Raw genomic sequence first — 121,896 nt, forward strand, 5'->3', positions numbered from 1 at the left:
ATATATATATACTTATAGCTATACCATTATTATTATTATTATTACAAGCTAACCGGTAATAAGTATTTATATATTAAAGTATTTAAACGGTAAAAATTGTAATCCAGACGATTCTGCCGTTGATACATTTATTATGAGGTGTTTACAAAAGGATACGATATTAACGTGGCCCTGTGGTCAGGGTCAGCTGAGGGAGTCAGATCAGACATGCAGACCAGTCAATTTTAAACAAAGATGCACCCTGTACATGAGAAGTACAAATATACTAGATAGAACTATCCCGTGAAGTAATTAGATCGGCTATGGTTCAGAAGATGAATTATTTTTATGACCATATCCGTAAACTGTAAAACAAAAGTAGGTCTAGCCCAACTATATAGGTTACGATACGATAGCTATGAATTAAATCTGTGTTACTTTCCGTTGTATTTTAGCACATTGGTGTCTCAAAAATTGCGAAAATAATCCGGGAATGTTCAATGATCTTCTGTTTTTATTATCGTTGTGCTTTCCGTGTCACGTTCTAATAACCGACGCCACGAAATATCATACAGCTAATGGAGCGAAGTGTTATCCACTCCAAACCTCCATTTATCGACTAAAGATGCCTGATTCTATAGCCTGTAGACTTACGGTTACGTCATCAAATGCATTTCCCGCGAAATTACTGGGAAATCTAAATCAATTCTTAAAATGATATGAAGCAAAAGATATAGAAAATGTCTAAATAAAAACATTGTGATCAGTATTGAGTACAACGTTAGAGTGCATTGTAAATAATTGCTACGATTCGCTAACCTAATGCATAATTAATTTAAATCAAATTATTTTAAAATCCATATTTCGTTTTTCATTATAATCTTAAAATTTGTAACACAAGATCTTTTAGAAGCTTTGCAGTACTGACTCTTTCAAACGCACAGATGTTTTGATTTGAGCAAAGATGGCAACCCGAAGCTGTGAGGCGGTTTGGATTGGAATTAAAATCCGTATATTTCGGCAAGTAAACATCGTACAGTGTCCCAGTGTGGTCAGATCATCTAATTTTGTCATAATGTATTCAGAACAGTTGTTGTTTAGTCGCTACGGTCATTAACATAAAAATTCGGATTATTATATAAACACTTATTTAATTACAAGCTAACCGGTAATAAGTATTTATATATTTTAAACAAGGGCCCGTTGGAGGGCCACAACATACGCCCGCCGCAATATTTGACACTTGGAAGGGGGTAGTTTCACAGGTTGTAATGCTTTAAAATGAAGTATCATTGTTGGAAAGTTGGAAGGAGATATTGATACACATAATGGTGTGTAGTTGAAACCGAAGAGCAACTTTAAATGATGAGATGTATATATGTTGCAAATATGGGAAACCTTGGTTTAGACACAACAACACAAAAATTAGTTTACATGTTTATATACAGAATATACAGAGCCTGGGTCGGTTAGTATTGAAGTTATGGTCCGGATAAGTAAAATCATCAAAGGGCAATAACTCCGCTAATAAGGGGGTAAGGGGTATAATTTTGGTATGCGACACTCCGGCTCATCAAGATGTATATTTGTGTCAAGTATGGAGAACCTGGGTCGAGTAGTATTGGAATCATGGTCCGGACAAGTAAAATCATCAAAGGGGAATAACTCCACAAATACGGGGGTAAGGGGCATGATTTTGGAATGCGACACTTTGGCCCATCAAGATGTATATTTGTGTCAAGTATGGAGAGCCTGGGTCGAGAAGTACTGGAGATATGGTCCGGACACCATATGTGCCCGAAGTAAAATTATCAAAGGGGAATAACTCCACAAATAGGGGGGCAAGGTGCATGATTTTGGTATGCGACACTCCGGCTCATCAAGATGTATATTTGTGTCAAGTATGGAGAGCCTGGGTTGAGTAGTATTGGAGTTATGGTCCGGACACCATATGTGCCCGCCCGAACGCCCGCCAACATGATAACATAATACGTCGTCTTTCGCCGGGCGTATAAAAAACTACCGTATCTATCACCTGTGTTCATTGAAGAATAACACAATCTGTGTAAGATAATTTTTTATTCGGGGAAAATAAAGTCTTTCTGCGATAAAGCACTGGACAAAGTCTGAGTGCATAGAATCCAACAAAAAAGTAATGTGCATGATTTTTTGATTTTTTTTCTGTTTATAGTAACATTATCTTTGAAAAAAGTGATGTGCTACATGAAGCTACATGTAGTATTCTAAGCAAATACTATCTTTAGTAGCAGTGATCTTGACCATCGGGCCCTTATAAGTTATCCTTGAAAGCAGGCACAAGGTAGAACTTGATAAATTCGAATAAGCATAATCAGCTCAGCTGAATTCATAATATATTGTACTTCAACTGATTTTCAATTTATAGAAATAGTGACATTGACCGTTGACTTGCAGGCCTGAAAGAGTAATTAAGGTATTGTGCAGCATCCATACAAGATGCCCTTTGGACCTGTATCAATGACCTGCTTCTCTGGACCTCTTGGCTATTGAGAAAAAAGTGTTTCAATATTTTAGCATGTTTGACTCCTGTGACTGTGAATGTATGGCAAGGTCATTCATTTTAACAAACTTTCTATCACTTTACCACAGCATACTACAGGCCCAATATCAGGTCACTTGGCCTCTGGGTTATTGAGTAGAAGATTTTCAAATGTTTGCATGTTTGGCCCCTGTGCCCTATAATGAAGGTAAAGGTGATTCATTCAAAAAAAACTTGGTAGACTTTCCGGCATGTGATTGAGATGAAAATAGACGGACAGACAGAGACCATTTCATTTTAGGGCACCACGTCTCATGATTTAGGACCATAACTACAAAGTGTTCATTTGAATGGAAGAATCCCCTTTTTGGTCCTATTTCTCCCCTTAGGGATCATGCAGAGTGCTGCGAGAGAAACTCAAGTCTCTTAAAAACATTTAGTCCAGATAAGTAATGCTCCAGAACAAGTTTGAAAACATTGTGATCATCAAGTTGGCCATACAGAAGAACAAATTAACAGGGATGTTCTCTTAGACTATTTGCTTTAAGCCCTTTCTGGTTCCCCCCCTGATTGATATGAATAAGTCCCCTAAATCCCCACAATGGAAAGTAAAACAACCATAATTAAAACACGGAAACAGAAATGACTTTGTAAAGTTTCGAATCTTCTGTAACTTTAAGATTTTTTGAACTTGATGAATTTGAGAAATGAATTCAATGAGACTAAACAAAATAACAAACTTCATTTTTCGAACACTTCCAGATACATATGTATCATCAGATGTATATTGATTATGAAGTGCAGAACAATGGGGAAAAAATTAACGATAAACTGCTAGAATAGCTAGAACTGTATAAGATATACATTGTAAATAGGAAAGAAAATAAAGGGACACAACTCTTCATGTTAGTGGAAATCTAGCCCTGAATTTAATATGTCATGATTGTCTTATGAGAATGTGTTCCTAAACCAAAGTCAAGAGAGCTTGTATGTGTCTAACTTCCGGTGTTTGGGCCAGAGGAAACTCTGGCTACTCATTCTCATCAAGGGTCTTTGACCTGTTTGAAGGTGAGATTGCCAGATCTAATAATAAAATCTGATAAAAAAGTATTGCAGTGTTTTTGAATGGATCCACCAATGTTAATACAATGTTTAACAAAATTGTTTTTGTATTATTAAAGGACACATATATTTTCTGTAATTATTTTCATTACAGATTTCAGAATTGAAGGAAATGCTTATGTTTGAGTTGATCCAAGAGATATAGCACAGTCTTCTAAAAAATATGTGTATTGATTATAATTGTCAAAGAAAAATGTCAACACACAACATGATGTGGAGTGCATTGGATGTTGAAAGCTTATTTCCTGCTCTGTAGTCAAGTTGTCAAGAATCATATCCTTTTACATACAATGTTTATATATATATATATGACTTTAATAGTTGTAGTGTGGATTTATAACAAAGAAAAAAAACTATTCTTTCTACAGAGAATAGTGTGGAAATAGATATGAACTAAATTCAAAAATGTAGACAATACAATCTGGTGATTTGTGTAAAATGAGCTTAATTTTACATCTTCATAATGTGATTTTACAGTCTGTCAGAATTGACAGAGAAAAACATTCCATACATACATATGTTTTCTTCTGCTTTTACTGTTGTGTCCAGTATGTAACATCTCATCTTCAATAACCAAAGTTTTATTTCTAAAACCATATTTTCATGACTTAGCCTTGATAGGCCAAATAGAATGAAAGCTTTGTTTCTACTAACCCATCTTAACCTTAAAAAGATTTCCCCCAAATCCGTTTTTTTTCCTCAATTGCAAATATTTGTTACCTTTGTGTAGTTGTTTCCTGCTTAACTGTCAGTAATACAAATTTACATTGTATATGTAATTAAATTACACTTAAAATATAGATATCTCCAGGTTTTCCATCCATTGGTTATATCTGTTGCTTAAACAGTTCAATGAACTGTTACATTGTTCTATTTCAGATTTTCTTGTGTTGAATTGTTTCGCTATTTCAGATCTTCCTGTGTTGAATTGTTTTTGCCAGATTGTTTAAAATAAAACCCTACCCACCAATTCACTGGGTACCCTCTTTTCCATTTACCTGTTCATAGAAACAAACAAGCTTTCCAATTAGTGTGTGTCTTTTTTAAGAGTATCTAATGAAATTGTGTATTACATATGGGTAGACCATGGGTTCAAAATTCATGGCAAGCCCCAGGAAGTGTAAATAGTAATTGCAGCACAGAGTATTGAGGTGATTTGTGCAATATGTCAGATTTTTTGCTGAAATTATTCGGAGAAAATTTTCTGTATTTATATCAATTGGGAAAGATTAAATTGACTACATTCTTAATGTAAATGGCAACAAAGGAAAAGACTAGGTGGCCAGTGCTGAAACAATCATAAGTTTCAAAGTTTTTTATAGTAAAAAGTTACACTATTATGTGGCGGACGAGGGGAATTAAATGCAAGGCTAAATCTGCCAAGGTTGAATACAAAACAATCAACCTTTGGTTAGAAAAGACGGTTAGATACAGAGGTTCGATAATAAACTGTAATGAGTCTTTTCTTTTCTTTTTCTGGGTGTCTTCAGCAATTTAGGTTTGCTTTAGTGAGTTAACCTTAAAGTTGGCATCAGATCCACAGTTCCACACTACCAAAAGGAGACAAACATGAACACTGCAGACTCACAAAAACATGTATTAATAACCAGACATTTATTTTGACTCAGTGGTAGAGTGTCCGTCTAGAGTTCGGAGGGTCCCGGGTTCGAACCCCAATCTGGCTGCTACATTTTCTCCTACTCCTAGCCTGTAACAGTAATTTTCCCCGAGGTCCCAACTTCAATCCGTACGTATAGTGGAGGCATTGAAATAAATTTAATTGATCTTGTAATACAAAATAACTTCTCCCAATATGTGCTATCAACACCAACCCCTGTGCTCAGTGCTTTAAGCAATGTTAGTCAGGGCACAGGGCCTCGTCACATCTTAGCGTTTTGTAAACACTTGAATCATTTTGATACATATCTCTGTTTACCCTATGAATCATGATTAGCCTGAGACACATTTGATATGTCTCTTTAACCTATAATAACTCATAACCTGCGGCAGCCAGGTTATGAGTCGTATGGTAAACAGACAAGTGTTCAAAACGTGAATGTAGTTACGTGGCCCTGTGGTCGGGGTAGTTAATTATATAAATATTCCAAACCAGACCAGTCAATTAAAAAAAATGTAATTACACTGTACTGTACAGAACTACAAATATTCCTACATAGAACAATGTCGCGGACAAGCATTTATATAGACAATGGTTATGAAGATGAAGTATTTTAATGACCATGTGCGTAAACTGTAAAACGAAAGTAGGCCTAGCTCAGCAAGCGGACACTGCTATTTCGCAATGACTGTTTGTTTTATTTGATACGATAGCTATGAATTAAATAAGTGTTACCTTTCGTTGTATTCTAGCACATTGGTGTCCCAACAAATACGGAAAAAATCCAGTCATATTCGATAATCTGTTTTTATTATCGTCAAGTTTCTGTCGTTTACAGGTGAACATATCTTCCGGGTCACGTTCTGAAAGCATGCGCTTCCGGTTACGTCATCAAATTCTTTTCCCGCGAATATATTGGGGAATCTATTTTTTTTTTAAATGAAATGAAAACAAAGAAATAAAGATTATCTAAATAAAAGAAAAGTTATCAGTATTGAGTAGAAAATTAAATTCTCTTTGTAAATAATTATTTCAATTCGCTTACCTAAATCTTAACCAATCAAAATTAAAATGATTTAAAATTTACTTTTCGTTTCTTTGAAAATCCTAAAATTTATGATCACAATATCATTTAGAAGCTTTGCAGTACTTACAGTTTCAAACGCACAGACGCTTGGACTTGAACAAAGATGGCGACCTGAAGCTGTCAGGCGGTTTGGATTGGAATTAAATTGCGTATATTTCGGCAAGTAAGCATCGTACAATATTCCCGTGTGGTCAGATCATCTAGTTTTTTTCAATACGTATTCAGAACAGTTGTTGTTTAGTCGCTACGGTTATTAACATAAAAATTCGGATTATTATATAAATACTTATTTAATTATTACAAGCTAACCGGTAATAAGTATTTATATATTAAAGTATTCAAAATGTTGCCATATCCATTCACGTAAAGAATATACATAAAAAAAATGTATGACCAGTAGCATTGGGTTCTAATACTTTTTCATCTAGGGAAAGCATAGTCTTTCATTGATATGTGCATTATTTTTTCTATCTATAGTAACATTATCTTTAATATTTGACTTTCAAATCTGAAGCTACATGTAGTATTCCAAACAACTGATTTTCATTTGACAGAAATAGTGACATTGACCTTTGACATCCAAGTCTGAAAGAGTACTTAAGGTATTGTGCAGCAACCAAACAAGAGGCCATATGGGACTGTATGAATCACCTTCTTCTCTGGACCTCTTTTTGATATTGAGAAAAAAAAAGGTTTAAACATTTAAATTTTGACTGCTGTGTCCTTGAATGTACGTCAATGTTGCTCTCTTTTTTTTTTTCAAATCAAAGTACTGAAAGTACTGCAGGAGGCGTTAGTCAAATGTAAAACGTGATATATGAAATAAAGCAAGAATAGAAATTAAACTGATATCAACATGAAACATTTCCACTAAATTGTGTCAAACCAACTGGACAACATGGTATTCACAGTTCTGATGAATGTAATGGTTAAGACTGTTCCGATGTACATAATGGTTTTAACCATCTTCAAGTTTCAAACCAACTTCTACTTAAGTAGTTAAACATTTTAATGTTTTTCAAACCAACTTCTACTTAGGTACATGTCGTTAACATTCATACTTTAAACCAACTTTTATACTTAAGTAGTTCAAAATTTGCATTTATGTGTTTAAAATCAACTTATACCTAATAGGCCTAGGTATTAGAAAGGTCGAAACGATATGATACACATTTAGATACGCTATAAAAATACACGATATGTATTGAAAATACAGGAGTGTCTGCTACTTTTTTGTTGAAAATGTGCAATGTCTTTCAATATCTTGTAAAAAAAATTGCTTATTCCTTTCTATGTTGATCTTAGAATAATCAAAATTTAGATTGACGGCTTTTAAAAATTATTACTTTTTTATTCAACAAAGACATAATTTTTTAAGGACAATTATTTCAAAATTTTGTATTAATTCCATCTATTTTAATAGATCCAATATCAATATTAACAATAAACTGTGATTTGTAATTTGTTGTTTTTCAATTTACCACCAAGATGTAGACACTAGGTACTGTATATAAATATACAGCGTTTTACATGCAAAATATTGAAGAAAACTTTCATATTTGAAACCAATTCAATATGATTGTGGTTAAAGAAACTATAAGTCCCTTGGGGTGGGGAAAGAACCCGGGGCCTATTTTTACATCAGGATTGTGTTCATCTCTTGATGCCCAGCAAGGCTATGTATGATTATCGGGTGGGGATCTGAATCGTTTCAAAGATAAAACAAAAGTAATCAGTCTTCCATTGTGGGAAAAGCTCTACCATTTTTACAATTTTGAATGCCTAACCCAAAAGGATGTTAATAATCAAATATGATAGAAATCCATCGCCTTCTTCCAGACAATTAATTGTTTATATCAATTTAGCCAAATTGACCCCTTTTGGCACCGCCCCTCAGCCCATGGCGTCATCCCCACCATTTGTACAATTTTGAATCCCTTCCCCATAACGATGCTACCAGAAAACTATGAGAGATATCCATTGCTTAGTTCCAGAGAAGAAGTTGTTTACATCAATTTCGCAAAACTGACCCCTTTTGGCCCCGCCCCTCAGCCCCACTATTTGTATAATTTGTAGTCCTCACCCCATAATGATCCTACCAGTCAAATTTTGTTCAATTCCCATCAGCAGTTCCTTCGGACCAGGTGAGCTACATGTAACAATCGAAGTGCAATTTATGGATAATTTTTGAATTTTGGCATGAAAACATTTTTCAAAAAGCCATATCTGCATCATTTTTGATAATATGCCCTTGAAACTTTGCACACACCTTCATAAGAGGAGGTTCTTTAAAATGTGAATGAAGGTCAAGGTCAAAGATAAACATACTATTTGTAGCCAGTCACACATGCCACATATTGTACATGTATCTGTATGCCAAAAATCCAGCCTTCGTGTGTATGTGCAGTTTTGGGTGATTTTTTAATTTTGGCAGGAATTTCTTTTTCAAAGTGCCAAATTTGCGTCATTTTGATTATTTGACCTCGATACATTGCACACACCTTTTAAAAAAAGCAGGTTATTTAAAATGTGACCCAAATTAATAATCATTTGACCCGTGACCTTGAATGAAGGTCAAGGTCAAAGATAAGCATAACATTTGTAGCCAGATATACATGTTACAATGTGCCAAACATCAAGCCTTCATGTGTATATAGACAAAAGAGCATAAACCTTTTATCTGCAATTTTGGATTATTTTTTAATTTTGGCTGGAAAAAAAAGCTTTATATTTTTCTTTTCCAAGTGCCATATCTCTGTCATTTTTCATCTGATGACAATAAAATATGCACATTCTGTTTCAGTGAACTAGGTATGTTCTTTCATATGAAATGAAAAAATACTCAATTTGATATTTTTATTTTTGACCTTCTTTTGATCCCATAACAAGTCATTGACCTTGACATTCTTTGATAATATGCCATTGATAAAAGTTAGCCCTGACCGCATGCTAACCAATTTCCAATGAAAATGAAACAAATTATGCTAAAATATGTGGGATGAGTTTCCTATATAAACTATAGTAAAGTTTATGCCCTTCCCAGGGGGAATGTGACACACAGGGTCCAGGACATTAACAATTTTGATAAAACAGCTTAAGAACCTTTTGCACACCATTCTGCGTTATCTTGGTCTTGAGAAGAAGACCGACGCACGACGACAGATCAAATTATAATTATGATGGTGTATATTATGAGCTGAATGTCAAAGGATTGTAAATTCTGTACATACTGTATTATAATTATGTTATCAGGCATGCAGCATAAATGTATGTTTCATATCTATAATATTAGAAGTTTGACGTTTTTGTACGATATATATATATATATATATATATATATACTTAATTTTGACACAAACATTAAAGGAGTTAGTAACTTTCATAAATTCAGATGTTTTTTCTAGAGTTGACTAATACATATTTGTCAATTGTTAACAACGCTATATCTTTTCAGTCTAGGTGCCGATGACATTGTTAATATCAGTTGATATCTCCCAGACAATGAAACACAATGTTCATACGAACCGTCATGATTTTTTTCATCACCAGGTCGGAACAATAAAATATGATAATGAGCAATCTGAATACCGGTAGTCAATTAGAGATTTGATAGGATGCCTCTCGTCGGTCAATCACTCACTTAGCTTCTATTTGTAAGAGTCAATAATATATGTATGTGAATTGAACTCTCGCGATGTCTGTTGCACATAAGTGCAAAGAAATACATTGTACCTTAAGCCGAAAAAAATCATACTTAAGTAGCAATAACACATAATAGTCAAAAACCCTATTATATGTGATCCGTGATAAGAAACAGTACTTAAGCATTTTTGGTAATTTATCCTGAAACGGTCTTCCATATTTGACATCCCGCAGATAGTTGCTTGTATATATAGTTTTAACAGATTTGAAGGTTAATATTTGAAAATACCCAAATGGTTATACATTTATTCATAACAAATAAAATTATTGACAAAAAGAATTTCATTTTTTCACACTTCTGGAGACCAATAAGGAGATTGGTGATTATTTTAAGGGATTTGTAATATTCGCGACATGGAAATCCAACATGAATATTGATATTTGATAAAGTCTTATATTATATGAATTTGATATCGATTGCCAATAGATATATTAATCATATACATATATAATATGAAAACTGTATGAAAACTGTATGAAAACAACAAAAAGTTGTATTAATAGGGTAAAAGCAATTTGTATACATTTTGTTAATCTACAGTTAAGTATTTGTATTGTTTAAATAGCCTATGTAATACAAACATTTCACAGCTTTGTGCATATTACATGAAAACATTTGAAAAGGTTGAATAGCTGAATATAATATAAATAAGACAAGCTGGTTCAATAATTATTTTGCATTTCATATATATTCCGAGTGCGAGTGTAGCTGCTGCAGTAAATCTTATCACAAAAATCCAGATTCTATACATTGTCTCTGTCGGGGAAGGTAGAGCAAGGGTACGTAATTTCGCACAGTACGTAAATTCGCGTTTTTCCTCCAATTGGTCGAGGACTGTGCTTTTTTGTTTATATGTTGACTAATGCCAACCTTTAGTGGAACATTTGTCATTTTAAGTACATCTTTTTAGATTAAGTTCGTTTTGAAAACAAATTTTAACTGATATGACTCTCGTCCGATAAAATTGTACCAGATGATTAAATATTTTATTTTAAAAAATCCCAGTTGTTGATTGCCATGTTAATCTGCAGATATTTAGGGAAACTTTCATTTGATCAGATTATAAACAAAACTGAATACAAATCCACTAAAGTATAACTAATAACAGCGTTGACCTGCAGACACTCCATCATTGTCGTCGCCTTGTTTACATTACCTCCGTAGGGAGCGGTCCTTATTTAAAGCAAAAATGGCGGTAAATTGACACTTTCCAATGTTACATTATTTTGTTTTTAAAGATTATTTTAATCATGGCATTGGGCTTAATCTTAGTTTAGGATGTTGTTTGTCTACAAAATGACTGAAAACTATTTTTACCAACAAAATTAAAGAAGTTAGATGGGTGTGCGAAATTACGTTCCCGATCGTCTTCAAACCCAGCAATAAACATAAGTTAACAACAGCTCCCTTGCGCAGTGATACGTGTGCGCATATCAGGTTGCACACTTGTATGTTACGAAGCATTTGTACATCTAACAATGTGGGGTATTCTTTCTTGATTTGAAATTAATTTGATGGAAATGTATTTAAATACATACCGAAAGTGTGCGAAATTACGTACCCCCACTCTACAGTACAAATGGCCACCACGACAGATGTACCAGTTTTCTTAGTTTTAAAAACTAAACGATCGAATTCCATCACGCCATCACGTACTGATTCCTGAATTTGAAACACATGAACTTCGATCAGTTATCGCAGTAGATATTGTGGTCTGGCCAGGCTTGAATAACTTATCGTAAACAATTTCGTCCTAAATAAACAAACACTTATTTCAGTGGGTCAACAAACAGATTTAAACTTTGTAAGTAACTTGCCTTTAATTCATGTTGATAGATATTAATTTCTAGGGACAAACATCGCACTTTGATGCTTCGTGTGAAGCCCGTATCCAACAGGTGCCATTTTGACCGAGTGCTCGCTCACTACATAGTAATCAGGGAACTATAGTCGATAAATGTAGGTTTGGAGTGGATAACACTTCGGTCCATATAGGAGTATGACATTTCGTGGCATCGCTAGATATCTGACCAAATCTCATAGAATCTCGTGAAAACTACCAAGTTGTAAACAGAGGAAATGTTGTTAGTCAAAACCCTGGAGAGGATTATGAAAAACGGGAATTTGTTTGCGCTTGGTTGTTATGCCATCGTTATTTCTAGTAGTTAAACCCGAGTTAACTAGTGTTTCCTGTAAGGTAACGTCAGAATCTCGCAGTTATCTCCCTTCCAACAGTATTTTCAATATAAATTTGCGAAAATCGATGCAGGTGCATATATTTACAAGACATTATTTGCATTGTTTATTCAAAATAGTTCCTGAAATGTTCACAACATCATCAGCATAATTAATACATTTCTGTGCACATCTACTTTGAATGACGGACTACAATGACGTGCCTCATACTTGGAACTAAGCGAATCATTACCCCTAGTTACAGAAATTACCACCAGAGGTCTCAAATTCCGTACTTCCGCCGAAGAAAAATTTATACTGAATATACCTTTTTTCATGTAATAATACTTTATTTGTAGTCTTGATAGTTTTCATAAACGCATATATAGTTCAACTACATCATATATGAACCAAAAGAAACCGTAAAATGAACTGTGAAAGGAAATATAACGAAAACGAAAGTGAGAGATTGTGACGTCACAACTCGTAGGTGATCGCAATATGGCAGGCGTAAACGCCTCCATAAAAATATCACTTCACCAGCATACTACAGGCCCAATACCAGGTATCTTGGCCTCAAGGTTACTGAGTTGAAGATTTTCAAGGTTTTTGCATGTCTGGCTCCAGTGGTCTTTAAGGTAAAGGTCATAAATTCAAACAAACCAGGTACATGTAGCATTCATAATTTGGGACCATAACTACAGATGTATGTGCATTTGAATTGTAGAATCGTCCTATTGTGTCCCACTCCACCTCCTTGGGAGCCAGTATTGTGCCTCATCAATATTCTTAAACAACAATTAGACCAGCCAAATAATTCCCCAGACCAAGTTTGAAAAGATTGTGATCATCAAGTTAGCCATACAGAAGAAAAACAATTTAACAGGGATGTTATCATGGACTGTTTGCCCTTCTGACACTTCCACCATAGAAGAATTATATCCTATATCACAAACTGGCACATATCAAGGTATGAAAGAAGAGCAGCAACTCCAGAATCCAGGTTTGAAAATGATCCTGCCAGCAACTCCAGAATCCAGAATTCTTTCATACCTTGATATTTCTACTTTTTAAGAGCGCCCTGCATACCATGTGGTATCCTCCTGAAACCTAGAAGACAAACTTTTTCCTCAACTACACTGAATGGACGTTGGTTCTTTGGGGATTTCCCCACTTTAATTTATTTACAAACTGGCACAGTTAGATTAAAACCACCAAGGAGAAATTTTTTTGAGATGGGTAACCTTAAAATGAAATTGAAGAGACATAACTATTGATAAGATCATGCAATTTTGAACTGAATGTGTGCTGATATGAGAGATCCTCCAATTCAAAATGTCCAACAATATTATAGTAAGTTTTAACAAAAAAAATCATTAAAATTATTGTTAAAAAGGAAGTAGCAGAACATTTCTATATACATATCTAATTGAGACATGCAAAATATTGATATACATGAATTGCAAAACAAAAAGCAAATTTTGAAAATCAACCAATTCTCAAAATCCACTAAATATGACAATTTTTTAACCAAAAGGAAACTGGAAACTGAAAGATATGAGAAGAAACTTTTGAAGATATTTAACAGAAAGAAATGTAAAGACTCATGTGAGGGACTATAACCACAAAGATATTATCAAAAAAGGGAAATACATTTTAAGTATACAAATAAGCTAGTGTAAACCTTGTTATATAGGAGTTATACATGTATATCTGATTTATATGAATATGACCTCTTCCCCAACAATGGAAAGTAAAACAACCATAACAATAAGATGTTAAAATCTTGCCTACATGGAAACTAAAATGAATTTGTAAAGTTTCACCTCTTTTGTAACCTCCAGATTTCTTTAACTGGATGAATTGCAGAAATGAAGTCAATGTGACTCAATAAAATAACCTATTCCATTTTTCGTCCACTTTCAAATATCATCAGATGTATATAATGAGGTGAAGAACAATTGGAAACAAATATGAATGGCAAACTGCTAGAATAAGATGTATAGGAAAGAAAACAAAGGGGCACAACTCTTCAAGTTAGTGAAAATCCAACCCTTAATTTAGCATGAGATCATCTGTCATTTGAGAATGTGTTCCTAAACCAAAGTAAACAACTGTACCAGAGCTTGTCAGTGTCTAACTTCCGGTGTTCGGGTACGAGGAAACTCTGAATACTCATTAATTAGTCTCATCAAAGCTCTTTGACCTGTAAGAAGGTGATCGAGGTTGCCAGATCTATTAATAAAATCTGACATTCTGTGTATTAAAATCAGACCAAAAGTATTACAGTATCATGTCAACAAGTATTTTTGGTATATATTAAATAATTTTTTTCAAATTTTATCATCCTCTAAGCTAATTTGGGATTATTTCATGAAAATGAATGAATCCGCGACCTGGTACATATATGTAGCTCAGTGGTAGAGTGTACGTCTAGAGTTTGCAGGGTCTCAGGTTTGAACCCTGGTCTGGCTACTATCTTTCTCCTGTTACATTTTTTGCGTGCTTGCAAATCCTTGTTTAAAGCATTGGGAGGATGCTAAAGAAACGGATATCCAAACCTACTGTCTTTGGGGACGAAGTCTTGATAAAAGGAGGGAGGAATGTTGCAGAACTGGACTGGGTTGATCATCGGTGACCAGGATACTGGGTTCAAACCCCGGTCTCACTACTACGTTTTCTCTTTCTCCTGTTACATGTCTGTTTACCAATGACTTATAACCTGTGATACACTTGATACATGTACATGTATGTCTGTTTACCCTGTAACTCTAAACTAGTAAACCTGTGACTGTTTATGAGTCATAGAGTAGAAAGACGGGTTTTGAGTTCGAGTCATAGGTTAAGCAGAAGTACAGTTGAGTGTAAGATTCTAGTAGTACACTACATTTAAACTACAGGTAAACTAGTAGTGCACTACACCCTAAGAGGTGATGAACAGCAAAACCCCCATACAGGTAATGGGCAGTACCCGAGGCTACATGTGATTTTTACCTGTACTGTATATATAAGGCTATCTAGCAGTTATATTCAAAGAGTTATTAAAAAGGTTTTGAAAGTTTAGTTTGATGTTATATTTCAACCTTTCTATTCTTGTTAATTATACACTGTAACTAAGTAAAGACAAATTTACTTTATACATTCCATGTAAATCCTTTAACTAAGTTAAATTATTTTTGTTTTCATCACATGAAAGTATTTAATAAAACATTTGAAAACAATTATCGTTACTTGAGCATTTTCAATTTGATACATTTAATTTAAATTGTAGTTTAATTTCCGATTAAATTAAGCAGCATATTCATAATTTCATTTTTGATGTGATATTATGCTCATTCAATGTGTATACATCCAATGCTTAAAGTCAGAAACCTGAACACATAAAGAAATTAAGTAAACATTGATTTCACATACAAAGAAAGATATTCTTTGAATGTACTGGTAATTAAGTGATCAAACAGTTCTTCATTTCAAAATTTAAAGTTTATTAAAGGTATATGTTACTTGTAATACACGAAGCTTCCTTCTTCCTTTACTGAAATAGTTGAAATTGCTGTACCCGTGTGCAGGTATCTAATACTTTGAAAATCTAACCTATTGGATCTGATTCCAGGTACATGTATCAGTTACAGGTAACGCAGAATGAGATATTGGCCTGAGAGAACAATTAATGTCTTTTTTATTATGAAATAGATATACTGGCAAACCTGAGGAGGGCAACAGTTTTAAGTTTATATAACACACATACATGTTCATGTATCTGGGTTGTACTTGTCATACAACATTTGAATTATACAACACCTGTATTTGTAATTTCATAACTTTCTTCTATAAAGTTACCTGCTAACACATATATTATATACACATGTTGATCATGTGGACCTTACCCCAATTTTTTCACAGCTCATGCTAACATGTCTATTGCAGTATTGTTTAAAAACAAAATTTTGGGATATATTTTGATCAGCGTTTAAGTGTTTCCCTATTGTATTAAGAAAAAGATTAATTGTTCTTTACCTTAAAATGTATAACTGATGGGGATTTTACCTCTTCTTGTACTAAAGAAAATCAGCATATAAACAATATTTATTGAATATCTTTATTGCGAAGAAAAATGTATATAAAAATTAATTATTTTTTGATGAATCACAAAAAAAAAACTATAATTTTTTGAAAAACATCCACAGGTAGATATTACATATGGGTAGTGTTAGATGCTAACTACAGGTAGGTAAGGCAGAGGAGCCTGGCACAGCATGCTATAAATGAGCCCCTGGGGAGGTAATTGGGGACTTGGCAAAACTATAGCCAGGTGTTAAAGCAGGCACACCTTAAGACTGATCCTCATCTGATACATATATATAGGTAAGGTGTTATGGAGGTCCATAAGGTGGTGGTGTCAGAGGTTGGGTTTGGGCCCTGGGACCCATGTGGCCATGACAACAGGCATGTCCTGAGAGTACCAATTATACATACAGGTACATGTACATAACTTGTTGTGTAGATATTATATGTCTCTTACAGAACATAAATGAGAATAATACGAAACTTCTTATTCTTGATTATGTACTATGAAATGATTTTATGGTTGAATTAACAGATATAAGTGAAGTAAAAAAAAACATTGAATTTAAAGATATTTTTGTCTGATAAAATAATAAATATTAAAATATATGTAAATATACAGTGTACTTGAGAAAAAAAATAACAATAAGTCATCAAGGCCTAAGGTAGAATTAATCATTAATATAAAATGTATATTAATTACATCTAAAAAATTTAAATGGAAAGCATCAACATTTTGAAATCAGGAAGATAAACCTTAATTTTACATTATAACGAAATCTTTAAAAAAAAAAAATAATGACAAAAAAAAGCCACTACAAATCCAGAGACGTATATACCAGAGATTCGAAGGATAGGTAAATCTCGCAACATCACGCATGTCCCTTTTGTTATCTGGAGCGGAAGCTTTATGTCGCGAGATTTGGCTGTGCGCCTGCGCCTAACACTGAACCTAGTGCTAGATCAAGGCTCATATCCACCAGTGACACAGTGACGGACCGTATAATATCAATTACTACTTTTTTGTTCAGATAAATTTTACCTAAAATCGCCGGGTGTAACAAAACAAAAAAAAATCAATGTTTTGACTGTCATAGTTTGAGACGTTAAAACAGTTTCCGGACAGATAATATTTTTACTATGACAAAGTTTAGAGGATTTTTTAGTGTGTTTTATCACAGACATGTACATAAATTAACCGAAGGTAAGATCTTTCTCCTAGTATTTTTTTTCTATGCATATTATTCCTGGTTTTGATTTTCCTGAAAAGTTTGACATTTTATGTTCCTTAATGATTACTTGAAAAAGGGACATATAAGAAATGTATGTCCCTGCTTGATAATACCGCTGATGAAAATAGCGTTTGATACCTATACAACTATCAAATTATTAGGAACATGTGTGAATTTGCTTGTGTACTCATCACCGTTTGTCAACATGTCACCCGATCACAGCCAGGTAATTACACTGGGAGACACGAATGTACTAGTTTTTTTCATATTTTCTACTAATTCTGAAATTTTCACCAATTTTACCAAAAAAGAACTAATTTAACCCGACTCAGTCCATTTTTTCAGCAACATATCTAATTATGATTTTTTATGGCTATTTTTCGACGGTCAAAGCTAGTTCTGTGAATCATGTCTAATTCTATGAATTTTACACTATTTATTTCATGACTATCTAAAAGTTTCTAAAAGTGACGATTTCTAATGGAATGTGACGAGAATTCCCCAGACAGTCTATAAATGTCCGACAGGGTCTATTTTTGTCATCACTGACACTAATACTGCTTCCTTGAATCTAATATTGACGGAACAATCCAGTTTTACGGAACACGACGATTATTCGTGAAAAATCGCCTAAAAATATACGACAGGACGAATATTGCGAGATTCGCCTCGGGCGGCGATACCAGCACTGCCAGCCGTAAACTACTTTACCTGGACAGCAGTCATCCGTGACCACCGAACTCCGCGGCTAGCCCCCCGCCTTGGGAGCACTCAGCCGTGAAGCGGTCCTACCATTATCACATATACTTACAGTACGATGTCGGTACCGACTCAAATGATAAAGACAATTCGTTCTTCCACAGTTAACAAAATTATCGGAAATAAATACAATGCATTTAACTTAATTTCGTACGTCTAATTTAAAAATTCCGATTATGACCGGAAGGTGATATAACATATCTAAAGATGATAGGATATATTTACGCAATGAAAATATTTCGAGACGAAAATATGGAAAGGAAAATATTACGTTCAAAATACATCCAACAGTATTACTGTATTAACCCAAGTATTCATAAGATGAGAGATCTAATGTGTATATGTAATACACAATTAATGAATGTTTCTTTGTTTATTAGAAAATTGATGTAGCTTTCGTGCAAAAGACATAAATTTGCTTGTATATCAAGATAAAATTACACTTTGACTATTTTGACAAGATTTTTCTAAAGAGGGATTTGCATGGCGGCCGCCAACAGTCAAATTCATTCGATCCGCCACGCATGTAATTGTTACCTTACACCCCTATTTTGTATCGATTTCAAGTGGAAAACTGACCTGTTTCTATACGTCCGGTACTCATTACCTATGGCCCCTGTTTTTACAGGTGAACTAGGCCTAATTCACAAATTGCGATCTCGATAAGGTGCCTCACCGTCATGTTTTGATACAGTCGGCTGATCTCTTGATCACACCTATCGATGGTAGTTATTAATTATAGAAGGGGTTGAGTCTACTGAAAATCCGACGGTCCAACAAATTTTTTTTTTCCCCACAAGTATTAAAACTCACCTGGGATAATCCGTCTGATAATATCAATACCTTTTTTGGAACATCATCCAAACGACATGCGATCAGGACAGACTGAAATCTTCGAAGGACTTAATCTAATTGCAAAATATCCTCGTCCTCGTTGTATATTCTGTAACAATACACGATTCGTCTTTAATTATTTCTTAATTATTAGAGACGTCCAAGTGTTTTTAAGTTGATCCTTCTGTTATATACCCGGAGTATTGGAGAATTAAATAAGTAAGGAAAATATATATCTTATGTTTTAAGCGCCGAAGTAATTATATACAATTTTGCCTTAAGATATGTTGATGCATAAACTTTATATCAGTTTAAAAGACATGTCGAATGGTTGTGAATGTAACATTACATGTATACGATATAAAGTATATATCACTGTACTTCCTAGCTACCAATCATGGGTAATTATAAAGCTAATATGAATAAATATATAAAAACGCGTATGTATATTATTTATGCTTAATGTCAGTGTTCATAAGCATTTTTTCCTGGGGCTTATATCGAAGATACATTGTATGTATGAAGAATTTCTTTTGAATTTTTCTAAATTGAAAATATAGTGATCAATGGAACCTAAAATATTTTGTATAAAACTTAAGTATGGAACAACTCTATTTTCATTAATAAATACATGATATAACATATTATGCATTTCAACATTTAATTTACTTTCTTTTGATATAATCATATTTGACCAGTAATTAATCATCTTTATATCTATGTCAATTACAAGTGGGTTTGTATCCAGTCCGCAATATACCATGTAACGTAGTGTACTTTTTTCAAACCTAATAGTAATTTACAAAAAAAAATAATAAAAACGCTCAATTGATTGTATATTAGGTCTAAGTGAAACTAACAAGATGAATAGGGGCTCCATACGGGGTTATCAAGACATATTCTCAAAAAATCGGGAAAAATACCCTGTTTTATCTATACGATCGGGAGACGGGCAGGGAGCCTGGAATCGGGAAATTCCCGACTAAATCGGGAAAGTTGGCAAGCATGTGTATATCTATGTTTCTGAAACCACATATGATATAAGTCTCTGATGATATGATTGAAACCTTTGGCTGAATATTGTTCCAGTTTAATTTTATATTAAAAGTGCTGCATTTACATCAATATACGAAAGCCTATTCGGTTCATTTTGAACAGCCAAATGAAAATATGTACCTGGTTAAAACTGGATAGTTATCTCGTTAAAACGAATTAGTTGTCGATAACTAACGCGTTTTAACAAGATAACTAACGCGTTTTAACGAGATAACTAACGCGTTTTAACAAGATAACTAACGCGTTTTAACGAGATAACTAAAGCGTTTTAACGAGATAACTAAAGCGTTTTAACGAGATAACTAATTCGTTTTAAGGGATATCTAACGCGTTTAACGAGATAACTAACGCGTTTTAACGAGATAACTAACGCGTTTTAACGGGATAACTAATGCGTTTTAACGAGATAACTAACGCGTTTTTAACGAGATAACTATCGCGTTTTAATGGGATAACTTACTTGTTTTCACGAGATAATTATCGCGTTTTAACGAGATACATATTTTTATTTTGCTTTTCAAAATGAACCGAATAGGCTTTCGTATCAATATAATATGAAAAAATGAAAGTATTACATTCACAATACGACGACTAAATATTTATCGTTATTCAATTGATGCAAATGTTATATCTATAGACTGTATCAATTTACGATTAATAAAAGAAAGAATAATGTATCGAAAAGCGCTTGTCAGCCACTACACAAGGACACCTGGAGAGTTGCTGATTACAAAGCCTGGGGCATTTCTAATTTGAACCTACTGGTTGGCTTCCTGCCTTAGGTTGGAACACAGGTAAATCCCCGCCCCCTTATTGGGATGAACTATAGTATATCAAAAGTTTAGGTATGTTAGTCCTACAATATAAGACTTAGAAGGTCCATATTGTTATGTTTTACGTTTATTGTCGGATATTTACTTTTTTATTATTTGCCGAACCTCGAAGTCAAACTTCTTTGAAACAGATGCCTGCATCAGAGACCTATATATCAACTATATACATCTCTGATTATATATAAATGGATATTGTAATTACCAAAGGATTACACTGACTATCCGAGCTGTAATACACGTTTGGTATATCAAGCTTGCTAATAAGAAAAGGATAGAATTAAAAACTCAATGAAATATGTTCAAGTGTACACATATTTGTTACATAATTAAAAATACATGAAACTATGATGTAACGAATATAGAATTAACCGTTCCACGGTTGAACCTGAATATGTATATAACTTAGCAACACAAATGACGAAGGAAGACAACTTTTTGACTCCTGCCCTGACCGGGCCTCGAACTCACGATCTACGGCACCCCATCGCCTAGCCAGAACTACCCGCAGCTTACCAAAGACCATTTCAATGGCGAAGTGATGGTCGGCTGATAACCTGACATGATCATCGTGGAAGTCGTCTATAAGATGATATAAATACCTGGATCGCGATGTATTAACATACATGGATAAGAATTGTACATATATATAATTCTCTCGGTACAACTGCGACAGGAAATTTTATACATATGGTTTTGGGAATATTGTTCAACAATACATTTGTATGCTGCACTCTAAACTGATGAGCTTATTCGCTCAAAGTAATAAAGATCTTGAACACTACCAGAGCTATAATAGTATATATCTTACTGAATGTTGAACTTTTTTTTCATTATGTATATCATATATAAAAAAAAAATGAATAAAATGTATGGTACATGTATTTTGCCATTTTTAATGCATCTTTACACGGTACATCATTTCCATCAACATTCCTCAGAAATCAGCGATGAGACATCCACAAAGCGGTCAATATTTTGTAGCGTGCTAATCTGATTGCCTCTATCCACACTTTTGTATGGACGCCGAGGTTATATGTATGCATTTCATGTAACATGTTTAAATCGACCTTTCTGAATAATACTGTGCATATTGTGTTGTGTATAGTATGATCAATATGAAGTCATTTCTTCACTGAATTTTTATTTGTTTATTAAACACCTTCTATGTGTGAATCATATTCTTTCCATATACATGTATAACTAATGATCAGTAAATATGGATTCGTACGTGCTAGCGACGGAATGACATATGTTGATATCATAGTACTTGAAATTGTGTTTTACAGCACGTTCCAGATCTCAGCTTTACCTTATTTTGTTTTCACTCCTATCAGTTTCTAGGTTTTAGTTATTGTATATGTGAGACTGTCAGTCTAGCTGCTTTTGGTAGCGAAAACGTAAACAACGATCTTTCTTCTCCACTCGCGTCATAAGTGTGCCTTAGCTTGAACAAATCTCGAATTCTTCGCTGAAACCACTTCCCCACAACAATAGATAAGTTATTGTTGAACATGCAAAAATTAATTAAAATAGATTAGATATGGATGTCTCTCCGAGATCGGATCTAAAACGTTCATGCTTGTATCTCTCGCCATATTCACGCTTCGCAATCTCTCCGAGTGCTTTGCCGCGCCCCCTAATGCGCCCTCCAAGTCCGTTAACTTTCTCCATGGTGTATTGTAAACTCCAATCACTCATTCATTCGATATTGTCGCTCAAAAATGTCATAACATTTGCAACCTTACTGTTATGCTTATTTCCAACAAGATTTATTTTGATAAATCTACTGATATGTAAAGTAATTGTATTAATTTGTCGTATATATAATAAAGATTGTAAATTGTATGATGTTACCTTTTAGTATGCTTATGAGCCATAAGGCTTAAGTTGAATGAACATTTTCAATCAAAACAAGGCCTAAACTTAGATTAAATTGAAATTAGTTTGTTCTAGAAAACCAGAGTACCGATACAAAAACTAAGCTGCACAGGTCAATGCCTGGGGCTAAGATCTCACAGCGGTTGCTATGACCACTCTAGACGTCAAGCGATCGAAATGAAGTTAGTAAGAATAGCATAATTCTACTGAAATATTTGAAAGCAAACATGCTTTTTTCAAGTTTTAATAACACCTATGTACTACAGACCCTATTCGATTGATACAAAAACATCGAGATCGCTGTTAACACTTGCGCTTGACCGGAAAAAAAATCAAACGTTATGATGTTTATTTTCATCACCTGTATGTAATCGGGTCTTAAAACGATCAACAGCCACAAATCAATTATTTTTATACCATAATTAATAAATAAATGTACGGAAAGATAATCTGATCACTTGTGTATTTAATCCGTCACAGCGCCACCTAGGCAGGGCGATCACCCGTAACGGAAAACAAAGGACTACAAACCAAAACCCGGCATGACTGGATGTTTATTTTATCTTCCGGTCAGTGCGAAGAGATTAATAGCTATTCTACTTACCTGTCGTTACACTGGTCAGTAGTTCAACAAAAGATCGATAATTACGTATACACACGCCAATGGCCAGTTTGACATGCATTACCGTACTTAGGCTTTTCACGGCTCGCTACACACCAGGTACATTTTTAGACACGACCCACTGGTCGTAATTGTGGGGGTAATTAACGTTAATTAGTAATCGTTGGGACATCCCAAGGTGGTCATAATACGGAATATCGGAGTGGTCGTAATAGTGAAGCGACCCATACAAAGATATATAGAGAAAAAAATCGGGACTGAAAAAAAGTCCCCGTAATAGCGGGGTGGTCGTAAATTTGAGGTGGTCGTAAATAATATACAAACATGTTCGGAGAATTATGTATACTCAACTTTGAATGGGTAAGTATACCGCTAAACAATAACCAGGTGAGAAATGACGGCCTCAAGCTCGTCACACCTGTCATTGCACCACAGGTGTCTGTGATTTCTGGCGTTCTAAACGGCATGCGCCGATAATTGCATGCGAGTTGACGCGTTTTGTTACTATGCACATACAATATGTCCCGAAGGTTTACTTTTACAGGTTGTACGTAAATTGAGCTTGAATTTTGTTAAGAATTACGTTTATATTATAGGGAATACATATTTTGTTAAAATCAAACAGATTATTTTTTTGAATTCAGTGAGATTCGTTTTCCCTGAAAACCTAAGTTGGCTCGTAGCCCGAGTTTCCTCTAGCCCTGATACCATGTCTGGCGTAGGGTATGGTTTCAGATTCATATTATTTTTATAGAAAAATTTCCTTGTGTTACAAGACACATTGGAAAGTAGACATATACATATACACTAATACAATAGTACAGATAGTAATGGACAATCATGTCTATATCTCTTTATACAGAAGAACACGTTACATCATTAAATAATAGCAGGTGCAATACATTTACTTGAATTATGGCATTCATATTAAATGATGACCACAGTGTTTATGCACTGGTACTTTAATATTCATTCTATTTAAAAGAAATTCTTCATACATTGGTGTGATCAAGAGATCAACCGACGGTATCAAAACATGACGGTGAGGCACCTTATCGAGATCGCAATTTGTGAATTAGGCCTAGTTCACCTGTAAAAACAGGGGCCATAGGTAATGAGTACCGGACGTATAGAAACAGGTCAGTTTTCCACTTGAAATCGATACAAAATAGGGGTGTAAGGTAACAATTACATGCGTGGCGGATCGAATGAATTTGACTGTTGGCGGCCGCCATGCAAATCCCTCTTTAGAAAAATCTTGTCAAAATAGTCAAAGTGTAATTTTATCTTGATATACAAGCAAATTTATGTCTTTTGCACGAAAGCTACATCAATTTTCTAATAAACAAAGAAACATTCATTAATTGTGTATTACATATACACATTAGATCTCTCATCTTATGAATACTTGGGTTAATACAGTAATACTGTTGGATGTATTTTGAACGTAATATTTTCCTTTCCATATTTTCGTCTCGAAATATTTTCATTGCGTAAATATATCCTATCATCTTTAGATATTGTATATCACCTTCCGGTCATAATCGGAATTTTAAATTAGACGTACGAAATTAAGTTAAATGCACTGTATTTATTTCCGATAATTTTGTTAACTGTGGAAGAACGAATTGTCTTTATCATTTGAGTCGGTACCGACATCGTACTGTAAGTATAGGTGATAATGGTAGGACCGCTTCACGACTGAGTGCTCCCAAGGCGGGGGGCTAGCCGCGGAGTTCGGTGGTCACGGATGACTGCTGTCCAGGTAAAGTAGTTTACGGCTGGCAGTGCTGGTATCGCCGCCCGAGGCGAATCTCGCAATATTCGTCCTGTCGTATATTTTTAGGCGATTTTTCACGAATAATCGTCGTGTTCCGTAAAACTGGATTGTTCCGTCAATATTAGATTCAAGGAAGCAGTATTAGTGTCAGTGATGACAAAAATAGACCCTGTCGGACATTTATAGACTGTCGGGGGAATTCTCGTCACATTCCATTAGAAATCGTCACTTTTAGAAACTTTTAGATAGTCATGAAATAAATAGTGTAAAATTCATAGAATTAGACATGATTCACAGAACTAGCTTTGACCGTCGAAAAATAGCCATAAAAAATCATAATTAGATATGTTGCTGAAAAAATGGACTGAGTCGGGTTAAATTAGTTCTTTTTTGGTAAAATTGGTGAAAATTTCAGAATTAATAGAAAATATGAAAAAAACTAGTACATTCGTGTCTCCCAGTGTTAGTTGTGAACTTTATCACGGGTAAGTTGCAAGGTTCCTTTGTACTGCCAGAGAACTTTAGATCACAGTCCTACCTGTACCGGCATTGAAGATACATGTATAAGCTGTAGGTAAAACCGTCCATGCCCGGAGGGGGTTGGGGTTTGGGGTGTTAATATGGTGACATCTAGCTTGAGGTGGTCTATTAACGTGCATACCGGATGGCACAGGACGCAACAAGCAGACGCGTTTTTCACATTCACAATGAATCGATTTTATGGTAAATTAATAAGTATTGTGTTAAAAGTGTCCATTTTTTAATATATAAAATGGTGTATTTGTAATATTCAGTTTGAAATTAAGAGCATCCTTGTATGAAATCTCAAGGAAAATATATCATTTAACAGATACAACTTCGAATTCACTTCCCTAGAAAAAACGGTATTTAGGACCGTTTTGGTTATTTTGATCCATCACTTAGTAGCGTGTTAATTTGTGTCTTCCTCATCACGTGAAAGTGCCCGATTTCTGTTGTAAAATAAAGTATTTTCTAAACGTCTGACCGATTTGAGATTAAGAACAACAATGTATGAAATGTCAAATAAAATATAACATTCAACAGATTAAATTTCACTTCACTGCAAAAAAAGGAGTATCCTGGACCGTTTGGTAATTTTGACCCATCACTTAGTAGCGTGTTAATTTGTGTCTTCCTCATCACGTGAAAGTGTCCGATTTCTGATATAAAATAAATTATTTTCTAAACGTCTAACCGATTTGAGATTAAGAACAACAATGTATGAAATGTCAAATAAAATATAAAATTCAACAGATTAAATTTCACATCACTGGAAAAAAAGAAGTATCCTGGACCGTTTGGGAAATTTTGACCCAACGCTAGAATAACATGCTAATTTGCGTCTTCCTCGTCACGTAAACGTGCCCGATTTCTGATATAAAATAAAGTATTTTTTAAACGTCTGACCGATTTGAGATTAAGAACAACAATGTATGAAATGTCAAATAAAATATAACATTCAACAGATTAAATTTCACTTCACTGGAAAAAAAGGAGTATCCTGGACCGTTTTGGTAATTTTGACCCATCACTTAGTAGCGTGTTAATTTGTGTCTTCCTCATCACGTGAAAGTGTCCGATTTCTGATATAAAATAAAGTATTTTCTAAACGTCTAACCGATTTGAGATTAAGAACAACAATGTATGAAATGTCAAATAAAATATAAAATTCAACAGATTAAATTTCACTTCACTAGAAAAAAAGAAGTATCCTGGACCGTTTGGGAAATTTTGACCCAACGCTAGAATAACATGCTAATTTGCGTCTTCCTCGTCACGTAAACGTGCCCGATTTCTGATATAAAATAAAGTATTTTCTAAACGTCTGACCGATTTGAGATTGAGAACAACAATGTATGAAATGTCAAATAAAATATAGCATTCAACAGATTAAATTTCACTTCACTAGAAAAAAAGAAGTATCCTGGACCGTTTTGGTAATTTTGACCCACTACACAAGACGAGTTTTTGTATCTTTGTATATCGACCTTAATTTGAAGACAAATTTACCTCTCATAACATCAATGAAATAACGCAAACTTTACACCGATTTATTAAAGTATACCAAACTAGAAATCAAACGTGTGACTTGCGTTTAATGTCGGTCTATTTCGCCACAAAATAGGCTTTAAATCCCAGTGTGTTTCGAAACGCTACGAGGCGATGCAGCCAATATGGCGGCAAATTCGGTGTCACCTGGGTTTCAGAACGAGGGACTCCGATATTTCCGGACATGGGTGATATTTGGTAAGCTATATAGACTGTTACCAGTCTCCCTGATATACAAGTCTCTGTGCAAATCCAAATGATAGGAGTTTTAACTCCTCTTGTGCAATATATCATATAAGAACTGCAGCCAATTTTATTTTGAGTTAATATTAGATAAAATTTTATCAACATTTAAATATACCTGGTAAAGTCAGGATGACAGATATAAGATACATGTATCTAACACAGGTGTCCAGTGGCACTGTCCATTACCTGTATAGGGGGATTTGTGGTCACACCTGACTGGACGAAGTGCACTACTAGTTTACCTGTAGCTTAAATGTAGTTTAAACGAAGTGCTCTAGGAGTGCACTAGGGTGTAAAGGTTAGCTTACACTACACTCAAATGTACGTGTATGAAGTCAATACAAGGGGGTGGAGACACAACGTCCCAGAAGCAGAGACGTGTATATCATAGCTCTGTCAGAAGGTAGAAAATTGTAGTAATCCAGACGAATCTGCCATGGATAGACATTTATCATGAAGTGTTTGCAAAAGGATACGATATAGTAACGTGGCCCTTAGTCCGAATTTTTTGATGATCTTACTACGTATATATATACCTAGATACAAGGCATCTTGAAATTGTGGACAAATAAGAAATAATGAGCCATGGAAATATAATAATGAATAATAATGACAATATAGAAATTGTTGACAGTTTTAAATACTTGGGTATGCTGTTCAACTACAATGGGAAGTTTTACACAACACAAAAACATTTTGCAGAACAAGGCAGAAAAGCTTTATTTTCTCTGACAACTCTTAGAAATCATTGGTAGAAACTTATTGTTCTATTTTTGATTCGTATGTAAATAGTATTTTATGTTATGCATCGGAAATATGGGGATTTCATAAAGCACCGGATGTCGAAAGCGTACATTAGAAATTCTGTAAAAAAAAATACTTAACTTAATAAGGTGCCTAAATCAACTTGCAATGACTTCGTTTACTGTGAATTGGGTAGATTACCATTAACTATTATGAGAAAATTAAGAGTGTTCAAATATTGGTGAAACAGTCGGATAATCAGGTATTGAAAACATGTCTTGATGAAATGGTAAATGAGAATGACGTGTGGATATGTGACATTAAGAATGAATTAGCCGCTTTAGGTATTGAGTATATGTTTTATTCCAATTCACCAGTAGACTATGCTTTTAAAAGCATTGAGCAGAGATTGACCGATGTTACAAAACAAAACATGTTAACAGATATCTGGTTCGTCGAAAGGTAGATTATATATCGATATCTGATAGATAGCCACTGTGTACAGTTTTAAACCTATAGAAACTAAATATAAATGTATGTGGAACATCCTCACACAAATTAAATATAGAAATAGGTAGACATAATAATATTACCAAAAGAAATAGAATCTGTAACAATTGTGATTTGGGTGACATCGAGGATGAGTTTCATTTTATTTTGATATGTACATTATATACAGGTCTGAGGGTAAAATGTATAAAACAATATTACTACAAAAGACAATCTGTTTTTAAATTAATCCAACTATTATCTGTTAATAATGTTAGAGAGTTGTTAAATTTAGGTTAATATCTATACTTGGCTTGCAAAAGACAAAATTTATTAGTGTAGATAATATTATATTGAACAGTTTTCATGTACATGTATGTAACACTCTCCTGTACACATCTGTAGTTGTTTAATGTTATATATCTTGTATACTTATAGGCCTTAGAGCTCATCTGCACCCACCACTAGACCAGTGATTCGTTGATTTATTTCACCAGCAGTTTTACAGTATAAAAACCAGCATTAAAACTATGCCTTTTATGTTTTTTTTAGAGATATTTCCTGATTATTAGACAAATGCTATAGCAAAAGTCTAAAGTAAAATGGAAAAAAAAAAAATACTGTCATGTTTGATGATTGATAATATTTTATTATTTAGTATTGAAAACTTTGATAGTGCTTAGGTCATGTACCAATGGTAGATCTTTTCTTCTTTGGCTTTCTGAAAAACAAAATCAAGTTTAATAAGTATTGATACATTATGGTATAGAATACTAGGTAGGGAAGCTTCTATAAGATTTAAATTTGAAACATTCAAATTTCAAATACCCTGCAGTAAATTCATATAACCCAAATGTTGATTAAACAGATTCGTAAATTTAAAATTAACCTAAAAACATATATATCTTAATATGAATGGACCCATTTAAGTTTAATTAGGGAATGAAGACACACCTGAGGGATTTTTGTCTTCCAGAGTACAGGTAAATATTTAGATTGTATACTGCACAGCATGCCTTTAGTGAACTCTAGTGTTTTGGGGAGATGGACATAGCCAGCCTCAGGACAGGTGTTGACAATGAGACACACCTGTTGATTGATGTATATCTCAAAGGTGATAAAGGTGTGGTCAATGTCCCTATGGTTTGGATGGAGTGGGGGAGCCCAGGTGATCACCATGACAATCTCTTTTTCTGTAGACCCAGAAGTACAGGTTCATACAGGTATATACTCTACATATATTCTGAATGGACCCCCCTTTGAGTTTATTAGGAGATGCCCCATGACCAGGTGTTAATGTTTTTATCAAAGGTGAGGTGTGATCAATGCCCCAAAGGTTGGGGTGGGGGTGTATATATCGGTCATAATGGGGAAACAAATATATAACCTTTTGATTTTATTAATTTCCCACACAATACAATAAAATATATACCGCAGTATTTAATGTTTTGCTACAAAATGTATGTGCAAAAGATATCATAGCTATTATATTCCAACACACTCATTCCTCGATCAACCCTGCAATTCTATATCAAATATCTGTTTTGAAACACTAAATAATTTACAAAAAGTATAATATTTAATTTAATTTACATTAGACTGATTTATGCTTTTTTCAATTAGTTTCAATTAATGCATTTCTTTCAATAATGGCTTTATTATTCATGAGATCAATGTTAACAGAAGTCATGATTATACTATATAAAATTCTACAGATTATAGCTATCAACTCACTAATCTATTTATAAATATGATATTAAAGTTGAATTGAATATAATTAATGGATAGTTTGAATTATATACACCTTCCAGTTAAAAACAAAATAGACGATAGTATACCAGCCATCTTTTTCTCTTGTTTTGTTGACTAATTTTCACCGGGCAATAACTAAATATTCACAATGAAATTATAAACGCGATACAGTAACTATCGAGCAACAATTATTTGAAAACCATTTTAAAATTGGGCAATAAATAAAAAAAGGAGTTAAACTGAAACCATGTAGCACTGTCCTTAACACCAGACATTCACAGTATAACCATAATTTGTTCTGTTTACTTATTTTCACCGGGCAATAACTAAATATTCACAATGAATTACACAACAAATTTGACTAAACGCGATACAGTAACTATCGAGCAACAATTATTTGAAAACCATTTTGAAATTGGTCAATAAATAAAAAAGGAGTTAAACTGAAACCATGTAGCACTGTCCTTAACACCAGACATTCACAGTATAACCATAATTTGTTTTGTTTACTTATTTTCACTGGGCAAAAACTAAATATTCACAATGAATTACACAACAAATTTGACTAAACGCGATACAGTAACTATCGAGCAACAATTATTTGAAAACCATTTTGAAATTGGTCAATAAATAAAAAAGGAGTTTAACAAGTAAACTAAAACCATGTAGCATCGTCTTTAACACCAGACATAAGCTAACCAGCGTGGTAATCGCCGTGAAAAGAACGGTCACATGTGCAGTCTTCCGAACATAAAGTACGACGGAATACGTTTGAAACACCAGTTTACATAAAAATAATTGCACTTACGTTTGATTCCCGTGATTTGTTATCGGACAATAGTCTTCTATGTGCTGTCATAAAGCTGACCGTGTTTCAGGCGTACCTTCAATATGGCGTCTAAACAGTAGGAGCAGCAATGCACTCTGGGATAAATTACCCGAACTTCCGCTCTGCGGTGACGTTTGGTAAGCCAAAGAGCTTGTTGCGAATCCCTAGTATATAGGTCTCTGGCCAACTAGGTGAAGCAAATACTGCTATTTTCGCAATAACTGTTCGTTTTACTTGATACGATAGCTATGAACAAAATCAGTGTTACCTTCCGTTGTATTTTAGCATATTGGTGTCTCAAAAAATGCGAAAATAATCCGGTATAATGTTCAATGATCTTCTGTTTTTATTATCGCCATGTTTTCCGGGTCACGTTCTAATAGCATTTGGGCTTCCGGTTACGTCATCAAATTCATTTCCCGCGAATTTATTGGGAAATCTAAATCAACTCTTAAAATGAAATGAAGTGAAAGAAATAAAACAAAAATGTATAAATAAAAATAGTGTGATCAGTATTGAGTGTAATATCAAAGTTTCATCGTAAATAATCGCTATGATTCGACAACCTAAAGCATAAGTAATTGAAATCAAATTATTTCAAAATTCATATATCGTTTCTTTTATAGTCATAACAATTTTATCACAAGATCGTTTAGAAGCTTTGCAATACTGACTCTTTCAAACGCACAGATGCTTTGATTTGAACAAAGATGGCGACCTGAAGCTGTGTGGCGGTTTGGATTGGAATTAAATTGCGTATATTTCAGCAAGTAAACATCGTACAATGTTCCCGTGTGGTCAGATCATCTAGTTTTTTCAATACGTTTTCAGAACAGTTGTTGTTTAGTCCCTACGGTCATTAACATAAAAATTCGGATTATTATATAAATACTTATTTAATTATATAAATATATATATATATATATATATATAGGGCAAAGAAGTAATTCAAACAGTGTGGACAATGAGGCAATCCGCCCCTTTATCAAAACACAAAAAATACAATATAATCATTACAAGTAATTCGTATCCTCCATACATTTATGTGAGGATCCAGTGTTATCTGGATTATACTGTTTATATTACTTCTTTGACCATATATATATATATAATAAAATAAAAAGCCAAACACAGATCTGCTGTCTCCCTAGTACTTTCGCGGCTACATTCTGCCGCTCTTCAGGGGATTATGAATTTTATTCGGTACATCCTATGACGTCCTTTTTTGATGACGTCATAATAGTAGGGTACATAATTTATAAAACACTTATTTGTCCAGTTTACAAGGGTTGAGACCAACTATATGATACGGTTTAAACAAACCAATCCATTAAAAACTTTATTGGAGCAATTACATCGTATAGATCTGTACAACAAATCTATAGATCCGTACTCCGTACTCAAATTAAAACTGGTCATGGTATACAAAGATTTTGCCGTATAGTACATGTAAAATAGATGCGGTAACTTGAAATAATGTAAATTTTCAATATCTAATTGTGTTATTAAACACTATCAAACATAAGTTTCATATTTGTACATAAAAACATTACACACAAAATGTGCAAGATAATATACATGTATACATGTACATGTACATTCGGTAAGTTACTGAGAAAGCTATTGTATACATAATTTATTTTGTCCTATCACGTTCAGAATTTAACATTGGCTTCATTAGTTCTATGAAAAACATTTCTTTATTCTCTCTTTGTAATACATCAGAGTTGGACATTTGGTAAATTGGCAAAACAAAAAAATTGTCATCAGCACATTTATAACAGTGTTCGTTAACAGTCAAATATCGCAAGTGTTCCGTTCTTGTTTGCTGGCGGTGTAAGGTCATACGTTTTCATGCCAGTCTGACCAATATAAAAGTCTGAACATTTACTGCATATTAGAGCATATATAATATTTTTTTAAGTACAATTCATATCAGTTTTAATTTTGAAATGTATAACTTTGACAGTCTATAATAATATCGCATGTTTTACATCGCTTTTGCATACGCATACATTTTGTGACAGATGTTTCTCTTACTTCAGAATCAAATTTTGAAGCACATAAGATACGTTTAAGATTTTTTGGTTGACGTTTACAATTTATGATTTTCTTTTTATTGAGTATAGATTTCATTCTTTCGCTGTTTTTCAAAAAATCCTCGCTACCTCTAACAATAGGAAATATATTATAATTGCTTGGGTTGTATGTACTTACAAAAGGAATAATATTACAGGAACCTAGCTTCTCCTGTGTGTGTAACTGAATTGGTCCCTCTTTCTTAGCTCTTGCTATCCCGTGGTCTATAATTTGACGCGGATAATGTTGATTTCGTAGATAATGGATTAAATTCTCCAAGCGTTTATTTAGAGTGTTTTCATCACTGACAATCGATATCAAGCGGGAAGCTAGACTGAATGGAATATTAAGCTTGATATGCTTAGCATGAGTTGAAAAAAATCAAGATAATTATGTGAATCAGTGGTCTTACAGTATAAGTCAGTTACGATTTTACCATTTTCAATTTGTACGTATATATCTAGAAATGCAAGTTTCACTGAACTACACTCCATGGTATATTGTATATCAGGATGTAACATATTAAGTTCCCGAAAAAAAATGTCTATATCTTTATCTGACTGCCAGATTATAAAACAATAATTCCAGAAATCTGATAAAATTCTTCCTTAAATATTCCGCTTGCATTTGGTCTCTTTTTTTCAATATTTCTATAAAGAATTTCCTCTAGATAGCCAAGAATCAAAGTGGCATATATAGGGGCTACCTTCGTGCCCATGGCTGTTCCTTTACATTGCTGGTAATATTTATTATCGAAATAAAATACATTTCTTTCAATACAATTTCCAACGCTTCTAAAATAAATTTATTATTCATTCGATTATCAGTAGTATTTGGATGTTTTTCCAACCAGAATTTTACGGCCTTCAAACCAAGATCCGTAGGGATGTTAGCATATAAACTGACTACATCAAACGAAATTAATTTACTTCCAGGTAAAACTTCTTTTGGTAACCTTGTTAAAAAGTCAAAATCATCTTTAACAAAGCTGGGTACTTTTGAACAAAGTGGTTTTAGAATTATATCTAGAAAATGACTTAAATGCTGGGTCACACTATTTGGACCACCGACGATCGGTCTAAATTTTAAGTCGTCAGAACAGAAAATGACTTAAACGCTGGGTCACACTATTTGGACCACCGACGATCGGTCTAAATCTTAAGTCGTCAGAACAGAAAATGACTTAAACGCTGGGTCACACTATTTCGACCACCGACGATCGGTCTAAATTTTAAGTCGTCAGGACAGAAAATGACTTAAACGCTGGGTCACACTATTTGGACCACCGACGATCGGTCTAAATTTTAAGTCGTCAGGACAGAAAATGACTTAAACGCTGGGTCACACTATTTCGACCACCGACGATCGGTCTAAATTTTAAGTCGTCAGGACAGAAAATGACTTAAACGCTGGGTCACACTATTTGGACCACCGACGATCGGTCTAAATTTTAAGTCGTCAGGACAGAAAGTGACTTAAACGCTGGGTCACACTATTTGGACCACCGACGATCGGTCTAAATTTTAAGTCGTCAGGACAGAAAATGACTTAAACGCTGGGTCACACTATTTGGACCACCGACGATCGGTCTAAATTTTAAGTCGTCAGGACAGAAAATGACTTAAACGCTGGGTCACACTATTTGGACCACCGACGATCGGTCTAAATTTTAAGTCGTCAGGACAGAAAATGACTTAAACGCTGGGTCACACTATTTGGACCACCGACGATCGGTCTAAATTTTAAGTCGTCAGAACAGAAATGACTTAAACGCTGGGTCACACTATTTGGACCACCGACGATCGGTCTAAATTCTAAGTCGTCAGGACAGAAAATGACTTAAACGCTGGGTCACACTATTTGGACCACCGACGATCGGTCTAAATCCTAAGTCGTCAGGACAGAAAATGACTTAAACGCTGGGTCACACTATTTGGACCACCAACGATCGGTCTAAATCTTAAGTCGTCAGGACAGAAAATGACTTAAACGCTGGGTCACACTATTTGGACCACCGACGATCGGTCTAAATTTTAAGTCGTCAGGACAGAAAATGACTTAAACGCTGTGTCACACTATTTGGACCACCGACGATCGGTCTAAATTTTAAGTCGTCAGGACAGAAAATGACTTAAACGCTAAGTATATAAGGATTGCCTGGGTTAGGAAGCCCTGGGTTGAACCCCCTAAACAATGTTGTATCCTCACGCAGGAGGGCTTGTTCACTGCACACAAATTATCTCAGGATGGGACATTATTATCACGCACTGAACAGTATTATTATCATTAGAAATTTAAGTCATTGAAATGGTTGAGAAGGCTGGAATAAAGAAAAGCCAGTTAAAATATTCATGAAGAGCAAGTTATACAAATTCTAACATAATGTAGAAGGGGAGGTAAATTTTGACAAAATATTCTCTCACAAAAGTTTATTAAGTTTCAAAAAGATAAGTTTAGAAGGTATAGTCCGCAATGTTTAGGTGCATAAAGAAGAAAATTTTAAGTATCAAAAGTATAATATATACTGTACATATATGTTTTTATATATGACTCTACTTGTTCAGTACAGATGAAGGGGAGAATTAAATATTTTGATACAGAAACAGAACGGAAACAGCAAAGGAACATCACATTATGCAAATTATACATTCACATCAAGGACTCAAACTAAATAAACATAGTACACCAAATCACATCCATACCCACACAAAGAGGTAAACATCACATGAAGATTGACATACTAGCTTTACAACTACTGAATCATGTATATGAGTACTGTTGTTGTATTACACAAACGAATACCAGTTGGCATATATGTCCAGTGAACAAAAGAATATGCTTATAAATTGCAAATGAATATATTTTTTCAAATGTATATGTATATTTGATCAATTACATTAGCCAAAATCATAGTCTACAATATCAGTATTAAAGTTGGGTTGAAAATAGGATAATTAGGTATATGGTTGGAAATAAATCGAGATTTTTTTTTCATTTTTACATACAGTGATGATCATGTTGTTGAAATTAGACACTTTCTTATCAGTAGTGATGCTATTCAGAAACAGCTGCAGCAAATGTATTATCAAATGTGATACCCACTATAAGTATGCTCCGTCTGGACAATGGGTACGTTATAACAAATAAAAAAGGTCAATGGACAGAATGTTGCCTATTCAGTTTTATTGGTATATACCCCTCGGTACCAGTGATTCTGCTGATAGACGTAAAATACATTGTTATATCTCTTGTTTTACTAATTATTTGATGAAGGCAATTTTCAAAGACAGATCTCCAGCAATCAATTTTCGCTACCGGCTCTTGGCAAATAGCCAGATGACGATACCATCTGGTGTTCTTAATATTCTACTATACCGATATGACTGAAAACATGCTGCTGTCACACTACTCGTTACAATCTGATGCTACAATACACCAAAGAACACGCACCTGTTTCATTAGTTAATCGTCTTCATACACTTCATTCCTAATTGGGAAGTTAGCGCATTATTTAAAGCCCAAAACACTGTTGATATTGTTGAGTATATGTGCATACAAGATATAGATCACCTTCTTCAAGTAACCCTCAAAAAAGAGAGTAAAAAGGAATTAGTTCTGTTAAGTAATCTCGACGGGAAAGTATCAACGCCATTACTATTGTTTTTCGCGAAAATAAAGTCTTCCGGCGTTATGTTCGTGCATTTGATGAAATTTAAACACTACTTGTACGTGATATTATGAAACATATCGTCAAAACTAAAGTTTTGAATGATATAATTAGCGATATATAGACGAAAGCATTAGCATCAAAGCGTCAATAATTTTCCACGATACAGGAAGTTTTCTAGGCGACTTTTCTAGTAAAAGTTATGTACCAATAGTTATATAGCACACCGTACTAAAGTAATAGTTATAAACCACACCGTACTACAGTAATAGTTATATATCACACCGTACTACAGTAATAGTTATATAACACACCGTACTACAGTAATAGTTATATAACACACCGTACTACAGTAATAGTTATATATCACACCGTACTACAGTAATAGTTATATATCACACTGTACTACAGTAATACTTATATATCACACCGTAGTACAGTAATAGTTATATATCACACCGTACTACAGTAATAGTTATATATCACACCGTACTACAGTTATAGTTATATATCACACCGTACTACAGTAATAGTTATATATCACACCGTACTACAGTAATAGTTATATATCACACCGTACTACAGTAATAGTTATATATCACATCGTACTACAGTAATAGTTATATATCACACCGTACTACAGTAATAGTTATATATCACACCGTACTACAGTAATAGTTATATATCACACCGTACTACAGTAATAGTTATATATCACACCGTACTACAGTAATAGTTATATATCACATCGTACTACAGTAATAGTTATATATCACACCGTACTACAGTAATAGTTATATATCACACCGTACTACAGTAATAGTTATATATCACACCGTACTACAGTAATAGTTATATATCACACCGTACTACAGTAATAGTTATATATCACACCGTACTACAGTAATAGTTATATATCACACCGTACTACAGTAATAGTTATATATCACACCGTACTACAGTAATAGTTATATATCACACCGTACTACAGTAATAGTTATATATCACACCGTACTACAGTAATAGTTATATATCACACCGTACTACAGTAATAGTTATATATCACACACCGTACTACAGTAATAGTTATATATCACACCGTACTACAAATGTACAGTAATAGTTATATATCACACCGTACTACAGTAATAGTTATATATCACACCGTACTACAGTAATAGTTATATATCACACCGTACTACAGTAATAGTTATATATCACATCGTACTACAGTAATAGTTATATATCACACCGTACTACAAATGTACAGTAATAGTTATATATCACACCGTACTACAGTAATAGTTATATATCACACCGTACTACAGTAATAGTTATATATCACACCGTACTACAGTAATAGTTATATATCACACCGTACTACAGTAATAGTTATATATCAAACCGTACTACAGTAATAGTTATATATCACACTGTACTACAATAATAGTTATATATCACACCGTACTACAGTAATAGTTATATATCACACCGTACTACAGTAATAGTTATATATCACATCGTACAACAGTAATAGTTATATATCACACCGTACTACAAATGTACAGTAATAGTTATATATCACACCGTACTACAGTAATAGTTATATATCACACCGTACTACAGTAATAGTTATATATCACACCGTACTACAGTAATAGTTATATATCACACCGTACTACAGTAATAGTTATATATCACACCGTACTACAGTAATAGTTATATATCACACCGTACTACAGTAATAGTTATATATCACACCGTACTACAGTAATAGTTATATATCACACCGTACTACAGTAATAGTTATATATCACACCGTACTACAGTAATAGTTATATATCACACCGTACTACAGTAATAGTTATATATCACACCGTACTACAGTAATAGTTATATATCACACCGTACTACAGTAATAGTTATATATCACACCGTACTACAGTAATAGTTATATATCACACCGTACTACAGTAATAGTTATATATCACACCGTACTACAGTAATAGTTATATATCACACCGTACTACAGTAATAGTTATATATCACACCGTACTACAGTAATAGTTATATATCACACCGTACTACAGTAATAGTTATATATCACACCGTACTACAGTAATAGTTATATATCACACCGTACTACAGTAATAGTTATATATCACACCGTACTACAGTAATAGTTATATATCACACCGTACTACAGTAATAGTTATATATCACACCGTACTACAGTAATAGTTATATATCACACCGTACTACAGTAATAGTTATATATCACACCGTACTACAGTAATAGTTATATATCACACCGTACTACAGTAATAGTTATATATCACACCTGTACTACAGTAATAGTTATATATCACACCGTACTACAGTAATAGTTATATATCACACCGTACTACAGTAATAGTTATATATCACACCGTACTACAGTAATAGTTATATATCACACCGTACTACAGTAATAGTTATATATCACACCGTACTACAGTAATAGTTATATATCACACCGTACTACAGTAATAGTTATATATCACACTGTACTACAGTAATAGTTATATATCACACCGTACTACAGTAATAGTTATAACACATCGTACTACAGTAATAGTTATATATCACACCGTACTACAGTAATAGTTATATATCACACGTACTACAGTAATAGTATATAATCACACTGTACTACAGTAATAGTATATATCACACCGTACTACAGTAATAGTGTATATAACACACCGTACTACAGTAATAGTTATATAACACATCGTACTACAGTAATAGTTATATAACACACCGTACTACAGTAATAGTTATATATCACACTGTACTACAGTAATAGTTATATATCACACCGTACTACAGTAATAGTTATATATCACACTGTACTACAGTAATAGTTATATAACACACCGTACTACAGTAATAGTTATATATCACACCGTACTACAGTAATAGTTATATATCACACCGTACTACAGTAATAGTTATATATCACACCGTTCTACAGTAATACTTATATAGTAATAGTTATATATCACATCGTACTACAGTAATAGTTATATTTCACATCGTACTACAGTAATAGTTATATATCACACCGTACTACAGTAATAGTTATATATCACACCGTACTACAGTAATAGTTATATAACACACCGTACTACAGTAATAGTTATATATCACACCGTACTACAGTAATAGTTATATATCACACCGTACTACAGTAATAGTTATATATCACACCGTACTACAGTAATAGTTATATATCACACGTACTACAGTAATAGTTATATATCACACCGTACTACAGTAATAGTTATATATCACACCGTACTACAGTAATAGTTATATATCACACCGTACTACAGTAATAGTTATATATCACACCGTACTACAGTAATAGTTATATATCACACCGTACTACAGTAATAGTTATATATCACACCGTACTACAGTAATAGTTATATATCACACCGTACTACAGTAATAGTTATATATCACACCGTACTACAGTAATAGTTATATATCACACCGTACTACAGTAATAGTTATATATCACACCGTACTACAGTAATAGTTATATATCACACCGTACTACAGTAATAGTTATATATCACACCGTACTACAGTAATAGTTATATATCACACCGTACTACAGTAATAGTTATATATCACACCGTACTACAGTAATAGTTATATATCACACCGTACTACAGTAATAGTTATATATCACACCGTACTACAGTAATAGTTATATATCACACCGTACTACAGTAATAGTTATATATCACACCGTACTACAGTAATAGTTATATATCACACCGTACTACAGTAATAGTTATATATCACACCGTACTACAGTAATAGTTATATATCACACCGTACTACAGTAATAGTTATATATCACACCGTACTACAGTAATAGTTATATATCACACCGTACTACAGTAATAGTTATATATCACACCGTACTACAGTAATAGTTATATATCACACCGTACTACAGTAATAGTTATATATCACACCGTACTACAGTAATAGTTATATATCACACCGTACTACAGTAATAGTTATATATCACACCGTACTACAGTAATAGTTATATATCACACCGTACTACAGTAATAGTTATATATCACACCGTACTACAGTAATAGTTATATATCACACCGTACTACAGTAATAGTTATATATTCCACCGTACTACAGTAATAGTTATATATACACACGTACTACAGTAATAGTTATATATCACACCGTACTACAGTAATAGTTATATAATCACACCGTACTACAGTAATAGTTATATATTCCACCGTACTACAGTAATAGTTATAAACCACACCGTACTACAGTAATAGTATATACACATCGTACTACAGTAATAGTTATATATCACACCGTACTACAGTAATAGTTATATATCACACCGTACTACAGTAATAGTTATATATCACACCGTACTACAGTAATAGTTATATATCACACTGTACTACAGTAATAGTTATATATCACCACCGTACTAAAGTAATAGTTATATATCACACCCGTACTACAGTAATAGTTATATATCACACCGTACTACAGTAATAGTTATATATCACACCGTACTACAGTAATAGTTATATATCACACCGTACTACAGTAATAGTTATATATCACACCGTACTACAGTAATAGTTATATATCACATCCGTACTACAGTAATAGTTATATATCACACCGTACTACAGTAATAGTTATATATCACACCGTACTACAGTAATAGTTATATAATCACACCGTACTACAGTAATAGTTATATATCACACGTACTACAGTAATAGTTATATATCACACCGTACTACAGTAATAGTTATATATCACACCGTACTACAGTAATAGTTATATATCACACCGTACTACAGTAATAGTTATATATCACACCGTACTACAGTAATAGTTATATATCACACCGTACTACAGTAATAGTTATATATCACACCGTACTACAGTAATAGTTATATATCACACCGTACTACAGTAATAGTTATATATCACACCGTACTACAGTAATAGTTATATATCACACCGTACTACAGTAATAGTTATATATCACACCGTACTACAGTAATAGTTATATATCACACCGTACTACAGTAATAGTTATATATCACACCGTACTACAGTAATAGTTATATATCACACGTACTACAGTAATAGTTATATATCACACCGTACTACAGTAATAGTTATATATCACACCGTACTACAGTAATAGTTATATATCACACCGTACTACAGTAATAGTTATATATCACACCGTACTACAGTAATAGTTATATATCACACCGTACTACAGTAATAGTTATATATCACACCGTACTACAGTAATAGTTATATATCACACCGTACTACAGTAATAGTTATATATCACACCGTACTACAGTAATAGTTATATATCACACGTACTACAGTAATAGTTATATATCACACCGTACTACAGTAATAGTTATATATCACACCGTACTACAGTAATAGTTATATATCACACCGTACTACAGTAATAGTTATATATCACACCGTACTACAGTAATAGTTATATATCACACCGTACTACAGTAATAGTTATATATCACACCGTACTACAGTAATAGTTATATATCACACCGTACTACAGTAATAGTTATATATCACACCGTACTACAGTAATAGTTATATATCACACCGTACTACAGTAATAGTTATATATCACACCGTACTACAGTAATAGTTATATATCACACCGTACTACAGTAATAGTTATATATCACACCGTACTACAGTAATAGTTATATATCACACCGTACTACAGTAATAGTTATATATCACACCGTACTACAGTAATAGTTATATATCACACCGTACTACAGTAATAGTTATATATCACACCGTACTACAGTAATAGTTATATATCACACCGTACTACAGTAATAGTTATATATCACACCGTACTACAGTAATAGTTATATATCACACCGTACTACAGTAATAGTTATATATCACACCGTACTACAGTAATAGTTATATAACACACCGTACTACAGTAATAGTTATATATCACACCGTACTACAGTAATAGTTATATATCACACCGTACTACAGTAATAGTTATATATCACACCGTACTACAGTAATAGTTATATATCACACCGTACTACAGTAATAGTTATATATCACACCGTACTACAGTAATAGTTATATATCACACCGTACTACAGTAATAGTTATATATCACACCGTACTACAGTAATAGTTATATATCACACCGTACTACAGTAATAGTTATATATCACACCGTACTACAGTAATAGTTATATATCACACCGTACTACAGTAATAGTTATATATCACACCGTACTACAGTAATAGTTATATATCACACTGTACTACAGTAATAGTTATATATCACACCGTACTACAGTAATAGTTATATCACACCGTACTACAGTAATAGTTATATATCACACTGTACTACAGTAATAGTTATATATCACACCGTACTACAGTAATAGTTATATATCACACCGTACTACAGTAATAGTTATATAACACACCGTACTACAGTAATAGTTATATATCACACTGTACTACAGTAATAGTTATATATCACACCGTACTACAGTAATAGTTATATATCACACCGTACTACAGTAATAGTTATATATCACACTGTACTACAGTAATAGTTATATATCACACCGTACTACAGTAATAGTTATATATCACACCGTACTACAGTAATAGTTATATATCACACCGTACTACAGTAATAGTTATATATCACACCGTACTACAGTAATAGTTATATATCACACCGTACTACAGTAATAGTTATATATCACACCGTACTACAGTAATAGTTATATATCACACCGTACTACAGTAATAGTTATATATCACACCGTACTACAGTAATAGTTATATATCACACCGTACTACAGTAATAGTTATATATCACACCGTACTACAGTAATAGTTATATATCACACCGTACTACAGTAATAGTTATATATCACACCGTACTACAGTAATAGTTATATATCACACCGTACTACAGTAATAGTTATATATCACACCGTACTACAGTAATAGTTATATATCACACCGTACTACAGTAATAGTTATATATCACACCGTACTACAGTAATAGTTATATATCACACGTACTACAGTAATAGTTATATATCACACCGTACTACAGTAATAGTTATATATCACACCGTACTACAGTAATAGTTATATATCACACCGTACTACAGTAATAGTTATATATCACACCGTACTACAGTAATAGTTATATATCACACCGTACTACAGTAATAGTTATATATCACACCGTACTACAGTAATAGTTATATATCACACCGTACTACAGTAATAGTTATATATCACACCGTACTACAGTAATAGTTATATATCACACCGTACTACAGTAATAGTTATATATCACACCGTACTACAGTAATAGTTATATATCACACCGTACTACAGTAATAGTTATATATCACACCGTACTACAGTAATAGTTATATATCACACCGTACTACAGTAATAGTTATATATCACACCGTACTACAGTAATAGTTATATATCACATCGTACTACAGTAATAGTTATATATCACACCGTACTACAGTAATAGTTATATATCACACCGTACTACAGTAATAGTTATATATCACACCGTACTACAGTAATAGTTATATATCACACTCGTACTACAGTAATAGTTATATATCACACCGTACTACAGTAATAGTTATATATCACACCGTACTACAGTAATAGTTATATATCACACCGTACTACAGTAATAGTTATATATCACACCGTACTACAGTAATAGTTATATATCACATCATACTACAGTAATAGTTATATATCACATCATACTACAGTAATAGTTATATATCACACCGTACTACAGTAATAGTTATATATCACACCGTACTACAGTAATAGTTATATATCACACCGTACTACAGTAATAGTTATATATCACACCGTACTACAGTAATAGTTATATATCACACCGTACTACAGTAATAGTTATATATCACACCGTACTACAGTAATAGTTATATATCACACCGTACTACAGTAATAGTTATATATCACACCGTACTACAGTAATAGTTATATATCACACCGTACTACAGTAATAGTTATATATCACACCGTACTACAGTAATAGTTATATATCACACCGTACTACAGTAATAGTTATATATCACACCGTACTACAGTAATAGTTATATATCACACCGTACTACAGTAATAGTTATATATCACACCGTACTACAGTAATAGTTATATATCACACCGTACTACAGTAATAGTTATATATCACACCGTACTACAGTAATAGTTATATATCACACCGTACTACAGTAATAGTTATATATCACACCGTACTACAGTAATAGTTATATATCACACCGTACTACAGTAATAGTTATATATCACACCGTACTACAGTAATAGTTATATATCACACCGTACTACAGTAATAGTTATATATCACACGTACTACAGTAATAGTTATATATCACACCGTACTACAGTAATAGTTATATATCACACCGTACTACAGTAATAGTTATATATCACACCGTACTACAGTAATAGTTATATATCACACCGTACTACAGTAATAGTTATATATCACACCGTACTACAGTAATAGTTATATATCACACCGTACTACAGTAATAGTTATATAACACACCGTACTACAGTAATAGTTATATATCACATCGTACTACAGTAATAGTTATATATCACACCGTACTACAGTAATAGTTATATATCACACTGTACTACAGTAATAGTTATATATCACACCGTACTACAGTAATAGTTATATATCACACCGTACTACAGTAATAGTTATATTTCACATCGTACTACAGTAATAGTTAAATATCACACCGTACTACAGTAATAGTTATATATCACACCGTATTACAGTAATAGTTATATATCACACCGTACTACAGTAATAGTTATATATCACATCGTACTACAGTAATAGCTATATATCACACCGTACTACAGTAATAGTTATAAATCAAACCGTACTACAGTAATAGTTACATATCACATCATACTACAGTAATAGTTATATATCACACCGTACTACAGTAATAGTTATATATCACATCATACTACAGTAATAGTTATATATCACATCGTACTACAGTAATAGTTATATATCACACCGTACTACAGTAATAGTTATATAACACACCGTACTACAGTAATAGTTATATATCACACCGTACTACAGTAATAGTTATATATCACACCGTACTACAGTAATAGTTATATATCACACCGTACTACAGTAATAGTTATATATCACACCGTACTACAGTAATAGTTATATATCACACCGTACTACAGTAATAGTTATATATCACACCGTACTACAGTAATAGTTATATATCACACCATACTACAGTAATAGTTATATATAATAACGTACTACAGTAATAGTTATATATCACACCGTACTACAGTAATAGTTATATATCACACCGTACTACAGTAATAGTTATATATAACACCGTACTACAGTAATAGTTATATATCACACCATACTACAGTAATAGTTATATAACACAACGTACTACAGTAATAGTTATATATCACACCATACTACAGTAATAGTTATATATCACACCGTACTACAGTAATAGTTATATATAACACCGTACTACAGTTATAGTTATAAACCACACCGTAATACAGTACTAGTTATATATCACACCGTACTACAGTAATAGTTATATATCACACCATACTACAGTAATAGTTATATAACACAACGTACTACAGTTATAGTTATATATCACATCGTACTACAGTAATAGTTATATATCACACCGTACTACAGTATTAGTTATATATCACACTGTACTACAGTAATAGTTATATATCACACCGTACTACAGTAATAGTTATATATCACACCGTACTACAGTAATAGTTATATATCACACCGTACTACAGTAATAGTTATATATCACACCGTACTACAGTAATAGTTATATATCACATCGTACTACAGTAATAGTTATATATCACACCGTACTACAGTAATAGTTATATATCACACCGTACTACAATAATTGTTATATATCACATCATACTACAGTAATAGTTATATAACACACCGTACTACAGTAATAGTTATATATCACACCGTACTACAGTAATAGTTATATATCACACCGTACTACAGTAATAGTTATATATCACACCGTACTACAGTAATAGTTATATATCACACCGTACTACAGTAATAGTTATATAACACACCGTACTACAGTAATAGTTATATATCACACTCGTTACTACAGTAATAGTTATATATCACACCGTACTACAGTAATAGTTATATATCACACCGTACTACAGTAATAGTTATAGATCACACCTGTACTACAGTAATAGTTATAAAAAAAAACACAAAATAAAAAAAAAAAAATGAAGACAAAAACAACAAAAAGCCCCCCCCCCCCCCCCCCCCCCCCCCCCCCTCCTAACATCCCCCCCCCCCCCCCCCCCCCCCCCCCCCTCCCCCCCCCCCGCCCCCCCACTTCCCCCCCCCCCCCCCCCCCCCCCCCCCCCCCCCGCCCCCCCACCCTTCCGCCCCCCCCGCCCCCCCCCCCCGCACCCGCCCCCCTCCCCCCCACCCCCGCGACCTCCCCCCCCCCCCCCCCCCGCCCCCCCCCCCCCCCCCCCCCCCCCCCCTCCCCCCCCCCCCCCCCCCTCCCCCCCCCCCCCGCCCCCACCGCCCCCCGGACCCCCACCCCAGCCCCCCTCCCGCTGCCGCCCACCGCCCGGGCCCCTCGCCCCCGCCCCCCCCCCCCGCTCCCCCCCCCCCTGGCCCCCCCCCCCCCGCCCCCGCACCGTCGCCCCCCCCCCCCCCCCCCCCGCCCCCTCCCCCCCCTAATACAGTAAATTATATATCACACCGTACTACAGTAATAGTTATATACACACAGTACTACAGTAATAGTTATATATCACACCGTACTACAGTAATATTATATACACACCGTACTACAGTATAGTTATATATCACACCGTACTACAGTATAGTTATATTCACACCGTACTACAGTAATAGTTATATATCACACCGTATCACAGTAACTAGTATATATCACACCGTATACAGTAAATATATATCAACACCGTACTACAGTAATAGTTATATCCACCCGTACTACAGTAATAGTTATATACACACGTACTCAGTAATAGTATATATCACACACCATTTTACAATAAGTACAGTAATGTTATATATCACCGTACTACAGTATAGTTATATATCACATGTTATACATTAATAGTTATATATCACACCGTACTACAGTAATAGTTATATATCACACCGTACTACAGTAATAGTTATATATCACACCGTACTACAGTAATAGTTATATATCACACCGTACTACAGTAATAGTTATATATCACACCGTACTACAGTAACAGTTATATAACACACCGTACTACAGTAATAGTTATATTTCACACTGTACTACAATAATAGTTATATATCACATCGTACTCCAGTAATAGTTATATATCACACCGTACTACAGTAATAGTTATATATCACACCGTACTACAGTAATAGTTATATATCACACCGTACTACAGTAATAGTTATAAACCACACCGTACTACAGTAATAGTTATATATCACACCGTACTACAGTAATAGTTATATATCACACTGTACTACAGTAATAGTTATATATCACACCGTACTACAGTAATAGTTATATATCACACCGTATTACAGTAATAGTTATATATCACATCGTACTACAGTAATAGTTATATAACACACTGTACTACAGTAATAGTTATATATCACACCGTACTACAGTAATAGTTATATATCACACTGTACTACAGTAATAGTTATATATCACACCGTACTACAGTATAGTTATATATCACACCGTACTACAGTAATAGTTATATATCACACCGTACTACAGTAATAGTTATATATCACACCGTACTACAGTAATAGTTATATATCACACCGTACTACAGTAATAGTTATATATCACATCGTACTACAGTAATAGTTATATATCACACCGTACTACAGTAATAGTTATATATCACACCGTACTACAGTAATAGTTATATATCACACCGTACTACAGTAATAGTTATATACCACACCGTACTACAGTAATAGTTATATATCACACCGTACTACAGTAATAGTTATATATCACACGTACTACAGTAATAGTTATATATCACACCGTACTACAGTAATAGTTATATATCACACCGTACTACAGTAATAGTTATATATCACACGTACTACAGTAATAGTTATATATCACACCGTACTACAGTAATAGTTATATAACACACCGTACTACAGTAATAGTTATATATCACACCGTACTACAGTAATAGTTATATATCACACCGTACTACAGTAATAGTTATATACACACCGTACTACAGTAATAGTTATATATCACACCGTACTACAGTAATAGTTATATATCACATCCGTACTACAGTAATAGTTATATATCACACCGTACTACAGTAATAGTTATATTTCACATACTACAGTAATAGTTATATCACACCGTACTACAGTAATAGTTATATATCACACCGTACTACAGTAATAGTTATATATCACACCGTACTACAGTAATAGTTATATATCACACCGTACTACAGTAATAGTTATATATCACATCGTACTACAGTAATAGCTATATATCACACCGTACTACAGTAATAGTTATATATCACACCGTACTACAGTAATAGTTATATATCACATCATACTACAGTAATAGTTATATATCACACCGTACTACAGTAATTGTTATATATCACATCATACTACAGTAATAGTTATATATCACATCATACTACAGTAATAGTTATATCACACACCGTAGTACAGTAATAGTTATATACTACACCGTACTACAGTAATAGTTACATATCACACCGTACTACAATAATAGTTATATATCACACCATACTACAGTAATAGTTATATATAATAACGTATTACAGTATTAGTTATATATCACACCGTACTACAGTATGGATATATCAACACCTAGTAACAGTATAGTTTATATAAATTTTAAAAACCCCGTACTACAGTAATAGTTATATCAACACCATACTAAACAGTAATAGTTTATATAACACAACGTACTACAGTAAAATAGTTATATATACATCATACTACAGTAACTTAGTGTTATATATCACATCATACTACAGTAATAGTTATATATCACACCGTACTAAAGTAATAGTTATATATCACATCGTACTATAGTAATAGTTATATATAACCACGTACTACAGTAATAGTTATATATCACACCGTACTACAGTAATAGTTATATATCACATCGTACTACAGTAATAGTTATATATAACACCGTACTACAGTAATAGTTATATATCACATCGTACTACAATAATAGTTATATATAACACCGTACTACAGTAATACTTATATTTTACACTGTACTACAGTAATAGTTATATATAACACCGTACTATAGTAATAGTTATATATAACACCGTACTAAAGTAATAGTTATATATCATACCGTTCTAAAGTAATAGTGATATATCACACCGTACTACAGTAATAGTTATATATCACACCGTACTACAGTAATAGTTATATATAACACCGTACTACTGTAATAGTTATATATCACATCATACTACAGTAATAGTTATATATCACACCGTACTACAGTAATAGTTATATATCACATCGTATTACAGTTTTAGTTATATATTACAACGTACTACAGTTATAGTCATGTATCATAATGTTTTACAGTAATATAAATAGATCATGCTCAATTATGCTAGCAGATGTATTCATCACAATGTTACTCTCGTTATTGTTTTTCTTATAAAACCTCAAATGTAGTTGTTACAAAGGAATTAATTATTGAAATTTGATGAAGCAATCGACTTGAGTCCGGAAGCTGTATGATATTAACAGAAACCATCTGTGTAATAACTCCACTGTTATTGCTGACTAGTGTTTTCTGTACAATCGCCCAGATGCCCGTAGTAATTAACGTGATTGGTTAACACTACATGCACCTCTCATTGATTACATTTTGATGATGGCTGTCTGTTCTATTGCATATTGGTTTCTTTTTTCTACTAATCATCTAAAACATTATTCTTAACATGATTTTGAATAACAACACTTAATCTTATCACCACACTGCTGAAAAATGGTCTCACTTGGTTTCCAATACAATAGCATATTTGCTTTGCCAATACTTATCAAAATATACTATTTTCCCATTCGTCATTTATTCGAGCACTCCCTACGTCTCACAAAATGATACGGATGACAGTCACATCCGTGTACCAAGAAAACTGCTAATAAGGCTTACATCTACACCAATGTACCTAGACACCTCCTAACGGGCCTACATCTACAGCCATGTAACTAGACCCCTCCTAATAAGGCTTTCATCTACACCAATATACCTAGACACCTTCTAATGAGGCCTACATCTACAGCCATGTAACTAGACACCTTCTAACGGGCATACATCTACACCACTATACCTAGACATCTCCTAATAAGGCTTACATCTACACCAATGTACCTAGACAACTCCTAACGGGCCTACATCTACAGCCATGTACCTAGACACCTCCTAACGGGCCTACATCTACAGCCATGTACCTAGACACCTCCTAACGGGCCTACATTTACAGCCATGTACCTAGACACCTCCTAACGGGCCTACATCTACAGCCATGTAACTAGACACCTCCTAACGGGCCTACATCTACACCACTATACCTAGACACCTCCTAACGGGCCTACATCTACAGCCATGTACCTAGACACCTCCTAACGGGCCTACATTTACAGCCATGTACCTAGACACCTCCTAACGGGCCTACATCTACAGCCATGTAACTAGACACCTCCTAACGGGCCTACATCTACACCACTATACCTAGACACCTCCTAATGAGGCCTACATCTACAGCCATGTACCTAGACACCTCCTAACGGGCCTACATCTACAGCCATGTACCTAGACACCTCCTAACGGGCCTACATTTACAGCCATGTACCTAGACACCTCCTAACGGGCCTACATCTACAGCCATGTACCTAGACACCTCCTAACGGGCCTACATCTACACCACTATACTAGACACCTCCTAATGAGGCCTACATCTACAGCCATGTACCTAGACACCTTCTAACGGGCCTACATCTACAGCCATTTACCTAGACACCTCCTAACGGGCCTACATCTACAGCCATGTACCTAGACACCTCCTAACGGGCCTACATTTACAGCCATGTACCTAGACACCTACTAATGTGCCTACATCTACACCACTATACCTAGACACCTCCTAATGAGGCCTACATCTACAGCCATGTACCTAGACACCTCCTAATGGGCCTACATCTACACCCATGTACCTAGACACCTCCTAACGGGCCTACATTTACAGCCATGTAACTAGATACCTTCTAATGAGGCTTTCATCTACACCACTATACCTAGACACCTTCTAATGAGGCCTACATATATACCCATGTACCTAGACACATTATAATGAGGCCTACATCTACAGTACCTAGATACCTCCTAAAGGGCCTACATCTATACCCATGTATCTAAATACCTCCTAAAGGGCCTACATCTACAGCCATGTATCTAGATACCTCCTAAAGGGCCTACATCTACAGCCATGTAACTAGACACCTCCTAACGGGGTCTACATCTATACCCATGTACCTAGATACCTCCTAAAGGGCCTACATCTACACCAATGTACCTAGACACCTTCTAATGGGGCCTACATCTATACCCATGTATCTAGATACCTCCTAAAGCGCCTACATCTACACCAATGTACCTAGACACCTCCTAACGGGGTCTACATCTATACCCATGTAACAAGACACCTCCTAAATGGCCTATATCTATACCCAATTTACCTAGACACCTCCTAACGGGGCCTACATCTATACCCATGTAACAAGACACCTCCTAAATGGCCTATATCTATACCCAATGTACCTAGACACCTCCTAACGGGGCCTACATCTATACCCATGTATCTAGATACCTCCTAAAGGGCCTACATCTACAGCCATGTACCTAGACACCTTCTAATGAGGCCTACATCTACAGCCATGTAACTAGACACCTCATAACGGGCCTACATCTACAGCCTTGCAGCTAGACACCTTCTAACGGGCCTACATCTACAGCCATGTACCTAGACACCTTCTAACGGGCCTACATCTATACCCATGTATCAAGATACCTCCTAAAGGGCCTACATCTATACCCATGTATCTAGATACCTCCTAACGGGCCTACATCTACAGCCATGTATCTAGATACCTCCTAAAGGGCCTACATCTATACCCATGTATCAAGATACCTCCTAAAGCGCCTACATCTACACCAATTTACCTAGACACCTCCTAACGGGGCCTACATCTATACCCATGTATCAAGATACCGCCTAACGGGCCTACATCTACAGCCATGTAGAGTATCTAGATACCTCCTAAAGGGCCTACATCTACAGCCATGTATCTAGATACCTCCTAAAGCGCCTACATCTACACCAATGTACCTAGACACCTCCTAACGGGGCCTACATCTATACCCATGTAACAAGACACCTCCTAAATGGCCTATATATATACCCAATTTACCTAGACACCTCCTAACGGGGCCTACATCTATACCCATGTATCTAGATACCTCCTAAAGGGCCTACATCTACAGCCATGTATCTAGATACCTCCTAAAGGGCCTACATCTACAGCCATGTAACTAGACACCACCTAATGAGGCCTACATCTATACCCATGTACCTAGACACCTTCTAATGAGGCCTACATCTACAGCCATGTAACTAGACACCTCATAACGGGACTACATCTACAGCCATGTACCTAGACACCTTCTAATGAGGCCTACATCTACACCAATGTACCTAGACACCTCCTAACGGGCCTACATCTACACCCATATATATCTAGACACCTTCTAACGGGCCTACATCTACAGCTTTGCAGCTAGAAACCTCCTAACGGGCCTACATCTACACCAATTTACCTAGACACCTTCTAATGAGGCCTACATCTACACCAATTTACCTAGACACCTCCTAACGGGCCTACATCTACACCCATATATATCTAGACACCTTCTAACGGGCCTACATCTACAGCTTTGCAGCTAGAAACCTCCTAACGGGGCCTACATCTACAACCATGTACCTAGACACCTCCTAACGGGCCTACATCTACACCAATTTACCTAGACACCTTCTAATGAGGCCTACATCTACACCAATGTACCTAGACACCTCCTAAAGGGCCTACATCTATACCCATATATACCTAGCCACCTTCTAATGAGGCCTACATCTACACCACAATACCTAGACACCTTCTAATGAGGCATACATCTACAGCCATGTACCTAAACACCTTCTAACGGGCCTACATCTACAGCCATGTATCTAGATACCTCATAACGGGCCTACATTTACACCAATGTACCTAGACACCTTCTAATGAGGCCTACATCTACACCAATGTACCTAGACACCTCCTAATGATGCCTCATTTACACCAATGTACCCTGACACCTCCTAATGAGGACTACATCTACAGGCATACAACTAGACACCTCATAACGGGCCTACATCTACAGCCATGTATCTAGATACCTCCTAAAGGGCCTACATCTACAGCCATGCAACTAGACACCTCCTAATGGGACCTACATCTACAGCCATGTAACTAGACACCTCCTAATGGGGCCTACATCTACAGCCATGTAACTAGACACCTCCTAATGGGGCTTACATCTACAGCCATGTAAGTAGACAACTCATAATGGGGCCTACATCTACGGCCATGTAACTAGACAACTCATAATAGGTCATACGTGTACACTCATGTACCCTAGACACCTCCTTATAGAGCTGGCATCTACGTCCATGTCCTTGACACCTCCTAATGCGGCTTATATGTACACCAATGCTGTTTTGAAACTTTACACACTTACGTTATGATAGACCTGTGATACTTAGGAACTGATGTATGGAGGAACTTTACACACTGACGTTTATGGCAGACATTTAGTGTCAAGGAACTAATGTATATAGAAACCTAACACACTGAAGTTTAGGAGAGTCCTGTAGTACCAGGAAACTGATGTATAGAGAAACTTTACACGCTGAACTTTAGGACAGAGCCTTAGTACCAAGGGGCTGATGTGTGAATAACTTTACACACTGACGTGTAGGACATACCTGTAATACCAAGGAACGAATGGTTGGAGGAACTTAACACACTGACGTTTTGGACAGATCTGTAGTACCAATGAACTAATGTACAGTCCTGAGATACTAAAGAACGGCTGTGTGGGGAACTTTACATCGTGTGGTATAGGACAGTCCTGTGATACTAAGGAACTGCTGTGTGGGGAACTTTACACCTTGTGGTATAGGACAGTCCTGAGATACTAAGGAACTGATGTATGTGGGACTTTACATCGTGTGGTATAGGACAGTCCTGAGATACTAAGGAACTGATGTATTGAGGAACTTTACACCGTGTGGTATAGGACAGTGCTGAGAGACTAAAGAACGGCTGTATGGGGAACTTTACACCGTGTGGTAAATGACAGTCCTGAGATACTAAGGAACTGCTGTGTGGGGAAATTTACACCGTGTGGTATAGGACAGAACTGAGATACTAAGGAACTGCTGTATGGGGGAACTTTACACCGTGTGGTATAGGACAGTCCTGTGATACTAAGGAACTGCTGTGTGGGGAACTTTACACCTTGTGGTATAGGACAGTCCTGAGATACTAAGGAACTGCTGTGTGGGGAAATTTACACCGTGTGGTATAGGACAGAACTGAGATACTAAGGAACTGCTGTATGGGGGAACTTTACACCGTGTGGTATAGGACAGTCCTCAGATACTAAGGAACTGATGTATGTGGGACTTTACATCGTGTGGTATAGGACAGTCCTGAGATACTAAGGAACTGCTGTGTGGGGAACTTTACACCTTGTGGTATATGACAGAACTGAGATACTAAGGAACTTATGTATGGGGGAACTTCACACCGTGTGGTATAGGACAGTCGACAGTCGTGAGATATTAAGGAACTGCTGTATGGGGGAACTTCACACCGTGTGGTTTAGGACAGTCCTGAGATACTAAGGAACTGATGTATGTGGGACTTTACATCGTGTGGTATAGGACAGTCCTGAGATACTAAGGAACTGCTGTGTGGGGAACTTTACACCGTGTGGTATAGGACAGTCCTAGATACTAACGAACTGCTGTGTGGGGAACTTTACACCGTGTGGTATAGGACGGTCCTGAGATACTAAGGAACTGATATATGTGGGACTTTACATCGTGTGGTTTAGGACAGTCCTGAGATACTAAGGAACTGATGTGTGAGGGAACTTTACACCTTGTGGTATAGGACAGTCCTGAGATGTTAAGGAACTACTGTGTGAGGGAACTTTACACCGTGTGGTATAGGACATAACTGAGATACTAAGGAACTGCTGTATGGGGGAACTTTACATCGTGTGGTATACGACAGTCCTGAGATACTAAGGAACTGATGTATGTGGGACTTTACATCGTGTGGTATAGGACAGAACTGAGATACTAAGGAACTGATGTATGTGGGACTTTACATCGCGTGGTATAGGACAGAACTGAGATACAAAGGAACTGATGTATGTGGGACTTTACATCGTGTGGTATAGGACAGAACTGAGATACTAAGGAACTGATGTATGTAGGACTTTACATCGCGTGGTATAGGAAAGTCCTGAGATATTAAGGAACTGCTGTGTGAGGTAACTTTACAACTTGTGGTATAGGACAGTCCTGAGATACTAAGGAACTGCTGTGTGAGGAACTTTACACCTTGTGGTATAGGACAGTCCTGAGATACTAAGGAACTGCTATGTGAGGAACTTTACACCTTTTGGTATAGGACAGAACTGAGATATTAAGGAACTGCTATGTGAGGGATTTTTACACCGTGTGGTATAGGACAGAACTGAGATACTAAGGAACTTATGTATGGGGGACTTTAGATCGTGTGGTATAGGACAGAACTGAGATACTAAGGAACTGCTGTGTGGGGTAACTTTACACCTTGTGGTATAGGACAGTCCTGAGATACTAAGGAACTGATATATGTGGGACTTTACACCGTGTGGTATTGGACAGTCCTGAGATACAGAAGAACTGCTTTGTGGGGGAAATTTACACCTTGTGGTATAGGACAGTCCTGAGATACTAAGGAACTTATGTGTGGGGGACCTTTACACCGTGTGGTATAGGACAGTCCTGAGATACTAAGGAACTGATGTATGTGGGACTTTACACCTTGTGGTATAGGACAGTGCTGAGATACTAAGGAACTGATGTATGTGGGACTTTACATCGTGTGGTATAGGACAGTCCTGAGATACTAAGGAACTGATGTATGTGGGACTTTACATCGTGTGGTATAGGACAGTCCTGAGATACTAAGGAACTGATGTATGTGGGACTTTACACCTTGTGGTATAGGACAGTCCTGAGATACTAAGGAACCTCTGTATGGGGGGAACTTTACGCCGTGTGGTATAGGACAGTCCTGAGATACTAAGGAACTGCTGTGTGGGGGAACTTTACATCGTGTGGTAAAGGACAGAACTGAGATACTAAGGAACTGCTGTGTGGGGAACTTTACATCGTGTGGTATAGGACAGTCCTGAGATACTAAGGAACTGATGTATTGAGGAACTTTACATCGTGTGGTTTAGGACAGTCCTGAGATACTAAGGAACTGCTGTGTGGGGGAACTTTACATCGTGTGGTATAGGACAGAACTGAGATACTAAGGAACTGCTGTATGGGGGAACTTTACATCGTGTGGTATAGGACAGAACTGAGATACTAAGGAACTGCTGTATGGGGGAACTTTACATCGTGTGGTATAGGACAGTCCTGAGATACTAAGGAACTGCTGTGTGGGGAACTTTACACCTTGTGGTATAGGACAGTCCTGAGATACTAAGGAACTGATGTATTGAGGAACTTTACACCGTGTGGTATAGGACAGTGCTAGATACTAACGAACTGCTGTGTGGGGGAACTTTACATCGTGTGGTATAGGACAGTCCTGAGATACTAACGAACTGCTGTGTGGGGGAACTTTACATCGTGTGGTATAGGACAGAACTGAGATACTAAGGAACTTATGTATGGGGGAACTTCACACCGTGTGGTATAGGACAGGCGACAGTCGTGAGATACTAAGGAACTGCTGTTTGGGGGAACTTTACACCGTGTGGTATAGGACAGTCCTGAGATACTAAGGAACTGATGTATGGGGGACTTTACATCGTGTGGTATAGGTAGTCCTGAGATACTAATCCTAATTCTAACCGCTATATAGAGAAAAGGAGCAACTTTACTCGTAGTCCTAGTGGTGAATACGTAAAGAACCAGCACCCGCAAACACCTTCGACTTTCGAATGGTTTTGAAAACAATATAATGTTGACTTTTAGGATGTCCTTACTCAAGTATTTATTCTAATTTTGCGGTTTTAACAGGTCCGCAACAGAAATCACGCTTGAAAATGTCTATGGGTATTGGTAACCTTTGTATAATTAGTATCAAAGGAAATCAGCATTTCGTGGTTATCAATTGTCTAAACATGGAGTTTGTTAAGCTTCAGTAGGACAGCCAGAAAACTTGCGTTATGATGCTTCTTCGGGCGTTATACATTGGATGCCGTGACATACTAAGGGCAGATGGGGTATAATAGGAATAACAGTATACCCATCAATATAATCAGCATATTGCCACTAACATGATCACTTTCCCTGATGCTGTTATATATAAATCTGTATAGGAAAAGTAATCATACTTATTTTGGTGTCAATCCAATTGCTCCGCCCTGAGTGAGGCAAATGATCAGAATTATTTAAAGAGATTTGTGCACTGATCGACATTGTCCTCCAGATTTTTTCAACTACAAGCAATATTTTTCGGAAAGGCTCAATCGAAAGTTTCTTAGTAACGAATACATATAACATGTATCAGAAAAGGCTGTGAACGGATACTACGTCAGGTATTAGGAATAACTTTAAATAACAGAACAAGAGGTGTTAGAAATTGCCGTGGAAAGGTGAACTAACAGAACAACGAGTGTTAGAAAAAAAGCCGTGTAAAGGTGTGAACAAAGAGAACAACGAGTGTTAGAAATTGCCGTGGAAAGGTGTGAACAAACAGAACAACGACTGTTAGCAATTGCCGTGGAAAGGTGTGAACTAACAGAACAACAAGTGTTAGAAATAACCGTGTAAAGGTGTGAACTAACAGAACAACGAGTGTTAGGGGGGAAAAAAGCCGTGGAAAGGTGTGAACAAACAGAACGAAGCGTGTTAGAAATAGTCGTGGACAGGTGTGAACAAACAGAACGACGAGTGTTAGAAATAACCGTATAAAGGTGTGAACAAACAGAACTAGTGTTAGTAATAACCAAGGAAAGGTGAGAACAAACAAAACAACGAGTGATAGAAATAACCTTTGAAAGGTGTGAACGGAAGATACACTTGGGTCTATTCGACTGAAGGTGACAGATTGAACGTAAAGTATTTGAAAATGAATAGCAATAACACGACCATCGAACCATCTTTGAACTTGGATCCTGAAGTCATTTATCCTTCAATATATTATAACATCTTTGCTTTCATGTTGTTCTGCAATTGGATATTTGGGTCGTTCTTCAATGGCAGCTCCCTACTTATATTTATTAAGAATAAGAATTTGCGTACGCCGACAAACATGTTCGTAATGGGCCTAGCGATTAACGATTTATGTATGTCGTCTGTCTGTCTTTTTGCTGCGTCCTCGTCTTACAACAAGGGTTGGATCCATGGTGAACTGATATGTACAATTGAGGGGTTCCTCGTTTACGTACTCGGTCTAACAAACTTGTACCTTCTGTGTGCCATCTCTCTTGACAGATACGTGGTCATCGCCAAACCACTCCAGGCCAGCAAAATAAATCACAACGTCGCTGCTCTGGCTATCGTTGGTTGTTGGATGGGGGGGCTATTTTGGTCAGCCGCGCCGTTTTTTGGATGGAACTACTACACTCTTGAAGGGTCTAAAGTTTCTTGTGGTGTGTCGTTTGCGCCAAACGATCCATCGATACAAAGCTACATTTTAAGTATTTTCATCTTCTGCTTTGTTGGACCTTTGTGCCTGATAATATTCGCTTACTACGGCGTCTTCATGACGGTAAGTGCCAACTTTGTTGAATGTAAAATGCATTTCTTACGGACATGAGGGTGATAAGAGGACGAAAGCTGTTCCACCTAATTCAAAAACAGTAATAGGAAATGGGAGTAGGACCCCAAATGCTTCTTCTGATTATGTTCTCTATGGTTAAGATACTGTTATTTACTTACCGACTTACCGACATTTAAAACAATATTATTCTACGGTGTTAAAGGTCATTTTAATAGTACAAGACATTAAATAATAGAGCCGTCACATTTGTGAACGTTATATGATTTCTGATTGTAGGAGTTTGTGTGGCATGGGATTTGTGTCTGTCTCTGTATAATTTTGAATTTTCTCTTACCCTTGACAATGTTTTCCCTGGTCTCGTCCACCGGACCGGATTTGACAATCTCATTATATCCACATGCTACAGGTCAGAATAGATAGCTTCTTCGACGATAAAAACATGTATCACTTTTGTTGTAAAGGTAGGAAAACGGCTTACCCTGAAACGAAAAAAAATGAATGCCGAGATAGTTTCGAAGTACGGGGGATGCATTGAGGGACACCATAGCGGAATCCAATCTGTTATGTTGTCGGTCAAGCCTATGGTTATCTGGAGATGTAATTCATCGTCAAGCTGGCCGTCATGCTAATCAGATCACAAAATAATGGCTGGGCAAGTCATAACTGGTGATTTTTACATTATCAATATTAAAAGCTTTTAAATAAGGGTTCCCTTTATCGAGGCACTTGCATTGGATTCACTGTCAGAGAGTTAGAGATAATTAAATTGGTCATGTCCCTAATTCTGATATTAAAACTTCTTACTACCAGTCGTATGGAGATGCTGTTTACTGCTCGATTTGGTATTAATTGAATGTTATTTTTTATTAATAATTCTAACAAACTTTCTTTCAATATAACCCTAACCCTTAGCCTCTTAAACATAAACATAAACTTTTTTCTATCAAAATGTTGTTCTCTTGAGATAAGAACTATCTTTTCCTAGAAAGGCCAATGGCGTGAGGAAACATATTTCGTTAAACATATGTCTGGGATCAATAGAAAGATTGAGCTCGTGAAAATTATTGAATGTCTCATCGACAACAGCTTTGTTGTGTTTGAAGACCAGATATTTCAGACTAATGATATACAAACGGGAACTTAACGGGCCACTGTGTCATTAAACTTCTGATTTTTGTTTTTACATACGAGGCTTTTCACATTGAAGAGATCACGAGAACTGGTAATAGATACCTTACAATGTTCTTTAATTTCACCTATTACAATATTGATATATTATGTTTTATTAAAATCTTGTATCGATCGGATAGCTTAAATATTTGCCGCTTACCTCGACCTTTGCTTCAAATAAAACCAGTAAGGACAGCATACAACTAAGCTGTATGATGGATTTCAATTGTCCAATGGTTAAACTTCAATTTATAGATAGTACTGCTCCTCCTAGTTCTACCTACGATGTATATCGACGGAAAAACTAGCACTTCGAGTCCAGTGTCAATGGTCTATTTTTTCTGGGGTGATTTTCACGACCACTTGTCAATTCAATATGTAACTTGATGGTTGACGTTTTCATTAATGATGCATTACAGTTTGAGTTTGATCCTCATGTCAAATTATATTTATTGCTGGAGTTATACCATAGGCACACTGTCACAATATATATATAATCATGATACCATCCACATATGACCTCAGATGTTGTGTGGAGTTTAAGCTCCCTCGATCAACCGATCAACAACAGGAAGCATAATTCTTTTCATCTGGTGACCATGAATTTTCAAATATACACCCTTTAACTTCAATTGAATTGTAGTTTTTCTCAATTGGTGCCTCATTGACACATGTCGTCATGTGACCCTGGCTGTTGCCAAGATATGAAACGCCTTATATAGTACATCCTTTTAAGTCCTTATGTATATCAGGCGTAAAGTGTTACAACGTTTGTCAAATCTAGCCTGACCCTAACTTGCTTTTTTGGTCACATTGGTCAAATAATTGAAACCCTTTTAAAACGTATTTTAAATAGCCAAGAGTCCAAAAGACCTGATGGTGTGACTGTAGCAAGATTGAATAAAGGACTGCCAAGTCTGTTCAAATGAATAATCTTGATCCCCTTTCAAGGTCACAGAGGTCAAATGTTCTCAATTCTTCAAAGAATTTCTAAATGATTATGAGGGCCGTAACATTGAGATTATAACATGCCTGAAGAGAGAATGAATTACCTTGACTGACAAGAAAACAGAAATCAAATGTGTCGATATACCTGATACTTGGCCTGTAGCATCCTGGGATAAAGGGTCGCCAACCTTTTTCAAACGAATGACCTTGATCTACATTCAAGGTCACATGAGTAAAATGTGCTTAAACCTTTAACCAAGATGTCAAGAGATCTGATAGTAGGAAAGTAGTATGTTGGGATCTTCACACTTTATCTAAATGTGAACCTAGCCTACATACTCTCATATTTAAAAAGAAAAAAAAGTGGTCATGAGCTCAACATAATCATAAATGACCTAGATCAGCTTCACTGTTGCATTGGAAGCAAGTGAAAGATACAAGCCCATTGGGCTTCTAATGAGTTCTGTACAATATCTTCAGTACTGTTGGTTAGATTGGGTTAGGGTTAGGGTTAGATTTTTTTTTTTAACTATTTTTTATTGATTTTCAAATTTTGTTCGCAAAACATGACATAAACATATCACACGTAAAGACAAAACGTTCACACTTTATACATCCACAATTACACTTTCACTCCACCCAAATAAATTATAAGTTTATAAATTGATAGATTGCTCCGAGAAGTTATCCAATGGTTTCCTGAAGAAAGTGCTTGCTTTGACTAGCTTAGTTATAATATCTCGAATTATTTTGGGAGGATTACACTTAGGCTTTATCAAGTGTAATCGAGAAAATCCCTGTTTAGATAACTTACTAGTTCCGGTGGTCAATGGTTAGGGTAGTTGTTTCTTTAGAAAGTATTTGTTTAGGTTACAATTTGTAGATGCTTATGCATCGATGTCAGAAATAAGTTATGTCAACGGGAAGTGCAAAGGATAATGGAGGGGCATCCTTGAATACAGCCAACAAACCGGCTTCCGGAAGCAACTACAATTCGGTAGTTTTTCACGCCTTCAAACAACGATGGGGATATGCTGCATGGAAGTGTTTCACGTGTCAAGATAGCTTTAAACAACCTGACTCGAAATTATTGAAACGTAGACGATTCAAGCTGGAGCATTGCACTTAATTCTTATATAAAAGATTTCGGGTTCCGTTTTTGGTGCTGGGAAACTGTTGAATGGGCCGTGAACGCCGATATGGAAACTATATTCGATGTAGAGAATGTATGACAGCATAAGAAACCAGATTGAGTGCATAAGAGGTAAAACCGGAAGCAAAATGCAACAAAAGAGCGTAAAATACCTGATTGAAGCAGAATTAATTAATTTGTGGAAAGTAGAGCGTTCTTATCAAGGAACAACAAAAGAACCAGTATTATCTCAAGTGTTAGTCACCAAACCCAAGACAGTTCTAGCTGAAGTTAACCAAGCACGAGAGAATAATATAATAGCATTTAACATCAAGGAACAAGGAAACAGAAAGATGGTTCATTCATGAGATGTCATTGTTTAACATGATTATGGAAACCGGCAACGAGAGAGTGGCAAAATTTATGAGATTCGGTATCACAAGAGCTAACCGAAAGTACCAAATCACAACCAGTTAAAATCATTTTTAATGGTAAACAACTTTTTTTTTAAATTAAATTAAATAAACTCGCAAACAAAACAGACGCTATCAAAAAGTTATTGTCGCCTATAACATGACTGGAGAGGAGAGAAAATCACGTAAAAATAATGGGGCTAAAACAAGCATGACTGGAGAGGAGAAAAAATCACGTAAAAATAATGGGGCTAAAACAAACATAACTGGAGAGGAGAGAAAATCACGTAAAAAACATTGGGGCTAAAACATGTAACAAAAGTCGGTGGTATGAACGCATGTTGCCCAGGGTTCTCTGTGAAACTTGCGCACAATAACAATGAAGAAAAGGTCATCTGTTTAGAATCCTACGACAAACGCAAAGGAGCATCTAGTATTACGCAGATACTCTTACTCAACATACGATGAAGGTCTAAGGTAATACGGGAAAATCCAACTGTAATCGTTATTTCGGAAGTGAAACCGTAAAGAATTAAATGGGAAATTATACTATCAGAATATAACGTAAAAGGTAACGACTTCATATTAATATCTCAACAGAATCTCAAGGTATAGGTATGATCATGTATTTATAATTGAACACTCAAATATTCTAAAAGCCCGTTGATTTAAAAATATCATTTTGTTGAGTATATTATGTGTGAAATAGCGATAAATGTGAATTGAAAAATACCCGGAGAACAATTTTATATATATGTGCGAGTTACATTTAAACCATATAGAAGAAGAAATGCATTTAAGGATGGTTTCTGGTGAGAGGTTTTTTTTTTCTTGTAAACACTTTTTTCTCTCATGATTTTTTTTAAAGAGGAACACATGACAAACAGACAAATGCAAAAAAAAATTAAATTTTGAGGTGTTTGGATTTTAAACTAATTGAAAATCAATGTGTCTTATCTGAATTCTCTCAAAAATTATTTAAGTATAAATGATAAAACATCTATTTTTATACTGTGTTTACTGTTTCGGAAACTTCACTGGGCTTGCATTATAGCTATAATGTGTTCTGTATCATGATGATGTTGATATGGATATAAAAGTATTACAAATTTTGCTAATATCAATCTCTTTTTGGTTGTATAAAAGAAATTAATTTTCACAAGTAATACAGAAGTTTTATCTCCCTTTTGCATTACACACAATTTTAAATTCCTATATCTTATATTTATACAAGAAATATAGGGTACCATAAATAATGGAAAGAAATATGTAACAATCCGAATGTTTTAGAATGATAAAATGTGGTAAATTGTATATTTTAGACCTGCAATAGGTGTATTAATATTTACACCTGGTTCAGTTTAATATCATGTAAAAGTATACGAATATTATCATGTTAACAAGTTTTTATATATATAATTAATGGTTCACGGATTTTCAACAAGGTCATTGATTAATTTATTAATCATGTCTTTGATTACCTCTTCTTATCATGAAAGAAAACCCAACAAGAAAAAAAATCTGAACAGTAAAATGAGAATATTTCTTTGCTTCAATATGTTAACCAGATACAAAATACTGCAACGTGCACCTGGTTCGTCCCAAGTGTCTCTTGAAACAAGCTGTGCCCTCAGCGCACATGACTGGTCTATTCACAATCGGTATGGAATCGGTAATATATACCATGGATTCATCTATATGTTATACATGTATATAAGAACAGATAAAATGGTCGTGCTGGTTGCCACGGAACCTCTAAAACAACAATACAACTATAGCAATGAAAGGCAATGTCGCTCACACACGCCTACCGCGCGCGCTCTTGTTGGGCACTGGTACTGGTACAATTGCTCCCGGCACTGGAACCTCGCAGTGGCTACCTTGCGCATCAGCTTTCTACAGCGCCTACGACCTCACGACTAATGGGCACTTATTCAGCGACCATTAATCGTTTCAATACGAGCGGCTTCTCAGTCTCTAGACAAAGACTTACTCGGTCTTTGTAGCCACCTGGGTTTGAAACCTGTCACCTTCAGTCAGAACCACGCCCACTTTTCTGCGGCATGTTTGTTTATTTGTTTGTTTGTTGCAGGTTTAAATTCTCGATTTAGGTTATAACCTCTACTCGCGACACTAGGTTAGTAACATTAGTCCGAGTCGACTGTTAGATATTGTCAGTTGGTTACCTTCTCCTCCTTTCTCAACAGGGGCATGGGACCGGCTACGGCGGAGTTACACCCGAGCGCTTTTTTTGTTTGTTTGTTGCAGGTTATAACATCTACTCGCGACTCTAGGTAAGTAACATTAGTCCGGGTCGACTGTTAGATATTGTCAGTTGGTTATCCCCTCCTCCTGTCTCAACACGGGCTTGGGACCGGCTACAGCGGAGTTTCTGCCGAGCGCATTTCGTAGCTGCAAAATACAAGGATATAGAATGTATGTATGAAATTGCATTTGAGTTGTTCAAAGTTTATAATTCAAATACTAATTTTGAAATGTACATGTATTTCAAACAGCAAGTTTATTCCAATATTTTAACACAGCAAATAAGTTCAACAAAAATATTAAATAAGTGCTATATTTCATGTAAATGATTTATATAACATCAAATAATATACTTTTATCTCAAGTTTGTCTTGACAGTGGTACTTGATTATAATACGCTAACAAACTGGACCATTAACACTGTGTCCCCACCCCAAACTCAAACCACAACTCGGATTCTTTAGATGCATGTAATATTGTAATACACATATAATGACAATCAGGCATATCTACTCTATATACTTAATTCTGATATTACATGTTAATATCACTGTCAGTCTGTAATTATGTTAAAGAAATTTAATTGCCCTGATCATTGATTATCCATACATGGGGTGTGTGTTAAATAATACACTTAACCTGTTAATAACTCATGAATCTATTTAAAGTTGTGAATGAAAAATCTACAAATTACACTTAAATGTTACCTTAATGATTGCTGATAGTGCGAAGTTTAGTCTGGAAAATTCTCGTCTTCAATAAAAAAAAAAAGTCTTGCTTGAAAGAGAGTCGTTGTAAACAGTGTCTTAATGGAATCCAGTTATAAATGGTATCCGCAAAGGATCAGTGCTAGGACCATTACTCTTCGTGTTATAAATGGTATCCGCAAGGATCAGTGCTAGAACCATTACTCTTCGTGTTATAAATGGTATCCGCAAGGATCAGTGCTAGGACCATTACTCTCCGTGTTATAAATGGTATCCGCAAGGATCAGTGCTAGGACCATTACTCTTCGTGTTATAAATGGTATCCGCAAGGATCAGTGCTAGGACCATTACTCTTCGTGTTATAAATGGTATCCGCAAGGATCAGTGCTAGGACCATTACTCTTCGTGTTATAAATGGTATCCGCAAGGATCAGTGCTAGGACCATTACTCTTCGTGTTATAAATGGTATCCGCAAGGATCAGTGCTAGAACCATTACTCTTCGTGTTATAAATGGTATCCGCAAGGATCAGTGCTAGAACCATTACTCTTCGTGTTATAAATGGTATCCGCAAGGATCAGTGCTAGGACCATTACTCTTCGTGTTATAAATGGTATCCGCAAGGATCAGTGCTAGAACCATTACTCTTCATGTTATAAATGGTATCCGCAAGGATCAGTGCTAGGACCATTACTCTTCGTGTTATAAATGGTATCCGCAAGGATCAGTGCTAGGACCATTACTCTTCGTGTTATAAATGGTATCCGCAAGGATCAGTGCTAGGACCATTACTCTTCGTGTTATACAAAAATGATATGCCAGCTATTACAAGTGCAGGAACAGAAACCTATGTTTTCGCTGATGCCATTATTCAGGTCAATAAAAAATAAAGAAGATTGTGAAATTCTGCAATAGGATATTTTTGCATTAAAAACAATGGTTGAAAACCTGGCAGCTTACATTTCCATCCGGTGAAGTGTGAATACGCGTGGGAGGCACAAATGTTGATACATTTAACTACATAATGAGGGGAGGAAAACCATCTTAACAATTCGTCGCCAAAGAAAAAGAAATCGGAGCTACCATAGATAATCGATTAACGTTTGATAAGCACACATGCGAAAAAATAGGGTTAACCCTAACCCTAACCCTAACCTTAACTCTAACCCTAACCCAAACATTTTTATCATTATTGAGTACAAAATCAAAGTTTCATTGTAAAACATTGCTGTGATTCGCTAACCTTAAGCATAACTTCTTAATCTCTTTTTGTTTAAAGATTATTTTTCGTTTCTTTAAAAGCTTTGCAGTATTGACTCTTTCAAACGCTCAAATGCTTTGATGTGATCAAAGGTGGCAACTTAAAGCTCAGATCATCTGATTAAGTTACAATGTACCAAGATCAGTTGTTGTCCGATCGCTAATGTCATTAACATAACAATCGGATTATAATAGTAATACTAATTTAATCATTTAATCGCGATCTAACCGACAATGTAATATTTATATATTGCTGTATCTGAAATGCCAAATGGAGAGTGCGAAATATATTTTTGTTTATGTATACTTGTAACAGAAACTAGGCTCTTTGATTTTTGCTAGTGCAACAGACAACATTGATTACTAACACTTTATATATTAGGGGTTTAATCCAGCTGATTAATCAACCACTCTGTAAATACAGCCTTTTTAACAACATTAAATAAAACACAAATAAGGATTCTACTTCAAATATATTTGGATAACAAATTAGTTAACAAGTTTATATTAAAACACCTTTTTTATGATTTATGTCACATTGCGATTGTGTTCGACAGCTTTCCCCATAAGTCGGAGCATATAAATGCAAATCGTGGTTGGTTCGAGCATCCGGCCCTAATAACATTGAATTTTATTTTTGAACCTGTTTAAGTAAGATTATATTGATTATGTTTTCGCAACATTTACGTTTTCTTGACAAAAAATCCTTTAATTAAACAGAGAAACAAGCATGAACAAAACCGTAAAGGGACAGTCAGTTGGAAATTTATGCAATAAAGCTTTGTTTTTTGTTTTTTCAACAAAACCTAAATATCAACCAAGAAAAATATTTCGTTTGCATGAAAATGCATCTGGGAAGCAACGTTATACATTTTTATTTTTTATCTAATATTGTATAGATTATGTAGAATAAAAAATCAAGTAAAACCCGAGATCGAACTCTCATCAACACAATGCTACACTGAAATCGTAACCAATAGCCACTAGGTTATGGAGGAACACTCCTATGTCAATAGCCACTAGGGTATGGAGGAACACTCCTATGACAATAGCCATTAGGGTATGGAGGAACACTCCTATGCCATAGCCACTAGGGTATGGAGGAACACCCAATAGCCACTAGGGTATGGAGGAACACCCAATAGCCACTAGGGTATGGAGGAACACTCAATAGCCACTAGGGTATGGAGCAATACTCCTATGACAATAGCCAGTAGGGTATAGAGGAACACTCCTATGCCATAGCCACTAGGGTATGGAGGAACACTCCTATGCCATAGCCACTAAGGTATAGAGGAACACTCCTAAGCCATAGCCACTAGGGTATGGAGGAACAATCCTATGTCAATAGCCACTAGGGTATGGAGGAACACCCAATATCCACTAGAGTATGGAGGAACACTCCTATGTCAATAGCCACTAGGGTATGAAGGAACACCCAATATCCACTAGAGTATGGAGGAACAATCCTATGACAATAGCCACTAGGGTATGGAGGAACACCCCTATGACAATAGCCACTAGGGTATGGAGGAACACCCAATATCCACTAGGGTATGGAGGAACACTCAATAGCCACTAGGGTGTGGAGCAATACTCCTATGACAATAGCCACTAGGGTATAGAGGAACACTCCTATGCCATAGCCACTAGGGTATAGAGGAACACTCCTATGCCATAGCCACTAGGTTATGGAGGAACAATCCTATGTCAATAGCCACTAGGGTATGTAGGAACACCCAATATCCACTAGAGTATGGAGGAACACTCCTATGTCAATAGCCACTCGGGTATGGAGGAACACTCCTATGACAATAGCCACTAGGGTATGGAGGAACACCCCTATGACAATAGCCACTAGGGTATGGAGGAACAATCCTATGACAATAGCCACTAGGGTATGGAGGAACACCCCTATGCCATAGCCACTAGGGTATGGAGTAACACTCCTATGACAATAGCCACTAGGGTATGGAGGAACACTCCTATGACAATAGCCACTCGGGTAGGGAGGAACACTCCAATGACAATAGCCACTCGGGTATGGAGGAACACTCCTATGACAATGGCCACTAGGGTATGGAGGAACATTACTATGACAATAGCCACTCGGGTATGGAGGAACACTCCTATGACAATAGCCACTAGGGTATGGAGGAACACCCAATAGCCACTAGGGTATGGAGGAACACCTAATAGCCACTAGGGTATAGCGAAACACTCCTATGACAACAGCCACTAGGGTATGGAGGAACACTACTATGACAATAGCCACTAGGGTATGGAGGAACACTCCTATGCCATAGCCAATAGGGTATGGAGGAACACTCCAATGACAATAGCCACTAGGGTATGGAGGAACACTCCTATGACAATGGCCACTAGGGTATGGAGGAACACTACTATGACAATAGCCACTCGGGTATGGAGGAACACTCCTATGACAATAGCCACTAGGGTATGGAGGAACACCCAATAGCCACTAGTGTATGGAGGAACACTCCTATGACAATAGCCACTAGGGTATGGAGGAACACTCCTATGACAATAGCCACTAGGGTATGGAGGAACACTCCTATGACAATATCCACTAGGGTATGGAGGAACACTCCTATAACAATAGCCACTAGGGTATGGAGGAACACTCCTATGACAATATCCACTAGGGTATGGAGGAACACTCAATAGCCACTAGGGCATGGAGCAATACTCCTATGACAAAAGCCAGTAGGGTATGGAGGAACACTCCTATGACAATGGCCACTAGGGTATGGAGGAACACTACTATGACAATAGCCACTAGGGTATGGAGGAACACTCCTATGACAATAGCCACTAGGGTATGGAGGAACACTCCTATGACAATATCCACTAGGGTATGGAGGAACACTCCTATAACAATAGCCACTAGGGTATGGAGGAACACTCCTATGACAATATCCACTAGGGTATGGAGGAACACTCAATAGCCACTAGGGTATGGAGGAACACTCCTATGACAATATCCACTAGGGTATGGAGGAACACTCAATAGCCACTAGGGCATGGAGCAATACTCCTATGACAAAAGCCAGTAGGGTATAGAGGAACACTCCTATGCCATAGCCACTAGGGTATGGAGGAACACTCCTATGCCATAGCCACTAGGGTATGGAGGAACACTCCTATGGCAATAGCCACTAGGGTATAGAGGAACACTCCTATGCCATAGCCAATAGGGTATGGAGGAACACTCCTATGTCAATAGCCACTAGGGTATGGAGGAACACCCCTATGTCAATAGCCACTAGGGTATGGAGGAACACCCCTATGACAATAGCCACTAGGGTATGGAGGAACGCCCAATATCCACTAGGGTATGGAGCAATACTCCTATGACAATAGCCACTAGGGTATAGAGGAACACTCCTATGCCATAGCCACTAGGGTATAGAGCAACACTCCTATGCCATAGCCACTAGGGTATGGAGGAACAATCCTATGTAAATAGCCACTAGGGTATATAGGAACACCCAATATCCACTAGAGTATGGAGGAACACTCCTATGTCAATAGCCACTAGGGTATGGAGGAACAATCCTATGACAATAGCCACTAGGGTATGGAGGAACACTCCTATGACAATAGCCACTAGGGTATGGAGGAACAATCCTATGCCATAGCCATTAGGGTATAGAGGAACACTCCTATGCCATAGCCACTAGGGTATAGAGGAACACTCCTATGCCATAGCCACTAGGGTATGGAGGAACAATCCTATGACAATAGCCACTAGGGTATAGAGGAAAACTCCTATGCCATAGCCACTAGGGTATAGAGGAACACTCCTATGCCATAGCCACTAGGGTATAGAGGAACACTCCTATGCCATAGCCACTAGGGTATGGAGGAACAATCCTATGACAATAGCCACTAGGGTATGTAGGAACACCCAATAGCCACTAGGGTATGGAGGAACACTCCTATGACAATAGCCACTAGGGTATGGAGGAACACTCCTATGACAATAGCCACTAGGGTATGAAGGAACACCCAATAGCCACTCGGGTATGGAGGAACACTACTATGACAATAGCCACTAGGGTATGGAGGAACACTCCTATGACAATAGCCACTCGGGTATGGAGGAACACTCCTATGACAATAGCCACTAGGGTATGGAGGAACAATCCTATGACAATAGCCACTAGGGTATGGAGGAACACCCCTATGACAATAGCCACTAGGGTATGGAGGAACACCCAATATCCACTAGGGTATGGAGGAACAATCCTATGACAATAGCCACTAGGGTATGGAGGAACACCTCTATGACAATAGCCACTAGGGTATGGAGGAACACTCAATAGCCACTAGGGTATGGAGGAACACTCCTATGCCATAGCCACTAGGGTATGGAGGAACAATCCTATGTCAATAGCCACTAGGGTATGTAGGAACACCCAATAGCCACTAGAGTATGGAGTAACAATCCTATGTCAATAGCCACTCGGGTATGGAGGAACACTCCTATGACAATAGCCACTAGGGTATGGAGGAACACCCCTATGACAATAGCCACTAGGTTATGGAGGAACACCCAATATCTACTAGGGTATGGAGGAACAATCCTATGACAATAGCCACTAGGGTATGGAGGAACACCCCTATGACAATAGCCACTAGGGTATGGAGGAACACTCAATAGCCACTAGGGTATGGAGGAACACTCCTATGCCATAGCCACTAGGGTATGGAGGAACAATCCTATGTCAATAGCCACTAGGGTATGTAGGAACACCCAATAGCCACTAGAGTATGGAGGAACAATCCTATGTCAATAGCCACTCGGGTATGGAGGAACACTCCTATGACAATAGCCAATAGGGTATGGAGGAACACCCAATATCCACTAGGGTATGGCGGAACACCCCTATGACAATAGCCACTAGGGTATAGAGGAACACTCCTATGCCATAGCCACTAGGGTATGGAGGAACACTCCTATGCCATAGCCACTAGGGTATAGAGGAACAATCCTATGACAATAGCCACTAGGTTATAGAGGAGCACTCCTAGGACAATAGCCACTCGGGTATGGAGGAACACTCCTATGCCATAGCAACTAGGGTATGGAGAAACACTCCTATGTCAATAGCCACTCGGGTATGGAGGAACACTCCTATGACAATAGCCACTCGGGTATGGAGGAACAATCCTATGACAATAGCCAATAGGGTATGGAGGAACAATCCTATGCCATAGCCATTAGGGTATAGAGGAACACTCCTATGCCATAGCCACTAGGGTATAGAGGAACACTCCTATGCCATAGCCACTAGGGTATGGAGGAACAATCCTATGACAATAGCCACTAGGGTATAGAGGAAAACTCCTATGCCATAGCCACTAGGGTATAGAGGAACACTCCTATGCCATAGCCACTAGGGTATAGAGGAACACTCCTATGCCATAGCCACTAGGGTATGGAGGAACAATCCTATGACAATAGCCACTAGGGTATGTAGGAACACCCAATAGCCACTAGGGTATGGAGGAACACTCCTATGACAATAGCCACTAGGGTATGGAGGAACACTCCTATGACAATAGCCACTAGGGTATGAAGGAACACCCAATAGCCACTCGGGTATGGAGGAACACTACTATGACAATAGCCACTAGGGTATGGAGGAACACTCCTATGACAAAAGCCACTCGGGTATGGAGGAACACTCCTATGACAATAGCCACTAGGGTATGGAGGAACAATCCTATGACAATAGCCACTAGGGTATGGAGGAACACCCCTATGACAATAGCCACTAGGGTATGGAGGAACACCCAATATCCACTAGGGTATGGAGGAACAATCCTATGACAATAGCCACTAGGGTATGGAGGAACACCTCTATGACAATAGCCACTAGGGTATGGAGGAACACTCAATAGCCACTAGGGTATGGAGGAACACTCCTATGCCATAGCCACTAGGGTATGGAGGAACAATCCTATGTCAATAGCCACTAGGGTATGTAGGAACACCCAATAGCCACTAGAGTATGGAGTAACAATCCTATGTCAATAGCCACTCGGGTATGGAGGAACACTCCTATGACAATAGCCACTAGGGTATGGAGGAACACCCCTATGACAATAGCCACTAGGTTATGGAGGAACACCCAATATCTACTAGGGTATGGAGGAACAATCCTATGACAATAGCCACTAGGGTATGGAGGAACACCTCTATGACAATAGCCACTAGGGTATGGAGGAACACTCAATAGCCACTAGGGTATGGAGGAACACTCCTATGCCATAGCCACGAGGGTATGGAGGAACAATCCTATGTCAATAGCCACTAGGGTATGTAGGAACACCCAATAGCCACTAGAGTATGGAGTAACAATCCTATGTCAATAGCCACTCGGGTATGGAGGAACACTCCTATGACAATAGCCAATAGGGTATGGAGGAACACCCAATATCCACTAGGGTATGGCGGAACACCCCTATGACAATAGCCACTAGGGTATAGAGGAACACTCCTATGCCATAGCCACTAGGGTATGGAGGAACACTCCTATGCCATAGCCACTAGGGTATAGAGGAACAATCCTATGACAATAGCCACTAGGTTATAGAGGAGCACTCCTAGGACAATAGCCACTCGGGTATGGAGGAACACTCCTATGCCATAGCAACTAGGGTATGGAGAAACACTCCTATGTCAATAGCCACTCGGGTATGGAGGAACACTCCTATGACAATAGCCACTCGGGTATGGAGGAACAATCCTATGACAATAGCCAATAGGGTATGGAGGAACAATCCTATGCCATAGCCATTAGGGTATAGAGGAACACTCCTATGCCATAGCCACTAGGGTATAGAGGAACACTCCTATGCCATAGCCACTAGGGTATGGAGGAACAATCCTATGACAATAGCCACTAGGGTATAGAGGAAAACTCCTATGCCATAGCCACTAGGGTATAGAGGAACACTCCTATGCCATAGCCACTAGGGTATAGAGGAACACTCCTATGCCATAGCCACTAGGGTATGGAGGAACAATCCTATGACAATAGCCACTAGGGTATGTAGGAACACCCAATAGCCACTAGGGTATGGAGGAACACTCCTATGACAATAGCCACTAGGGTATGGAGGAACACTCCTATGACAATAGCCACTAGGGTATGAAGGAACACCCAATAGCCACTCGGGTATGGAGGAACACTACTATGACAATAGCCACTAGGGTATGGAGGAACACTCCTATGACAAAAGCCACTCGGGTATGGAGGAACACTCCTATGACAATAGCCACTAGGGTATGGAGGAACAATCCTATGACAATAGCCACTAGGGTATGGAGGAACACCCCTATGACAATAGCCACTAGGGTATGGAGGAACACCCAATATCCACTAGGGTATGGAGGAACAATCCTATGACAATAGCCACTAGGGTATGGAGGAACACCTCTATGACAATAGCCACTAGGGTATGGAGGAACACTCAATAGCCACTAGGGTATGGAGGAACACTCCTATGCCATAGCCACTAGGGTATGGAGGAACAATCCTATGTCAATAGCCACTAGGGTATGTAGGAACACCCAATAGCCACTAGAGTATGGAGTAACAATCCTATGTCAATAGCCACTCGGGTATGGAGGAACACTCCTATGACAATAGCCACTAGGGTATGGAGGAACACCCCTATGACAATAGCCACTAGGTTATGGAGGAACACCCAATATCTACTAGGGTATGGAGGAACAATCCTATGACAATAGCCACTAGGGTATGGAGGAACACCTCTATGACAATAGCCACTAGGGTATGGAGGAACACTCAATAGCCACTAGGGTATGGAGGAACACTCCTATGCCATAGCCACTAGGGTATGGAGGAACAATCCTATGTCAATAGCCACTAGGGTATGTAGGAACACCCAATAGCCACTACAGTATGGAGTAACAATCCTATGTCAATAGCCACTCGGGTATGGAGGAACACTCCTATGACAATAGCCAATAGGGTATGGAGGAACACCCAATATCCACTAGGGTATGGCGGAACACCCCTATGACAATAGCCACTAGGGTATAGAGGAACACTCCTATGCCATAGCCACTAGGGTATGGAGGAACACTCCTATGCCATAGCCACTAGGGTATAGAGGAACAATCCTATGACAATAGCCACTAGGTTATAGAGGAGCACTCCTAGGACAATAGCCACTCGGGTATGGAGGAACACTCCTATGCCATAGCAACTAGGGTATGGAGAAACACTCCTATGTCAATAGCCACTCGGGTATGGAGGAACACTCCTATGACAATAGCCACTCGGGTATGGAGGAACAATCCTATGACAATAGCCAATAGGGTATGGAGGAACATCCAATATCCACTAGGGTATGGAGGAACACCCCTATGACAATAGCCACTAGGGTATGGAGGAACACCCCTATGCCATAGCCACTAGGGTATGGAGGAACACTCCTATGCCATAGCCACTAGGGTATAGAGGAACAATCCTATGACAATAGCCACTAGGTTATAGAGGAGCACTCCTAGGACAATAGCCACTCGGGTATGGAGGAACACTCCTATGCCATAGCCACTAGCGTATGGAGGAACACTCCTATGCCATAGCCACTAGGGTATGGAGGAACACCCCTATGACAATAGCCACTAGGGTATAGAGGAACACTGCTATGACAATAGCCACTAGGGTATGGAGGAACACTCCTATCACAATAGCCACTCGGGTATGGAGGAACACTCCTATCACAATAGCCACTAGGGTATGGAGGTACACTCCTATGTCAATAGCCACTAGGGTATGGAGGAACACCCCTATGACAATAGCCACTAGGGTATGGAGGAACAATCCTATGACAATGGCCAATAGGGTATAGAGGAACACTGCTATGACAATAACCACTAGGGTATTGAGGAACACTCCTATGACAATAGCCATTTGGGTATGGAGGAACACTCCTATGACAATGGCCACTAGGGTATGGAGGATCACTCCTATGACAATAGCCACTAAGGTATGGAGGAACACCCAATAGCCACTAGGGTATAGAGGAACACCTAATAGCCACTAGGGTATGGAGGAACACTACTATGACAATAGCCACTTGGGTATGGAGGAACAATCCTATGACAATAGCCAGTAGGGTATAGAGGAACACTCCTATGCCATAGCCACTAGGGTATGGAGGAACACTCCTATGCCATAGCCTTTAAGGTATAGAGGAACACTCCTAAGCCATAGCCACTAGGGTATGGAGGAACAATCCTATGTCAATAGCCACTAGGGTATGGAGGAACACCCAATATCCACTAGAGTATGGAGGAACACTCCTATGTCAAAAGCCACTAGGGTATGAAGGAACACCCAATATCCACTAGAGTATGGAGGAACAATCCTTTGACAATAGCCACTAGGGTATGGAGGAACACCCCTATGACAATAGCCACTAGGGTATGGAGGAACACCCAATATCCACTAGGGTATGGAGGAACACTCAATAGCCACTAGGGTATGGAGCAATACTCCTATGACAATAGCCACTAGGGTATAGAGGAACACTCCTATGCCATAGCCACTAGGGTATAGAGGAACACTCCTATGCCATAGCCACTAGGGTATGGAGGAACAATCCTATGTCAATAGCCACTAGGGTATGGAGGAACACTCCTATGACAATAGCCACTAGGGTATGGAGGAACACCCCTATGACAATAGCCACTAGGGTATGGAGGAACAATCCTCTGACAATAGCCACTAGGGTATGGAGGAACACCCCTATGGAGTAACACTCCTATGACAATAGCCACTAGGGTATGGAGGAACACTCCTATGACAATAGCCACTCGCGTAGGGAGGAACACTCCTATGACAATAGCCACTCGGGTAGGGAGGAAAACTCCTATGACAATCGCCACTAGGGTATGGAGGAACACTACTATGACAATAGCCACTCGGGTATGGAGGAACACTCCTATGACAATAGCCACTAGGGTATGGAGGAACACCCAATAGCCACTAGGGTATGGAGGAACACCTAATAGCCACTAGGGTATAGCGAAACACTCCTATGACAATAGCCACTAGGTTATGGAGGAACACTACTATGACATAGCCAATAGGGTATGGAGGAACACTCCAATGACAATAGCCACTAGGGTATGGAGGAACACTCCTATGACAATGGCCACTAGGGTATGGAGGAACACTACTATGACAATAGCCACTCGAGTATGGAGGAACACTCCTATGACAATAGCCATTAGGGTATGGAGGAACACCCAATAGCCACTAGTGTATGGAGGAACACCTAATAGCCACTAGGGTATAGCGAAACACTCCTATGACAATAGCCACTAGGGTATGGAGGAACACTACTATGACAATAGCCACTAGGGTGTGGAGGAACACTACTATGACAATAGCCACTAGGGTATGGAGGAACACTACTATGACAATAGCCACTAGGGTATGGAGGAACACTCCTATGACAATAGCCACTAGGGTATGGAGGAACAATCCTATGCCATAGCCACTAGGGTATAGAGGAACACTCCTATGCCATAGCCACTAGGGTATAGAGGAACACTCCTATGCCATAGCCACTAGGGTATGGAGGAACAATCCTATGACAATAGCCACTAGGGTATAGAGGAAAACTCCTATGCCATAGCCACTAGGGTATAGAGGAACAATCCTATGACAATAGCCACTAGGGTATGGAGGAACACTCCTATGCCATAGCCACTAGGGTATAGAGGAACACTCCTATGCCATAGCCACTAGGGTATAGAGGAACACTCCTATGCCATAGCCACTAGGGTATGGAGGAACAATCCTATGACAATAGCCACTAGGGTATGTAGGAACACCCAATAGCCACTAGGGTATGGAGGAACACTCCTATGACAATAGCCACTAGGGTATGGAGGAACACTCCTATGACAATAGCCACTAGGGTATGAAGGAACACCCAATAGCCACTCGGGTATGGAGGAACACTACTATGACAATAGCCACTAGGGTATGGAGGAACACTCCTATGACAATAGCCAATCGGGTATGGAGGAACACTCCTATGACAATAGCCACTAGGGTATGGAGGAACAATCCTATGACAATAGCCACTAGGGTATGGAGGAACACCCCTATGACAATAGCCACTAGGGTATGGAGGAACACCCAATATCCACTAGGGTATGGAGGAACAATCCTATGACAATAGCCACTAGGGTATGGAGGAACACCCCTATGACAATAGCCACTAGGGTATGGAGGAACACCCCTATGACAATAGCCACTAGGGTATGGAGGAACACTCAATAGCCACTAGGGTATGGAGGAACACTCCTATGCCATAGCTACTAGGGTATGGAGGAACAATCCTATGTCAATAGCCACTCGGGTATGGAGGAACACTCCTATGACAATAGCCAATAGGGTATGGAGGAACACCCAATATCCACTAGGGTATGGAGGAACACCCCTATGACAATAGCCACTAGGGTATGGAGGAACACCCCTATGACAATAGCCACTAGGGTATAGAGGAACACTCCTATGCCATAGCCACTAGGGTATGGAGGAACACTCCTATGCCATAGCCACTAGGGTATAGAGGAACAATCCTATGACAATAGCCACTAGGTTATAGAGGAGCACTCCTAGGACAATAGCCACTCGGGTATGGAGGAACACTCCTATGCCATAGCCACTAGGGTATGGAGGAACACTTCTATGCCATAGCCACTAGGGTATGGAGGAACACTCCTATGTCAATAGCCACTCGGGTATGGAGGAACAATCCTATGACAATAGCCAATAGGGTATGGAGGAACACCCAATATCCACTAGGGTATGGAGGAACACCCCTATGACAATAGCCACTAGGGTATGGAGGAACACCCCTATGAGAATAGCCACTAGGGTATAGAGGAACACTCCTATGCCATAGCCACTAGGGTATGGAGGAACACTCCTATGCCATAGCCACTAGGGTATAGAGGAACAATCCTATGACAATAGCCACTAGGTTATAGCGGAGCACTCCTAGGACAATAGCCACTAGGGTATTGAGGAACACTACTATGACAATAGCCAATAGGGTATGGAGGAACACTCCTATGTCAATAGCCACTAGGGTATGGAGGAACACCCCTATGACAATAGCCACTAGGGTATGGAGGAACAATCCTATGACAATGGCCACTAGGGTATAGAGGAACACTGCTATGACAATAACCACTAGGGTATTGAGGAACACTCCTATGACAATAGCCATTCGGGTATGGAGGAACACTCCTATGACAATGGCCACTAGGGTATGGAGGAACACTCCTATGACAATAGCCACTAGGGTATGGAGGAACACCCAATAGCCACTAGGGTATAGAGGAACACCTAATAGCCACTAGGGTATAGCGAAACACTCCTATGACAATAGCCACTAGGGTATGGAGGAACACTACTATGACAATAGCCACTCGGGTATGGAGGAACAATCCTATGACAATAGCCACTAGGGTATAGAGGAACACTGCTATGACAATAGCCACTAGGGTATAGCGAAACACTCCTATGATAATAGCCACTAGGGTATGGAGGAACACTACTATGACAATAGCCACTCGGGTATGGAGGAACAATCCTATGACAATAGCCACTAGGGTATGGAGGAACACTCCTATGACAATGGCTACTAGGGTATGGAGGAACACTCTTATGACAATAGCCACTAGGGTATGGAGGAACACTCCTATGACAATAGCCACTAGGGTATGGAGGAACACCCAATAGCCACTAGGGTATAGAGGAACACCTAATAGCCACTAGGGTATAGCGAAACACTCCTATGACAATAGCCACTAGGGTATGGAGGAACACTACTATGACAATAGCCACTAGGGTATGGAGGAACACTACTATGACAATAGCCACTAGGGTATGGAGGAACACTCCTATGTCAATAGCCACTAGGGTATGGAGGAACACCCCTATGACAATAGCCACTAGGGTATGGAGGAACAATCCTATGACAATAGCCATTCGGGTATGGAGGAACACTCCTATGACAATGGCCACTAGGGTATGGAGGAACACTCCTATGACAATAGCCACTAGGGTATGGAGGAACACCCAATAGCCACTAGGGTATAGAGGAACACCTAATAGCCACTAGGGTATAGCGAAACACTCCTATGACAATAGCCACTAGGGTATGGAGGAACACCCCTATGACAATAGCCACTAGGGTATGGAGGAACACTCTATGACAATAGCCACTAGGGTATGGAGTAACACTCCTATGTCAATAGCCACTAGGGTATGGAGCAACACTGCTATGACAATAGTCACTAGGGTATGGAGGAACACTCCTATGACAATAGCCAGTAGGGTATAGAGGAACACTCCTATGTCAATAGCCACTAGGGTATGGAGGAACACTCCTATGACAATAGCCACTAAGGTATGGAGGAACACTCATAAGACAATAGCCACTAGGGTATGAAGGTACACTCCTTTGACAATATTCACTAGGGTATGGAGGAACACTCCTATGACAATATCCACTAGCGTATGGAGGAACAATCCTATGACAATAGCCACTAGGGTATGGAGGAACACTCATATAAGACAATAGCCACTAGGGTATGGAGGAACACTCTATGACAATAGCCACTAGGGTATAGAGGAACACTCCTATGACAATAGCCACTAGCGTATGGAGGAACACTCCTATGACAATAGCCACTAGGGTATGGAGGAACACTCATATAAGACAATAGCCACTAGGGTATGGAGGAACACTCTATGACAATAGCCACTAGGGTATGGAGGAACACTCCTATGACAATAGCCACTAGGGTATGGAGGAACACCCAATAGCCACTCGGGTCCCAGTTCCGAGTTCCGTTAAAGAAAAACTGAAATACTATGTATTAGCTTTATTGGTTTTGGTCCCAGTTCCGAGTTCCGTTTAAGCGAAAAGATCAACTATGTATAAACTTTACGTTTATCTTAAACGGAACTCGGAACTGGTTCCTAGTTTCGTTTATCTTAAACGGAATTCGGAATTCGGAACGCATTCCGTTTTACTTAAACTCAAAATAAATGTTTGTTTTAAAAGGGGTCATTTAATGGCGGCCTTCATAATTTGTGACAAGCAGGCGTGCGGTAAATATGTACATTAAAACGTGTTTCAGGAGTCTGAGATGTGTTCATGTTTGTCACCTTACGGTAATGTGTAAATTATGCCAACTGTAGTGTTAGCACACTGAAACAAACCGATATTGCTGAAGTCAACCAGCAAAAGAAAAGGCACGTCACATTTTACAATTGAACCTCGTTGTCTCACCATCTTCGCTATTCAAAGGTTAATTATCTTGTATTCAACCCTGGCAAATTTAACCTTATATTTAATTTCCCTTCTATGCTACACAATAGTGAAACGTTTTACTATTAAAACTTTCAACTTTTCCAGCACTGGTCACCTATGTCTACCAAATACAGAGAAAATTCCCCTTAATGTTGATTTTTTCCTGAAATATTGGACAAATAAACCCAGTACTTGGCGCTGCCATCATTTTTACACTTCAAGAGACTAGCATGAATTTCGAACCAACGGTCCACTGTCAACCCATATGTAATACACATTTACATTGGATATGAAAATGGGAATTATGATGTAGATAGACCGGGACAGGGTGCTGACCGCATTACAAGGAGACTTAAGTTTACCTTGACTGAATCCTTTATTGGCGCTACAACACAGCATCACTTACATTTCTTTTAAGATCATAATGTTATTACGTGAATAATATCACCATGTTTCGACATTGCGTGATGGCAGCTGCCAATATTTAATATCACACTTGATGGAATCTGTCCTCAAACAAAATAATAGACTATCATAACACCATGACCAGAAATGATTAGAACATTTGTAAGCATACAGTTTATATATATATATGAACACATAATCATATACTATTACCAATTAGCATAAGCGGCGGACACGATTTCCGATTAATTCTAACAATTAATATCAAAATAATAATAAATGTCTCAAAATTGATTCCAACTTACCTTGATTGACAGAGTTGTGAATGAATAGGTACTCATTTGACTGTTTGGCAATATGCTACTTAATAAAACACCGTTGAAGTATTGTTTCCCCTATTATGTCCCATTATCGGAATTATTATTTTAGATAATTAATTAGGTCAATCTAATTACAACATTGTTTCCAGACCAGATACACTACACATGTATTGATAAACAAATTCATTAGTTGACATACAATTCTAATGTACCAAGGGGGATAACTAGACGTCGAAACCTGATTTAAATACAAACAAACAAATTAAGTGATAAAACTTCATCAGAGCAAAGCTATTTAATAACCATAAATAACTTTGTTAATACCCAACTTTTTTATGATGCAGATAGGAAATTGAGTTTACTCAATGGAATACCACGAATATTAATCGTACTTTATTTCAATCAACCTCATCACCACAAGGTCACTAAACGAATCGGGTGATTGAACACCTCGCTTCAACCACTCATGAAATACACAAATATCGGATTTGCTTGACAATGATACTTGGCGATAATGATATAGGGTACTTACCCAGACTTTTGGTCAGATGTCTTTACAATCAGACAACATTATCTAGTAAAACAAGTTTAACCTTGACAATAGTTATAATATGATCGTAAAACGTACCCCTCTAATTCAAATTCAAATCCCCCCCCCCCCCCCCCCCCCCCCCCCCCCCCACCCCCTCAACCGCCCCTCTGCTGAAGATTTTCTAATAAAAACCTGTTTTTAGTGAACGGGTTATGTACACATAATGAGTCCCTAACATTCCTGTGTATTTAAAATGAAATCGGTTGATAGCTATATAGGAGTTGTCCGAGTTGTCCTGACAAATCTTCCACAAGAATATGGTATTGAAACCATGGAAACCAAAAATTCTGTATAGAAAAATTATGCATGCACATTTACACGTGGTCCCTTTCACTTCTGAGTAGTTTGACTTGAAGTTGTTAACATATTAATAAGGAGTTGACTGGACAAAATTCCACCTTACCCAAAAAACGAAGTAAAGTGACCTGGTTACCATGGTAACCACAAAATTACAACATGGTATAGATAACGCACATCTACAATGTATGAGGGTTGGTGCCATAAAGTTTCGTTGAAATTCCCTCGGTAATTTAGGAGGAGTAACCGGTACATCGTTGTGTCTACGGACGGACGACCTGATTCCAGTTTATCCCCCCCCCCCCCCCCCCAACTTCGTTCCGGGGGTATAATTACAGTCAAATTACACATGTAACAATTATTCTAAAATTACTCTAAAATCATGACACATAATGAATTGAAAGCTTAGAAAAAGGCCAAAAAGAAAAATAAAGAGAAAAGAGAGGTAGAAGGTAGAATTATTAGTTATTAACAACTAGACGAAAAGAAGAACACACGAATGAATGATTTTTTGTTTGTTAAGTCGCTATACACATATTACCACACATGATTGACGTTTAAACGAGAATGGACTACACAATAGTAACAAGTTCAAAGAAAACAATTTGGAAAACAAAAACGAACATGATTTTTCAAAAAGGTCCGTCGGGTTAGCAAAATCAAAGTTTTATTCTTTTTGGCCTAAGGCTTAATTATGAAAATGTCAATTTTGAAAAAGAAATGATAAATAAATTGGTTAGTGAAAATGAGATTGACAGGACAGGAAATGCTGAAAATATGTATAGGTGTTTTTTCAGTCATTGATATCAGACTGTATCGACACATTATGAAGATTTAAAATTAAGCCCATTTTACCTGAATTTCCATATTTCATTGCAAACCTTTAGTTCATCTGTAATTCGACACTGTTATCTTTGGAAAGAATAAGGATTTGTTTGTGATATTGAGGTTTTATAAATCTCAACAATACGTCATATATGTAAAAGAAAGGTCTGAAAATAATCAGATCCTTGACAATAATAAAGCAGGAATGAAGCTGAACATTCATTGAACTACACATCATATTATATGTTGACATGTTTCTGTGACAATTAATGCATTGACTTTTCTGATGTCATGAACTTGCTGAAGTCTTAAGAGTTTGAAACAATTATATAAGCATCTCTTTTAGAATACTGTGTTCGAGAAATGTTATATCCATTGGATCCACAAAAACATTTACAAACAATTTTTTTTATTTCCCAAATCTGTGATTGAAATTAATTAATGTAAAACAATTGTGTTTCCTTTAATAAGAAAATAATTCCGTTAAATGCATATAAACAATGGCATATAAATCAACAAATAATTGTTGGCATGCTGCTGCAATACTTCTGGACGGATTTCAATACACAGATTTTTTTATTAGATCTGGCAGCCTCAACTTCTTCAAGAGTCAAGAAAATTTAATTTAAAGTCTCTTATTATAAAAAACGGACAACATTAGCACAAGGACTATTATTGCGATACACATTCACAGTGCGTGTATGATATAACAAAAACAAAAGATAAATATATAGATATATCGAATATACCACAATATTTTAATAATGGAATCTCACAAGCGTCGCTGAAGAATAAATTAAAACACTATTAAAATATAATGTACATATTATTTGTATAATATGCAAACAAGTACAATACAAATTGACATATTATACACAAATATAGTGTGTGTTAAGAGAAATAAAAAAAGTCGGTTAGAAAAATAAGAGATGAATGTCAAAAGTTTACAACATAAGGTAAGACTAAGTTAATTTTACTACTTGTTTTCTAATAAATGCACTGTTATTTAATTAAGAAAGCTAGTAAATGAAATCAAAAGGAAAAACAACTCAAACTGCACGGTGAGTACAGGAAAGATCTCTTCTCGCAAGTGGAGTTGTTTACCTTTAAAATGCTTATATGATTATCCTGTCAAAGATTATAAAAGAAACTTTTTTTTCGAAATACATTGTCTAGATTTTCTCAAAGGCCAAAAACCTTTATTGTGACCCATTAATGAGTAAGCAGAGTTTCATTTAGTCCTAACACTGGCGCTAAACACTGACCAGCTATCGTACAATTTCTTTCTTTGGTTTTGGTTCACATTTTCAAAAGATAGTCAATCACATGCTGAATTCAAGACTTGGATTTCATTGTCTTCTTTTCTATACATCTAATTCTAGCAGTTTGCCATTCATATTTTCCCCATTATATGCAGCTCATTATATTTTATGCATCTGATGAAATTGGTTATTTTGTTGAGTCTCATTGACTTAATTTCTCAAAACATCCAATTCAAAAAATCTGTGAGAGGTGGAATTTTATTAAATCATTTGTTTCCATGTAGGTACGATTTTAAAAGTTTATTGTTATGGTTGTTTTACCAACCATTTCGTGTCATTTCTATTACGATTCAAGTATAAACTCGATATATGTAGGTTGATTTTGAGAATCGGTTGCTTTGTGTTTTGTTATGTTTTGTTTTTGTTTTGTTTTTGTTTTTTTTTGTTTTTTTTGTTTTTTTTGCAATGCATCAATATTTTGCAGGTCTTGTAATATATGTATTTGACTTGATCTGCCAGTTTTAATTATGTAAGTGAGCTTCCTTTATGATGATATTAGCCATGCAAAACATCTAATGTGTAATTCCTCTTGAATTTGACGATCAATCAGATGTTAAATTAGCAGATCTGTCAGATCAGCACATACTTTATTCAAAATTGCTTTTTCATGTCAATAGTTATGTCTGCTTTAATTTTTAACGTGACCTGACTAAAACATTTTCTCCTTGTAGTTATAGTCTTATTGTGTCAGTTTGTAATAGATGACAGAACTCATTTGTGATGGAAAAGAGGGTCCAGGAAGGACAAATAGTCAGAGACAACATCCCTGTTAAGTTGTTCTTCTGTAGGCCTATCATGGTTACCAAATATTGTTCAGCTTGATCTAGAGCATTACTGGGATGGTCTAATTGTTCCTTAAGAGACTCGAGTTTCTCTCGCAGCAATCTTCTGTCTCCCAATTTTAACTAGATCACCTACCCAAAAGACTTCCAAGTTTTTTTTAAATATGTAACCATTACCATGAGTCAAATATCCTTAAATATTTTTCTTAATATTCAAGAGGTCCGGAGAAGCAAGTAGGTTATTGCTAATTTGACCTCGTTTGGTTGCTGCACAATATCTTAAGTACTGTTGTATGGATTGCACTTTTACTACGACTTCATCATTTGCTTTCTTGAAGAAAGTACCTGCTGTGAAATATCTTTTAGACCTGGGTGTCAAAGGTCATTGTCATTGTATCGATAAATTGAACATCAGTTCATGTGTAATATATTTCGAATTCTTCTGAGTTGATTACGCTTATAAGGGACCAACCAACCAATTGTTTATCCATAGACTTTAGTGTTTACGTTTTGGAGTATTTCATTCAAATTCTTGAATTCAATATGATAATTATGATTTTTAACAAAAGTTTAGGGTATCATATAACGCCTAATCAAAAAAGAAATTGGGTTCTTCAGCTCAAATTTTCTCCAGGGTAGCCATTTTGAAAATGGGTGAATTTCGCCGTAGAAATTCTCAAAAATCGGAAATTGTGTACCTGTTAATTATTATTACCTGGACCTACGAAATTTAAATCAACATTTCTTATTGATAGTTACCTATCAGGCTACATATCTATTTTCTTACTTCATAACATACTGGCCAATCAGTGGCTGCCAGACATTTTATCCTTGGCTATACACAGAAGATGTTTCAAAAATCCATTTTTACAATTGGTTGGTTGTTCCCTATACGACTTCCAAGACGGCTTGCCGGGATAACTTATCAGGCCTGGTGGTCAATGTTACTAAAGAAAGTATTTGCTTGGAATACTACATGTAGCTTCAGGCTTGAAAGTTAAAGATCAAAGATAATGTTACAATAAATAGAAAAAAATATGTCCATTACTTTTTTGCAAGGTTGTTTGCGATCAGACTTCTTCCGGTGCTTTATCAAAGAAAGACTTTGCTTTCCTAGATCAAAATGATTAAAACCCAATGCTAGCTAACAGATTTTTTTTATTCTTCAATGTACATGGGAGAGGGGGTAGATACGGCATCATTTTAAATACATTGATATATGAATACTCATTACCGATTAGCTTATAATAATTATTGAATAAGTATTTATATAATAATCCGAATTTTTATGTTAATGACCGTAGCGACTAAACAACAACTGTTCTGAATACATATTGACAAAATTAGATGATCTGACCACACGGGAACCTTGTACGATGTTTACTTGCCAAAATATTCGCAATTTAATTCCAATCCAAACCGCCTCACAGCTTCAGATCGCCATCTTTGTTAAAATCAAAGCATCTGTGCGTTTGAAAGGGTCAGTACTGCAAAGCTTCTAAACGATCTTGTGATAAAAATTTCAAGAATGTTATAGAAACGAAATATGAATTTTAAAATAATTTGATTTCAATTACTTATGCTTTAGATTAGCGAATCGTAGCATTTAATTGCGATGAAACTTTAATGTTGCACTCAATACTGATCACAATGATTTTATTTAGACATTTTTTTATTTCTTTCGCTTCATTTCATTTCAAGTGTTGATTTAGATTTCCTAATAAATGCGCGGGAAATGAATTTGATGACGTAACCGGAAGCCCACATGCTATTAGAACGTGACCTAGAAAACATGACGATAATAAAACAGAAGATCATTGAACATTACCGGATTATTCTCGAATTTTTTGAGACACCAATATGCAAAAATACAAAGTAGGGTAACACTGATTTTGTTCATAGCTATCGTATCAAGTAAAACGAACATTTATTGCGAAAATAGCAGTATTTGCTTCACCTAGTTGGGCTAGACCTACTTTCGTTTTAACAGTTTTCAGATATATGAACCATAGTCGATCTAGTTACTTATCCGCGGGATTGGTCTATCGAGAATATTTGTACTTCTCATGTACAGTGCATCTTTGTTTAAATTTGACTGGTCTGCATGTCTGATCTGACTACCCTCAGCTGACCCTGACACAGGGCCACGTTACTATCTTATCCTTTTGTAAACACTGCATAATAATTTAAATGTCTGTATCCACGGCAGATTCGTCTGGATGACGACAATTTTCTACCTTCTGGCAGAGACGTGCATATGATATACACGTCTATGCTTCTGGGACGTTGTGTCTCCATCCCCTGTATTGACTTCATACTTATGTTTACCATATCATATGACTCGAGCTCATAACCTGTCTTTCTTCTCTATGACTCACAACCTGTCACAGGTTTACTGGTCATGAGTTACAGGGTAAACGGCATACATGCCATACTTTCAGGAGACCAATATCGGAGATTGGTGATTATTTTAAGGGGGATTTGCCTACAATAAGGGACATTTTTACTCAATTTTAAAGCAATGAACTAATTTTGAAAGTGGTAAAGAATATTTATATTTATTTTGGATATTAATCATACTGTTTATGCAAACAACAAAAACGGACATATATGTGCATGTATCAAATGTGTCACAGATTTAAATAAGTCATAGGTAAACAGACATGCAACAGGAGAAAGAGAAAATGTAGTAGCGAGACCGGGGTTCGAACCCAGGACCCTCCAAATTCTAGATGAACACTCTACCACTGAGCTATCTGGTCGCAGATGATCAACCCAGTCTAGTTCCGCAACATCCCTCCCTCCTTTTATCAAGTCTTCACACCCAAAGACAACAGGTTCGGATATCCCGTTGCTTTAGCATCCTCCCAATGCTTTAAACAAGGATTTGCAGGCTCGCAAAATATGTAACAGGAGAAAGATAGTAGCCAGACCAGGGTTCAAACTCGAGACCCTGCAAACTCTTGACGTACAGTATTACACTCGACCACTGAGCTATGCACCTGGTCATTGATCGATGATTTATTACTTTTCATGAAATAATCCCAAATTGGCTGAGAGGATGATAAAATTTATTACCATCAATGCCTCCACTACGGATCGAACATGCGAACTCTGGATAACTACTCTTCTGCTCAACCAACACACATGTACTCAATATCAAAATAAATGTTTGGTTATGTATTGTTTAACCCCCCACACTTTTCAACAGCTGGGGTCCTTTATAATTATGGACGGCCTTCCCCGATAGTGACATACATGTGTGTGATGAATGTGTCCATTAAAACATGTTTCATGAGTCTGCGGTATGTTCGTGTTTGTCTCATATCAATGTGGTATTAATTTTTTTTTTTTTTTTTTTTTTAAATTGTTCCAGCACTGGCAACCTAAGTATGTCTTTCCCTTTAGGTTCAGAAGTTATCAATTATCTTTCATTTGATCATATAAAAACAGAGAATATTTCCCCAAATATTATGTATATGTACCTTGTATTACTGACCCGGATGTTTAAACAGGAATGGACTACACATTCTTATCAAGTATTTGCATAACAATAAAAACACTGAATTTTTTTTTGGAAAAAAGCATTCAAGATTTTTTTAAGGGTCAGTCGGGTTAGTAGAGACAAAGATTTTACTGTATTTTGCCTATTAGTCTAAGTCATGAAAATGTGAAATTAAAACATAAAAACAAAAAAACTTTGGTTATTGAAGATCAGAGAAATGTCAAGAACAAATTTAAAAAGAACAGCATGGTTTTTCTTCAGTCAGTTCTGAATGATGGCCTGTGTAAGCACGGTATGAAGATGTAAAATTAAGTTCATGTTACACAATTACCAGCTTTAATTGTCTAAATTAAGTTCATCTGTGTAAAGTTGTTTTTTTGTTGTTTTTTTTTGGGGGGGGGGGGGGGGATTTGTTTTGTTTTTGTTTGATAAATCTTTGCAACAACTTTTTAAGTCATGTAAATATATAAAAGAATATGATTCTTCATCTTGACAACTTGACTACAGTAAGAATTTAGCTTTCAAAATACATTGCGCTCCACACCATATTGTTTGTTGACATGTTTCTGTGACATTTTCGCAATTAATTCATTTCTTCATTAGAATACTACTGTGTTATATATTTCTTGAATCCGCTTGAACATAGAAATATTTCTTTCATTTCCCAAATCTGTAATTGAAATAATTGTATAATATACATGTATGTGTTTGCAGTAATAAGAAAATATTTGTTTAAACATTCATATTAACATATTTGCTGTATCAATCCAAAAATACTTGTTGACATATACTGCATTACTTTTGTTCTGATTTCAATACACAGAATGTCAGATTTTATTAATCAATATATCTGGCAACCTCACCTTCTAACAGTTCAAAGACCTTTGATGAGACTAATCGATGAGTATTCAGAGTTTTCCTCTTGCCCCACCACCGGAAGTTAGACACTGACAACCTTTCATACAGTTGTTGACTTTGGTTTAGGAACACATTCTCTAATGACATATGATCATATGCTAAATTAAGGGTTGGATTTTCACTAACTTGAAGAGTTGTGTCCCTTTGTTTGTTTCTTTCTATTGATAATATCTCTGTTGTTATAGTCTCTCACATGAGTCTTTACATTTCCTTCTATTAATATCTTCAAAAGTTTCTTCTCATTTATTTCTGTTTCCAGTACGTTACTAGTATCCTTTTGGTTAACAAATTGTCATATTTAGTGGATTTTGAGAATTGGTTGATTTGAAAAATTTGTTTTTTGTTTGGCAATACATGTACATTAATATTTTCATGTCTCTGTAACATATATATAGAAATGCTCTTCTTCTTTTTTTAACAATAATTTTAATAGAATCTTTAGTTTGGTTAAAACTTCCTACAATGTTGTTGGGCATTTTGAAATGATGGATCTGTCAGATCAGCACATATTCAGCACAGTAGTCCAAAATAACATCCCTGTTCAATTGATTTTCTTCTGTATAGCCAGCTTGATGATCTTTTCAAATTTGGTCTTGCATTCTGTAGTGATGTTCCCAAATCTTGAATGCTACAAGGTTTGTTTTAATAAATGACCTTTACCTTCATTAAAGACCACTGGAGCTAGACGTGCGAAAACCTTGAAAAACTTCAACTGAATAACCTTGAGGCCAAGATACTTGGTATTGGGTCTGTACCATGCTGGTGAAGTGATATAAAATTTGTTTAAAAACGAGCAACAGTGATGTACATTCAAGATCACAGCAGTCAAACATGTTTAAATGTTTAAACCTTTTTTTTATCAATATAAAAAAGAGGTCCAGAGAAGAAGATGACTAATTCAGGCCCATATGGCCTCGTGTTTGGTTGCTGCACAATGCCTTAAGTACTCTTTCAGACTCGGATGTCAAAGGTCAATGTCACTATTTCTGTCAAATGAAAACCAGTTGGTTGGAATACTACATGTACATGTGTTTGAAAGACAAATGTTAAAGATAATGTAACTATAGATAGAACAATACTGCACATATCAATCAAAGACCATGCTTTCCCTAGATGAAAAACTATCAGAACCCAATGTAACTGGTCTTTTTTATATATATATTCGTTAGGTGGATGGATACGGCAATATTTTAAATACTTTAATATATAAATACTTATTACCGGTTAGCTTGTAATAATAATGATAATAATATACTTCATTTCAGGTCGATAAAACTTTAAGTCAGAGATTTTCCAAACAAGTGTTCGACATGTTTAGAGCCTTATATATGTTGAAGGCAACCACCTAGGATCAAACAAAAACACTTTGCTTGAATTATATAAGGCATTGATTAGATCGAAAATCAATTATGGATGTCAGGTTTACAACTCGGCCTGTGATAACCTACTCGGTGCACTTGGTGAAATTCAACACGAAGCTCTTAAGTTAGCTGTAGGCACAATAAAACAATACAGCATCAATTAGTTTATTAGCGGAAGCTACTATCACTTAGAGATCTACAGAAATGAATCAATACACCATAAAACAATCCGCATACAAGCCCAAGGTTGACAATTTGATGAAAGAGCACAAATCGGATAAAAATCCTGGTAGAAAAAATATGAAAACCCTTTGGCACCATGGCTTCTATGCGAACCTGATATTAATTATGCTATTTGGAAAACAACAGATAAAATATCTAACCCTATAGGTGCAAAACCAAAAGCCATGGCAATCATGGAAGATAGGTATCTGCACTGTTTGGCTGGTATGCGCGCTCATTACGCCATGCTACAAGCTTATTATTGACACCGAGGTTGTATCAAAACATGGAGGTTAACAGGTATTGTAGCATTATGAACTGTATAACTTATGTACAAATAAACAAACAGCTGGATAGGTGAGAATGTGCTTGTCACACTACCCACGCCTCCGAGGAAAGCGTCCTCGCGTCCAAAACCAAAAACAAAGACACGTTTGTATGTAAGTAACAACTTGTAATAATGATTTGAACATATATTGTTAAGTGATCACATAACGAGCAAAATGGCTCTCGCTGCCTGCCGAAGTCTTACACCTATCTTGAGTTGCGAAATGATAAAATCATAGCACATTGTCTTTGTAAATGTCATTGCTCACATAAAAACAACAGTTTCAGCTGGTAGCCTCAGTGCAGCTTGACACATGCTGGTCAATAGGGCCGGGCCTCCTCTACTTTAGTTTGTTCCACCTTTACCTCACCTTCCTGGACCTTCTTGTGGTTTTGCGCGTTAGCGTTATCTTATCATCATCAGGTCGGTTGGTACCCCGGTGCTTCTGGTGGTGATTGTTGCTGCAGGTCCTGTCATCGACCCCACCTTAGGAACAGACTCAGTACTGCGAGCATAGTGCTGGGCCAGTTTTTTCTTAACTAACCTCATGTTGGGCGCTAGTTTTGAAACTTTTACCACTTTCTTCGGAATAGTACCCGCCAGGTATTTGGTTAAAACGGTTGCAGGACAACTTTCATTTTTCCTTTTCGGAGAAAATACTTGACTGAGCTTTGTTGGCTTTGAAATGATCCTCCCCAGCTCAACGGCTTCGGGAAGTTCTGTTCTATCAGGTTGAGGGAATACTACGCGAGCCTGGGGGTCCTGTTCCTCCTCTTCCTCGCTAGATTCGTCGTCACTAGGCTCACTGGAGGTGATATACCTAATGACACTCCTTAGGTCCTCCGGGTTGGTTTCCTTCCATGATTCTACATCTGAGTTTGGGGATGCGATGGCTACTGTCGCTTTCTGGGACCCAGTATCTGAGTCAGCAGACTCCTCTGCCAAGGACGTGATGGGACCTTGGATATGCTTCTTTTCATGCCGGGTTAGGTTGTTTTTACTCATAGTAGTACAACTACAGTGGGGGCACCGGAGTTGCTTGTTCATCTGTTTTAAGCCGACTATTTTCCCCTACAGTCTGATTGGAATCTTCCATTCTCTGCCAATGTGTCCACACTTTCTACTTTAGTCTGAGGATCAATCTCCCTACCCTTGATGGTACAGACCATCGCCTCCTCGTTTTGATTATCCCAATGAGAATCATATCCAGAATCTGTACAAGGAATCCTGCTCAGAAAATCAGCAATATGATGCTTGATTTCAGATCGGTGTTCTATCGTCATTTCGTATGAGCTCAGCACCTGAAGCCATCTTGCCATTTGTCCTTCAGGTTGCTTAAAATTCAACAGTCAACGTAACGACTTATTATCAGTGCAAACCGTGAATTTCCTTCCATCTCTTACATTGGTTGGTATTGGTCAGTCTTTTACAGCCTTAACTTTTTCTGGGTTAGTAGCGACCTCTTACCCGTACAAAGGTCAGTATTATGTCCGAAATCTTTGCCCAATAAATATCGGAACGAAATAACATACTTAGTAATATAATGAACTACAGTATATACTTACTTAACTAATATGCTTCGTGACACACAAGATTGTGGTCATTTCACTGTTGATATGTATGCATTGTGAAATAAATCCCGGTAAATCATATGCATTTTCTAACCACTAACCACTTGACCAAGTCCGTTGGATCGGACTTTAAACGGTGGGTCGTGTTGGAATATATATATCCCGTACGATAAGGGACCTTCTGTTGTTATTCAATAAAGAGAAGGCGTGATAAAGCCGGAACAGAGCTTAGGGCTAGGCAATAATGAAGTAATTGATCATTGGACGTTAAGAGGGACTAAGAATTTATAGAAACACTAAGAATTTATAGAAATAAACAAACATTCAAAAGACTTTAGGACCTTTACCCCTTTATCATGGTCACGACAGGACATCCTGATGTGTTTAATCAGAGTTAGGATAGGGCAACTATTTGGATAAGGAGTCGCTTTCAAAACTATGAATATATTTTAGGTTAGATACAACAGACAACTCCCCAATCTCCTCTCTCTTCCTTCGTTTCTCACCTGTCACTCCATACGATATCTCTCCTTCTCATTTTTCTATCTTTTCTCGTCAACTTAAAGGTTCAAAGGTCAAATAGAATCCGTTAATAGTAATAATAATGAATAATAACAGTGTATGAGGTGAACAGTGCATCTCTTAATTCTTTATTTTTGAAAAAAAAAATATTCGAAAACATGTAATCCGAACATTTCTTACAGTACCACATTTATCCAAAAACATGTGTAATACATCTTCGATTTGTGTTCTGCCTAAGTAATATTTGCCATTTTGATGACCAAATATGTTGGGTTTTTTATACAGTATTATGATATTGTGGATATACTTCAATTGGAATTCCTCTATTTTCGTTATTATAGTAATATTTTGCCATATTAATTTGCAGTTAGGTTTTTTTGAAATTCGAATCCCATTCTATGTTGCAGATGGAAATATTATTTCATTTTGCTTATTATCATTTTAGGTTTGATTTTTTTTATAGGTAATTGTTTTCATATCTTGCCCGTTTTATTAGATTAGCGTTAAGTTATTCTTTTGAGAACACGTATTTAAATATAACCATTGCCGAGGTGAACTTCCTTTTATCTGTTAATGTAGTGCATAATTCGGGATCGTTTTTAAAATTATTTCTACATTCATCCCATAAGTTTTTAACAAAAATACTATTTTGTAAAGAAAAAGGAGTAAAAACTACAGGTTTTTTGTTTTACTGAAGAGCATGATATCGTTTCTATTTATAGTAGCGAGACTGAACGTTTTGGAATTCATAAATTCTTCTATCAGATTCTATCAGATTCATATAAAACAAATAGAATGCTGGATAAGTTAAGAGTTCGTACAGTCAGATAATTCGCATAAAAAATTGATACTCTGTATTTTCATCCGTATATCTAATCCAATGCTTTTCATTCTAGATAAAAAGTCTATATTAGAGAATCATATTCGTAGTGAATCAATTAGATAATTAATGATTAACGAAGTCTTTCGATGTAATATTAAAGTCCTACTCTTGTATACCAGAATACAAAACTTCGTTATTAGTTTTTATCTTTGTTCCCCCAGATTGCATTTTAACCACAGCCCATAATTGGTTTACACGACATTACAGTACATGTTTTTACAACAAAGTTTGGTTAACGCAATATTATAACATTGTTTGGTTTAAACGATATAACAACATTGTTTGGTTTACACGTTATTACAACATTGTTCGGTTTACACGATATAATGACATTGTTTGGTTTACACGATATTATAACATTGTTTGGTTTACACGATATTACAACATTGTTTGGTTTACCCGATATTACAACATTGTTTGGTTAACACGATATTACAACATTGTTTGGTTAACACGATATTACAACATTGTTTGGTTTACACGATATTACATCATTGTTTGGTTAACACGATATAATAATATTGTTTGGTTAATACGATATTATAATATTGTTTGGTTTACCCGATATTACAACATTGTTCGGTTTACACTATATAATAACATTGTTTGGTTTACCCGATATTACAACATTGTTTGGTTTACCCGATATTACAACATTGTTTGGTTAACACGATATTATAACATTGTTTGGTTTACACTATATAATGACATTGTTTGGTTTACACGATATGACAACATTGTTTGGTTTACACGATATGATAACATTGTTTGGTTAATACGATATCATAACATTGTTTGGTTTACACGATATTACATCATTGTTTGGTTAACACGATATAATAACATTGTTTGGTTTACACGATATTACAACATTGTTTGGTTAACACGATATAATGACATTGTTTGGTTTACCCGATATTACAACATTGTTTGGTTTACACGATATAATGACATTGTTTGGTTTACACGATATTACAACATTGTTTGGTTTACACGATATAATAATATTGTTTGGTTAATACGATATTATAATATTGTTTGGTTTACCCGATATTACAACATTGTTTGGTTTACCCGATATTATAAAACTGTTTGGTTTACACGATATTACATCATTGTTTGGTTTACCTGATATTATAACATTGTTTGGTTTACCCGATATTACAACATTGTTTGGTTTACCCGATATTATAATACTGTTTGGTTTACCCGATATTATAATACTGTTTGGTTAACCCGATATTACAACATTGTTTTGTTTACCCGATATTACAACATTGTTTGGTTTACCCGATATTATTATACTGTTTGGTTTACCCGATATTACATCATTGTTTTGTTTACCCGATATTACAACATTGTTTGGTTTACCCGATATTATTATACTGTTTGGTTTACACGATATTACATCATTGTTTGGTTAACACGATATAATAACATTGTTTGGTTTACACGATATTACAACATTGTTTGGTTAACACGATATTACAACATTGATTGGTTTACACGGTATAATGATATTGTTTGGTTTACTTTACACGATATAATAATATTGTTTGGTTAATACGATATTATAATATTGTTTGGTTTACCCGATATTACAACATTGTTTGGTTTACACGATATAATAATATTGTTTGGTTAATACGATATTATAATATTGTTTGGTTTACCCGATATTACAACATTGTTTGGTTTACCCGATATTATAATACTGTTTGGTTTACACGATATTATATCATTGTTTTGTTTACCTGATATTATACTACTGTTTGGTTTACCCGATATTACAACATTGTTTGGTTAACCCGATATTACAACATTGTTTTGTTTACCCGATATTACAACATTGTTTGGTTTACCCGATATTATAATACTGTTTGGTATACCCGATATTACAACATTGTTTGGTTTACCCGATATTACAACATTGTTTTGTTTACCTGATATTACAACATTCTTTGATTTACACGATATTACAACATTGTTTGGTTAACACGATATTATAACATTGTTTGGTTAACACGATATTATAACATTGTTTGGTTTACCCGATATTACAACATTGTTTTGTTTACTCGATATTATAACATTGTTTGGTTTACCCGATATTACAACATCGTTTTGTTTACCCGATATTACAACATTGTTTGGTTTACCCGATATTACAACATTGTTTGGTTAACACGATATTACAACATTCTTTGATTTACCCGATATTACAACATTGTTTTGTTTACTCGATATTACAACATTGTTTTGTTTACCCGATATTACAACATTGTTTGGTATACACGATATTACAACATTGTTTGGTTAACACGATATTATAACATTGTTTGGTTTACACAATATTACAACATTGTTTGGTTTACCCGATATTACAACATTGTTTGGTTTACACGTTATTACAACATTGTTTGGTTTACCTGATATTACAACATTGTTTGGTTTACCCGATATTATAACACTGTTTGGTTAACACGATATTACAACATTGTTTGGTTTACACGATATTACAACATTGTTTGGTTTACTCGATATTACAACATTGTTTTGTTTACCCGATATGATAACATTGTTTGGTTAACACGATATTATAATACTGTTCGGTTTACCCGATATTACAACATTGTTTGGTTTACCCGATATTACAACATTGTTTGGTTAACACGATATTACAACATTGTTTTGTTTACATGTTATTACAACATTGTTTGGTTTACTCCATATTACAACATTGTTTGGTTAACACGATATTATAACATTGTTTTGTTTACCCGATATTACAACATTGTTTGGTTAACACGATATTACAACATTGTTTGGTTTACTCGATATTACAACATTGTTTGGTTTACTCGATATTATAACATTGTTTGGTTTACCCGATATTACAACATTGTTTTGTTTACCCGATATTATAACATTGTTTGGTTTACACGATATGATAACATTGTTTGGTTTACACGATATTACAACATTGTTTGGTTTACCCGATATTATAACATTGTTTGGTTTACCCGATATTACAACATTGTTTGGTTTACACGATATTACAACATTGTTTGGTTTACTCGATATTACAACATTGTTTGGTTTACCCGATATTACAACATTGTTTGGTTAACACGATATTACAACATTGTTTTGTTTACACGTTATTACAACATTGTTTGGTTTACCCGATATTACAACATTGTTTGGTTAACACGATATTACAACATTGTTTGGTTTACACGATATAATGACATTGTTTGGTTAACACGATATTATCATACTGTTTAGTTTACACGATATTATAATACTGTTTGATTAACATGATTTTATAATGCCGTTTGGTTTACACGATAGTATAACTATGTTTAATTAGCATGATATAAAATGCAAATATTTGTAATGATGCATATATACATTGTATTGCCAGGTTCGAAATGTCGCAAGAGGTGGTGTATGGGATATGACAAGTCGTGTAGCAAAAAAGAACCTCAGGGTGGAGAAAAAGATGGCCAAGACCATTGCATGTATGATACGTAAGTATTACGGAATTACTGGTAGTCAAAACGAAAATTTATTAAAATAAACGTGTGATTTTTTAGACCAATTTCAGATATGTTTGGGATAAATGTACACAACAGGCATCTTCTTGAATCTGTACACTTAGAAATAGTTAGGATAATAAAAGCTACGGTGTACTTGTTAAACAAAAACATAATGGTGTAAAACAATATACATGAGATTGAGCATGACTACTGACTAGTGACTTTTAAAGTATGTACTTATCTTGTCATTGTAAATAATTACACTCTCTTATATGATGTAAATGAATTAACTATTCTTAACTGCAACAGTTGTTGGTAGCAGCGACCCGTATGATATATCTACGTGGACTACCAAAAACTATCTTGTGTATTTTTGTTATTTGTTTCATTTCTTTTATGTGTAAAAATATTTTCCTCTGCCAATTCTACCACCAATCGCGTTGATGTCTTCGTGTGAAAGTCAAAGTTGGCGATCTCACATGTTCGTAGGTTAAGCATGCATGTATTGTCAAGGTATGCCGAATAAGTGATGTTGTAATTGATCAGATACATCCCGATTACAATATTTACATTTATTTACATTAAAGGCATATTCTTTCACACACATTATACAATATCTCATAAATTACCTTCGCACAAATACTAATATATATATATATATATATATATATGTCAAGTAGTAATAACGACAGTACAGACAAGTAAATTGTCGAATTTTCGAGGCAATCTGCCCCTTTATCAAGACACAGGTAAATTACATACGATCACATATAGACATAGAACATGGAACAGTTACACAAATATAGTAGGTATAAACAACAAAAAATATCGTATTGTTGTAAAAATGATCCCCCTCGGCCGATACTTAATTCGCCGAGGGCCTATTATGATTAATAAGGAAACATCTTTAGTGGTGTACAGATGCTAAAAGTAAATAAATGAATGAATAAATAAATAAATAAATAAATAAAATAAATAAATAAATAAATAAGTAAATATAACTTAAAGGTTTAACAGAAAAGCATCGCGGGTTGAATCGATGTGATGGCAGCGCGTGTTATGTCATGAATGTTTTTGTTATTGGTTTTTTCTCGATATGTACATTTCGTCCCGCAAAACTCGGCCCAAACAGCGGGTTGCAGTGACAATATCGGATGGCCAATCCCATATTAAAATTAGTTCGTTTAAACGAAATGGAACAAATATTAAAATCATATAGATGTAATTGTGTAGAAAGGTAAAATTTAGGCATTAGAAACCAAACACAAAGGTGGTCGAAAGATCCTATTATCGTGACGAAAACCGAGTGTCAGGACGACTCGTCACAAACCGACAACATGTACTCGCACAACTTATTCAGCCAATCAGCTGCTGTATCATGTAAACCAAGTCCCTAAGGGAAGTGTGTTTGTGGGGCCTGTAGGGGTTGGTCTGATTAATTAACATATGGAGTGGGTACTTCCTATAAGCGAGAATAGAGATTATTGGAGAGGAAATTCTTTATATAAATATTAAAAAAGAGACCAAATGCAAGCGGAATATTTAAGGAAGAATTTTATCAGATTTCTGGATGATTGTTTTATAATCTGGCAGTCAGATAAAGATATAGACATTTTTTTTCGGGAACTTAATATGTTACATCCTGATATACAATATACCATGGAGTGTAGTTCAGTGAAACTTGCATTTCTAGATATATACGTACAAATTGAAAATGGTAAAATCGTAACTGACTTATACTGTAAGACCACTGATTCACATAGTTATCTTGATTTTTTTTCAAATCATGCTAAGCATATCAAGCTTAATATTCCATTCAATCTAGCTTCCCGCTTGATATCGATTGTCAGTGATGAAAACACTCTAAGTAAACGTTTGGAGAATTTAATCCATTATCTACGAAATCAAGATTATCCGCGTGAAATTATAGACCACGGGATAGCAAGAGCTAAGAAAGAGGGACCAATTCAGTTACACACACAGGAGAAGCTAGGTTCCTGTAATATTATTCCTTTTGTAAGTACATACAACCCAAGCAATTATAATATATTTCCTATTGTTAGAGGTAGCGAGGATTTTTTTGAAAAACAGCGAAAGAATGAAATCTATACTCAATAAAAAGAAAATCATAAATTGTAAACGTCAACCAAAAAATTTTAAACGTATCTTATGTGCTTCAAAATTGGATTCTGAAGTAAGAGAAACATCTGTCACAAAATGTATGCAAAAGCGATGTAAAACATGCGATATTATTATAGACTGTCAAAGTTATACATTCAAAAATGGTTTTCATTTCAAAATTAAAACTGATATGAATTGTACTTCAAAAAATGTTATATATGCTCTAATATGCAGTAAATGTTCAGACTTTTATATTGGTCAGACTGGCATGGAATTACGAAAACGTATGACCTTACACCGCCAGCAAACAAGAACGGAACACTTGCGATATTTGACTGTTAACGAACACTGTCATAAATGTGCTGATGAAATTATTTTTGTTTTGCCAATTTACCAAATGTCCAACTCTGATGTATTACAAAGAGAGAATAAAGAAATGTTTTTCATACAGCTAATAAAGCCAATGTTAAATTCTGAACGTGATAGGACAAAATAAATTATGTGTACAATAGATTTCTCAGTAACTTACCGAATGTACATGTACATGTATACATGTATATTATCTTGCACATTTTGTGTGTAATGTTTTTATGTACAAATATGAAACTTATGTTTGATAGTGTTTACTAACACAATTAGATATTGAAAATTTACATTATTTCAAGTTACCGCATCTATTTTACATGTACTATACGGCAAAATCTTTGTATACCATGACCAGTTTTAATTTGAGTACGGAGTACGGATCTATAGATTTGTTGTACAGATCTATACGATGTAATTGCTCCAATCAAGTGTTTAATGGATTGGTTTGTTTAAACCGTATCATATAGTTGGTCTCAACCCTTGTAAACTGGACAAATAAGTGTTTTATAAATTATGTACCCTACTATTATGACGTCATAGGATGTACCGAATAAAATTCATAATCCCCTGAAGAGCGGCAGAATGTAGCCGCGAAAGTACTAGGGAGACAGCAGATCTGTGTTTGGCTTTTGATTTTATTATTATTTACCGTCACATGGACATTTCAACTTTATTCTAGATATATATATATATATATATCGAACCTTGTTCTACACTTATACACATATATATTACACCACTACTCTATCTCTTAACAGTCTTGTTAGCTTATCCGATCTTAAGCGTAGTTAATCGTGAGGCACACACCCAAGGTGCCAATACAAACAGACGAAATCAAACAAAAAAGTATTTAATCGCTAATATGTTACCAAATATATACGTTCATTTGTAGGTAAAACAACACTATTAACCTAAGGTTATCAAATGAATTTCATTTCTTTGATTATAAACATTTTAAAATCTAAGGTTCTTGGTTGTTGAAGTATTTCTTTAAACGTTGTCTGTGACAACACTCGAGTAAATAAATTTGACGTCAACTTCAAATTTAAATCCAGTTGCCTCCGATAGTTAATCAAAGTCAATACAGTATGTCACACTTGTTAGGATTAGGTTAATCACGTCAACACAACATGTCACACTTGTTAGGATTAGGTTAATCAAGTCAACACAATATGTCACACTTGTTAGGATTAGGTTAATCACGTCAACACAACATGTCACACTTGTTAGGGTTAGGTTAATCAAGTCAACACAACATGTCACACTTGTTAGGATTAGGTTAATCAAGACAACACAAAATGTCACACTTGTTAGGGTTAGGTTAATCACGTCAACACAACATGTCACACTTGTTAGGATTAGGTTAATCACGTCAACACAACATGTCACACTTGTTAGGATTAGGTTAATCAAGTCAACACAACATGTCACACTTGTTAGGATTAGGTTAATCAAGTCAACACAACATGTCACACTTGTTAGGATTAGGTTAATCACGTCAACACAACATGTCACACTTGTTAGGATTAGGTTAATCAAGTCAACACAACATGTCACACTTGTTAGGATTAGGTTAATCACGTCAACACAACATGTCACACTTGTTAGGATTAGGTTAATCAAGTCAACACAACATGTCACACTTGTTAGGATTAGGTTAATCACGTCAACACAACATGTCACACTTGTTAGGATTAGGTTAATCACGTCAACACAACATGTCACACTTGTTAGGATTAGGTTAATCAAGTCAACACAACATGTCACACTTGTTAGGATTAGGTTAATCACGTCAACACAACATGTCACACTTGTTAGGATTAGGTTAATCACGTCAACACAACATGTCACACTTGTTAGGATTAGGTTAATCACGTCAACACAACATGTCACACTTGTTAGGGTTAGGTTAATCAAGTCAACACAACATGTCACACTTGTTAGGATTAGGTTAATCAAGTCAACACAATATGTCACACTTGTTAGGATTAGGTTAATCACGTCAACACAACATGTCACACTTGTTAGGGTTAGGTTAATCAAGTCAACACAACATGTCACACTTGTTAGGATTAGGTTAATCAAGACAACACAAAATGTCACACTTGTTAGGGTTAGGTTAATCACGTCAACACAACATGTCACACTTGTTAGGATTAGGTTAATCACGTCAACACAACATGTCACACTTGTTAGGATTAGGTTAATCAAGTCAACACAACATGTCACACTTGTTAGGATTAGGTTAATCAAGTCAACACAACATGTCACACTTGTTAGGATTAGGTTAATCACGTCAACACAACATGTCACACTTGTTAGGATTAGGTTAATCAAGTCAACACAACATGTCACACTTGTTAGGATTAGGTTAATCACGTCAACACAACATGTCACACTTGTTAGGATTAGGTTAATCAAGTCAACACAATATGTCACACTTGTTAGGATTAGGTTAATCACGTCAACACAACATGTCACACTTGTTAGGATTAGGTTAATCACGTCAACACAATATGTCACACTTGTTAGGATTAGGTTAATCACGTCAACACAACATGTCACACTTGTTAGGATTAGGTTAATCAAGTCAACACAACATGTCACACTTGTTAGGATTAGGTTAATCACGTCAACACAACATGTCACACTTGTTAGGGTTAGGTTAATCAAGTCAACACAATATGTCACACTTGTTAGGATTAGGTTCATCAAAGTCAACCCAACATGTCACACTTGTTAGGATTAGGTTAATCAAGTCAACACAACATGTCACACTTGTTAGGATTAGGTTAATCAAGTCAACACAATATGTCACACTTGTTAGGATTAGGTTAATCAAGTCAACACAACATGTCACACTTGTTAGGATTAGGTTAATCACGTCAACACAACATGTCACACTTGTTAGGATTAGTCAACACAACATGTCACACTTGTTAGGATTAGGTTAATCAAAGTCAACACAACATGTCACACTTATTAGGATTAGGTTAATCACGTCAACACAACATGTCACACTTGTTAGGATTAGGTTAATCAAGTCAATACAATATGTCACACTTGTTAGGATTAGGTTAATCAAGTCAACACAACATGTCACACTTGTTAGGATTAGGTAAATCAAGTCAACACAACATGTCACACTTGTTAGGATTAGGTTAATCACGTCAACACAACATGTCACACTTGTTAGGATTAGGTTAATCAAGTCAACACAACATGTCACACTTGTTAGGATTAGGTTAATCAAAGTCAACACAACATGTCACACTTGTTAGGATTAGGTTAATCACGTCAACACAACATGTCACACTTGTTAGGATTAGGTTAATCACGTCAACACAACATGTCACACTTGTTAGGATTAGGTTAATCACGTCAACACAACATGTCACACTTGTTAGGGTTAAGCTATTCAAATTTAACACATGTCCCACTGGTTAGAGTTAGGGTTAGGCTAATCTAACTAATCTATGTCAACACAACATGTCACACTTGTTAGTGTTAGGTTAATCAAAGTCAACACAATATGTCACACTAGTTGGGGTTAGGTTAATCAAGTCAAATCAAATATGTCACATTTGTTAGGATTAGGTTAATCACGTCAACACAACATGTCACACTTGTTAGGATTAGTCAACACAACATGTCACACTTGTTAGGATTAGGTTAATCAAAGTCAACACAACATGTCACACTTGTTAGGATTAGGTAAATCAAGTCAACACAACATGTCACACTTGTTAGGATTAGTTTAATCACGTCAACACAACATGTCACACTTGTTAGGATTAGGTTAATCAAGTCAACACAACATGTCACACTTGTTAGGATTAGGTTAATCACGTCAACACAACATGTCACACTTGTTAGGATTAGTCAACACAACATGTCACACTTGTTAGGATTAGGTTAATCAAAGTCAACACAACATGTCACACTTATTAGGATTAGGTTAATCAAGTCAACACAACATGTCACACTTGTTAGGATTAGGTAATCAAGTCAACACAACATGTCACACTTGTTAGGATTAGGTTAATCACGTCAACACAACATGTCACACTTGTTAGGATTAGGTTAATCAAGTCAACACAACATGTCACACTTGTTAGGATTAGGTTAATCAAAGTCAACACAACATGTCACACTTGTTAGGATTAGGTTAATCACGTCAACACAACATGTCACACTTGTTAGGATTAGGTTAATCACGTCAACACAACATGTCACACTTGTTAGGATTAGGTTAATCACGTCAACACAATATGTCACACTTGCTAGGGTTAAGCTATTCAAATTTAACACATGTCCCACTGGTTAGAGTTAGGGTTAGGCTAATCTAACTAATCTATGTCAACACAACATGTCACACTTGTTAGGGTTAGGTTAATCAAAGTCAACACAATATGTCACACTAGTTGGGGTTAGGTTAATCAAGTCAAATCAAATATGTCACATTTGTTAGGGTTTATGCTAAACAAAGTCAACACAACAAGTCACACTTGTAAGGGTTAGGCTATTTAAATTTAACATAACATGTCCCACTGGTTAGGGTTAGAGTTAGGCTAATCTAACTAATCTAAGTCAACACAACATGTCACACTTGTTAGGGTTAGGTTAATCAAGTCAACACAATATGTCACACTTGTTAGGGTTAGGTTAATCACGTCAACACAACATGTCACACTTGTTAGAGTTAGGGTTAGGCTAATCTAACTAATCTATGTCAACACAACATGTCACACTTGTTAGGGTTAGGCTAATCTATGTCAACACAACATGTCACACTTGTTAGGGTTAGGCTAATCTATGTCAACACAACATGTCACACTTGTTAGGGTTAGGTTAATTAAGTCATCACAACATGTCATACTGGTTAGGGTAAAGCTTTCGCTGATCAAAGTTAACACAACATGTCACACTTGTTAGAGTTAGGGTTAGGCTAATCTAACTAATCTAAGTCAACACAACATGTCACACTTGTTAGGGTTAGGTTAATTAAGTCATCACAACATGTCACACTGGTTAGGGTTAGGCTATTCAAATTCAACACAGCATGTCACACTGGTTAGGGTTAGGGTTAGGTTAATATATGTCAACACAAAATGTCAAACTGGTTAGGGTATGTCAATCAAGTCAAATCAAACATGTCACACTGGTTAGGGTTAGGTTAATCAAAGTCAACACACATGTCACACTTGTTAGGGTTAGACTAATCAAAGTCAACACAACATGTCACACTGGTTAGGATTAGGGTTGGGCTAATATATGTCAACACAACATATCACACTTGTTAGGGTTAGGGTTAGGCTAATCTATGTCAACACAACATGTCACACTGGTTAGGGTTAGGTTAATCACGTCAACACAACATGTCACACTTGTTAGGATTAGGTTAATCAAGTCAATACAATATGTCACACTTGTTAGGATTAGGTTAATCAAGTCAACACAACATGTCACACTTGTTAGGATTAGGTAAATCAAGTCAACACAACATGTCACACTTCTTAGGATTAGGTTAATCACGTCAACACAACATGTCACACTTGTTAGGATTAGGTTAATCACGTCAACACAACATGTCACACTTGTTAGGATTAGGTTAATCAAGTCAACACAACATGTCACACTTGTTAGGATTAGGTTAATCACGTCAACACAACATGTCACACTTGTTAGGATTAGGTTAATCAAGTCAACACAACATGTCACACTTGTTAGGATTAGGTTAATCAAGTCAATACAATATGTCACACTTGTTAGGATTAGGTTAATCACGTCAACACAACATGTCACACTTGTTAGGATTAGGTTAATCAAGTCAACACAATATGTCACACTTGTTAGGATTAGGTTAATCACGTCAACACAACATGTCACACTTGTTAGGATTAGTCAACACAACATGTCACACTTGTTAGGATTAGGTTAATCAAAGTCAACACAACATGTCACACTTATTAGGATTAGGTTAATCACGTCAACACAACATGTCACACTTGTTAGGATTAGGTTAATCAAGTCAATACAATATGTCACACTTGTTAGGATTAGGTTAATCACGTCAACACAACATGTCACACTTGTTAGGATTAGGTAAATCAAGTCAACACAACATGTCACACTTGTTAGGATTAGGTTAATCACGTCAACACAACATGTCACACTTGTTAGGATTAGGTTAATCAAGTCAACACAACATGTCACACTTGTTAGGATTAGGTTAATCAAAGTCAACACAACATGTCACACTTGTTAGGATTAGGTTAATCACGTCAACACAACATGTCACACTTGTTAGGATTAGGTTAATCACGTCAACACAACATGTCACACTTGTTAGGATTAGGTTAATCACGTCAACACAACATGTCACACTTGTTAGGATTAGGTTAATCACGTCAACACAATATGTCACACTTGCTAGGGTTAAGCTATTCAAATTTAACACATGTCCCACTGGTTAGAGTTAGGGTTAGGCTAATCTAACTAATCTATGTCAACACAACATGTCACACTTGTTAGGGTTAGGTTAATCAAAGTCAACACAATATGTCACACTAGTTGGGGTTAGGTTAATCAAGTCAAATCAAATATGTCACATTTGTTAGGGTTTATGCTAAACAAAGTCAACACAACAAGTCACACTTGTAAGGGTTAGGCTATTTAAATTTAACATAACATGTCCCACTGGTTAGGGTTAGAGTTAGGCTAATCTAACTAATCTAAGTCAACACAACATGTCACACTTGTTAGGGTTAGGTTAATCAAGTCAACACAACATGTCACACTTGTTAGAGTTAGGGTTAGGCTAATCTAACTAATCTATGTCAACACAACATGTCACACTTGTTAGGGTTAGGCTAATCTATGTCAACACAACATGTCACACTTGTTAGGGTTAGGCTAATCTATGTCAACACAACATGTCACACTTGTTAGGGTTAGGTTAATTAAGTCATCACAACATGTCATACTGGTTAGGGTAAAGCTTTCGCTGATCAAAGTTAACACAACATGTCACACTTGTTAGAGTTAGGGTTAGGCTAATCTAACTAATCTAAGTCAACACAACATGTCACACTTGTTAGGGTTAGGTTAATTAAGTCATCACAACATGTCACACTGGTTAGGGTTAGCTATTCAAATTCCACACAGCATGTCACACTGGTTAGGGTAGGGTTAGGTTAATATATGTCAACACAAAATGTCAAACTGGTTAGGGTATGTCAATCAAGTCAAATCAAACATGTCACACTGGTTAGGGTTAGGTTAATCAAAGTCAACACACATGTCACACTTGTTAGGGTTAGGGTTGGGCTAATATATGTCAACACAACATATCACACTTGTTAGGGTTAGGGTTAGGCTAATCTATGTCAACACAACATGTCACACTGGTTAGGGTTAGGTTAATCACGTCAACACAACATGTCACACTTGTTAGGATTAGGTTAATCAAGTCAACACAACATGTCACACTTGTTAGGATTAGGTTAATCACGTCAACACAACATGTCACACTTGTTAGGATTAGGTTAATCACGTCAACACAACATGTCACACTTGTTAGGATTAGGTTAATCAAGTCAATACAATATGTCACACTTGTTAGGATTAGGTTAATCACGTCAACACAACATGTCACACTTGTTAGGATTAGGTTAATCAAGTCAACACAATATGTCACACTTGTTAGGATTAGGTTAATCACGTCAACACAACATGTCACACTTGTTAGGATTAGTCAACACAACATGTCACACTTGTTAGGATTAGGTTAATCAAAGTCAACACAACATGTCACACTTATTAGGATTAGGTTAATCACGTCAACACAACATGTCACACTTGTTAGGATTAGGTTAATCAAGTCAATACAATATGTCACACTTGTTAGGATTAGGTTAATCACGTCAACACAACATGTCACACTTGTTAGGATTAGGTAAATCAAGTCAACACAACATGTCACACTTGTTAGGATTAGGTTAATCACGTCAACACAACATGTCACACTTGTTAGGATTAGGTTAATCAAGTCAACACAACATGTCATACTTGTTAGGATTAGGTTAATCAAAGTCAACACAACATGTCACACTTGTAAGGATTAGGTTAATCACGTCAACACAACATGTCACACTTGTTAGGATTAGGTTAATCACGTCAACACAACATGTCACACTTGTTAGGATTAGGTTAATCACGTCAACACAACATGTCACACTTGTTAGGATTAGGTTAATCACGTCAACACAATATGTCACACTTGCTAGGGTTAAGCTATTCAAATTTAACACATGTCCCACTGGTTAGAGTTAGGGTTAGGCTAATCTAACTAATCTATGTCAACACAACATGTCACACTTGTTAGGGTTAGGTTTATCAAAGTCAACACAATATGTCACACTAGTTGGGGTTAGGTTAATCAAGTCAAATCAAATATGTCACATTTGTTAGGGTTTATGCTAAACAAAGTCAACACAACAAGTCACACTTGTAAGGGTTAGGCTATTTAAATTTAACATAACATGTCCCACTGGTTAGGGTTAGAGTTAGGCTAATCTAACTAATCTAAGTCAACACAACATGTCACACTTGTTAGGGTTAGGTTAATCAAGTCAACACAACATGTCACACTTGTTAGAGTTAGGGTTAGGCTAATCTAACTAATCTATGTCAACACAACATGTCACACTTGTTAGGGTTAGGCTAATCTATGTCAACACAACATGTCACACTTGTTAGGGTTAGACTAATCTATGTCAACACAACATGTCACACTTGTTAGGGTTAGGTTAATTAAGTCATCACAACATGTCATACTGGTTAGGGTAAAGCTTTCGCTGATCAAAGTTAACACAACATGTCACACTTGTTAGAGTTAGGGTTAGGCTAATCTAACTAATCTAAGTCAACACAACATGTCACACTTGTTAGGGTTAGGTTAATTAAGTCATCACAACATGTCACACTGGTTAGGGTTAGGCTATTCAAATTCAACACAGCATGTCACACTGGTTAGGGTTAGGGTTAGGTTAATATATGTCAACACAAAATGTCAAACTGGTTAGGGTATGTCAATCAAGTCAAATCAAACATGTCACACTGGTTAGGGTTAGGTTAATCAAAGTCAACACACATGTCACACTTGTTAGGGTTAGGGTTGGGCTAATCAATGTCAACACAACATATCACACTTGTTAGGGTTAGGGTTAGGCTAATCTATGTCAACACAACATGTCACACTGGTTAGGGTTAGGTTAATCACGTCAACACAACATGTCACACTTGTTAGGATTAGGTTAATCAAGTCAATACAATATGTCACACTTGTTAGGATTAGGTTAATCAAGTCAACACAACATGTCACACTTGTTAGGATTAGGTAAATGAAGTCAACACAACATGTCACACTTGTTAGGATTAGGTTAATCACGTCAACACAACATGTCACACTTGTTAGGATTAGGTTAATCAAAGTCAACACAACATGTCACACTTGTTAGGATTAGGTTAATCACGTCAACACAACATGTCACACTTGTTAGGATTAGGTTAATCAAGTCAACACAACATGTCACACTTGTTAGGATTAGGTTAATCACGTCAACACAACATGTCACACTTGTTAGGATTAGGTTAATCACGTCAACACAACATGTCACACTTGTTAGGATTAGGTTAATCAAGTCAATACAATATGTCACACTTGTTAGGATTAGGTTAATCACGTCAACACAACATGTCACACTTGTTAGGATTAGGTTAATCAAGTCAACACAATATGTCACACTTGTTAGGATTAGGTTAATCACGTCAACACAACATGTCACACTTGTTAGGATTAGGTTAATCACGTCAACACAATATGTCACACTTGTTAGGGTTAGGTTAATCACGTCAACACAACATGTCACACTTGTTAGAGTGAGGGTTAGGCTAATCTAACTAATCTATGTCAGCACAACATGTCACACTTGTTAGGGTTAGGCTAATCTATGTCAACACAACATGTCACACTTGTTAGGGTTAGGCTAATCTATGTCAACACAACATGTCACACTTGTTAGGGTTAGGTTAATTAAGTCATCACAACATGTCATACTGGTTAGGGTAAAGCTTTCGCTGATCAAAGTTAACACAACATGTCACACTTGTTAGAGTTAGGGTTAGGCTAATCTAACTAATCTAAGTCAACACAACATGTCACACTTGTTAGGGTTAGGTTAATTAAGTCATCACAACATGTCACACTGGTTAGGGTTAGGCTATTCAAATTCAACACAGCATGTCACACTGGTTAGGGTTAGGGTTAGGTTAATATATGTCAACACAAAATGTCAAACTGGTTAGGGTATGTCAATCAAGTCAAATCAAACATGTCACACTTGTTAGAGTTAGGGTTATGGTAATCTATTTCAACACAACATGTCACACTGGTTAGGGTTAGACTAATCAAAGTCAACACAACATGTCACACTGGTTAGGGTTAGGGTTGGGCTAATATATGTCAACACAACATATCACACTTGTTAGGGTTAGGCTAATCTATGTCAACACAACATGTCACACTGGTTAGGGTTAGGTTAATCACGTCAACACAACATGTCACACTTGTTAGGGTTAGGGTTGGGCTAATATATGTCAACACAACATATCACACTTGTTAGGGTTAGGGTTAGGCTAATCTATGTCAACACAACATGTCACACTGGTTAGGGTTAGGTTAATCACGTCAACACAACATGTCACACTTGTTAGGATAAGGTTAATCAAGTCAACACAACATGTCACACTTGTTAGGATTAGGTTAATTAAGTCAACACAACATGTCACACTTGTTAGGACTAAGTTAATCACGTCAACACAACATGTCACCCTGGTTAGGGTTAGGTTAATCAAGTCAACACAACATGTCACACTTGTTAGGATTAGGTTAATCACGTCAACACAACATGTCACACTTGTTAGGATTAGGTTAATCAAGTCAACACAACATGTCACACTTGTTAGGATTAGGTTAATCACGTCAACACAACATGTCACACTTGTTAGGATTAGGTTAATCACGTCAACACAATATGTCACACTTGTTAGGGTTAAGCTATTCAAATTTAACACAACATGTCCCACTGGTTAGAGTTAGGGTTAGGCTAATCTAACTAATCTATGTCAACACAACATGTCACACTTGTTAGAATTAGGTTAATCAAGTCAACACAACATGTCACACTTGTTAGGATTAGGTTAATCAAGTCAACACAACATGTCACACTTGTTAGGATTAGGTTAATCACGTCAACACAACATGTCACACTTGTTAGGGTTAGGTTAATCAAAGTCAACACAATATGTCACACTAGTTGGGGTTAGGTTAATCAAGTCAAATCAAATATGTCACATTTGTTAGGGTTTATGCTAAACAAAGTCAACACAACAAGTCACACTTGTAAGGGTTAGGCTATTTAAATTTAGCATAACATGTCCCACTGGTTAGGGTTAGAGTTAGGCTAATCTAACTAATCTAAGTCAACACAACATGTCACACCTGTTAGGGTTAGGTTAATCTATGTCAACACAACATGTCACACTTGTTAGGGTTAGGTTAATCAAGTCAACACAATATGTCACACTTGTTAGGGTTAGGGTTAGGCTAATCTAACTAATCTATGTCAACACAACATGTCACACTTGTTAGGGTTAGGCTAATCTATGTCAACACAACATGTCACACTTGTTAGGGTTAGGTTAATTAAGTCATCACAACATGTCATACTGGTTAGGGTAAAGCTTTCGCTGATCAAAGTTAACACAACATGTCACACTTGTTAGAGTTAGGGTTAGGCTAATCTAACTAATCACGTCAACACAACATGTCACACTTGTTAGAGTTAGGTTGATCAAAGTCAGCACATGTCACACTTGTTAGGGTTAGGTTAATCACGTCAACACAACATGTCACACTGGTTAGGGTTAGGTTAATCAAAGACAACACAACTTGTCACACTTGTTAGGGTTAGGTTAATCAAAGTCAACACAAAATGTCACATTGGTGAGGGTTAGATTTTTCAAAGTCAACACATGTCACACTTGTTTGGGTTAGGGTTATGGTAATATATTTCAACACAACATGTCACCTGTTAGGGTAAGGTTAATCAAAGTAAACACAACAAGTCACACTGGTTGGGGTGAAGCTATTCTAAGTCAACACAACATGTCACACTGGTTAGGGTTAGGGTTAGGTTAATCTAAGTCAACACAACATGTCACACCTTTTAGAGTTAGGGTTAGGCTAATCTGAGTCAACACAACATGTCACACTGGTTGGGGTTAGGCTAATTAAAGTCAACATAACATGCCACACTGGTTAGGGTTAGGGTAACGCTAATCTAGCTAATTTAAGTCAACACAACATGTCACACTGGTTAGAGTTAGGGTTAGGCTAATCTGAGTCAACACAACATGTCACACTGGTTAGGGTTAGGGTAAGGCTAATCTATGTCACCACAACATGTCACACTTGTTAGGGTTAGGTTAATCACGTCAACACAACATGTCACACTTGTTAGGGTTAGATTGATATAGTCAACACAACATGTCACACTTGTTAGGGTTAGGTTAATCAAAGTCAACACAACATGTCACACGTGTTAGGATTAGGTTTTTCAAAGTCAACACAACATATCACACTTGTTAGGGTTAGGTTAATTAAAGTCATCACAACATGCCATACTGGTAAGGGTGAAGTTTGAGGTCAGGGTTAGAGTTAGGGTTAGAGGTCAGAGTTAGAGGTCAGGGTTAGAGTTATTATTATTACATTCATTTGTTTGTTTTTATTAGGTTAATCAAAGTAAACACAACATGTCACACTTGTTGGGGTTAGGTTAATTAAAGTCATCACAACATCCCATACTGATAAGGGTGAAGTTAGAGGTCAGGGTTAGAGTTATTATTATTACATTTATTTGTTTGTTTTTATTAGATGCCTTTGATACCGTGGGTGTAATTCATGCATTGTTTGTGACAGACAGTATATGGACTGACGGCTCTATTATGTCCTATGTCACCACCTACATATCTTGTTGTATATTTTGTATATTTACTGTGGTGTACGATATTTCTATATCACCACCTACTTATCTTGTTGTGTGTTTTATATATTTACTGTGGTGTACGATATTTCTATATCACCACCTACATATCTTGTGTGTTTCATATATTTACTGTGGTGTACGATATTTCTATATCACCACCTACATATCTTGTATGTTTCATATATTTACTGTGGTGTATGATATTTCTACATCACCACCTACATATCTTGTATGTTTCATATATTTACTGTGGTGTACGATATTTCTATATCACCATCTACTTATCTTGTATGTTTCATATATTTACTGTGGTGTATGATATTTCTACATCACCACCTACATATCTTGTATGTTTCATATATTTACTGTGGTGTACGATATTTCTATATCACCATCTACTTATCTTGTATGTTTCATATATTTACTGTGGTGTATGATATTTCTACATCACCACCTACATATCTTGTATGTTTCATATATTTACTGTGGTGTATGATATTTCTATATCACCACCTACTTATCTTGTTGTGTGTTTTATATATTTACTGTGGTCTACGATATTTCTATATCACCACCTACATATCTTGTATGTTTCATATATTTACTGTGGTGTACGATATTTCTATATCACCATCTACTTATCTTGTTGTGTGTTTTATATATTTACTGTGGTCTACGATATTTCTATATCACCACCTACATATCTTGTATGTTTCATATATTTACTGTGGTGTACGATATTTCTATATCACCACCTACATGTCTTGTTGTATATTTTGTATATTTACTGTGGTGTATGATATTTCTATATCACCACCTACATATCTTGTGTGTTTCATATATTTACTGTGGTGTACGATATTTCTATATCACCACCTACATGTCTTGTTGTATATTTTGTATATTTACTGTGGTGTATGATATTTCTATATCACCACCTACATATCTTGTGTGTTTCATATATTTACTGTGGTGTACGATATTTCTATATCACCATCTACTTATCTTGTGGTATGTTTTATATATTTACTGTGGTGTTCGATATTTCTATATCACCATCTACTTATCTTGTTGTGTGTTTTATATATTTACTGTGGTGTACGATATTTCGTGGTCTCCATGTATATTCTAGTTGTATGTTTTATATACTTTCAGTTGTGTTCGTCGTTGCTTGGAGTCCGTATGCCATCGTATCCTTCTACACGTGCTTTGCCGCTCCGGAATTTGTTCCTTTAGCCCTATCGGGATTTCCACCCATAATTGCCAAGACCAGTGCAATGCTCAATCCTATGGTTTATATCGCAACAAACAAGCAGTTTAGGATGGCCTTCTACGAGTTCCTTCCTTCTGGAATTAAGAGTACGATGATCAAGAGAGAGGAAGACGCAATGCGGTCATCTTCTGATTCTGATGATAATAAAAAGAAGGAAACAGCAAGGAAACAAACTCAGGTAGCACCTGCGGATGACGGAGCGTCGCAAGGCGAGAAAACTGCAGTGGAGGATCTGTCGCCGCCACAGTCTCAGGCTAACGCCTAGGCCATCGACCTGGATAAAGTCGGATAGAGTTCCTTGTTAAACATTATTGCTATGTTTAACTTTAGACAGTCATTCTCTGGTCGTATACATGTTCACTAAAACACTTTAAGAGAAGTGTACACGATGTGAAAGTGACATGTTAAACCAGGAGATAAATGTAGGTTTCGTGTGGTGGAAATGACCATAGAACATAATGTACTAGTCACCCTTACATTTTTTTCTTGGGTGTTACAGCTAAACACTAACCCAAAACGTAACGAATTCATTATTTAAAAATATGTCATATTAAACCCCCAGAGTGGTAGCGTTATAGTAGATAGAAGGATTATAACATCTAATGTGCGTAGCTATGGTAATTGCATACCGCATAGATAATTGTTTAGTGGAATAAGCAGGTTTAATATTGACATAGTGGATGATGTTTATTTAATAATAGTTAGAAAAACCACTGCGATCGATTCTCGGATGACCTATGAAACTCCAGAAATGAAGTTCCTTACCCTTAGGGGGATAGGCAATCCTTACACCCAGTCACTTGGAATAGAAAAAACACTTAACACACAGACATTAGGGGTAATGGAAAACCCTCACATGAAGTCATTGGGGGAATAGACAATCCTTACACCCAGTCACTTGGAATAGAAAAATACTTAACACACAGACATTAGGGTAATGGCGAACCCTTACGTAAAGTCATTTGGGGATAGGAAATCCTTACAAGCAGTCTCTAGGAAAAGATACAAGTTTACACACAGACATTTGGGTTAATGTCGAACACTTACGTAAAGTCTTTAGGGAATAGAGAATCCTTACAAGCAGTCTCTAGGGAAAGATACAAGTTTACACAAAGACATTTGGGTTAATGGCGAACACTTACGTAAAGTCATTTGGGGATAGAAAATCCTTACAAGCAGTCTCTAGGAAAATATTTACACAAGTCATTGAGGAAATGGCAAACCTTTAAATACAGTACATTGGCAATAAATAAACATGCCAGACAGTCTTTGTCGAATGGGAATCCCTGTGTGACTAAAACCTTTTTCTAAAACCGTATCAATGTTGTCCTTGGCCCCAAAATAATATGGTGTCTTCCTATCAGGAGCTACGGTATCACCTAATGTATGTCATTAGAAACATATCTGATGGTTAACGTTAGTCGATGCAGGTACACGTGAGAGATAACGTTAGTCGATGTAGGTACACGTGAGAGATAACGTTAGTCGATGTAGGTACACGTGAGAGATAACGTTAGTCGATGTAGGTACACGTGAGAGATAACATTAGTCGATGTAGGTACACGTGAGAGATAGCATTAGTCGATGTAGGTACACGTGAGAGATAGCATTAGTCGATGTAGGTACACGTGAGAGATAACATTAGTCGATGTAGGTACACGTGAGAGATAACGTTAGTCGATGAAGGTACACGTGAGAGATAACATGAGTCGATGTAGCTACACGTGAGAGATAACGTTAGTCGATGAAGGTACACGTGAGAGAAAACGTTAGTCGATGTAGGTACAGGTGAGAGATACTATTAGTGGATGTAGGTACACGTGAGGGATAAGGTTTGTCGATGTAGGTACACGTGAGAGATAACATTAGTCAATGTAGGTACACGTGAGAGAGAGAACAATGATGTTATAATACGAGGGAGAGACACTGATTGATGTTATAACACGTGGGAAATATAACATTGATTGATGTTGTAACACGTGGGAGAGACAAAGATTGATGTTATAACACGTGGGAAAGATAACAATGATTGATGTTGTAACACGTGGGAGAGACAAAGATTGATGTTATAACACGTGGGAAAGATAACAATGATTGATGTTGTAACACGTGGGAGAGACAAAGATTGATGTTATAACACGTGGGAAAGATAACAATGATTGATGTTGTAACACGTTGGAGAGATAACATTGATTGATGTTGTAACACGTGGGAGAGATAACAATGATTGATGTTGTAACACGTGGGCGAGATAACATTGATTGATGTTGTAACACGTTTGAGAAATAACAATGATTGATGTTATAACACCTGGGAGAAATAACAATGATTGATATTATAACATGTGAGAGATAACAATGATTGATGTTATAACACCTGGGAGAGATAACAATGATTGATGTTATAACACTTGGGAGAGATAACAATGATTGATGTTATAACACTTGGGAGAGATAACAATGATTAATGTTATAACACTTGGGTGAAATAACAATGATTGATGTTATAACACTTGGGAGAGATAACATTGATTGATGTTATAACGCGTTTGAGAGATAACAATGATTGATGTTAGAACACGTTGGAGACATAATAATAATTGATGTTATAACACGTTTGAGAGATAACAATGATTGATGTTATAACACATGGGAGAGATAACAATGATTGATATTATAACACGTTGGAGAGATAACAATGATTGATAATATAACACGTTGGAGGGACAATGATTTATGTTATAACATGTGGAAGAGATAACAAAGATTGATGCTATAACACGTGGGAGAGAAAATAATGATTGATATTGTAACACGTTTGAGAGATAACAATGATTGATGTTATAACACGTTGGAGGGACGATGATTGATGTTATAACACGTGGAAGAGAAAGTAATGATTGATATTGTAACATGTTTGAGAGATAACAATGATTGATGTTATAACACATGGGAGAGATAACATTGATTGATGTTATAACACGTGGGAGAGATACTAATAATTGCTGTTATAACCCGTTTGAGAGATAACAATGATTGATGTTAGAACACGTGGGAGAGATAACAATGATTGATAATATAACACGTTGGAGGGACAATGATTGATGTTATAACACGTGGAAGAGATAACAAAGATTGATGTTATAACACGTGGGAGAGATAACAATGATTGATTTTATAACACGTGGGAGAGATAACAATGATTTATGTTATAACACGTGGGAGAGATAACAATGATTGATTTTATAACACGTGGAAGAGATAACAAAGATTGATGTTATAACACGTGGGAGAGAAAATAATTATTGATATTGTAACACGTTTGAGAGATAACAATGATTGATGCTATAACACATGGGAGAGATAACATTGATTGATGTTATAACACGTGGGAGAGATAATAATAATTGATGTTATAACACGTTTGAGAGATAACAATGATTGATGTTAGAACACGTGGGAGAGATAACAATGATTGATAATATAACACGTTGGAGGGACAATGATTGATGTTATAACACGTGGAAGAGATAACAAAAATTGATGTTATAACACGTGGGAGAGAAAATAATGATTGATATTGTAACACGTTTGAGAGATAACAATGATTGATGTTAGAACACATGGAAGAGATAACAATTATCGATGTTATAACACGTTGGAGGGACAATGATTGATGTTATAACACGTGGAAGAGATAACAAAGATTGATGTTATAACACGTGGGAGAGAAAATAATGATTGATATTGTAACACGTTTGAGAGATAACAATGATTGATGTTATAACACATGGGAGAGATAACATTGATTAATGTTATAACACGTGAGAGAGATAATAATAATTGATGTTATAGCCCGTTTGAGAGATAACAATGATTGATGTTATAACACGTGGGATAACAATGATTGATGTTATAACACGTGGGGGAGATAACAATGATTGATAATATAACACATGGGAGAGATAACAATGATTGATGTTATAACACGTGGGAGAGATAACAATGATTGATGTTATAACACTTGGGAGAGATAACATTGATTGATGTTATTACACGTTAGAGAGGTTACAACTCGTTTTTAACAGCACGTAAGAGCGATTTTGATGACAATGACGCTCGTTAGTAGTGTTTTGTTGTAGATACAAGCATAATAACGTTGATTTGTTTATAGCAATGTTGTAGGTTCCGATAATAAAATGCCTTGATTTTTATTCACTTATACGTTTTATTGCTGGATTGATCGACGATGCCTAGTTGTGAGTTGTTAGAATGGTGGATACTTTATTTAAAACATTGTTTTTCTATTAAAGTTACTTGTGTCAATGACATTCTCTGTGAGCCTAGCTCATTGTGAATGCTGGATGTTTGTAGAGTACACCACCTCCGGTATAACGTGGAGACACAGTATAACAGACGTTTTATTTACACTATTCCATCATTTACATCTGTACATATATATGAATCAAAACTTTGTTGTATATCCAAAAGTAAATAAAAACTAACAACGTTCACGAAACCTGTTCATTTTAGTTTGATTATACGTGTAATAACTTACTTATGGTTTAGCTACATACATTTGTTTGGTAAAGAGAGCGGGACAGGTGTGGTATGAGGGCTTGAGTGCATTTTTCTCCTTTCCACAATTTGTTTAAAAATATGGTATTCGATATCAGTGTTACATTACACGCACCGTTAAAAACAAATAACATACAAAAACTATTTCTA

The 121,896-nt window shown here is 36.3% G+C and overlaps 1 protein-coding gene across 1 annotated transcript; it reads left to right on the forward strand.

Annotated features, from left to right (window-relative positions):
- The first annotated feature begins 59,944 nt into the window (after positions 1–59,944).
- LOC117321723 (rhodopsin-like) lies at positions 59,945–121,687 on the forward strand. Its single transcript, XM_033876237.1, has 3 exons — positions 59,945–60,586; positions 100,186–100,291; positions 117,052–121,687. Exons 1-3 carry the CDS (start codon positions 59,945–59,947, stop codon positions 117,432–117,434), a joined length of 1,131 nt encoding a protein of 376 aa, XP_033732128.1. The 3' UTR covers positions 117,435–121,687.
- Positions 121,688–121,896: the final 209 nt, after the last annotated feature.

This window comes from Pecten maximus, chromosome 1, assembly GCF_902652985.1.
Source record: "Pecten maximus chromosome 1, xPecMax1.1, whole genome shotgun sequence".
Lineage (NCBI taxonomy): Eukaryota > Metazoa > Mollusca > Bivalvia > Pectinida > Pectinidae > Pecten > Pecten maximus.

What these genes read in the sequence shown, in the direction of transcription:
- LOC117321723 (XM_033876237.1), top strand. Translation starts at nt 59,945, where the DNA reads ATGAATAGCAATAACACGACCATCGAACCATCTTTGAACTTGGATCCT. An exon ending in ACTACGGCGTCTTCATGACG is followed by an intron (nt 60,587 to 100,185) that starts GTAAGTGCCAAC and finishes TTGTATTGCCAG; the next exon opens with GTTCGAAATGTCGCAAGAGG. An exon ending in GACCATTGCATGTATGATAC is followed by an intron (nt 100,292 to 117,051) that starts GTAAGTATTACG and finishes ATATACTTTCAG; the next exon opens with TTGTGTTCGTCGTTGCTTGG.